At 35.1% G+C, this 129,416-nt stretch overlaps 2 protein-coding genes, 1 long non-coding RNA gene, 1 other non-coding gene and 8 pseudogenes across 9 annotated transcripts; 7 read left to right on the forward strand and 5 right to left on the reverse strand.

The window, feature by feature from the left end:
* The first annotated feature begins 17,521 nt into the window (after window positions 1-17,521).
* Window positions 17,522-21,540, forward strand: LOC146899425 (proline--tRNA ligase, cytoplasmic-like; annotated as a pseudogene). The gene is made up of 12 exons (XR_015023197.1): window positions 17,522-17,579; window positions 17,668-17,741; window positions 17,841-17,938; window positions 18,466-18,577; window positions 18,851-19,038; window positions 19,334-19,400; window positions 19,660-19,782; window positions 19,881-20,033; window positions 20,122-20,406; window positions 20,512-20,742; window positions 21,114-21,193; window positions 21,360-21,540. The product of XR_015023197.1 is annotated as a proline--tRNA ligase, cytoplasmic-like (transcript).
* Window positions 21,541-30,759: 9,219 nt separating this feature from the next.
* Window positions 30,760-34,577, forward strand: LOC146899426 (uncharacterized). Its single transcript, XR_015022784.1, has 2 exons — window positions 30,760-31,285; window positions 32,973-34,577. It is a non-coding gene; the product is annotated as an uncharacterized LOC146899426 (long non-coding RNA).
* Window positions 34,578-36,271: 1,694 nt separating this feature from the next.
* Window positions 36,272-40,582, reverse strand: LOC146899427 (uncharacterized; annotated as a pseudogene).
* Window positions 40,583-44,764: 4,182 nt separating this feature from the next.
* Window positions 44,765-47,055, forward strand: LOC146899428 (F-box/LRR-repeat protein At4g14103-like; annotated as a pseudogene). Its single transcript, XR_015023198.1, has 3 exons — window positions 44,765-44,894; window positions 45,800-46,778; window positions 46,924-47,055. The product of XR_015023198.1 is annotated as an F-box/LRR-repeat protein At4g14103-like (transcript).
* Window positions 47,056-47,833: 778 nt separating this feature from the next.
* Window positions 47,834-49,030, reverse strand: LOC146899429 (polygalacturonase inhibitor-like; annotated as a pseudogene). The gene has a single exon (XR_015022128.1). The product of XR_015022128.1 is annotated as a polygalacturonase inhibitor-like (transcript).
* A 938-nt stretch (window positions 49,031-49,968) lies between these two features.
* LOC146899430 (flavonol 3-O-glucosyltransferase UGT89B1 pseudogene) lies at window positions 49,969-52,074 on the reverse strand (annotated as a pseudogene). The gene has a single exon (XR_015022350.1). The product of XR_015022350.1 is annotated as a flavonol 3-O-glucosyltransferase UGT89B1 pseudogene (transcript).
* A 14,402-nt stretch (window positions 52,075-66,476) lies between these two features.
* LOC146899431 (uncharacterized) lies at window positions 66,477-67,544 on the forward strand (annotated as a pseudogene).
* A 2,368-nt stretch (window positions 67,545-69,912) lies between these two features.
* Window positions 69,913-74,400, forward strand: LOC146899432 (uncharacterized; annotated as a pseudogene). The gene is made up of 6 exons (XR_015023199.1): window positions 69,913-69,954; window positions 70,039-70,598; window positions 70,689-70,829; window positions 72,795-73,059; window positions 73,145-73,252; window positions 73,758-74,400. The product of XR_015023199.1 is annotated as an uncharacterized LOC146899432 (transcript).
* Window positions 71,299-72,207, reverse strand: LOC146899433 (EPIDERMAL PATTERNING FACTOR-like protein 2; annotated as a pseudogene).
* A 3,148-nt stretch (window positions 74,401-77,548) lies between the features above and the next one.
* On the forward strand, window positions 77,549-78,069 carry LOC146899434 (calcium-binding protein KRP1-like). Its single transcript, XM_085734169.1, has one exon. The coding sequence runs from the start codon at window positions 77,592-77,594 to the stop codon at window positions 77,937-77,939; it is 348 nt and encodes a 115-aa protein (XP_085590295.1). The 5' UTR covers window positions 77,549-77,591; the 3' UTR covers window positions 77,940-78,069.
* A 4,790-nt stretch (window positions 78,070-82,859) lies between these two features.
* On the reverse strand, window positions 82,860-83,892 carry LOC146899435 (uncharacterized). Its single transcript, XM_085736765.1, has 3 exons — window positions 83,586-83,892; window positions 83,273-83,456; window positions 82,860-83,163 (listed from the first exon to the last, which is right to left on the reverse strand). The coding sequence occupies exons 1-3, from the start codon at window positions 83,890-83,892 to the stop codon at window positions 82,860-82,862; spliced, it is 795 nt and encodes a 264-aa protein (XP_085592891.1).
* A 39,897-nt stretch (window positions 83,893-123,789) lies between these two features.
* On the forward strand, window positions 123,790-123,896 carry LOC146899436 (small nucleolar RNA R71). Its single transcript, XR_015024330.1, has one exon. It is a non-coding gene; the product is annotated as a small nucleolar RNA R71 (small nucleolar RNA).
* Window positions 123,897-129,416: the final 5,520 nt, after the last annotated feature.

Raw genomic sequence — 129,416 nt, forward strand, 5'->3', positions numbered from 1 at the left:
TTTTGTCTCATCTAATCACTGAAACCCTAACATATTGCATATTTTTACTCTTATATGTATTTTAAAGCAAAAAATCATATTAAGAAGAGAGAGAAAATAACTGTAAAAAAATCAAGGTGATTTTGTAACAGACAAATCCATGTATATAGTTTTATTAAACAAACTAAATTATTATTTTTTAACAAAAAAGAGTTTAATAAAAAAAAGAGTTTAATACAATAAACAAACCTGAAATAGATTCTATTTTTTTATAAAATCTCTAAAAAAATCTCTAAATCTTTGAATGTAAAAATCATTTTTATTCTTTTTTTTTGTGGTGCCGAGGTTCGAACCTCGAACCTTGTTTTTTTTTTATAAAATCTCTAAAAAAAATCTCTAATTCTTTGAATGTAAAAATCATTTTTATTCTATTTTTTTTCTTCGGTGGTCGAGGTTCGAACCTCGGACCTTGCATATTTTATGCATTGTCCATACCAACTAAGCTAAGCTCACGAGGACAATCATTTTTATTCTATTATGTAACAAATAAGCTCTTTAAAAAAAACTTTAAAGAACATTGTATTTGTTTATAAAAGCCAAGATCTACAAAAAAAAATTAAAAACAAATTATAGTAGGCCTACTTTTGTGCCAAAGACAACAAATGGTGTAGTGTGGTGTCATTTGATCTCATCCCATATATTATTATTAATTATCCATATATTATTATATGTTAGCTAATTTTTTTATTAACTTTTTTAAAAATGTTTGGAGGGAAGATTTGATTTTTGGTGAACAAGTTTAGAGGGAAGATTGCCACCAAAATTTTGATGTGTGAATCTTATACAAAATTGAAGGAATGCCTTTTGTTAAAAATAAAGTAACAATCTAAAATTGTCCCCAAAAGTATTTGAGGGGACAATTATCAAATATTGCCGTAAAAATAATATTGTGACACTTTAAAAACGTCCCCAAAAGTATCTAAGGGGACAATTCACAATCTTTGCCTAAGAAATAATAGAGTAACACTTCAAAAACGTCCCCAAAAGTATTTTAGGGGACATTTTTCGTGGGTTGCGGGAAATATTTTTGGGAACAGCCATAAATCGTTGCCTTAGCGACTTTTAGGGGACAATTTTTACACGTTCCCTAAAAAAGTGTTGCCAGAGACAACAAATGGTGTAGTGAACTAGATTGTCATTCACAATAAATAGAGTTTCACAAAGAACATGGATCAATTAGGGTTACAAAGAATCATCTCGTACCTAATCTCTAAGAGATTTAGCTACTCATAATTGAGTTTACAAATAACATAATCAATAGTGGAATCAAAACATACATGAACCGACAAGGTTGAAGAAATCGCCCTCCTAGCCGTCTTTAGGTCTCAAAATCGCACTTTTTCGTCTCCAAGTCGTAACCCTTTGTTTCGGAACTCGACTTCACTTAAATAGGAAATATTTTCTCGCACCAAAAATCATGTCACGCCACCGAAATCGTGTCACGATTTCAGCAAAATCGTGTCACGCCACCTGTAAATCGTGTCACGATTTCAAAGGGCAGAGCCGAACCTTCATTCCGGACCAAAATCGTGTCACGCCCGAAAATCGTGACATGATTGCCTATTTCCAAGCACTTCCGCATTTTCTCGCTTTTTACACCCCTGTGTCGTCTAAAATTGCTACGTACTCAATAAAAACATCAAGACAACCGTTTCTTCAAAATCTTCTATTTTTCTTGTTTTCCTTGTTGTTTAAGCATGCTTGTGAACTCAAAACATCATGAAAATGACACTAAAAATAACGTAATGACTACCTGTCATCAACCGCCATCTCTCACCATTCATGGTCTTGGATTTGGAAATTTGCGCATCTCGGAAAAATATAAATTCCTTGTTTGGCCGGTCCGTCATGATACAGCTCCAACTCTATCTTTATTAATGCACAAGAACATTGCTCAATCAGCCGTTTGCATTCGCTATGGCCACCAGAAGAGACATTCCTTCAATGTATCCGTCATTGTCCGCACTCCTCCCGTAATTTGGCATCACTTAGGCTTCGACTCGATGATTTTTTCGCGGAAATGAACACTTATGTTTGGTTAAAAAAATGGCCTTACGGTTTTCTCAATCTCTTTCCTTCTTTGCCGGTGCTTGGTGGGTGTGGCAACACCGCAACTTAATGTGTCTCAACAATGAAGTGTGGTCTCTTAATCGCCTCGCCTTCAATATTCGTAATTCCATGGTCATCAACCGCACCTCCCTCCATCATATTTCTCTTGTTGATGGCGTAGACAAAGTGGTGAAATGGAATTGCCGTAAGCATTCTTGTGAAGGGTTCTCAATCTCTTGCCTTCGTGCTCGTGTTTGGTGGGTATGGTGACACCACAACTTAATGTGTCTCAACAATGAAGTGTGGTCTCTTAATCGTCTCACCTTCAATATTCAGAATTCCATAGTCATCAACCGCACCTCCCTCCACCATATTTCTCTTGTTGATGGCGTAGACAAAGTGGTGAAATGGAATTGCCGTAATCATTCTTGTTATATTCTTGACGTCGATGGGAGTTGTCATGGAAATCCTCCGCGAACCGGATTTGGTGGTCTTCTTAGGAACAATGATGGGTTTTTCATCTCTGGTTTCTCCGGATTTATTGCTAATTCATCTGATGTCTCGTTTTGCCGAACTCTTTGCCATTTTTAATGGTTTGTGTATGGTTAGAACTTTGGGAATCACTAATTTTGTGTGCCACTCCGACTCCCTTCATTCCGTTAGCCTCATCAACGGACCTCCCATGAAATTTCATGTCTATGCCACTCTCATTCAAGATATAAAGGATGTGATCATTCACAACAACACTCCTATCTTGCACACCCTTCGTGAGGGAAATAATTGTGCTGATTTTCTAGCAAAGATGGGAGCTGCTTCAGACTATGTGATGACTAATCTTTTCCTCCCGAAGGGCTGTTACCGTTTATTAGGGATGATGCTTAGGGAACCTACTTCTCCGCAGGCTAGCTAGCTTTGCCCTTTTCTTTTTTTATTTTTGTTTTTTTTTCTTTCTTGTGTTTTCCCTTGTAACCAAAAATAAAATTAAAATGATCAAATTTATGATGGGCTGAAATAGAAAACCAATCAATATTTAACCTAATTTAAGTTCTATAAATAAAGAGTCCGTGGTCTTCAAGTCACATACAACAGTAGCTGCTGTTTTTGTTATCAAGAGACAGAAAGATGACATGTAAGGTCATGCCAAGTCAACAATATCCGACAATTATAAACTCAGGTATGCTTCTGTACATGATTGTTTCAAATGATTAACTTATCGACTCGAGTTTTAAAATCAAAATCAAGTTTGGCTCTGACCTATATTTTATTTTTTATTTCTTTACTTTTCCTTTTTCATGAACCTGCTACTTGAATTTTACTAGTGTTTTCTATTCAATAACTTTATGTTTCCCGCAGTGATTTATATTCAATCTTCCGTTGTGCTTGTGCATGCATATGTAATCCATTCATAAGGGTTTCTTAATTTCTTTAATCAAATAAGCACTTATCTTGGTTTGTTGCCAAATAATAGGCAACATCACTGAAACAGAACGTGAACTTTTTTATTTTTTGTTTTTATTTTATTAAAATAAACAAAAAAAAATTGGTTTGCTATTTCTAAACATGACGTGTTATCTTGGTTTTTGCTGGTGGTTCATGGGGTTCGAACCCGAACCTTGCATATATCTTGGTTTACCACTAACAATTTCTCCACTGTTCTAACCAATGTGTTAAATATGTTTTAAATACATGTCTATTATCGCGAAAACGGCAGCGACATGCTTTGATCGTTTTCTCCATTTTAGTATCGTGAACAAAAACAACGGAAGCACCGTTATGCCCAAAATGCCATTACAGCCGCGGCAAATGGCAGGGAGGGAACCAAATTTCTGTCTCATTTGTTTTTTTGTTTTATTTTCAAAATTTATTTATTTATGCTCCTGTCTTTAAGTGAATTTATTAGTAGTTAACTTGATTTGTAAAAGAACAAAATAATTACAATATTATGAAAATAGTTGCAGTTATGCAACTATGAAGAAACAATAAGAAATTAAGTTACTACTACATTATATGATAGTGTATATCAGTTTTCCTTCAAAAAAATGATAGTGTATATCATTTAAATAAATTTATGGAATGTTGTTATTAATTTATACCGCAACGACCTTAATCCGCAACAAAACATGCGTAAAAGCCGAAATCTCGACATCCTTACCGTGACTTGGACTGAGATTGTTATTTAAAACCTTATTCTAACGGCAAAGTTTTACAGGTGAGAAGAACAACGAGGTTGAGAGAGAGACTGGCTTATCAGTATTACTAACTAATCAGAACGATGAAAACTTCATAGAGTGAGTGTTATTCTATTTGATTTTGATTTGAAATGTGTTTAATTTTTTCGTGTTATGTGATTGCTGCCTCCGGAATTCGTTTCAGTTTGACGGAAACGAAGGATGAAAACTTCATAGAGTGAGTGGTTTTCTGTTTAATTTTGATTTGAAATGTGTTTAATCATTCATGTTTTTTTGATTGTTACTCTCCCGGAATTCCTTTCAGTTTGACGGAAAGGAAGGATGAAAACTTCATAGAGTGAGTGTTATTTTGTTTGATTTTGATTTGAAATGTGTATTTATTCATTCATGTTTTGTGACTGCTACCTCCGGATTTCGTTTCAGTTTGACGGAAAGGAAGGATGAAAACTTCATAGAGTGAGTATTATGTTTGATTTTGATTTGAACTGTGTTTAATATTTCATGTTTTGTGATTTCTGCCTCCGGAATTCGTTTCAGTTTGAAAGAAAGGGAGGATGAAAACTTCATAGAGTGAGTGGTATTCAGTTTGATTTTGATTTGAAATGTGTTTAATCTTTCATGTTTTGTGATTGCTACCTCCGGAATTTGTTTCAGTTTGACAGAAAGTAAAGATGAAGACGGCATAAAGTGAGTGGTATTCTGTTTGATTTTGATTTGAAATGTGCATAATATTTTAAGTCTTGTGATTGTTGCCTTCGGAATGCATTTCAGTTTGACGGAAAGGAAGGATCAGTGGACTGAAATTCTGTCATCTGAGCCAAGAGCTTCAATCTATCACAATTTTCTGGTCAGTTTTAGAATGTACATAAGATAGTTGAAGAGAAAATTAATCTAACATGTATCACAATAAATGTTCCTAAATTTTGAATTTAGTTTTTGAACCTTAATGATTGGAAATATTTTCCTTGGCTAAACAACTATTTTGGTGCTGTTATTGGAGTCCCTAAATGTGTCAAAATTGCAAAAAATGTCTCTTTGTAATTTTATGGACTAAAGTGAGTAATGTAAAACACATTTGAGGACCAAACTGACCAACTAAAAAGAAACTTAAGGTTGAGTTTGCAATTTCGATACATTAAGTGACTATAATGACAGCGCATCACTCGTTTAACCAAAATTGTTGTTTATCCTACTTTATTTCTTAAATCAGTTAAATAATAAATGTTTGTATGGATGATTAAGTTCTTCAAGTATTGAATAAAGGGCTGCATATAATTGCACTTGTATTGTGTGTAAGCTAGGCTAGACTCATGGAAAATTAAATTATATGAAGATAGAGGTTTTTCATGTTGCTTAATGATAAAAGAAAATCTAGTATTCATATTCATACATGGAATATTCAGATTGCAGGAAACTTGAACTTTCTGAAAGACTCCAGAGTTTGATTGGAGATCTTAGTTTTGAGAGATCTTAAGTTGTTGGAATTTATATTGTATTAAAATGTCCGTTTTGCCTATCATTTTGAACAGTCAAAAGAAGAATGTGAGCATTTGATCAATCTTGCCAAACCTTTCATGAAAAGATCGCTTGTTGTTGATAGCTTGACTGGAAAGGGTAGAGAAAGCAGGTTTGCCTACGCTTGTTTTTTTTTTTTTTTTTTTTTTGTATTGGTTCCATTAATTGTTGATCATATATATTTTTTTCATATACATTTCTTCAGAAAACAAAGTCTAGTGGCAATGCATTACTTTTAATATATCCCCCGCATGTAGTGCTCGAACTAGTTCTGGAAGGTTTCTGGAGAGAGGAAAGGACGAAATTGTCCAGAATATTGAACGGAGAATTGCTGATATTACCTCCATACCAGTAGGTATGTGTTTTTGTGTGATATCTATGTCAACCTGTTTGCCTCTTTCGCTTCATCTATGTTATGTTATGTTGGGTCACGAGGAGAGCCAGTGGGGACCGTCCACATCGAGGCTAGAACAACCGCACAAGCAAGAGAGACACCACACTCTTACCCAAAACCTTAAGGCAATGTGTTTATGGGTCCTCTCACTTGTAAGGCGTTCAACCTTTATTTTTCTATCTCGATGTGGGACATATAACTCACACTTGTACACAACAACAATCTATTGGTCTTTTTTTGTTGTTGCACATGCATTGAAGTACCGTGAACAATACACCAAACTTGTTGCACATATACTTAAGTCTTAAGACCTTAGTGAGAAACATTGGACACATTTTTCTTTCTAATTAAGTGGCAGCCTATCTCAATGTGGCGGTAGATGGTCCTCTCGTAAAACAAGAAATTTAAGATGATTTGCATGCAACTTGATTTTCACAAATGAGTGTCTTTTTGTTAATCATCCCAAATCTGAACTCTTGAAACCGTTGCTTAATGTTGTTTTAACTTTTAAATATGCGAGAGAATGGTGAGGGACTTCATGTTATTCACTATGGAGTCGGGCAGAAATTTGAGCCTCATTACGATTACACCCCTGGTGGGGCCGTCACTAAGAATGGAGGACCGCGAGTTGCTACAGTTCTTATGTATCTCGTAAAGCCTTATTCTCTTTCCATATATTGGTTTTGCATTCTCGCTTTGTTGCGAATTCGATGAAAAACTCACACCAATAACAAACTTGATGTGTGGAGCAAGGGATAATTAAGCAACCAATATCAAAGTGAATTGCAATTAAACAAGCAAAAGTAGAAAAAACAACGAGAGAAAAGCAGAGAGAACACAAAAGAATCGTTTACCCAAGCCGGTCCAAATTGACCTAGTCTCGGGGGAGAGAGCAGCCCTCCGTTCCACTATATGATGAGTAACGTTACAAAAGAGATTTCAATGGGTTACAAGAATAAGTCTCCCGCCTAATTCTACCCAAATCCTAGCCTCTTCCCGTAACCAAGAGACTCAATCCTAATAGTGTTTCCCAAGGTGAATCAACCTTCAAACCCTAGTTTGTTGCCAAGAGACAAACTCTATACAAACCCTAGTTTGATTTCTAAACCCTTGTTTCAAATTTCCTCTATGTCTCTCAAAATAGTCCGATACAAGGCCTATATTTATAGTAAAAGAAACTCCCATAAAATTGTAACAAATCTGGCCCAAAAATACGTTTCGAAAAATAACAAAGACGCGAAATCGGCCACCGATTTTTCCCGAACAGAAAGCCTCCCAAAAGGCAGCCAAAATCGGCCACCGATTTTCCAAATCGGCCACCGATTTGTACTTTCAGCAAACATCAATTTTGGCCTCCAAACTCCAATTTTGAGTCACTTTCACAACATGCTTTATGATAGAATTTTATACAAATTTGACAGCTTCCTCGTTTTGGGTCTTTATGAAGGTCTCGACGTTGAAGAAGGTGGTGAGACTGTATTTCCTAATGCTAAGCCCAACATTAATTCTGTATCCAAATGTCTTGGAAAGGGTCTACCAGTGAAACCAAAAATGGGTGATGCTCTGTTGTTTTGGAGCATGAAGCCGTATGGCACACGAGATACGCCTAGTTTACACGGTTAGAATCTATTAAAAACCGCAACTCAACCGTAAAATATGCATATTTTCTCTATTAAACACAATATATAAAGTAATGAGTAGGATCTAAATATTTCTTTTAATGTTGAATTTTAGTAGTTAGTTTATTAGATTAATATTTACTCTTTCGTCCGGTTTGCATTCGAACCTCCAACTCATTTTGTCTTTGCTTAAACTAGTTGAGCTACCCAACTCCCAGTTGGATCTAAACATGGTTTATGATAGAAAATTATGACATAATTTGATTCATGTAACCGACTCTGTGCTGGAATAAAGCTTTGGTTGTGTTGTTCTTGTTGTATGTGATCTCTATTTCCACCCATCCCTCAAAAATTTATAACTAGAGTATGGACTTTATGTAAAAATTATAGCCATGTGATTCAAACCTATATTACATTCCACATTAGAAATTTGAAGCTATGAATGATGAAGTTATTTAATTTTTCTTTGCTTTCAGGCGGTAGTCCAGTAATTAGAGGAAATAAATGGGCTTCAACTAAGTGGCTGCATCTTACGGAGTTCAAAATTTTGGGCACGGCACATCCAGGTACTTTTTAAGTTATAACAAGCTAGTTTTTAAGATTTAATCGTAACAAATTAGGTATTTTAAGTTATTTAATTGAAATTTTTTAGGCCCCAAATAACTTACATTTTTAAGATCTAAAATTCCCTAAAGTGTTACAGCTTAAAAAAGACCTAATTGATACGGAGAAAAAAATGAAAGACTACTTTTTACAATTAATTAACTTAAAGGATCTAAGTGGCTCGAAAAAACTTAGACAAATTTGTTACAATTAAGTAACTTAAAAACTTCTAGTAAAGTCTGTGCCTAAAACATTTTTATAAAATAAATTTCAAAATTTGTTTTTCAAAACAAAAGAAAAAGAAAAAGAAATCTATGTGATAGTATTAATTTCAAAACTGCTTTAGAGATCAGAAAGAAAAAAAAATTGATAAAATTGTTTTGAGGACATGTTTTTAAAGTGGAGAGTAGTAGACAACCACAACGGTGGTGGGTGATGGTGGGACGACGACAGTGCTTGTGTGACTTTTGAGTTGCGGGAATGGTTACAATGGAAGTACTTATTCTCCATTTCTCTTCTCTTTTTCACAATTTTCACTTAATAAATTGTATAAAAATGAATTAAGTTTTATTTAAATGTAATGAAATAGGAAAATAGTGAAAAATAGTTTTCAATTATATTTCACTATTTTTCACACTAGTTTTATTGAAATATAAATTGTGTCATTTTTTACTATAGAGTGTTTATTAAGTACATATGAGATCCACTTAAACAATCAAAATAGTGAGCTGGATTGTGGATCCTCTAAGAGAGAAAGTGAGAATGACTAAATGAATTTTTTTAATTTTTTCTGGAATGGCAATGAATGAGTATTTTGATTGCAGATTATGAAATTAATAAAATTTTGATTGCATGGTTTCATTTTGAAAATAATTTTTTTTTTTGACAAAAGCAAAATGATGTTCATTCATTCAATTTGATAGAATACATTAGATACAAGAACATGATCAATACCGCTAAAAACGTAAAGGGTGAATTTGCGAACAAACTCACAAGATCCAAGTTAATAGCAAACAACGACAAAATGCATACAAATAATATGATAAAATCTCGAATCACCGGGAATACACATGCTTCCAGATCTGTAAAGTTGACGTCCAAATCATTGATTGAATATGTGACCGACTAAATTTGATCTTTCAATAGGAACCAAACGAACACCGCAACAAAACGGGGAAATCAAACAATGTGGTACAAGACGACGAAGAACATAACGTTGCACTCACACGACAAAATCGAAGAAAAAAAACACAGAAGAAAAACTTGATATATGTGGAAATCACTTATTTATATTGGAAGAAAAGGGACAAAAGATGCAGAGGGGTGATTTTAGGTCAAAAAATGACCTAAAACCACCTCTCCTTGATGAGCAAAAGAGAAAAAGAGCTTAGAAAGAATGTGGAGTTTCTCGCATTAAAAAACTAGGACCAGCTGTTACTCTTATGCCCAATATATACCTAGTTATAAAATTAATTGGGTTTAAATGACTGCTTTTATTTATTTATTTATATTTTAAATTGTAAAGAATCATAAATGACATGCCATATAAGGATTGCTCTGTTGAGCGTGAGTTTTAGGATATTGTTTTTGTATATTCATTGTTTATATTGTTTCTCTTTAAATATGCAGCTCATGTTCCTCCGTATACCTTCAGGGAAGGTATCACATGTCAAAACTGGCTGTCCTTGATCTTTCTTTCTGTGGCGGGGCTCTGTCTCTTCAATAAATTTTTGTTGAGATCGATGTAACCTCCCTAATTTTCGTTTTCATTGATATTTCTTTTCTTGATATTTTTATTTTTGGGGTAAGGGTATAGTCCCTCCATTTCTATATATTTTTCCAGTTTTTTAATATATATATATATATATATATATATATATATATATATATATAGGCACATGATATAGGATTAGAGGGTATAAGAGGTGCCAACATAGTGGGGTGTCTTGTATCCTCTTTGATGTTATTACGCTTTCGATTTAGAAATAATGGAAAAGATAGAAGACTTGTGTATATTCAAAAAGGGAAATGTTTCATTCATACCATTTTTTCTCATACCCCCATTATACATCCTCATGTGGCACTAAGGACATTTTACAAATTTCACCTCACCATTCTCTCTTCCGTTGTCCTCTTTTCTCTTCTCTCTCTGTAAACACAAACATAGACCACCAATCTCATATCTCACCACCACCATCCTCTCCTCCTTCATCTTTTTTCTCCTCTTTTTCACCGCTCACAACACTCTGCTAGCACCACCACTCTCCTTCTCGTTCACAATACTCCACCAACAACCCCCCATCATCGACATCTCTATCTTAGATCTCGCCACCACCGTCCTCACCTTCATCTTCTTTCTCCTCTTTGTCGTTGTTCACAACACTCCACCAACAACACAATCGCCTCCATCATTTTCGACATCGGGTTCACAATCCCCAACACTCTTCATGGCAGAACTTGTCGCTGCCATTGTCGGAACTCGTGATTGTGGAAGTAACGGCTAGGAGAGAGGACATGAGAGAGATGTGTAATTCAGACATGAGACATGCGAGAGCAACGAAGATGAAGAGAGATCGACCACATGAGTGAACGGGTTTGACGTGAAGGTCGGCGACGACAAGGAGGTTCGGCGGAGGCGAGGAGTTGATCGACAAATAAAGTGGGAGAGAGGTTGGATTGATGAGAGAGAAACAGACATAGATCAACAGAAAGTAAGATAGGTTTGTTTCACACAATAATAATAGGAGACCACACATCAAATTTGTGTGTGGAGATCAAAGAAGTGTATATCATGTAAGGATGTTCATTGTTCATATATCATGACTCGTTCAATAAATAAAAGAAAAAGTAAAAAAAAAAAAACTGATCAAATGTTTCATAATAATAATAATAATAATAATAATAATAATAATAATAATAATAATAATAATAACAACAACAACAACAATATATATAGGGTTATGATAGAAGACACATTTTGTGAAGGTGTCTTTTATCAAGTTACTCTATGAGCATTTGCGAAAAGACACCAACTTACTTTTATGAAGGTTTCATTTAGCAAAGTTATAACTAAAAAGTGAAAATCACACCTTAAGGTGTGACTTGATAAAAGACACCACCAAATGGACCCATATATATATATATATGAGTTAGGATCCGTTGACACCTGGGTGTCAACGGATTCGTTGACACCAAATCCTAACCGTTCTTTATTTTAATCTTAATGGCTCATATTTATTCACCAACTTGTTCACGTGGGGACTCTTCAAAGAAAAACATGCTACCCTCTCATCTTCTTCTTGAAGGCACTCATTCTTATGGTTATTAGAGAAAAATTCTAAAGACCAATTGATCATCCATTTTCTCTCATGTTTTCGATTTCATTCTCAATCATAATAATGTTAAAAATTGTTGCTTTCATTCCCATCAAAATTACTTCTCTCTTTTCTTTTCATCCGGATCTTATTTTGTAAAGGAAATTTCATGCCAAACATAAAACTGAGAATTGATCTTAATTTGTAATGTTGAAAGAACTATCCTCTATTGCACAATTTAAAAGCTTTCCCAAAATTCCCATATCCTTGTTGTGTGCCTTGTAATCTCTACGATTAGCTTCCCCTTTTTATTGATATGATTAGCTTTCCCTCTTTTGACACAAATGTTTCAAATCAATAATGGTTACCGTAGATTGGCAGATTGGTATAAAGAAGGCGGAAAAGCATGAATTAACATTCCCACAAGGTTTTAAAATTTTGTTGGAACAAAGCTGTTGATTTCGGCGAGAAGTAGGTAGAGAGAACTGACAACAACGATTGAAAAGAAAAACCTAGAACACAAGGGAGCGTGATGAGAGTCCATGTAGGAGTAATTATGTCATTGATTGTTGGCCATTAGATTAAAAAGATAGATGGCTTGGATTTGGTGTCAACGAATCCGTTGACACCTGGTGTCAACGGATCCTAACTCTATATATATATATATATATATATATATATATATAGATAGATAGATAGATAGATAGATAGATAGATAGATAGATAGATAGATAGATAGGTAGATAGATAGAAATTATTAATTACGATTTACCGCATTCAAGAGTTTGTAGAGGTAGAGATAGAGATGGGAAAAGGAGTTATAGCATAAGGGAAAGGATCGAGAGCATGGAGGTTTTCAACAAATTTATTTGAAGATCTTTGATTCCTCCGCTTCATTTTAATTGTCATATTAGGATTGTGTACGTTTTTTAAAGAAATGATTAGTTGAGTTAACTTTAATGGTAAAACTAGTATTATTATGAAAATGCTCTTATTAATTATCGTTAGTGAATTAGATAAATTGATTGAAATTTAATAAATAAGTGCATATTAGTAAAAAAAATCGTTGAATGCAACTTTAGTATTTAAAAGTGACGATTGAGTAGTTATGACTTTATATTCACATTTATACCATCCGAAGGGAAATCATCTTTTTTAAGAGAGGGGGACCCGAGAGGTTCTCATATCTCAGTTGCAGTTTGCGACGATACAATTATTAAGGGGGGAGAAGTGTAAGAGTCATCAAGGCAATTTTAACAGTGTTTGAGTTGGTGTTAGCATTGTAAATTTATTTTCACAAGAGTGCATTGCTTAGTTTAAACACAAATCAGTTTTGGATTGTTTTTCTCTGTTGATTATATATATTTGTTTCGGATGGAACTGGTTGCTTTCGATTAGGTCAAAGTTTTGGCTATGATGTGATGTAGTAAAGATTAGAAGAGTTGGCTATGTTTTGTCTTGGCAATGTTATAATGTGTGTAGGAACTGTGTGTGTATGAAGAATCACATTAGAGCATAATTTAGGTTTTTTTTTTGTAACTCTTTAATGAATTTTTTATTTATCTATAAAAAGTTCACAATCATGTAAAATAGAAAGTTATGGCCTATTTGGTTTGGTGTCAAATGCGCTTCTCAACGAGTAATGGTCATAGAAAAAGAGAAGTTGAAATACTTAGTTTTAACGTTGACGCTGTTTTTTATTGCAATTTCGCTAAATCCAACGTCATACCAAACATATTCTTAATTACCACAATACATCGTTGGTGTTGGTGTTTGATTACGACATGTATAAGTTATAGTGAAGATGCAAACTACTGAAATAAAAGTTTAAATTGACTCAAATAAATGATTAAGATAAAAAATTGATGGAAAAAAATATTTGACTAGGAGAGACACACTCCATGCAAGGTTACATTTGTTTTTTTTTTTTAAAGACCATATAAGGTTACATAGATGATAGAACTATAAGTTCATCAGTATTTATAATTCATCAATTGAAAAATTATGGACTTAAACCCAAATTACAACAAATATGAGAAAAAGGTTCAATTATATTTGTCAACCACAAGTATTTTTTTTAATGGTAAATGTTAGTATGTTAATTGTTATGTTAGTTTTTTCTCCTTTGCAAGACTTGATACAAATTTTTATGTGTGTATTGGAGTTTGTAGTACTCTGATTTCTTTATATATATAACACTCACAGTACTTGTTTTATGCAATAGAAATCATTAGTAAATACCAATAATTAAAAATCAAATACCTCAACCATCCTTTAAATTAGATATTTATAATAAGTTAGTTCACCCATAAAAATAAAAAAGAATAAGTTCGTTCATTATGTTTTCTTTTAACAAGTTGGTCGATCAAGTCATAAAATATTTTTACCATTACACTCCTTTCATCAAAGTCATTTAAAAAATGTATACATGTACGTTTATTGCTAACTTGCATGGTTCCAAATTCACTACTCTCAAAACTAAGATTCATAAGTGTATTATTCAGTCTTGCTTTAAACAAAATAGATTGATTACTTGATTTATAATGTCGTTCATCAAACATTTATCCGTAAAATTAAGTTCGAATTCGGTAACAAAGAGTCGAAAATGTGTGTCCAAGCATGATCCGCTCGAATCATGTTTGGTGCCATTAATATTTTTTGGACCCACCAACTCAATGTTAAATCGTAATGGAAACACTTTTTAATGACGTTGGATGAAAAACATGTAACAATGTATATATTTTACGTCTTAAAAGATCAATTTATTACAAAAATAAAATAAAGGACTACAGTAGAAACTCTTTAATTTAATACTCGGTAAATTAATAAACTCTCTAAAATAATAAATATGTCCGGTCCCGACATGGGTCAATGTAAAAAATTGAAAAACTCGATAAAATAATAAGATAATAATTTTTCGTGAGATCCCTTTACAATTTTCGGTCCCAAGAAAATCATAAATTAATAATTCATAGAAACTGAAAAAAATATATTAAGAATACATTGAACACATTTGTTCCTCTTGTTTACATTTACCGTACTTCAAAAGTCATTATTGATTTCCAATGCATATGAACATAATAGTTACTAATTTACGTTGAGTCTCAAGGTTCGCCGCAACGTAATTCTAAGAGGCATAGACTAATTTGCCTTTTTGTTTGGTATGTACAGTATAATTACTTAAAAACTCTTTAAATTAATAATTATTAATTTATCGATAAATTAATAACTCTCTAAATTAATAAATTTCTCCAAAGCCCCGACATTATTAATTTATAGAGTTTTAACTGTAGTTTGTTAAAAAAAGAACAAATCTCCTATAAACATATTTTTTTTAGGAAATGAAACCTAAAAGCCTCTAAAAAGAATCTTTTTTGGTAGTGGCCGGGGTTTGAACACGGATCTTGCATATTTTATGCATTGTCTCAACCAACTGAGCTAAGTTCACGAGAACCTCTAAAAAGAATCTAAAAGATTGCAAAAATTATTTGACCTACCATATAGAAGATGTAATATAAATCCTGTTTGCCAATAACATATAGAAGCACTACCATATATCCCCTAAGTACGGTATAAGTGGTTGAGCTGAAACACTCACTCTAAAAAGATGTATCGAATTCAAAATATAACTGATGCATTTGTGTTTTTTTTTTTTTTTTTTATTTTAGAAATGATACATTTGTGTTTATTAAAAGGAAAATTATGGATATTTTCCGTTTTGACTTGTGCTCCTTTGAATTGGACAAAGTTTTTGTTTCATACTGAAACAAAATTTTGTCTTAACTTAATAATGGTTAAAACTTCTATTGAATTTAATTTCTAGAAGTAATATAATATAATTTAATGTAATTTTATATATAAAGATTAATTGCACATGAATATAAGGTAAGCTTCCGCGGTTAGATCTTTTCGGATAACAAAATCAATTCTCGTAAACACAACATTCATGGACCTAGGAGACATGCTTGTAACAAAAATTCACATTTTCTGCGCTTTGTGAGAAAATTCACAACTAATATGCGACAAACTTTGGAAAAATTCACATATTAGATCTTGTACAAAAATATCCCAAATTGAGTACCAAAATATATCATATTGAGTACCAAAATATATTAGATTGCATACCAAAATATTTCAGATTGTGTTCCAAAATATATTAGATTGTGTTCCAAAATATTTTATCTTGCATTCCGAAATATATTAGATTGCATTTCAAAAACTTGGTGACTAAGAAAACACTTTCTAATAATGATTAAATTATGTATTTAATTTAACATTTCCAAATAATAAAATATATAAATTTATATTTTTCTTTAGTCATAACTTCATTCACATATTATGTACCCCGTTATAGGTCCTCGTGAGCTTAGCTCAACTGGTAAGTGACAATGCATTATATATGCAAGGTCCGGGGTTCAAATTCCGGCCACCACAAAAAAAAATGTACCCCGTTATAGGTACACCCCACACTATATAAACACTACTAATGTATGTGATCTATTCAATGCATGACTTCCATCTTTTTCAATTCACACTACGCTAGCTAGTTCTACCCAATGTGAGAATTCATGCTTAGTCTTTTAACTCAATTTTCACACATGTTCCAACATATCTACATCTTCATCGTAGGAAAGTAAAAAATCAACTTTATATTTAGTTGAACACTTTTTCGTTACAAACCTGTCAATATGAGTTTTTTTCCTTAACATTATAATTTAATTTATAAAAAAAAATTATAAATTGTCAAAATAAATGATAAAAATTCTTTCTTGGATCCAATTTTACATACCACACACTTTCACATTTGGGCATGTTTGAAGCACAAAATGAAGAGACATGTATATAATAAAAATATTCTAAAATTTTGTCTAAGTGATAAGGGACTTTGGTCCTATAAGTATGTGTTCAAGGGTTCGTTTTCTTCTTCACACATATGTAAAAAATTTGGTTGGGATGAGAGAACTCACCTTGTGTGCCCCACATGTTTTCCAATTGAGATTAGTCAATGTTAAGCGGAGGTTGAAACCTCGCACTAATATCATAGTAACTCAAAAAAGAACCGATAATTTAAACCTATCTTTGATCATATCCTAGTGAGACATTAGTTGCGCTTGTTTTGACTTAAAAAAAATAATTTTTAGAGATTTTTGAAAAAGCTAAAGATAATTTTCGTTTTTTTACTATCATAAAAATATTTGTTTGTTTAGATTTTAAGTTCTTACACTACGGCTCTAGAAAATCTACTAAGAATAACTTTTTTTAATTCAGTGACCCATTGACTATTTCGATAAATTGAGGGACGAGTTTGATTGGTCATTGCAAATTCATGGACGAATTTCCCTATTCACTTTTTTCGATAAATTGAGGGACGAGTTTGATTGGTCATTGCAAATTCATGGACGAATTTCCCTATTCACTTTTTTTTTAGATTATATTTTTTCAAATCTTTACGAATTTCCCTATTCACTTTTTTTCGATAAATTGAGGGACGAGTTTGATTGGTCATTGCAAATTCATGGACGAATTTCCCTATTCACTTTTTTTTTTAGATTATATTTTTTCAAATCTTTTTTGGTTACAATGCAAAAGGGAAGAAAAATAAAAAGAGCAAAAGGAAAAACAGAAAGAAAGCAAAAAATACTATAAAAAATCTTTGATAACAAATCTCTTTCAAAAATATCCAAAATAAGGGTTACGGTGTTTTTTAATCCAAAAACAAAGAAGGATTAAAAAATCCAAAAACCTTGACCATAAAGGAAAAAACAAAGACGCAGGTTTTGCAATTGCTAGCTATATCATATGGGTAACCCTTCTTCCAAAAACCTTCTTCCTCCTCTTGTCGCTCCCTGCTCTTCAGGTAACAAAAATCATGAACCGTTCTCTCGTTTGTTACCGTTTCACGTTCCTCTTTCTCTATTCTAATTTCTAAAGCCAATGTTTTACAGGAAATAAGAAGATGAATACCGTCTTAAAACTCATCAATAGGAAGGATCAAAATTTCGAACACTGGTATTCAGAGGTACGTACATTTCTTTTTCTACTTAGTTTAAACCTATATTAAAAATTCCTGTTTATATATTTGTGTTTGATGGGAATGGGATTTTGATTTCTCTGACAGGTTGTCGTTAGTGCGGAATTGATCGAGCACTCATGATATTTCTGGTTTATATATTCTGAGACCACCGGCAGTGGAAATATGGGAGACTTTGCAAGTATGTTTCCAACGATTTGAATGCATTTATTTTTATTGTACTTCTTCTATACTCTTGATTAGCTAGCAATATAGTTGATGCAAAATAAATAAAATTTCTGATTCTTTCCAGTTTTCTGTCAAGCTTTGCTGCCGAGAGCATTGTTGTCAAATTCCCGACTTAAATCCTAAAATTCAGATTTTGCGACTTTCTTCACCTTCAACCTCAAATCCATAGTAGAATCCCAACATAAGCAAAATCCATCGATTTTGATTGCGATTTAACGATTTCTTATAAACTAAGTTATTTATAACTATATATCATTTGTAACATATATTTAGTATTATTTTTTTTTTTGGTAAAATCCATCAATTTTGACTGCGATTTTAAGATTTCTTATATCGATTCTACAAAAGTCCTTGAGTAAAATTCTTCGATTTTGATTGCAATTTTACGAGTCTCAATTTTGTTATTCCCATTCGACTTGAAGTAAAATCCCGATTTTGACAACCTTGGTAGAGTTGCTTTCATATTTCAAACAAATGTGCAGGCTTTTTGATTCAGAAATAAAGAAAATGAATGTTGAGAACTGCTACTTCCCTATGTTTGTGCTAGACTGTCACTTGAAAAAGAGGAGGCCCATAATGATGGTTTTAAACAAGAGGTGAGAGTTTTTAAGTATGTTGGGTTGGGCTATTTAACATTTTCCTTGCATATCATGCTTATTGGTCTGTTCCTAAATATTTGAAAATTATTGCATTATAAAATCATTAGTTGGTTCCTAATTATTTTATCAAGGTTTCTCATTTTACTGATGATGGTTTCGTGTTAAAATGACCGCTTTTAACGATTTTCTTTATAATAATCTATACAGCTTCATTGCTTCCCTTGAGGACATTATTAGTATTTTTATGATTATATCTTGCTCGCTTTCCAGGTTGCTTGGGTAACAAAGTCTGGACAGTCTGATTTGGAAACTCCTCTTGCTCTTCGTCCAAGTAGTGAAACTATCATGTATCCCTATTACTCTAAGTGGATAAGGGGACATCGTGACTTGCCTTTGAAACTTAATCAATGGTGCAATGCTGTTAGATGGGTGGTCGAAGATCCCACACCGTTCATCAGGTACTTTCTTTTACCATGTTTTCCTTTTTCCATGTTATAACGATGTGTTGGTTGCTGTAACGTAACAAAAACTTTCAAGCTTTAAATAAGAGGCTTAAAAAAACATCTAAAAATTGATATTATGCATTGTAGATTTATGTCTTACATAATGCCTTAAAGTTCTGCACATTTTCTTTTTGAATGGATACTCGTCTTGTGAACTAGTCTTGGATATTGTTTTTATCTTGCACATCTACATTATATTGGAATTGTTTTATAGTCCCATTTTGGGTGCTTATACAAATTTTGATTGCAGAAGTCGTGAGTTTCTTTGGCAAGAAGGTCACGGTGCTTTTGCAACAGAGGATGAAGCACATGCAGAGGTATTTCATCAAGTAGTTATTTTAGGAAACTGCCTTACTTTATGCATTTTTGGCATCTGTAATGAGTTTTTGTGAACAATTTCCTTTGTAATTTGATATTTTAAAAAATGATATTTAACTTAAATTAGTTATGAACTTCCTTTTTGCTTCTGGTGCATACAATTACTAATACTAACATGTTCATATTTTCCACCCAAGCACGGAGATTGGTCATCTCTTAAATTGTTTTTCAAAATACTCTAAACTGTTGTTGTTTCAGGCTCTTGAGATATTGGAATTATATAGGCGTATATACGAAGAGTATTTGGCAGTTCCTGTCATAAAGGGTACACAAAGTGAAATGGAGACATTTGGGGGTGCAATTTACACCAACACTGTTGAGGTACATGTCAACATTCATGTGTGGACACTGATATGCTGTTCGAATGGTACAAATTTAGAAGGTTTATAATAAAAAATAATTATGTTCTATTTTCCTAGGCATTTATTCCAAACACTGGTCGTGGGATACAAGGTGCAACCACCCACTGTTTGGGACAAAAGTTTGCTGAAAAGTTTGACGTAAACTTTGAAGATAAGAAAGGAGAGAAAGCAATGGTTTGGCAGAACTCATGGGGCTATTCTACTCGAACTGTAAGCTTTTAATGTCTAGAGTATACATGCATGGAAGGATTCCTCTTTTGTACGATTGCATTTATATTTTAGTCTGTTGTTTTAACAGATTGGAGCAATGGTGATGGTTCATGGTGATGACAAGGGATTGGTGCTACCTCCTAAAGTAGCATCAACTCAAGTCATTGTAATTCCAGTGCCTTACAATGATGCTGATACTCAAGGAATCTATGACGCTTGTAAAGTAACTGTGAATATGTTGTGTGAAGCAAAAATACGTGCTGAGTTAGATTCTAGAGATAACTGTTCTCCTGAAAAGAAGTATTCTGAATGGGAAATGAAAGGTGTCCCTCTAAGGATTGAAATTGGGCTAAAGGATTTAGCAAATAAACAGGTTATCTATGTTGTCTTGTTGTTGCTCTTATATTCTCACCTGTCATTTTGGTTCTACCCTGTATGTTCAATGAGACACCAAATAAATCACTTCAATTTTGCACAGGTTTGTGTTGTTCGACGTGATAATGGAGCAAAGATGGACATTGCTAATGCTGATTTAGTTGAAGAAATTAAAAAGTTGCTCAATAATATTCAACAAAATATGTTCGATGTTGCAAAAACAAAAACGAGATGAATGTATTCAAGTCATATATACGTGGGAGGAGTTCAAAGAAGCTTTGAATCAAAGAAAGATGATCTTAGCTCCTTGGTGTGATGAGAAGGTAGAAATTGTGTATTTTCTTATGCAGTTATAAATTAAATCCTTATAATAATTCTAGGTGTTTCCCTATTTTGAAGTCTAAATTAACAAAAACTGACACATGGACTGATACATAGACGTCTTTAGTTCAAGATATAGGACGGCGACACCAATATATATAATTAGATGAAATTAAATGAGCGCTATTTATAAACAACTAAATTAAGAATCAAAGATTTGTATATTCATCATAATATCAAAGAACTTGTTAGTATTACAGTTTTTTAACGAGTCACGCCAAAAAATACTAAGAAATAATTGTACAATTTGAACAATTATTTGAAAAGAGCTTTCTTGGTAACTGTTTTTTTTATCTATATATATGCTTCAGGAGGAGGAATTAGAAGTCCAAAATGGACAAAGAATGAGATGGGACCAGCAAAAACTCTCTGTAGTCCCTTTGATCAGCCAGAACTCCTAGAAGGTATAATCCTTATTCAGATGTTTGTGCTATTGAATTTTAAATCTGTTTGATGTTCTATTCACTTGCTATCTGCTACTGTTAATGTTACCCTTATATGAACACTTCTCTGTATCTCACAATTGACATTGATGCTGCTTAATTAAACCGTGTGGTGTTGGTTTTACAGGCACCAAGTGCTTTAAATCGGGTAAGCCTGCAAAGAAATGGACATACTGGGGCAGAAGTTACTAGGCGTTGTGTTGATATAAAGAATTAGAAACTGTTTGAGTTTAAAAAGATCTTTTAGTTAATTTATTTATAAAGCTCTTTTAATTTTACTTTTAAATTAGCTTTTGGAGGAGGTTTCAAACATAACCCCTATTTTTTCTCGGTTTTTAGAATCCAAAAAGTAGAGCCTGCGAGCGATTGAACTTATACCTTGCTTTTAGAAGAGTTTTTTCATTTGCATTCTTCCTCTTTATCGGTTGTTACTAAGATAATTGTTGTTTACATCCATGATCTTTTTAAAATTGGTGTTTATGGTAGAAGATATCTTAGCAGAAAGTACGTGGTAGACATAAATTGTTGAAAGTTGTATGATCTTAATCGAAAAAAATGCATTCATATTCTATCACGATAAATTGAAGGGGGAGAATGTAATATCCCGCGTAATTTTAAATAAATTGTCGTATCGATTACATGTCGAACGGAAATAATTTTCAAAGGATTAATTATTTATTTAGAAATCGACGATATTTGGTAAGTATCTCGTAATATTATTCCAACGGGCTTGAGAAATTAAATGGTTACGAATTAACGGAGGATAATTATGTCTTTTTCACTTGAAGGGTATTTTGGTAATCTTGTCATTTGAGATTTTTTTAAGTAGAAAATTGACCAATTTTCTACAACCTTCTACATTTTTCCATTTTCTTTGGGAGAGGATATTTTTCTCTTTCCTCCTATGCTCTCTTTTCTCTCTCGGCCAAACACAAAAACATCACCACCATCAATTCTTCATCTCCCAAGTTCTCTAATCCTTCATGCAAATCCTAATTTAGGTTTCTAGCTTGTTCTAATGTAATGGGAAACCTAGAGATAATAGATTGAAGATAGAAAAATGTTGAAAATTAGGGTTCATGGAGTGAAGATTGGGAATTGGAAAGAAATCAAGAAATCAATGAAGTTAGGAGAAAGGAAAGATTGATGGAAGCTTGAATTGTCATCTCCAACCTAGAAATTAGAGGTGAGTTTCCCTTTAGTTTTATAAATTGGTAACCATAAATCCAAGCATATGTTTTATTATTTTAGTTGTTCAGATGTGGTATTTCTCTTAGATTGAGTAATTTATTTTATATGCATCTCATACGTGTCACTTTGAAGGTAGTGAGAACCATCATCATTATTAAAGAATTTTGATTCATAATATGCATATGAGAAGTTTGTGTAATGTCCTATGTGAGTTCCTTTAGTTAGAAAACTCATCTTTGGGTAGTAAATTATACCATTAAATTGCTAATGTGTGATTATGAGTTATTAGAATAGATTGACATAATTATAGTATGACTGTTATGCCTTATGAATGGTATATTTGAAACGGAATAAATATGAGATAGTAGAATGATTATTTATGAATTAGATATTCTTATTAGTGTAATCTAAAATATCTTTTATGTTAATAAGTATGTTTATGCTAGTATAAATGTTGGAGGGAAATTCTATCAAGACAATTGATGTATAAAATTATAGAAATGATTTGAAAGAAAATTTGAAATGCAGCTTGTGAGTAATATGCTCACAGTGAATTATTGAAAATCGCATAGAAAATGGAAATGAGGAGAAAAATTGAAATGAGTAACATGCTCATAGAAAAAAAAAGAGAAGAAAAAGAAAAGAAAATATGAATTTTTATCCGTTTGCTACAACGAGAGATAATGTAGCCTATGACGTACGGGTCATAGTAATGAATTTTTTATCCATTTGCTACAACGAGAGATAATGTAGCCTATGACGTACGGGTCATAGTAACGAATATGAAAACTCCGTTTGCTGCAACGAAGAGATAATGCAACCTATGAACAAATTGTTCATAGTATTTTAAAATTTATATTCCGTTCGCCACAACGAAGAGATAATGTGGTATATTTCCGTTCGCCACAACGAAGAGATAATGTGGTATATTTTCCGTTCGCCACAACGAAGAGATAATGTGGTATATTCCCGTTCGCCACAACGAAGAGATAATGTGGTATATTTCCCGTTCGCCACAACGAAGAGATAATGTGGTATATTTCCCGTTCGCCACAACGAAGAGATAATGTGGTATATTTCCGTTCGCCACAACGAAGAGATAATGTGGTATATTTCCCGTTCGCCACAACGAAGAGACAATGTGGTATATTTCCGTTCACCACAACGAAGAGACAATGTGGTTTATGTACAAATAATGAAAAGAGACAAAGGAGAAAATAATTTATATTGACGGGATAGTTTATGTTGAGTTGTACAAATGAGAAAATAATTTATATACTTTATTGATGGTAAATTTACATAATGAGATGCAATGATAAAGTATACGAGAATGTGTCAAATTTCAGTAGCTTTGTACTTTAGAGAAGTGCATCGATATGAAAATTATGTTTGGAATGAATTAGCTACGAAGCAATACTTTATGGGCATTTTACTAATCGTTGGAAATGAGAAATTTTAGTTATGGAACTCCGGCTTAGTTAGCCGAAACTAGTTGTTATCGGAAAAGAATCAGAGACATACTCAAATAAGTATGTCAAAGTATAAGTTATACCGTAATACGATAGATTAGATATGTTTATTATTATTATGTTTATGATTAGAGTTATGAGTATGACTATATTTATTATATAATCAAAATAGTATTTCGAACGGCGATTGTAGTTATCCCTTGATCGCCGAGTTATGCATGATGAAATTGTATAATCCCAAAATGGGTTGAGGTTAGAAACGAGATGGTGATCCTAGGTTCCCGAGGTTGCCTACAACCTAGGATAGATGGAACTCATCGAGACATCTTGTCTCACCCCAATTCCTTTTATTTATTTCAGATATATGAGTTATTATACGACATGATGGTTCTTGATGAAGAAGCGTAAGTAGCCGGACCGTATAAAGTACACGTCGGTGGTACTATTTCGAGGTAACGGGTGAGAAATTCTATAATTTGTTCAGTAGAGTATTTATTTATTGTAATTTTAATGTACCCAACACCAATTTTAACACACATGCTAGAAATCCTAGGTGATTTCTAGTAGGGGTGTTTCAATTTGGTATCGAGCAGTCGATTCGGATCGTGCTCGGGGTCAATGGAATTCAATAAGATGTAGTGTGACTATTGGGTTCCAAATATTTATTCCAAATGTCATGTACGGCTGAGCCCGATCAACTCGTACTAGTATATGATAGTTAGAACAAATGTCTAAAAGATGAATGAAACCTCAACGAAGGACGCAAGATAAGGAGTATGATGTAAGGTGTGAAGAAATAAATCGAATGGCGCGGCGGAAGCGTGGTGGCCGGTACTTATGCGCTTTAATTAGTTAGTCGAAAGAATCAGTTCGTAATGGACGTATGTTGGAATTTAAAGTTGAAAGTATGGAAAAATTAGTTGTGCTTATTAGCAAGTAAATCCTTAAATTTCGAGGACGAAATTTCTTTAAGGGGGTAGATTGTAATATCCCGCGTAATTTTTAAATAAATTGTCGTATCGCTTACATGTCGAACGGAAATAATTTTCAAAGGATTAATTATTTATTTAGAAATCGACGATATTTGGTAAGTATCTCGTAATATTATTCCAACGGGCTTGAGAAATTAAATGGTTACGAATTAACGGAGGATAATTATGTCTTTTTCACTTGAAGGGTATTTTGGTAATCTTGTCATTTGAGATTTTTTTTAAGTAGAAAATTGACCAATTTTCTACAACCTTCTACATTTTTCCATTTTCTTTGGGAGAGGATATTTTTCTCTTTCCTCCTATGCTCTCTTTTCTCTCTCGGCCAAACACAAAAACATCACCACCATCAATTCTTCATCTCCCAAGTTCTCTAATCCTTCATGCAAATCCTAATTTAGGTTTCTAGCTTGTTCTAATGTAATGGGAAACCTAGAGATAATAGATTGAAGATAGAAAAATGTTGAAAATTAGGGTTCATGGAGTGAAGATTGGGAATTGGAAAGAAATCAAGAAATCAATGAAGTTAGGAGAAAGGAAAGATTGATGGAAGCTTGAATTGTCATCTCCAACCTAGAAATTAGAGGTGAGTTTCCCTTTAGTTTTATAAATTGGTAACCATAAATCCAAGCATATGTTTTATTATTTTAGTTGTTCGGATGTGGTATTTCTCTTAGATTGAGTAATTTATTTTATATGCATCTCATACGTGTCACTTTGAAGGTAGTGAGAACCATCATCATTATTAAAGAATTTTGATTCATAATATGCATATGAGAAGTTTGTGTAATGTCCTATGTGAGTTCCTTTAGTTAGAAAACTCATCTTTGGGTAGTAAATTATACCATTAAATTGCTAATGTGTGATTATGAGTTATTAGAATAGATTGACATAATTATAGTATGACCGTTATGCCTTATGAATGGTATATTTGAAACGGAATAAATATGAGATAGTAGAATGATTATTTATGAATTAGATATTCTTATTAGTGTAATCTAAAATATCTTTTATGTTAATAAGTATGTTTATGCTAGTATAAATGTTGGAGGGAAATTCTATCAAGACAATTGATGTATAAAATTATAGAAATGATTTGAAAGAAAATTTGAAATGCAGCTTGTGAGTAATATGCTCACAAGTGAATTATTGAAAATCGCATAGAAAATGGAAATGAGGAGAAAAATTGAAATGAGTAACATGCTCATAGAAAAAAAAAGAGAAGAAAAAGAAAAGAAAATATGAATTTTTATCCGTTTGCTACAACGAGAGATAATGTAGCCTATGACGTACGGGTCATAGTAATGAATTTTATCCATTTGCTACAACGAGAGATAATGTAGCCTATGACGTACGGGTCATAGTAACGAATATGAAAACTCCGTTTGCTGCAACGAAGAGATAATGCAACCTATGAACAAATTGTTCATAGTATTTTAAAATTTATATTCCGTTCGCCACAACGAAGAGATAATGTGGTATATTTCCGTTCGCCACAACGAAGAGATAATGTGGTATATTCCCGTTCGCCACAACGAAGAGATAATGTGGTATATTTCCCGTTCGCCACAACGAAGAGACAATGTGGTATATTTCCGTTCACCACAACGAAGAGACAATGTGGTTTATGTACAAATAATGAAAAGAGACAAAGGAGAAAATAATTTATATTGACGGGATAGTTTATGTTGAGTTGTACAAATGAGAAAATAATTTATATACTTTATTGATGGTAAATTTACATAATGAGATGCAATGATAAAGTATACGAGAATGTGTCAAATTTCAGTAGCTTTGTACTTTAGAGAAGTGCATCGATATGAAAATTATGTTTGGAATGAATTAGCTACGAAGCAATACTTTATGGGCATTTTACTAATCGTTGGAAATGAGAAATTTTAGTTATGGAACTCCGGCTTAGTTAGCCGAAACTAGTTGTTATCGGAAGAATCGAGACATACTCAAATAAGTATGTCAAAGTATAAGTTATACCGAATACGATAGATTAGATATGTTTATTATTATTATGTTTATGATTAGAGTTATGAGTATGACTATATTTATTATATAATCAAAATAGTATTTCGGACGGCGATTGTAGTTATCCCTTGATCGCCGAGTTATGCATTATGAAATTGTATAATCCCAAAATGGGTTGAGGTTAGAAACGTATGGTGATCCTAGGTTCCCGAGGTTGCCTACAACCTAGGATAGATGGAACTCACCGAGACATCTTGTCTCACCCCAATTCCTTTTATTTATTTCAGATATATGAGTTATTATACGACATGATGGTTCTTGATGAAGAAGCGAAGTAGCCGGACCGTATAAAGTACACGTCGGTGGTACTATTTCGAGGTAACAGGTGAGAAATTCTATAATTTGTTCAGAGTATTTATTTATTGTAATTTTAATGTACCCAACACCAATTTTAACACACATGCTAGAAATCCTAGGTGATTTCTAGTAGGGGTGTTTCAATTTGGTATCGAGCAGTCGATTCGCATCGTGCCCGGGGTCAATGGAATTCAATAAGATGTAGTGTGACTATTGGGTTCCAAATATTTATTCCAAATGTCATGTACGGCCGAGCCCGATCAACTCGTACTAGTATATGATAGTTAGAACAAATGTCCGAAAGATGAATGAAACCTCAACGAAGACGCAAAGATAAGGAGTATGATGTAAGGTGTGAAGAAATAAATCAGAATGGCGCAATGAAGCGTGGTGGCTGGTACTTATGCGCTTTAATTAGTCGGTAAAAGAATCAGGTTCGTAATGGACGTATGTTGGAATTTAAAGTTGAAAGTATGGAAAAATTAGTTGTGCTTATTAGCAAGTAAATCCTTAAATTTCGAGGACGAAATTTCTTTAAGGGGTAGATTGTAATATCCCGCGTAATTTTAAATAAATTGTCGTATCGCTTACATGTCGAACGGAAATAATTTTCAAAGGATTAATTATTTATTTAGAAATCGACGATATTTGGTAAGTATCTCGTAATATTATTCCAACGGGCTTGAGAAATTAAATGGTTACGAATTAACGGAGGATAATTATGTCTTTTTTCACTTGAAGGGTATTTTGGTAATCTTGTCATTTGAGATTTTTTAAGTAGAAAATTGACCAATTTTCTACAACCTTCTACATTTTTCCATTTTCTTTGGGAGAGGATATTTTTCTCTTTCCTCCTATGCTCTCTTTTCTCTCTCGGCCAAACACAAAAACATCACCACCATCAATTCTTCATCTCCCAAGTTCTCTAATCCTTCATGCAAATCCTAATTTAGGTTTCTAGCTTGTTCTAATGTAATGGGAAACCTAGAGATAATAGATTGAAGATAGAAAAATGTTGAAAATTAGGGTTCATGGAGTGAAGATTGGGAATTGGAAAGAAATCAAGAAATCAATGAAGTTAGGAGAAAGGAAAGATTGATGGAAGCTTGAATTGTCATCTCCAACCTAGAAATTAGAGGTGAGTTTCCCTTTAGTTTTATAAATTGGTAACCATAAATCCAAGCATATGTTTTATTATTTTAGTTGTTCAGATGTGGTATTTCTCTTAGATTGAGTAATTTATTTTATATGCATCTCATACGTGTCACTTTGAAGGTAGTGAGAACCATCATCATTATTAAAGAATTTTGATTCATAATATGCATATGAGAAGTTTGTGTAATGTCCTATGTGAGTTCCTTTAGTTAGAAAACTCATCTTTGGGTAGTAAATTATACCATTAAATTGCTAATGTGTGATTATGAGTTATTAGAATAGATTGACATAATTATAGTATGACTGTTATGCCTTATGAATGGTATATTTGAAACGGAATAAATATGAGATAGTAGAATGATTATTTATGAATTAGATATTCTTATTAGTGTAATCTAAAATATCTTTTATGTTAATAAGTATGTTTATGCTAGTATAAATGTTGGAGGGAAATTCTATCAAGACAATTGATGTATAAAATTATAGAAATGATTTGAAAGAAAATTTGAAATGCAACATGTGAGTAATATGCTCACAAAGAATTATTGAAAATCGCATAGAAAATGGAAATGAGGAGAAAAATTGAAATGAGTAACATGCTCATAGAAAAAAAGAGAAGAAAAAGAAAAGAAAATATGAATTTTTATCCGTTTGCTACAACGAGAGATAATGTAGCCTATGACGTACGGGTCATAGTAATGAATTTTTTATCCATTTGCTACAACGAGAGATAATGTAGCCTATGACGTACGGGTCATAGTAACGAATATGAAAACTCCGTTTGCTGCAACGAAGAGATAATGCAACCTATGAACAAATTGTTCATAGTATTTTAAAATTTATATTCCGTTCGCCACAACGAAGAGATAATGTGGTATATTTCCGTTCGCCACAACGAAGAGATAATGTGGTATATTTTCCGTTCGCCACAACGAAGAGATAATGTGGTATATTCCCGTTCGCCACAACGAAGAGATAATGTGGTATATTTCCCGTTCGCCACAACGAAGAGACAATGTGGTATATTTCCGTTCACCACAACGAAGAGACAATGTGGTTTATGTACAAATAATGAAAAGAGACAAAGGAGAAAATAATTTATATTGACGGGATAGTTTATGTTGAGTTGTACAAATGAGAAAATAATTTATATACTTTATTGATGGTAAATTTACATAATGAGATGCAATGATAAAGTATACGAGAATGTGTCAAATTTCGGTAGCTTTGTACTTTAGAGAAGTGCATCGATATGAAAATTATGTTTGGAATGAATTAGCTACGAAGCAATACTTTATGGGCATTTTACTAATCGTTGGAAATGAGAAATTTTAGTTATGGAACTCCGGCTTAGTTAGCCGAAACTAGTTGTTATCGGAAAAGAATCAGAGACATACTCAAATAAGTATGTCAAAGTATAAGTTATACCGAATACGATAGATTAGATATGTTTATTATTATTATGTTTATGATTAGAGTTATGAGTATGACTATATTTATTATATAATCAAAATAGTATTTCGTACATACGATTGTAGTTATCCCTTGATCGCGAGTTATGCATGATGAAATTGTATAATCCCAAAATGGGTTGAGGTTAGAAACGATGGTGATCCTAGGTTCCCCGAGGTTGCCTACAACCTAGGATAGATGGAACTCACCGAGACATCTTGTCTCACCCCAATTCCTTTTATTTATTTCAGATATATGAGTTATTATACGACATGATGGTTCTTGATGAAGAAGCGAAGTAGCCGGACCGTATAAAGTACACGTCGGTGGTACTATTTACGAGGTAACGGTGAGAAATTCTATAATTTGTTCGTAGAGTATTTATTTATTGTAATTTTAATGTACCCAACACCAATTTTAACACACATGCTAGAAATCCTAGGTGATTTCTAGTAGGGGTGTTTCAATTTGGTATCGAGCGGTCGATTCAGATCGTGCCCGGGGTCAATGGAATTCAATAAGATGTAGTGTGACTATTGGGTTCCAAATATTTATTCCAAATGTCATAACTGGCTGAGCCCGATCAACTCGTACTAGTATATGATAGTTAGAACAAATGTCTGAAAGATGAATGAAACCTCAACGAAGACGCAAGATAAGGAGTATGATGTAAGGTGTGAAGAAATAAATCGAATGGCGCAGCGGAAGCGTGGTGGCTGGTACTTATGCGGTTTTAATTAGTCGGTAAAGAATCGGTTCGTAATGGACGTATGTTGGAATTTAAAGTTGAAAGTATGGAAAAATTAGTTGTGCTTATTAGCAAGTAAATCCTTAAATTTCGAGGACGAAATTTCTTTAAGGGGGTAGATTGTAATATCCCGCGTAATTTTAAATAAATTGTCGTATCAGTTACATGTCGAACGGAAATAATTTTCAAAGGATTAATTATTTATTTAGAAATCGACGATATTTGGTAAGTATCTCGTAATATTATTCCAACGGGCTTGAGAAATTAAATGGTTACGAATTAACGGAGGATAATTATGTCTTTTTCACTTGAAGGGTATTTTGGTAATCTTGTCATTTGAGATTTTTTTAAGTAGAAAATTGACCAATTTTCTACAACCTTCTACATTTTTCCATTTTCTTTGGGAGAGGATATTTTTCTCTTTCCTCCTATGCTCTCTTTTCTCTCTCGGCCAAACACAAAAACATCACCACCATCAATTCTTCATCTCCCAAGTTCTCTAATCCTTCATGCAAATCCTAATTTAGGTTTCTAGCTTGTTCTAATGTAATGGGAAACCTAGAGATAATAGATTGAAGATAGAAAAATGTTGAAAATTAGGGTTCATGGAGTGAAGATTGGGAATTGGAAAGAAATCAAGAAATCAATGAAGTTAGGAGAAAGGAAAGATTGATGGAAGCTTGAATTGTCATCTCCAACCTAGAAATTAGAGGTGAGTTTCCCTTTAGTTTTATAAATTGGTAACCATAAATCCAAGCATATGTTTTATTATTTTAGTTGTTCAGATGTGGTATTTCTCTTAGATTGAGTAATTTATTTTATATGCATCTCATACGTGTCACTTTGAAGGTAGTGAGAACCATCATCATTATTAAAGAATTTTGATTCATAATATGCATATGAGAAGTTTGTGTAATGTCCTATGTGAGTTCCTTTAGTTAGAAAACTCATCTTTGGGTAGTAAATTATACCATTAAATTGCTAATGTGTGATTATGAGTTATTAGAATAGATTGACATAATTATAGTATGACCGTTATGCCTTATGAATGGTATATTTGAAACGGAATAAATATGAGATAGTAGAATGATTATTTATGAATTAGATATTCTTATTAGTGTAATCTAAAATATCTTTTATGTTAATAAGTATGTTTATGCTAGTATAAATGTTGGAGGGAAATTCTATCAAGACAATTGATGTATAAAATTATAGAAATGATTTGAAAGAAAATTTGAAATGCAACTTGTGAGTAATATGCTCACAAAGGAATTATTGAAAATCGCATAGAAAATGGAAATGAGGAGAAAAATTGAAATGAGTAACATGCTCATAGAAAAAAAAAAGAGAAGAAAAAGAAAAGAAAATATGAATTTTTATCCGTTTGCTACAACGAGAGATAATGTAGCCTATGACGTACGGGTCATAGTAATGAATTTTTTATCCATTTGCTACAACGAGAGATAATGTAGCCTATGACGTACGGGTCATAGTAACGAATATGAAAACTCCGTTTGCTGCAACGAAGAGATAATGCAACCTATGAACAAATTGTTCATAGTATTTTAAAATTTATATTCCGTTCGCCACAACGAAGAGATAATGTGGTATATTTCCGTTCGCCACAACGAAGAGATAATGTGGTATATTCCCGTTCGCCACAACGAAGAGATAATGTGGTATATTTCCCGTTCGCCACAACGAAGAGACAATGTGGTATATTTCCGTTCACCACAACGAAGAGACAATGTGGTTTATGTACAAATAATGAAAAGAGACAAAGGAGAAAATAATTTATATTGACGGGATAGTTTATGTTGAGTTGTACAAATGAGAAAATAATTTATATACTTTATTGATGGTAAATTTACATAATGAGATGCAATGATAAAGTATACGAGAATGTGTCAAATTTCAGTAGCTTTGTACTTTAGAGAAGTGCATCGATATGAAAATTATGTTTGGAATGAATTAGCTACGAAGCAATACTTTATGGGCATTTTACTAATCGTTGGAAATGAGAAATTTTAGTTATGGAACTCCGGCTTAGTTAGCCGAAACTAGTTGTTATCGGAAGAATCGGAGACATACTCAAATAAGTATGTCAAAGTATAAGTTATACCGTAATACGATAGATTAGATATGTTTATTATTATTATGTTTATGATTAGAGTTATGAGTATGACTATATTTATTATATAATCAAAATAGTATTTCGGACAACGATTGTAGTTATCCCTTGATCGCCGAGTTATGCATGATGAAATTGTATAATCCCAAAATGGGTTGAGGTTAGAAACAGATGGTGATCCTAGGTTCCCCGAGGTTGCCTACAACCTAGGATAGATGGAACTCACTGAGACATCTTGTCTCACCCCAATTCCTTTTATTTATTTCAGATATATGAGTTATTATACGACATGATGGTTCTTGATGAAGAAGCCAGTAAGTAGCCGGACCGTATAAAGTACACGTCAGTGGTACTATTTCGAGGTAACAGTGAGAAATTCTATAATTTGTTCGTAGAGTATTTATTTATTGTAATTTTAATGTACCCAACACCAATTTTAACACACATGCTAGAAATCCTAGGTGATTTCTAGTAGGGGTGTTTCAATTTGGTATCGAGCAGTCGATTCGGATCGTGCTCGGGGTCAATGGAATTCAATAAGATGTAGTGTGACTATTGGGTTCCAAATATTTATTCCAAATGTCATGTCCGGTGAGCTCGATCAACTCGGACTAGTATATGATAGTTAGAACAAATGTCTGAAAGATGAATGAAACCTCAACGAAGACGCAGTATAAGGAGTATGATGTAAGGTGTGAAGAAATAAATCGAATGGCGCGGCGGAAGCGTGGTGGCTGGTACTTATGCGAGTTTTAATTAGTCACGTCGAAAGAATCAGTTCGTAATGGACGTATGTTGGAATTTAAAGTTGAAAGTATGGAAAAATTAGTTGTGCTTATTAGCAAGTAAATCCTTAAATTTCGAGGACGAAATTTCTTTAAGGGGGTAGATTGTAATATCCCGCGTAATTTTAAATAAATTGTCGTATCGCTTACATGTCGAACGGAAATAATTTTCAAAGGATTAATTATTTATTTAGAAATCGACGATATTTGGTAAGTATCTCGTAATATTATTCCAACGGGCTTGAGAAATTAAATGGTTACGAATTAACGGAGGATAATTATGTCTTTTTCACTTGAAGGGTATTTTGGTAATCTTGTCATTTGAGATTTTTTAAGTAGAAAATTGACCAATTTTCTACAACCTTCTACATTTTTCCATTTTCTTTGGGAGAGGATATTTTTCTCTTTCCTCCTATGCTCTCTTTTCTCTCTCGGCCAAACACAAAAACATCACCACCATCAATTCTTCATCTCCCAAGTTCTCTAATCCTTCATGCAAATCCTAATTTAGGTTTCTAGCTTGTTCTAATGTAATGGGAAACCTAGAGATAATAGATTGAAGATAGAAAAATGTTGAAAATTAGGGTTCATGGAGTGAAGATTGGGAATTGGAAAGAAATCAAGAAATCAATGAAGTTAGGAGAAAGGAAAGATTGATGGAAGCTTGAATTGTCATCTCCAACCTAGAAATTAGAGGTGAGTTTCCCTTTAGTTTTATAAATTGGTAACCATAAATCCAAGCATATGTTTTATTATTTTAGTTGTTCAGATGTGGTATTTCTCTTAGATTGAGTAATTTATTTTATATGCATCTCATACGTGTCACTTTGAAGGTAGTGAGAACCATCATCATTATTAAAGAATTTTGATTCATAATATGCATATGAGAAGTTTGTGTAATGTCCTATGTGAGTTCCTTTAGTTAGAAAACTCATCTTTGGGTAGTAAATTATACCATTAAATTGCTAATGTGTGATTATGAGTTATTAGAATAGATTGACATAATTATAGTATGACTGTTATGCCTTATGAATGGTATATTTGAAACGGAATAAATATGAGATAGTAGAATGATTATTTATGAATTAGATATTCTTATTAGTGTAATCTAAAATATCTTTTATGTTAATAAGTATGTTTATGCTAGTATAAATGTTGGAGGGAAATTCTATCAAGACAATTGATGTATAAAATTATAGAAATGATTTGAAAGAAAATTTGAAATGCAAACTTGTGAGTAATATGCTCACAAAGTGAATTATTGAAAATCGCATAGAAAATGGAAATGAGGAGAAAAATTGAAATGAGTAACATGCTCATAGAAAAAAAAAGAGAAGAAAAAGAAAAGAAAATATGAATTTTTATCCGTTTGCTACAACGAGAGATAATGTAGCCTATGACGTACGGGTCATAGTAATGAATTTTTTATCCATTTGCTACAACGAGAGATAATGTAGCCTATGACGTACGGGTCATAGTAACGAATATGAAAACTCCGTTTGCTGCAACGAAGAGATAATGCAACCTATGAACAAATTGTTCATAGTATTTTAAAATTTATATTCCGTTCGCCACAACGAAGAGATAATGTGGTATATTTCCGTTCGCCACAACGAAGAGATAATGTGGTATATTCCCGTTCGCCACAACGAAGAGATAATGTGGTATATTTCCCGTTCGCCACAACGAAGAGATAATGTGGTATATTTCCCGTTCGCCACAACGAAGAGATAATGTGGTATATTTCCGTTCGCCACAACGAAGAGATAATGTGGTATATTTCCCGTTCGCCACAACGAAGAGACAATGTGGTATATTTCCGTTCACCACAACGAAGAGACAATGTGGTTTATGTACAAATAATGAAAAGAGACAAAGGAGAAAATAATTTATATTGACGGGATAGTTTATGTTGAGTTGTACAAATGAGAAAATAATTTATATACTTTATTGATGGTAAATTTACATAATGAGATGCAATGATAAATGTATACGAGAATGTGTCAAATTTCAGTAGCTTTGTACTTTAGAGAAGTGCATCGATATGAAAATTATGTTTGGAATGAATTAGCTACGAAGCAATACTTTATGGGCATTTTACTAATCGTTGGAAATGAGAAATTTTAGTTATGGAACTCCAAGCACTTAGTTAGCCGAAACCAGTTGTTATCGGAAAAGAATCGTAGACATACTCAAATAAGTATGTCAAAGTATAAGTTATACCGTAATACGATAGATTAGATATGTTTATTATTATTATGTTTATGATTAGAGTTATGAGTATGACTATATTTATTATATAATCAAAATAGTATTTCAGCATACGATTGTAGTTATCCCTTGATCGCCGAGTTATGCATGATGAAATTGTATAATCCCAAAATGGGTTGAGGTTAGAAACAGTATGGTGATCCTAGGTTCCCGAGGTTGCCTACAACCTAGGATAGATGGAACTCACTGAGACATCTTGTCTCACCCCAATTCCTTTTATTTTATTTCAGATATATGAGTTATTATACGACATGATGGTTCTTGATGAAGAAGCGTATAGCCGGACCGTATAAAGTACACGTCAAGTGGTACTATTTCTGAGGTAACAGGTGAGAAATTCTATAATTTGTTCAGAGAGTATTTATTTATTGTAATTTTAATGTACCCAACACCAATTTTAACACACATGCTAGAAATCCTAGGTGATTTCTAGTAGGGGTGTTTCAGTAGAAAATAGTTTATTGGCTACACTAAATTTATATAGTGATTCATGAGAACGAATCATGATTCATTATAGTGAATCTAGATTCATCATAATGAATATGAATTCAAAAATGAGATTAATGTCCAAAATAGACAGTAGGATACATATCAATTTGCCCTGAAGATTCTGTGAGACCTTCTCGTGACTTTCCAATTTAGTTTCGGCCCTCGGAGATTTTGTATTCAACACTTTCAACTTGATTTGATCATCAACGAGACGATGGAAAACTTCTTTGTTCAAAGATGTGGTCTTATCTTTTTCTTGATCTTGAATCACAGCCAGTTTGGCCCTTTCACCTTGTAGTTTTTCAAGCTGGATCATCAAGAAAATTAAGCTGTGTTTGTTGGTCAATATTTTTTGTCTTGTCACCTTCAATGCTTCATTATCTTGGCCAGTGTTGCTCTTAGTTGATACTTGCAGACTTGCTCTTTTTTCAAATTTTAAATTTTTTCAAACATCCTCACAATGTTGTCGAGAAGGTTAACAACAACACCAATTTGTTCTAATTGCTGAGAGGAGAACGCATCAGCATTAGCGTCAATTTTTACCTTCGACAGAATGCTGAGATTGTAATGAAATGGAAATCCCTTCTGATAAAACTCTGTCGATTGCAGCAATGACATCCTCGTCTATCATAGCATCCATTTCTTCCAAGTCTATGCTGACGAATTTTCAAGTGTTGGCTTTGCTGGTACCTTCATCATGAGTGGTTTCTTCAGCTATAATATATTTGTTTTGCTCTTCCAATGATTCTTCATCTTTGGTTTCATTAGCAGAGGAAGAAAAAGGTCCCTGAACAACGAAAAACGTTCATTTCAAGTTTAGCCTAGAAAAAGGAATGAATAAATGTGTAGCTTTCATTTTTGCATCACGTTCCGACGAAACTAATTGCCTTTAAATATGAAAAAGAAAATACCCGCGATTGTGCACATATTCCAAGTATAAAGGCACATGAGGATAGCGGAAATGTTTCTCATTATCTGTAGTAGAGGCTTTCTGGAAGCATATAATATCACCATTTTCTAACTGCATTCATGGAAAAACAAATCAATAAAAAAGCCAATTATACTCGTAACCTAGTGTGCATCAAGCGGTTATGTACCATACCTCAATTTCTTCAAATGTTAATTTCTTGTCAACAGGCTCACACATGACATTTTTGGTTCAAACATAATCTCCTGCACAACAATAGGCATAATGAATTTGGTAACGCTAAATGATTCAGATCCTGAAGATGCCATTCAAAAGTTCCTTTCCCTTATGGTAAGTCATATGCAAGAATGATAAATTTTCATAGTACACAATGCACTTCATAAATATAAATGTTTATGAAGTTATACATACAACAGATAAATAATAAACAGACAACTCAAACCAACCTCGTAAAGTTCAATTCCTTCGTCAGGATCGTAACCATCCAGTTTATTTAACCTTGTTTAGATTTCTGACGGCTTATCAGTACAGTTCGCAAAGAGCCTTCCAACATAACTTCCATCAAAGGAAATACATTTTATGTCAACTAAGGTCCACCTTTTACCTCAATATATCTCAAAATCACACAAGAAATTACTCAGTACCTTAGCTCCTCTTTTATAGGATCATATAACTTGAAAAAATAAGTAATATATCATCCTTTCCTTTATTAAGTGCTGCAATAGGACATAAATCCTATACAACTTTATAATATAAACGTTACCATCCCATGCTCCACTTCCAAAAACAATTTTAATTCTTCTTTGTGAACCCTGTTTACCACTCTCAATTGTCCAACCTGCCATTTGAATCAGAATGAAAAAAAAAAAAAAAAACTTCAAATCAAAGAGAAATTGATGTGTTACGTGAAGAAACAGCTATGGGATCCAAAACAATCAATATGAAAACCACTTCCAAATGTTGCATATACACTATAAAATAAATTTAAAGAGATAACTGAAGGTAGTCAAAAATGGAAAAAATTAAAAGTAAAAAGAAAAAGCTAACACAGATAGAATTAACTGTTGACCTGGCCCAAAAGTGAAATCTAATGCAACCAACCATGATAATCACTATATTAACAGTTTGATATAAAATTTCATGAAGAGACTCGGCATAAAACATAAATTAAGTATTTTTTAAAACAAAACCAGCATTTGCGTAAAAGCTAACAAGCAGATATGATAAAGTCATAAAATAAGAAGATTTAAGAGGGATATGTGAGAAAAGTATAATTGAAAAGCTTCAGGCATTCTCATGAACTTACAGGTCCTGCTTCCTCAACATGTGTGTTAATGGACGACATGTATCGTTTTCACACGCTTTGCCAATACCCAAAAGTGTTTGGGATTGAGCTGGTATGCCAAAAGATTTAGCATCCTCTTCCTACATATCACATGTTAGCAATTAAACAGAAAAATCAAACATACTAATCATCTGTTGAATAATCAGCAAGAACTTTATAAATTATAAATTACAAAATCAAAAGCATCAAAGCCACTTTTTAAAATAATTGTTTTCTATTAGGATGCATCTAAAGTAATGATTTGCTCTTTAGTAGTTCATAAACTAAAATTTCCCAACAGCCATCACTCTTGTATCTGGGTATAAAAATGTGAGATGATACCAAAAGTTAATGCATTTATTGAAAAGGTAATGACCTAACTCTCCATATAAACCCAATTTTGTTTATAGGAAACATGCTTTATTGAGCCTAACTAGTCAGAATCATCATTCAATGAAAAATTTGAAGTTACGACTTGCGATGACATTAATCAATATTCATACTTCCTGTATCCCTCTAGAACGACATTCAATACTTTGATAGTGAAGGGATCCAACATGTTTTATAAACACCTCTTTCTTTTTCACATATGTTAAACAAAGAATGTTTAATTTAGTGTCCTTTGACTTTAGCAATGAGGCATTGTTTTACAACACCCATGCCCTTGCACACGGATATTAGTTCTCGTTTTATAAACGTGAAGAGATATTTGATGCTTTTAAACTGAGTTCATTGCATAACAGATGAAAAATGAAAAAGTGTGATTGTTGGAATATGAATCCAGTTCCTTGTTGTGAACAAGTGCAATGATAACCGCTGAGCCGACCAATGCATTATGTTATTATTCGAACGTAACTGGTATCTATTGGTTCAGAGTCTAATGATTGTCGAAACTCTTTATAGAGTTGTTTCCCTCACAAGTCTCTCAAGATGATATTGAAGCTTGAAAGTGGTTGGATGATTGGATTATGTACTAACATCCCTGTATGAAATGAATCCTTTTATCCAAGGGAGTCTCACTTGTAGACTTGTGAGGCCACACTTTGTTCTTGGAAATATATTTTGTGATGCGGGAACCAAAAGTTGGAATATCTATATTGTAAAAATATCTTTTAATTTTGTATAGAAAAGAGTAATTATGAGTTATTTTACAAAAATATCCTTTTATTAATGGTATACAAATCATAATTTAAAAGAATTGAAAATAGATAAAGTAATAAATAGTAAACGGCATAATGGGAAAATAAACATTCCATTACATAAACACAACTCAAAAGTTAACTACCCCTAAAAAAGAAAATAAAAACCTAAAAGTTAACTACTTCTTTTGTCGAATCTTTTCGTCGACAAATTTTATTTTTAACAACTGAATTCTTACCATCATATCTTTTTTTTCCTAAAAGAATAATGTTATAAGGACTAAAAATTATGAATTTTTTCGTAGGAACTAAAAACTAAATTTTGGATATTTAAGATCATTTACTTAATCATTCCTTTTTAAAAAATTATAAATTGTGAAAATAAATGATAAAAATTACATAATTAACCTCTTAACTTAATTTCAGGTAAAACTTTCGCCTTTTTATCTTTTTGTTTTCTCGATTTTCATCCTTTATGTTATAATCGGGTAACATTCTCGTCCTTTATTTTAAAAAATGTCAACATTGTTATTATTTTTTTGTTGAGATTTTTTCAATGAAATTTAGATTTCTATGTTTGTATGATGAAGATTTGGGTTTGTTTATGAGTTTGATGTATTTTTTATAAAAAAATTACTTAATATAAAAGCCTAAATCGAAAAGAAAAAAAATAAAGGACGATATTTTTTTTTTTGAAGGATAAAATAAAGGACGATATTGTTACCTAATTATAACATAAATAATTAAATTGAAAAAGAAAAGAGATAAAGGATGGAAAGTGTTACCCCGAAATTAACATAAGGGACGATCGTGTAATTTTGTTTAAAATGATTACTTGAGCCCCAAGTTTAAATACATACCACACAGGCAGACACACTCGTGCTTACTTACGCTGCTGTCATAAGAATTGGACCAAGAAAGACCCAATACGCGGAGAGTCATTAAGTTCTAAAATATCCCAATTTCATAACTCATGTTTATTCATTTTCCTCCTTTCAACGATACTACAGTTTAATAAAGATGTTAATATATTCTCGTCTTATAGCTATAAGTGTTTATGTATAATCTTACATAACCTATTTCCATTGCAAAAATTAAATTACACTGTTTTTATATATGCTATAAGTTGTTTTCATAAGCTATCTTGGAGAACTAATGAAAATAAGCTGTAAAAAGCTTATGAAAAAAGTCATAAGCGGTTTTTACAAGTTCTCCCAAACAGTCATGCAAAACTTATGTAATTAGATAAGCTCAAATAAGTCAATCCAAACAGAGCTCTAAGTGTGCAATGTACATGTCCCTTTTGTTACAATTAATCTTTCAAACTTCTCACCATGCAAGATTAATTACTTTTAGAGAATAAGATGTGCACTACCATGTCATAGCATATTGTCGTTTGATGTACATAAATTATATCCATCATAATCACATTTTAAGGTAGTTTAAGTGGGTGAGATGAAAAGATATAAAAATCACTACACTTAATTTGTGAATGGAGAGTTGAACATAATTTGTCATTCCAACCATAAGAATTTTGATCTTTGGGTTTCTGATTCAAATTCTGCAATATTGAGAGAATTTGAAATCCAAGTATAGATAGTCAAACTCTAAATACACTTCTACTATTCTTGATAAAATTGAGAAAAGAGTGACCATTTATATGATTTTATTTAGTGTCTCATATACTATAGCTTCAGGAAACTAAGCAATACAATATTTTATTTTTGAGGAAACAATACAATATTTATTGTTCTCCCCTAGACAATATTTTATATTTTGTTCTCTATATCTTTGACAATAAGCTCTCTGCTCTTATATTAATATTAAAAAAAAAAAAACACTCCGACCTGTTTGACTTTGGCTTTCGATTGCTCTGACAGGTTGTCGTTAGTGCGGAATTGATTGAGCACTATGATATTTCTGGTTTATATATTCTGAGACCATCGGCAGTGGAAATATGGGAGACTTTGCAAGTATGTTTCTCAACGATTTGAATCCATTTATGTATATTGTACTTCTTCTATACTCTTGATTAGCTAGCTATAGAGTTGATACAAAATAAATGTAACACCCATACTAAACATATCTAGAAAGTTTAGCATGTGCATTATCTTTAGTACTAGATACATTAAAATTTGCAATATAAGTTCTTCGAATGAATATTTTATACAACAATGTGGGTTCGTACAATCAACAATACACTACTACTAGTCCAAAACATAGAAAATACATCCTTGAAATCCAAACATCCCGCAGCGGTACGAACGAACACTAGCTAATTATCCATCCGGCTACGACTTGCCAACTCTTGCCGAATCAACTCAGCTGATCCGAAACAAATAAGGATTGGGATGAGACATAATGTCTCGTGGAGTTCTACCTAATCCTAGGCTATAGGTAACCTCGGGGAAACCTAGGGTCACCACGTGTCTACATTACAACCTCGTTGGTTGATTATACGTGTGTGGACTTGCTTACCTAGACGGCCGTGCATACTAGATCCGTCGTAGGTTCTTTGTATCTTAGCTCATAGGTCTTGTCTTGCTTTACATGTCATGGCAAGCCGAGGGAATCCTAAACCGCTATGTCGAGATACGATAAACACATCCGTGACCTAAACATAAATCATTCATGACATGATCCTAGACCGGACGATTGGGGAATCCTAAGATCGTCTTCGGTATAACTTCTTGGTCTTATCTTGGATTCCTAACTTATACATAACTTGCATCTTATAATAAACGTAAGCATATCATTTCAAGTTCATTCATTAAGTTAGCGGTTAGCGTTGAACAAACAATATTATCCGAGTTCATTTTACGGATTGATATCCTTGTGTGAGTAACCCCGGAAGTTCTTAATCCCTTACTTGACCGATTAAAACCTAGCTAAGGTACATCTGACTCCCTTAGTGACGTGCGGGCCTACTACTTATGAGCGTATCCCGTTCCCCTTGTGAGAACCTTTCGTATCCCCCTTGGCGTAGATAACGGAAAAACACGACACCTACATCTTACTTTATGGTCTTGACCATATATGATACTTGTCTTGTACGTGTATAAATGTCCTATACGTATACTTGCTTACATAGTCATGTTCGTAATCGTGTACATATCTTATTCATGTTCATATACTTATCATGTTCATACTACGTCTTGAAAACGTGCTTTCTTACATGTTCTCGACCACTAGGTCTGGAGCTCTAGAGTTTCCATGCCTACACTTATTACTACCCAATCATGCTTATGTATTGTTCTCATAGTGTCATTCCTTGTTGCTTAAAGTTGTGTATGTGTCCCATGCATTTCCTTCTTAAAAGATTAGGTTATAATTTAAGGACTCGATTTGATTGAATATGTTATAATTTAGGGACTGATTTGATTGAAAATGTAATTGCAGTGGTGTTACTACAAGGGAGGTATGGCATTGGGGAGGACCAATTATTTCAAATAAGAGGCCTAAGCAAACACCAAGTGAAGAATCCCCGCACCAACACATCCTACCGCTCCCCGGCGTTTTCGCAGTAACATATCCAAGTTATGGCACATCCAGCTTCGAAACGACCTAAATTCATGGAGTTTATTCCAACCCCTGATTTCCAAAGAAGTTATGCTTGATGGAAACATATTTAAAATATGCTTTTGGAAATGTAATATTTAAACTTATTTGAATTATGCCCCATAGTTGGGTTTCTTTTTGCCTATGTAATATGTAAGGCTTATGACTTGTTAATGCCCCATAGTTGGGTTGCTTTTGCCTATGTAATATTTCAGGATCAAGTTGTGTCTTCTCGAATTTTTTACTTTGTTCTGCACATATATGCTTCAAGTATAAAATTGATAATCGATTAAATAGTTAAAAGACTTATTTGATGAGTTTTTAACATATTGTAGGGATTGATTTGATAAATAGTCAAATAATTAGGGTTTGAAGTTTTTGAATTGGGGAAGAAAGAACAAAACATATTCCCGCAAATCAATCAATTTAGTCCTTGAAAATTTTGGTCACTATCGGCCAAATTAAGCTCGTTTTGTGGCATCCGACATGAAGACCCGTGTGAGAGGTTAACGGTCATGTCAGTCAAGACCGTTTACACCTAAATTGGACGGAGGGAATAAATTGATTGACATATGCCAAATTCGGGGACGAATTTGATATTTTGCATAATTGGAGGACGATTTTGGCCGATCATTGCAAATTCGAGGACAAAATTGATGATTCACTCAAAAATTATGTACCGAACATTTTTTAAAAGTTTCTCGGTGTGTATCCAAACACATGTTTTCTCTTTGCACTCCAAAAATACCATGAAAATTTTGAGAAAAATTGATGGATTTTTAGTTTATATATGATGGCAAAATAGACACTTCACACAAAATGCTGGGGTGGAAGTATAATTGACGAGGTAAATGGTAAAATTTCCTTCTAACAAAGTCAAACAATCAAACATAGTTTGTTGGGAGTATAATTGTTGTAAGTTACTACAATAGCCTAGGGGTGTTAGAGGTGCAGCTTGGTTTGGTTTTGAGGTTAAAAGTCATCGTAACCGTAAGATAAAAACATGCGGTTCGGTTTGGATTCAGCTTGACTTTTAAAATAAAATCTTAACAAAACCAAATCAATACAATGCGGTTTGAGTTGGATCGGTTGGTGCAACTTTTTCGGGGCGATACAATTTGTAGTTTCTAACGTTAAAATCGAGTTAAAAAACTATAACACTACATATTTTCAACAATGTTTCCAACAATATTTTAAGTTTCATATAACATTACAATTTTATTTTCACCAAACAATATAAACGAAATTAAAAATACTTGAACAAAAATTAATTCTATTATGTAAGAAATGTAAAACACATTTTATCATTCTATAAAATTTCAAATAGTTTCAACGAGTATTGGTATATGTGACATAGATTCATCTCGTAAAATAAAAATCGCAAATCGAATCAAATCATGCAGTTTAGTAAAAAATGATTTGAATACATTCAAAATCAAATGTGGCTTTTTACATTTTCGGTTTATGTTGGTTCGATTTAACATATTTTCTATTAGATTGATTCACCTACTGTACCCAATCAACTAAAAAGACCGTCAAAGATGGGCTTTTGCCCTCTTTTGTACCAAAAAAAAGACCGTCAAAGATAAACAACATTTGATGAAAGAGAGGATCTGATATAGGTTGAATAGAAACACACGGAGACGCAGACTGGAGGCTTAATCTGGAGAAGAACTGAAGCAACACAACTTGATAGGTGAGAAACTCCTGAAACTTGTTTTATGATTTTTTTTTTTTTTTTTGTTTATGCATTACTACTAATCTATGCAATTTTGTGTCTTGATTTTTTAAGGCTCCAAAATTAATTAGTAATCACATATTCTTTAATATAAGCCCTCTCCTAATGTTAATATTCGTATATTTTGGGTTATAGGGATTGCAAATTTAGTGCTGAAGTTGAAATATGAAATAAATTAATTGGAACGAATTTTTGGTCTTGATTGTTTGAAACGAATACTAATTAGTAATCACATTCATATTAGCCCTATCCTAACGTGAGTATATTTTGGGATTGCATTGTCAACTGGGAACAAGGTAGGGCTGGGTACAATATACCAAAAATTGTGGGACCATTTCTCGGACCCCGCCTATGCTGGGAGCTTTAGGCACCAAATTTTGCCCTTTTCATTATCAACAGGGGTTCAAGAGATCAATTTTCCGGTCGAGTCGTGATATTTGTACAACCCTTTGGAACAACTTTTATGACAAAGGAAGAGAGAGAATAAGAATATAATGTGAGTATGAGAGACAAAGTTGTCAAAAAGTTGAAAGAAAATGGATGTACAAATATCATTTCTCTTTCGGTCTCGTACTTGAATGTAAATTTCGTTATGAAATTTTGTGTTGAATGTAAATAGAGTTTGAGAAGTGGAAAAGTGTGTGAGTTTGAAATTAAATTGGTTGACTTGGACTCCTTGAGTATTCTTTTCTTTCATTACATGATTGATATATAATCTGGGTTGTCTCATTTGGGTGCATGAGTCCTTTTTATATTCCTAAATTTGTGATGATCCTTGAGTCAAGTGTCAAGAATAATGATTCTTTGATCTGTTTGTATCTATTAAACACTAACTTCATGAACTATTTGTGTAACTTTGTTAGGTCAGTCGAGTGTTACTGAAGACAACGGAACAAAGAAGTATTGAAGATGAAAATACAAAATAAAAGTGATAGAGACACGGACAAACTCAGTGACCTGCCTGACCATATCCTTCTGCATATCATTGAATTTTTGAAGATAAAACAATCTGTTCAGACTTGCATCCTGTCTAAACGATGGAAGGGCCTTTGGAAACATCTAACGAATCTAAAGGTTAATCACTCTTACCCGTACTAGAGTAATATCTTCTGCGACTTTGTGTCCCAAATTTTGTCTAATCGCGATGACTCTATTCCCCTTCATCGTCTAAGTTTTAAGCACATAGATTTCATAGAACCCTCTAAAACTGCACTCCTAGAGGTCATGAGATATGTTGTGTCACATAATGTGCAGCAACTCACAATCAATGCCAAAGTAAAGCACATAAGCGGGCTTGACTTGCCCCCTTCAATATTTTATTGTCGTTCTTTGACATATCTTAATCTTGACTTTTGGCATAATTCAAATAAGGTTATGACAATGCTTCCAAAATCATTGAACTTGCCATCATTGAAAACCTTGCATCTTCGGCGTCTCACTTTCACTACTAATGATGATGGCTGTGCTCAGCCCTTTTCAGCCTGTAACATGTTGGATACATTGGTCATTATTTGTTGTTATTTACAGGACGATGCACAAGTCCTATGTATATCAAATTCTAAGGTTTCTAGTTTGACCACAGGTAGTAACTACGTATACAATGAAGCTCACAATTACAAAGTTGTGCTTTGTACTCCAAAACTTACTTCTCTTATCGCCAGTGGTCGTCCTACTTTCAAAGCACCCTCTGCACACGATTTACCTTTTCTAGAAGAAGTAAATATTGATTACATTTATTATAATAAACCATATGAAGAATCTGTCATGATTAGTTGGTTGCAATTGCTTGCTCATGTTAAGATAATGACACTCTATTTTGAAACCCTTGATCTGATACTAAGGGTAAGTTACTTTAGAATCGTTTCTCCTCTTTATATTTCATGTTTCTTATGAGATATATCCATCTTTATGCCAAAAGTTTCCCAATAAACAATTTTTTCTTGTAGAACATTAATTAGAATGTATCCAATTAATTCTAATTATGCAGGTTGTCGAAAAAACTGGTTCATTGGGTACTCAACCTCCATGCTTTGTTAGATTGAAGTTGTTGAAAGTGGAATTGAAGTCTTTATCTTGCAGTGAGTATTGGATGATTAGTTTACAAGCTGTAATATTCTGAACTGATTGGGTTATTAGTGAGTAAACAACTATTTTAGTTCTTCAATTGATCAATATTACAAAAAAAAACTTTTAGATATGCATTGTGTTGGTCAGTTTGGTCCTCAAAATGCATCTTATTTTTTAATTAATTGCTAATCGAATAGTCTTCAGTTGGCCAGTTTCGTCCTTGATATTTCTAACAAGAAACATTCTTGTGTGTTGTTGTGATTTCGATATATTTAGGGACTATAGTGATCGCAACTCATATATCTAAGGATCAAAATGATTGTTAACTCGTGAATAGCATATACCGAAAGCTTCTAAAATAACGAATAATTGAAGTTAGTTGTTTACAAACGAAATAAAGCGATTTAAAAAATATGTTACTAATTAGGAATTAAAGGTACACAGAATACATTTCTGGCCATGGCATGATAAAATAAGATTTTGTGAAACCGCCTAAGAAAGGAATATTTTTTTATGACTTGGTGTAAAATAGAATGAAATAAATAGATAAGAAGGTATTAATGAGAAAAGATGATTTATTTTATGACTTTAAGTGGCATCTACTTTTGGTGCAAACAAGAGTCCTCTGTTTTGGCATAGTAATTTATAAATGCAATTACAAAACCAAACATGAAATTAAAAAAATGAGTCTCCTACTTAGATCAAAAAAGGAGAATTATATTAACTGTTTTAGACTATTTTCTTTTGAAAATTTCTGATTAATCTTTCACACAAACTTTAAAACAAAACCAAAATGTAATTAAAAAAAAATGTAATCAAGGAGTCTCCTGTATAGAAACGCTTATACATTGCATATTATTCTTATTTTTAATGTAGTGCCACTTTAAGGTGATTAAAACCACACGTGACTAATAAAACAAATACATCATAAAATCATTGGAAGTAAAGTAAACACACATTATTCCCCTTATACGATACAATACAATACAATGATCATTTGCAGTTTGGAAGAGGAGACCCGCACAAACACCTGTTATGGAAGAACGAATTCACACCAAATTTATGCATATTTCCACCCTTTGGAATCTTACCACACATCCTATTATAACTCACATTCAACCATGATATATTTTCTATTCCCACAGGAAAGTTCCCATAGATTTGATTGTGACTCACATCCAATGTTGTCATGGTCTTAGACAACTCAACTTTTCCAAGATCAAATTTAAACAAGTTATTAGAAATATGTATCTCCCTTGTTGCTTTGTTAGAACCAAAAACCATAGAAGCATCACCTTCAAACTTATTATAAGATAAGGCAGTAACTGTAGTGTTAAGCCTTGCCAATGAAAGTGGGAGTCTCCCCGAAAGTTGGTTATCAGAGAGAAGTAAAGATGGTAAATTTTTGTTATTGAAGTAACCATACGAAGAAGGGATTGAACCTGTCAGAGTGTTGTTGTAAAAGCGTATCATTTCGAGCTTTGGCAACTTGTAAAGGGAAGGAGGGAGTGACCCTGAGAAATGGTTGGATGAGAGATCCAAATTAAAGAGGTTTTCATTTGACCGGGAAGTCGGGTATTGTGCCCGACATCCCAGTTGAGCTAATTGTGAGGGTTTTGAGCTTGAGAAGCTTGGATATGGGCTCAATAGGTATTGAGCCGGTGAGATTTGGTAAATCATATAAAAATATAGACTCCAAATAAGGCAAGTTACCGATAGATTGTGGAAATTTAGATCTAAGATTGTTGTGTGAAATAGATAAATCGCGGACACGATTGTTAGAGCGAAAACAATTGACACCATTCCAAATTTTGCAGCAATCAGTGTGTGGTTTCCATGAAGAAAGAATGGTTGGATTGTTGAGTTCTTTTTTTATTTGGAGAAGAGCCATTTTGTCTTGTGGGTGACACAATTCTGAAAGAGAAGATGCAACATGGGAGAGCAATATCAACAGGAGAAACAACTTAGTTGCCATTGTCTTAATTGGGTTTTTTTTTTTGGTATGTTTAGATTTTTGGATTTGATGAGAAAATTGAATAAGAAGTGTGTTGATTTATGCCTAGGATTTATGTCATTTGCACACTGGTTCTCATATAGTCAAAACCGTCAAGCTCGTTGATATTGACATTATAATATAATAGTCATATTAACACAGTTATATCCCTGATTATTATTTTAAAAATGAGCAATTCTTGTGCTGGACCTAAAGATTTAGACCTATGATTTGGTCACACACTCATAAAATTGCATATCATATAATTAATTAAAAACCATTCATTATTTAATTTTTAAATTTTCTTACTTTTCTCTTTTTGTTGAGTGTGACCAAATGGCAATTTGATGGTCCCGTGACCATTCAAGAATTTTCCTTTAAAAATTCACCGAAGCCAGCACATAAAATATCTTCATTCATGGATTACTGCAAGATCGTCTAATAAAGTAATGCAAATGACGGAATATCTAGATGGTTAGAATATTGCAGGGTATCTAAATTCTAAGATCATCTACAATGGAGCTCCCTATTTGGGTGCTAAGTTGGCCACATATGTACACATCATTCATTTTATAAATTTTTTAACGTTAATACCTAATAAACACCCAATTCCTCCAACCCAAGACCACAACAAAATTTACTAATAGGTCCCACTAATAACTCTATTATTACATTTCTAAAACACTCATTTATTTCATTAGAAAATATTAAATGAAGAGAGAGAGAGAGGCCCTTATATAGACATCTTCTATATAAGCACCAATAAATATCACTCCACACAATGTGGGGTGTCTATTTAAATTTCGGTGCTAAATAGGTGACGCACCCACCATTGTTGATTGTCTAAATCAAAATCAACAAGCTCATTGATATTTTATTATTATACCAAAATCAAATGGTTCCGTGCATATTAACAATGTACTTTGAATCTAATGAAGTCGTCTTCAATCATGGTATCGTACGCGGTATAAGTTAAACGTCAAACACAAGCTGAACGATTAGTTGGTTATGTTATTATCGGGACAATAAAGAGGCTATTCTGTTGGTCAACTACAATTTGCTGAGAAACCATAGTTAAAACAATCCTATACCATCTACATTTGTTTTTCGTTTGAAGATACAATGGATTAAATCCAACAACTTAGATTGTTGTAGAGTATAAGAAGAAAAACTCAATAATTTTTTTCTGTAGTTCGTTCCAACATTGCACTAACTTTGAGTTTAAATCACCTATCACTTAAAACCAAAACATTTCCTCTAAAACACTAAAATCTCAAATTAATCATTCCTAACTTCATTAAGATCCTTCACTAACCCATCCAACTCTTTCTGAGAACTTCCATTTTCCTTAATAGCACCCAAAGCAACATCCCTCAACTCTTCAGCTCTCACCCTCTCCTTCGTCCTTCCCAAAGAACCTTTTATTATCTCCGCAAACTCCCCCATTTCCGGAACCTTCACATCCCCTTCTCCAACTCGAACCGCAACACCCAACTCATCCACCAACAGCTTCGCATTCGTATACTGATCAGCACCCATTGGCCACGTCAGCATCACCACACCACTAACCAGCCCTTCCAACACCGAGTTCCATCCACAATGAGTCAAGAACGATCCCACTGCACGGTGACTCAGTATCACCAACTGTGGAGCCCATCCTTCAATCACAAACCCCTTCCCACTTCCTCTAACTCGTTCGATGAAACCAATTGGTATCTTACCACAATCCTCCGCCACGTGTCGTTCATCGGGACCCCTCACTGATAACACAAAATGGACCCCACTTAACTCCAATGCACCTGTCAAAACCTCCATTTCTTTTATAGTAAGAACCGTACGGCTTCCAAAACAAACGTAAACCACCGAACCGTCTTCGAGCCGGTCGAGCCATGTGGTTAGTTCGTGACACGAGACAGTGCTTGCACCACCTCGTTCTTCCGGTTCAGTTAAACCGGATTCAAGTGGTAAAACTGGACCCACGGCCCAAACTCTCTCGTGTCCAAGTTCTTTCTTCATATGGTTTAAGTAAGCCGGTTCTAAATCAATGAAAGAGTTGAAAACCACTCCCCAAGCTTCATGATTAAATAGAAAATCGTTTTTTATATTCTCCCAATCGGTTTGGCTTTTTCTATTTCGAAACAGCTCAGAAATTTGCCACCAAGGGTAAACTGGGGAATTCGGTAGATCTAAGAACGAAACGACGGAATTTGAATTATCCGGGTTGTCGTTTTGAGGCAAGTCACGCCATAACGTGAATAAGACAGAGAGTGCAAAGGCACCGGAAGGGGAAAAGACTAAACGCGGCACGTGGAGGTCACGTGCAAGGAGATGAGTCCAACCAAGAAAAAAGTCAGAGATTATGGCTGAAGGTGGTAAACGGTGGGTTTTTGCAAAGTCACGGATGATTGGATAGTGGTGTTGACGCATGAAAGAGACTGCAGAAACGAGTCTGTTTTGATTTGGGTTAGGGAATTGAGAAGCGGGGAGAATGAGAGTTTGGAGAAGAAGGGAATAGTTTGTAGGGAGAAGGTGTTCGGTTGATGGAGTTAGTAAAATGGTGATGTGTATGTTGCGTGAAATGAGGTTTTTTGTGAGGTCGATGAGTGGGATTACGTGACCGGATGATGGGAAAGGGTATGCGAGGAGATGGGTTTGTGGTGCTGTCGACATGATGGAAATTGTATGTATATGTGTATGTGTATGACTCTGTAGATAGCTACTTACTTATAAAGGAAAGTCGAGTGAGAACTGAGAAGAAGAGAGTATTGAGAAGTGTTAAAAGAAGTTTTTCTTTTTCTTCAAGTGGCTGACTCTATTTGCTTTTAGTTTTCGTTTAGACTTTCACGTCATTGCTGACGAAAGCACTCAGGGATACCCATACTTATTTGACTTTCACTTATGTTTGTCGCTGTGTTATTGGAGTGTCACTAAGTCCTGAAGATACAATTATATTGAGTTAGGTATCCTTCTCACTGTACATCTATTTTCCTTTTTTAATTGGGTAATGTTAACATGTGAACTTGTTAAAGAAGCAAATATCAGTACTAGTGAGATTAATTTCAGTTGAAATGAATGATGTATAAAATAATAAAATATGGAGTAGTAACATTGGTATGGATAATGCATAAAATATAGAGTAGTAATATCATATTGAAAATTGTGCAATCCACTCATAAAATGTCTAAAAAGTATTTCTTTTTAATTTAAAACTTTCTTTTTTTGGTTTCCTTAACCAAGTGCCCCCAGCACCGGTTAACAATATAACCTTTTTTTATTTAAGAGATAAAAGATCGAATAAAATTTGAAAAAAATAAAATAAATATTCCGTCCGTTTAAAAATAATTGAGTTATTTACTCCGTTCTTATAAGTCTTATTTGAACAAAAGGTTAGTTTTTAAGTCGGGGAAATAGTCACTTTGGTCCTTGAATGAGTGACGAGTAGTCATCATAGTCCCTCAATGTATCGAAATAGCAAAATAGTCTGATTGTGCACTTTGTTAGTCAAAACGGTCCTTGATATTAAAATACTTCGTTAATATTGTCATATTAGTCCTTTAATAGACTTACTTATTGTCATATTAGTCCTTATATGTACTTACTTATTGTCATTTTAGTCCTTATATCAAAAGAGTTATTGTGAGTATTAAAGGGTTATTTAAGCTTTAGGGACTATTTTGACTAACAAAGTGGACAATCGAGGACTATTTTAGAATTTTGATACATTGAAGGACTATTGTGGCTAATTGCTACACATTCGGGGACCAAAGTGACTATTACCCCTTTTTAAGTCACTACAAAAAAAGAAAAGTTAGTTTTTAAGTATAAGTTTCTATACAAATTAATAGGTACATTTATTATTATTTTTCTTAAATATACCCCTAATTAATACTACTAATTTGCATTGCAATATGAAAAGTTAAATTAAATACACATATAAATAAATTACAATTTAGTAAAATTCACACATAAACTATGTACATTGACTACAATACCAAATTTTCTTAATATTTGTGAAATTTTTCAAACGGGCTTATAATAAGAGAGACAAAGCGAGTATTTGCGCAAAATAAAAATCTAAAATAATTTACTCATTTCAAGTTTTAATGTAATATTAATTGTTTTTTTAATTATAACTTTAATCAATATTAAGAACAAATTGAGATAGAGGGTCAGAGACTCTAGACATAATAGTTGCAAATGATTCATTAAATTGGGGGTTGGAGACCTCCCTTTCATTGTTGAACAAGACACAAAATTTCTCTCTGATCCGATCAATCTCCGACTTGTTCACTTTCTCCCCATTTTGTTCACCTAATTCTTCCTTGTCAAATAATCATTCATTTTCCTCTGCAATCATCATTACTTCTTCATTATCAATATTGTTGGCCTCCTTAGTATATGACCAATCTTGAGGAAGTTCTATCCCATGTGGCGTCTATATTTCTTCCATCATTTTCCCTACACCGCAACTTTCAAACATTATTTCTTCCTCATTTTTTCAATACTTTCTTCCACACTCTCCATATTCATATTTTTTTATTAGAATATTTTTCCTTCCATAATCGGTTGTTCTAAACAATGTGGTAGACTTACATTTAGTACTAATATGCTATAAAATCACTGTAAAAAAGCAACCAAAAAGGTGCAAAAACTACACAATATATCTAAAAAAGTTACCCATATTACAAGTCTATGTAGCGACATTGATGTAAAAATCAAAATCCAAAGTATAAGCTAACCATAAAGAGTGGATACATAAATTTTATGGGAAAAAACATTCTATGTTAGGTATTACACTTTTGCCAATTCGTTTTCTTATGCCGTTGCTAGCGGTTCTCAGGTATTTGTAACAATGCATTAATCAAAATTTCTTGTTGTGATTGGACGGCAATTCATAAATATTTGGAATCTGAGTAATTTATTTAACTATGATCATTATTGTTTTGAGCAATTCTACATACATAGAGAAAGAAACAATAAAAAGAAAAAGAGAAACAAATGATCAATTCACAAAGAATATGTTAGGAAATAACAGGGCTGAAGAAGAAAAATACACAACAACAATCACAACACAAGAATATAACGTGGAAACTCCAAAACCGGAGAAAAAACCACGACCGTTGTCTAAATCGACAACCAGAGAATTATTACTATGCGAAAATTGTTACAACACATAGACTTCTCTAACTCTCACTCAATGCCCCAAGTACACCCACACTCTCACAAAGCAAATATTTAAACTAAGTCGATATAAGCTTAAAGTGCTACTTATTTGGTGTATCTAACAACAAAGAAACTAGGTTCAATATATAGCCTTGGTCTTCCCCTTGCTTCACTAAACTAAGCGATGTGGGACATAATCACCAATAACTAACATTTTCTAACCTCCTTCTTTATTCAAGAAACTTGACAATCAAACCCAACAATCTCCACCTTGATTGTAAGAGTTTCATCTTCCGCTTCCATTGTCTATACCGACAATCATACTCCACCATAAAGAGTATACTTCACTTGAAACCGAACCATTCCAAGAATTTCTTCACGTCGAAACCTTGCTTTGAAAGATTATGGTGCAACTCCCATGTTGGCTTCCGGGAAGTTCTTCGGCCATCGACATATCTCACCACACACCCCGCATCAATGCCAACCAATGCCCATGTGTTGTTCGAATCCGCTAGCAAGAACTTGTCCTTTTGCATGGTATAGCGGAAATACCATAAGGACACACTTTATCTTCTAGATAAGATCATCATCATCTCCCAAAACAAGGGAGACATTGCTAGCACTTGCCTCGTAGTCTTTTTCGAAGCTGCTCCACCTCGACAATTTCTCTTTAAATGCCCAGACATTCCACACTTCCAACACGAAAAATTCTTTGCATGGATCTTCTTCCCATTAGCCCCACTTCTAGTTAACAACATTGAGCTTGATGAAGTGCTTTCATCACTTTTCATCCTCCTTTCTTTATAAATAATTTTAGTTGCAACTTCTTCAAAACTCAAATTTTCCTTCCCATACATCAAAACAGTTCGAGATGAACATAAGAAGGTGGAAGGGATAAAATGAGCCTTAACGCTTTATCTTCATCATCAATCTTAACTTCAATTGATTCTAACTCGTAAACAATATTATTCAAAGTACTAAGATGATCGCAGATTTTCGTACCCTCATCCATGCGCAAATTGTCGAATTGCTCCTTCAACAACAACCGATTTAAGATGTCCTTTGCCCGATATAACCCTTCGAGTTTTTCCCGAGTTCCTTGGCTGATGACAGATTCGCACATTCGCAAGAACATTCTTTGCCAAACATAGACGAATTGCACTTGCAGCTCTCCTCAAATCTAGTTCCTTCCACTTATTTGCCTCCATCTTGGAAGTGTTTCCTTTCGGCGCCTTGTGCAAACTTGATTGTATCGGCACATCCTTGACTTGTACTTTCCACAAGCCAAAGTTGATTCTTCCATCAAACTTCTCTATGTCAAACTTCATTGCACTTGAATAAGACATAGCAGCCACCCTTCTTCGGCACCTTCACAATATCACACTTCTTTTTTCGATGTGGAAGGTCGGACAATGCCGCAACCACGGACCATACTAAGAATTGTGATATTTCACGGAACCGAAGCTCTTGATACCACTATTAGGAAATAACGAAGGTGAAGAAGAAAAATACACAACAACAATCACAACACAAGAATATAACGTGGAAACTCCAAAACCGGAGAAAAAACCACGAAACCGTTGTCTAAACCGACAACCGTAAAATTATTACTACGTGAAAATTGTTACAACACATAGACTTCTCTAACTCTCACCCAATTCCCAATACACTTATACTCTCACAAAGTAAATATTTAAACTAAGTCGATATAAGCTTAAAGTGCTACCGACGGGTGCATCTAATAACAAAGAAACTAGGTTCAATATATAGCCTTGGTCTTCCCCTTGCTTCACTAAACTAAGCGATGTGGGACATAATCACCAATAACTAACATTTTCTAACCACCTTCTTTATTCAAGAAAATAGACAATCAAACCCAACGAATACGGAGGGAAGCTTCTCGGTTTATTCTCACCTTTTGACAGACAAATCACAACTTCGTCTCTTCTTCCATAGTGATTTGTTGTTCGAAAAAGGAAGCATTGCCGCTTTCACTACTAGAAAACTCAGATTTAGCGACGGAATTTTGTGAGGAGATATATTCCGTCGCAAACTGTGACGGATTTTGTGAGGGTTTGTCAAATTATGCTAATAGCGACGGATTTGTTGACGGAACAGCCCGTCGCTAAACTTCCGTCACAAATTCCGTCAGTGATTCGAATGGATCAGATTTTGTGAGGGGATTAGCGACGACATGATTCGAATGGATCAGATTTTGTGAGGGGATTAGCGACGACATAATTCCATATCTAAATATTCCGTCACCGATTCTGTCGAAAAATCTCCTAAAGCTAAGTGACGTCCTTTAATTCCGTCACAAAGAGCATTTCGCGTTTTTTATATTAAATGATGCAAAATACATTAATTAAAATTTATATGGGTGAGCCGAGACTCGAACCCATTACCTTCACCTCATGGAAAAGGCATTTTACCACCAGGCCATGCCGACTCTTTTAATATTTTATTCAAATTCTATTATTTAGTATGTTATCACATATTTTTTTTTAAATCCTTCCTAACAAACACGTGAATTCCTCCACCATCATTTATTAATTTTTCCCTTTTCATCAGAGTGTGTGTTTGGTGGTGAACATTGATTTTCCTTTAAAAAAACCATTTTTTTTCATTTTTAAGTGTTTGTTTTGGATTTTTAGAAAAATCATTTTATCAAAAAAATCTATTTTGATCATAAATTGAAAAGCTATTAAGATTAACTTTTCTCAAAATCTATTTTTTCTAAGAACAATGAGGTAACACATGTACAAGTTAAAACTCATTTTTTTTAAATGGATTTTTATGGATATGCATAAAACAAAAATAACTTTTTTTTTTTTTTTTGAAATCTCTAAAAAAAATTAACACAATCTATTTTTTTTTAAGCTGAAACAAACGCACCTAGAATTGAGTTTGAGAGAATTGATTTTGGTTACACTTACTTAAAAGTGATTTAGACGTGAATTAATTTATGTTTGGATACACTTACTTAAAATTGATTCTTACAAGTTGATGTTCTTTGGACAAGTATGAATCAAAATTGATTTTAAATGATTTACGTTTATTTATGTTTGGATACACTTACTTAAAATTGATTCTTACAAGTTGATGTTCTTTGGATAGTATGAATCAAAATTGATTTTAAATGTGTAATGACCAAATTATCCTTTTAATTCTATTTAAAAGTAAATTTCTATTCACATTAGATAATTATAATTATTTCAATTTATTATATATTGATTTTATTGTTTCAAAAATTCATTTTAAAATAATATAAATTTATAAGAGTTATTTTTAATATTTTTTATCAATTGGGTAATTTTTAAGCATCAAAATAATGCAATTAAAAGAGATACAATATGCTCCTTCAAAAATAAATAAATGTAGTACTCCCTCCGGTCCTATATATAAGAAACAATTGACTTTTTAGATACATTGGATAATTGATGTATTTGATCTATATTTTAGACTAGATACATCAATTATCAAATGTATTTAAAAAGTCAATTGTTTCTTATATATAGGACCGGAGGAGTATGTAAAACATTGAACCAAATGGGTTTAATTATAAATAAATTATATATATAAATTTTAACAATAGTGAATTAAAATCATATCTCCAACGTGCCTGTTTCATTTTCCAAAAGCTTCAATCCATTTCTCTACCATTTTGATCTTCTTCCCATCTCTCAACACTCTTTTTTCCGAGCATTTAATCGCTACCCCCTTTTCACTTGTTCTTCATGTTTCAATCTTCATATCAATTATAAGCATTAAGCAGCCACTAAAAAGATAAAATTTAAGGTGGTATACAAACCTTAAGAACACTACAATCAACACCAATCTCATTACAAAACTCGTGAACAAATTCATCATCTTTTTTCTGCATCTTCTGTCCAACTTTCTCAGCAAATGAAAATTTGGGGCTTTGAAGTAACTCGCATTTGGGGCTAAAATCACGTTTTCTGGATTTGATTTTGCAAGTTATCCAAACATCCATTTCATGGTTCAAACCGCGTTTGGGACTGAAAAAGCTCGTTTGAAGCTTGCAAACATGCAACCAAACAAGATCTCTTGGTTGGAATCACGTTTGGGACTGAAAAAGCTCATTTCATGGTTCAAACCACGTTTGGGACTGAAGTCACATCTGATATTGAAGAATACGACGCCGATTTGAAATTCAAAGGATGCGTTAATGTAGATGATTCGAAGAATATGAAGATAACGCTGAACAAAAATTCATCCGTACCGGTCCTCAAATCGATCTTGACGTTCACGGTGCTCATAGAAATGACCGAGGTTCTTCCTTTTTCTCTCGCTTCTTTGGAGTTATGTTTTTAGATTCTGTTACTTATTTTAAAGTTGAATGTTGAATTTTGAAGATTTGTTGTAATGCTTGTTTAAGAGGTATTTTGTTTTCGTACATGCTAATTGAAATATAGTGAAGTTGTTTATAAGGCGTAACTTAACCGACAAATGTTGATATTGTTAGTTCGAACCTAGAACCTCACAAGTGTTTGAGTTTTCAATGATACTTGTCACTTCGTCTAGAGACCAAAAAATGAACTAGGATCGGGACAAACCTCAAAGCTTAAAGAGCGCTTATGAGGTGACTCTTTACCAATTGAACCAACTTTCATCGGCAACTAGAGTGGAGTTTAGTTTAGCGATTGTAGTAGCTTGAGAATCTTGTGGTTTCAATTTTCTTTATAATCATATATAAGTTGAAATTTCAGAATGGAAAAATATTTAAGTCAATCTTAAATTTAATCTTAAATATATAAGTTGGTCATGATTCATAAATGGAAAATAAGGAGAGGAAAAATAGGCATAGATTTTATATAGTTCAATCTACATCCTACATTCACAAGCAAAAAGAGAGATAATTTACTATGATTGGTGCAGATTAAACATGTACTAAGTATCAATCACAACTTTAGATTCGGTGCGTATTGTACCCCTTATTTCTCATAAATTTTACAACCAAAATAACGATTTTACAACACAACAAGCTACTTTATAATGTTTAGTTTCTAACTCTGAAGCATGGTACTTGTAATGCAGTGAAGTACCAATACCTGTACGGTACTTGTTCGATACTCCATTTTTCCTCGTTACTTCATTGCAAGTGAAGCTTTTGGTTTTCTCATTAGGAATAATGAGGAAAATGGAGTATCGAACACTTCATTAATGTAATGTATAAGGCTTGTGCTCACCCTTTAAAATTTTGCCCTGCTCATCATAAGAATATGAAATTATAAACAATAGTGAAACATAAAAAATTTGTACATAAATGTTTTATGATTGTTGTCTTCATATTAATTTAATGCGGGATATCGGTGTAGGAATGAAAATTGTATTGGCTTTCCAGACTCTTGTTGTCTTTGGTGATGTTGGAACCGGTCCATTATATACATTCAATGTTATGTTTAGAAAGGCTCCTATTAATGAAAATGAAACATTATTGGAGCATTATCACTTGTGTTGTATACTTTAATCTTGATTCATTTGGTGAAATATATCCCGGTTGTTCTTGGGCCAATGATAATGGGGAAGGTATATTAAGTTAAATATTCTAAAATGGATTTAATTTGTATGCACCATTAGTGTAAATATTTTTTACACATGCATCTAATCAAATCAAACCATAGTACCACATGTAGATATTTGTGGAGACATTTTACGAACCAATTTAAGAAAGTGGTACTATGGTGTTATTTAATTGGATACATGTGTTACTAAGTTTTGCACCATCATGTGTCAAAAAAAAAAAGTTTTGCACCACCCGTGCATAAAAATGAATCTCTTCTAAAATAGACCTTCGATATTACTTGCCTTTCTCTCTCGACCGTCATAGTGTTCGACAATGGCTATGTCCTTAATATCATAGTTGTTTTCGAACCACCGCAGTGGTACTTTTGCCTTGTACTCCTTGATTTGTCGTCATGCTAAGGTGAGTCTTCTCCCCAATCGCTACCATCGGATGCCCGTATATCAAGCTTTAGGCTAAAGGTACCATCCCCCGAGCTTGAAAGGTCATTAAAAATCAAGGAAAGACTCAAGTCTTCTCTCTGACTACGAAGAAGACGCTACTGATATGTGTGCTTGCCGGTAATACTATGGTGATCGCTAACGGTGTTGTAACACCAACAATGTCGAGTTATTATCTGCTATTACTTTATTTCGCCAAAAACTGCTATTACTTTATGTATTTTTGAAATTTATTTGGACTTTCTTTGGTCATGTGTTTGGAATGATACTCATAACATACCCGTAATGATATCTTGTTACACATGTTCATGGACAACCAAGTGTTTTCATCACCATTTGATCGTCGTTTAGTTTTTTTTCTTTTGTTTATAACAATTCTCACTTTCTATCTTTGTCTTGCTGCGGTATTGTCATCTGTTGGTGGTTTAAAAGTTGGGATAGATTCAATCAAGCAAGGTATTACATTAACCTATAAATCAACTATTATCCGTAACCTGGGCCGGTCCAAGGCGGTAGTGAAATGAGGGAAAAAAGGAGAAGCCTTTTGTGAAGTTGGACAGCTGGTTTGGCATAAAAAGGAGAAGATTAAAAAAAGTATAGTTTCAGTTAATCTTTCTTATTCCTTAGACGGACGGTGTCACCGCCTCGTTGACACTAATGTTTAATCATTTTTCTGTTCATTTTTGTTTCATTCTTTTCGGTGATTACTTTTAATTATCGTGTTAAATAATGATTACCAAAAAATGTGTATTAATCTAATCTAGTGCATGTGTTAAATGTTAATATTCAAAATCATATTTGTAACGTTTTCGGTGATTCGTGTGATTCAGGTGTTTAGTTCATTACTTCGCAACGATATCAAGGTTTCCGCTGAAGAAATTGAGATCAGAATTATTAAACCAAGTGCTTCTATTGCTAACCTTCACATTCAACTTTTGTAGGTATCTTTTCGCTCTTGTTTTCAATACTTGTGTTTTGTTTTGTTAAGCTATTGATTGATTTGATTGAACAATCAATTTCCTTTCTTTAATAGGAAAATTTAGTTGTTAGTATGTTACGTTAGTAGTCATGATTTCAATCTCAAACCTCCATCTTCAACTCTTAAGTGTCCCAGTTCAACCACTTGAGCTACGCCTTGAAGGCAAGGAACCTATCTTCTAACATGGTCAAGGAAACAACAACAACCAAGCCTTTTCCCACTAGGTGGGGTTGGCTATATATATATCACTTGACATCACAAAGTCCCGTCATATATCAAGTCTAAAGATAAACAATTTTCCTTTAAATTTCTCTCATTGGTTTGACCGATAGATATCCTATAGTCTTTCTCTACCTTTAATCTGTTGGGTAATCTTCAATCATGTTAACTTTCTTTATTGGTGCTTTAACATGGTCAAGAAAATATAAGTTTTTATACTATAAACTTGAAATGTATACCACAATTTGCTACTGTTGATATACTTTTATATATGTCAACTATGAAGCATTGACACGGACACCGGACACGACACCAACATTGTAACACCGACACTATAATAATTTGAGAAAATGATATAATTGAATGTAATCAATGTATCGGTGTCGTGGCCGACACCGACACGTGTTAGGTGCTACATTGTATTTCAATGCTCTTTCTTTATTATAAGAAAACCACAAGTTATTTAATGTTGAAGGAATCTACACCTCAACTGTCTTGTCCTAGTTGTTCTATCGGTGTAATGTATTGAGCGGGGTGAACCGATTGGTTTTGCTTAATGCGATTTGATGTTTGGACCGGATCTATGTGGTACACAAACAAAGAAGCTCCATGTTATATTGTCATACCGGGGCAGAATTATCCTATTAGAAAGGATCCGGAGTGTGAAATTGACAAATTAACTCATTTCTATACATTCATTCCGAGGCCCGATGCCTCCTATAGTGTCCTTGTTGATAATTGAGAAAGAGATTCTGGTAGCATGTACACGATTGGGACATCCTTCCTCCAAGAAAAATCAAGGATGTCAAAGCGAAAAAGGTAATACTTCTTAATTAGTGTTAGTCGGTTGGCTAGTATTCGTGTATTTTCCTTATTTAAATGTTACAATGCCGAGATTCAAGTGCAATGTTATTAGTTATTGCAGTCCGGATCTCAAAGGTCATGTGTTCGAAACAACTCAAACATTATATAGGAGTTTTTAGTTGAGATAAGAGATGTTTTGCTTCTTTTGTTTATCTTCTTTCACGTGAAACCTTTTTTTTCTTTCTCGTATTGCGGCCAAGCAGATTGGGTTGATAGAGAGTACATTGAGAACCCTAATGATGTCAAACCGAGGTATTTGTTGTCACCTTTGCCTTTTTTATTGTTCGGATGTGCATGTAAAACCTTAATGGCCACCTTTAAGAATTATACCGTGGTATGGATAACTTTCATGTTCATATGAGCGAAAGATAATCTCAATCAACTAACCAAATTTCTTCGGCAATATATTTTTATTTTTATTTTTTTGTATACAAATTGCTCTATTTTCAACAAATATATATAAAATTAGAAACCTGGTTAGAGGCACTTTCATTAATTATTCTTTTGAAGTTTTGTCGGGGATCATAAATGGTGTCAAACTTTTGTAGAGTTTAATTGAAAATAGATTATAGTCCTAAAAGTAGTATATTACAGTAAGGATGGAGCATCAAATTCACAAGCTTTAGTGAAATCAGTAAATTTAACTTGTTACCTATTAACCTGAACTCCTCGTTTGTTATCCATCTTCGAAGAAAAAAAATCTCTTTTTAAAGCATAATAATCACTTATATATCAGTTTCTTATAAAAAAAATTACTTTTTTTAAAACAAAGAGAGAATCTAAAAGAAAACCTAACAAATGCTTAAAATCATAAGCATTTTTTCAAGTACCTTATTAGAAAACTACGCAGACAACAAATTAGCCAAAGAGGCTCCTTTACACAATAAACCAAATCTAAATCAAAGAGGTGGTAAATATGTAAAACGATTTAAGGCGATATGACGAAAAGTAAATTTCACCAACTATAGAAAAGCAAAGTTATGGCTAAGCAATATGTAATTCTCAAAAAGAAGATAAACTAATGCAATACTAAACATAAAATGTTTTTATGTTGTACTAGACTCTAGACAATGTCATTGATTCAAAGTTGGAAACTTTGATTCAAAGTTACTCTTTATTTCAAATCTAAAATCAAAATAAAATGGGTTTCAATAAAATTTAGGAAGAAGTTTTCTTAACATCTTCCTAATCACAGGTTGAAACTCGTGTTGGGAAGATTCTTCTCCTTCTTCGGAAATTTGTTCAAATCAGTTACTTAATCCTTCATCAGTTTAAATCAAAATCCCATAACTCTCTTGGTAAATTCTTTTCTTCTTCGTTGCCATTTTTTTCTTGTATCTTCTTAAACCACAGCTTCAACCATATCTTGAAAATTTTTCAACTCAAATTGATACTCTTCCTCGGTTAAATCATGATCCATTAGAACTCTTGATGAAACTTCTCCTTCTTCGCTGCAAATTTTTTCTTGTATCTTGTCGAATGAATCTTCAACTATTTCTCCTTCTCCTTCACTTTTTTCAAACGAATCTTCCACTCTTTCTTCTTTTTGAATATTCATAGAGTCTTTTATTTTTGCCATCGTATTTGTTATTCTAATTTGCACTTAAATTTTTAACAACATTACAGCCTTATTTATATAATTTCTACTCTCGCTATTATATGTAACAAAAGTTTGTTATAAAATCCCTCAAAAAAAAGTTTGTTATAAAAAACTTGGATTTTTCAAATACGACGGTTTCATTATTGTAGGTAACAAATTACATTAATCTTTTAACAATAATATAACAAATATAAAATTTATTCAAAAAACAATAATAACAAATATAATAAAAATTCTTTATTCAAAAATATATAATAATTTATTTTATCTTTTCAATAACACAAACAATAGAACATTCTTGCTCCCAATCATCTACTGTGATAGATGATGATTATTATTATTATTATTATTATTATTATTATTATTATTATTATTATTATTATTATTATTATTATTATTATTATTATTATTATTATTATTATATAAATAACAAAACACCACTTTCTCCCTCGCATGGTTCATCGTTCATTCTTATTATAACAAACAGATACATAACAAAACTCGGTTTTCCTCATTCACCCATCAACCGGCAATCGCTCATACCAAAATCCATTCATTCTTCATCAATCTAACTCCCAAACAGGTCCCCCAATCGGTTCCTAATCTAATTTCCCCTTTCAAATTTCCAAATTCATTTGCCCTAAATCTTCACTTCATCAATCTAATTCCCAAAAGCTTCAATCATCAGTTCACTTTGATTAGATTATCGCTAATCTTACTTTGTCAGCTCGCAAACAGGTTCCTAAATCCTTCACTTTGCTCGGGTTGTTGCTCACTTAGCTCATCTCACTTGGCTGCTGCAAATGTGTTCCAAACTCTTTCTCCTTCTCTTGTTTTTATGTTGTAAACTATGCTAACTGAATTGGGTATGCACAATTTGAATGCCTATATGTTAAGGTTTTGATTTGGGCTGTTTTATAGATTTATATGTTTTAGTTAGTGAAGATTTTTTGGTCTGTCTTTTACAGTTGAATCCCCTTTTTGTGTTGTTAGCTTCATGGTTAATTTTTTTTTTTTTTTTGTAATTAGTAATTAGGGAGAACAGATTTTGGATAGATAATTTTGTTTTTCTTTTTGTTTGTTTGCTTCGAACTAGTGTATTGAATTTGGATGGTTAATTTTATTTTTTTTAATTATTAATTAGGGAGAAATGTGATTTTGGATAGATAATTTTATTTTTGTTTTTGAGTTTAATTAGAATACCGACAAGTGAAAAAAAAAATCACGGTCAACCAATTAAAATAATTTTTAAGTGCTATAAAAAGGAAAAATCAAATAAAATCTAGACTAATAAATGTCAAATCCCATGTTTCTTCATTTACATGTTTGATTAAATCTCCTTTCAACTTTTAGAACACTACCGCCCTCCTCAAATCTCAAATTGATATATTCATCCTTTGCAAGACGATGTTTTATTAATTCCTAAAATTGACATATTCATTCTCGCATCCGAAATTGAAAAAGTTAAATAATATTTCCAACTCGAAATTGTCCGTGCATAAAGTTTAAACCTAAATTGCAGACTTTCATTGTTTAAATCAACATTATAATTAAATTACATAGGGGCTTTTGTAGAATAAAAGAGGTTAAAAATGAAAATCGGATGCCTTGGAGCAAAATTGTTTGAACAGAGCCTCTATCACAACTTGACCATTACCAAATTTTTTTGAACTTTCACCATACAACTATACCCCTAAACGCAAGGTTTGTTTCTCAATGATTTTGTTTACCGCGGCATAGGGGTTTTAGGCTAATAACAAAAGTGGCATATGACATTTATTAGTTTAGATTTTATTTGATTTTTCCTTTTTCAATACTTAAGCTTATGTGTCTTTAAAGAGTAATTTTTAATTGGTTGACGGTGTAAAGTTTCTTTACACTTGTCGTTGTATTCTAATTAAACTCTTTTGTTTTTGTTTTTAATGAGTAATTAGGGAGAACGGTTGGTCTTTTTTTCATAGTATTTTTACTATGCTTTAGGTTATGTTCTTTGACATAGAACTCTGTCCATGATTAGTTTCACGAGAGAGACAAATTTATTTGGCCTTTCTTTAAAGGATTAGTCTTTATAAGAAGGCATAAGCAAAATCTTAGTTTCCCGTAAGTTCTTAACACTTGATATTAAATTATCAAGTGATAATATTAAATTATCAAGTGATATACCGTCCATGACTAATATTGTAGTGTTGTGTAAATAATGCATCAAGCAATGGAAGTGCTCGATAATAGAAAGTGGATGGATAACCGTACTTGATCCTAATCGGGAAGTTACTAAAGAATTTAAAATCGGAGTTCTTGAATTTGTTGAGTATGCTTTGGAACATGATAAAGATAACATTGGAGGAGGGAGTATTAGATGCCCTTGTAAGAAATGCAAGTGTGCGAAATTTCAAATTCCGTACACGGTAAAGTTACATCTCCGTAAGATGGGATTTATGAGTAATTATTATCATTGGACGAGCCATGGTGAACCCAAGCCCCCGTTCCCGGTGGTTGTAAGTCACTCATATTATGGAAGTAGAGGCCGTCGAGAATTATTTGGAAATTATGAGCAATTAGTAATGGATGCCGCAGTGACCAAAAATTGGTAATTACCTAGAGCAAGAAGGTCAAGACGAGGGAGACACAATGCTAGAAGATCCTAATGAAGAAGCAGAAAGATTCTTTGAAATGTTGAAGGCCGCGCAAACTCCATTGTGGGATGGTTGTAGTAAATATTCCACATTGTCGGCTTCTTTAACATTATTAAGTTTAAAAGCGTAATATGGTTTTTCCCGAGGGTTGCTTTAATGCATTGGCGCAATTTATCGGAAATGCATTGCCGTATAGTAACACTATGCCTAAAAATTATTACCGAGCGAAGAAATCAATTGAGGAGCTAGGTTTGGGATGTTCGAAGATTGAATGTTGCCCAAATGGATGTATGCTGTATTATAAGAAGGATGAAGTGCTCCAAAGTTGTAAAATATGCGGAGAGGAACGATATACACATGTCGAAGACGGGGAAAGGATGAATTAGTTCCACGAAAACATATGTGGTACTTCCCTCTTGTTCCGCGACTACAACGTTTGTATTCCTCGATACAAACAGTACTGTGAAATGAGATGGCATCGTGAGAAACCAATGGCGAATGGATCTTTGTCTCATCCATCGAATGCAAGCTTGGAATCACTTTGATGAAGCATGGCCTTCTTTCGCCGAAGATCCTCGAAATGTTAGATTAGGTTTGTGTTCGGATGGCTTTGCTCCATTTGATAAAACAGAAGGCGTTATTCTTCATGGCCTCGTCATTATTACTCCTTACAATTTGCCACCGTGGATGTGTATGAGAAGGGAGTTTATGTTTTTGACCATTTTAATTCCCGGTTCTTTCGACCCAACGAGGAGAATTGACGTGTATTTACGCCCCCCGATAGATGAATTGAAAATGTTGTGGGAGGATGGAGTCGTGACTTATGATGTGTCGTTGAAGCAAATTTTTTTGATGAAGGCGGCCGTAATGTGGACGATCAATGATTTTCCAGCATATGGGATGTTAAGTGGATGGATGACAATGGGAAAACGAGCTTGCCCAATTTGCATGGAGCGCTCTAAGGCATTTACCCTTGATACTAGTAAAAAGACCTCATGGTTTGATTGTCATAGACCGTTTTTACCACAAGATCATCCGTTTAGAAGGAATAAGACCGCATTTACAAAAGATAGAGTTGAGACGTCAATTCCTCCGCGAAGGCTAAGCGGTGAAGAAGTGTGGGAAAGAGTTAGACATTTACCAAGCGTTGAGGAATCTGTAGAGCATTATCCTTCGTACTATAGGGTTAAGCATAATTGGACAAAGCGTAGTATATTTTGGGAACTACCATATTGGAAAACACATCTTCTTCCACATAATCTTGATGTGATGCACATAGAGAGAAATGTGTTTCTTAATATTTTGTTCACGAGTAATGGACACCAAAGGTAAGACAAAAGATACTTACAAATCTAGGAAGGACTTAGAAGCACATTGTAAGCGTAAGGGACTAGAGCTGCAGCCTGGTAAGAATGGTAACATTGTAAAACCAAAGGCACCATATACGTTAACCAAACAACAAAGAATAGCGGTATGTGAATGGGTTAAAAATCTTAGGCTTCCGGATGGTTATGCTTCTAATTTGAGTAGATGCGTTGACTTGAAGGAAGCAAAGTTAGCTGGTATGAAGAGTCATGATTGCCATGTATTCTTGCAACGTCTTCTACCATTAGCATTCAAAGCCTTGCCTAAACCTATATTGAACACACTTACCGAATTCGCAACTTCTTTAGAGAAATTACTTCATCGTTATTGATGGAAGATAAACTCGCGCGTCTTAGAGCAAAACATCCCAATCATTATGTGCAAATTAGAACAAATATTTCCTCCAAGCTTCTTTGACTCAATGGAACATCTTCCTATTCATTTAGCTTATGAAGCAAGAGTCGGCGGTCCCGTACGGTATAGATGGATGTATCCATTCGAAAGGTCGAATATACAATCTCCTCGTTACTTTTCTTATTTCTTTTCATTTCCCTATGCTTAACCTTGATTTGGTCAATAGGTTCATACGGACTTTAAAACAAAAGGTAACAAATCAGGCCTATGTTGAAGGTTCAATGTGTAAAGAATACCTACTTGAGGAGAGGACAACATTTGCCTCGTATTATCATCCCCAGGGATATTCTATCAAGGAGAACAAGAGTGCTACGGAATGATGATGGAGGAGAATCTTCTATGAATCCTCCATTGTCAATCTTTAACTATCAAGGCCGTCCTTATGGAAAATGTACCACTTCTTTCATAAATGATAAGGAAATGAAAGCGGCGCATTTGTATATTCTTTTAAATTGTCCCGAGGTGACGCCTTATATTACGTAAGTATTTCCAAAACATAGCATGACTACTTTATCATATTTAAATTGAAGTCTGATCCATTTATCATGTATGTAGCATGTACTCCAATATGTTACGGGAACTCGATCCCGAGCCGAACGAAGCATTTGGACAAACAAGTATCCACGACATTTCCAACATGGTTTAAAAGACATGTATGTGAATCTCTATTCGTTAAAAGTATGTTAACCTTTTTTTCTTAGGTTGAAATTAACAAAACTTTTTCGCGCTTAGGTGCTTGATTTCAAAAATGCGATAGATGATGCGCTTTTGAGGAGTTTGGCATGGGGCCCAAGTAGATCCGTCACCAAGTGGCCTAATTATCTTGTCAATGGATACAAGTTTGTAACAAAATCTCAAAATGAAGGGATGAGTACAACAAATTGCAATGTATGCGTTCGAGGAGGGCAATATGAATCTTTGGAAAATAATTACTATGGGGTTTTGACCGACATTGTTGAGTTACGGTACACGGGTCACCCATCAAAAAAGGTGGTTTTATTTCAATGTGATTGGTTTGATCCTAGTTCTCAAGGGACAAGGATAGATAACTATGGAAACGTTGAAATAAAAAAATCTAGGAGATATAACAATTATGATCCTTTTATATTAGCCCAACAAGCGAGCAAGTGTATTTTACATCCTTTCCGAAGGGAAACAAGGTTGGCTCGGTGTCATCAAAACCAAAGCACGCAAGCACAATTCAATCTTTGGAAAAAAATGTACCCGAAACAACTCATGTATATCGGGATGATGCCGAACAACAAATGCCCGTGTTTGTTTCGGATGATGATTTTCAACAATGCATTATTGACACTAATGGTGTAGAAGAAGAAGTAGTACCAATCTCTGTCTTGGACCAACTTGATTTAGAGATAGAAGAACAATATGACGAGTTTGAGGAGGAGGATTATGAAGAAGAAGAAGAAGAAGAAGAAGAAGTAGAAAAAGAAATAGAAGAAGAAGAAGATGATGAATATACATATTCAAACTAGTCTTTTTTCTATTGTTATGTTACATTTTTTTAACAAATCCTTATGTGTGATTCTTATGCATATTAATGGAAAATGCTAATTGTGCTTATGTTTTAATTTTGTGTGCCTTTTAACTTGTTTGTGCTCATGTCTAATTTTGTGTGTCTTTTAACTTTTTTATGTACGGTAGTTAATTACCTAGTTTTATATGTGTATAGATAGATGGAAGACAAGATATTACAAGGGGCAGTGGAAGAGGTGTTGGTATAAGCATCAACAAAGTTAGGGGAAATGGGGAGGTAAGCATAAAACTACTTTGTCACATTCTTCCGCATTTCAAGCACCTAGGCCTCAGACACCCAACCACCTCAATATACAAGGAAACCTACAAATACCCAACAACCCCAATCTACAAGACAACCTACTCATGATCCCATATTTCAAACACATACAAATTTCCCACATTTCCTCTCTACTCCAAGTCCACAAATGTCTACTATCCATGCTCCCACTTCTCAAATACCTACAAATACCCAACAACCCCACTCTACAAGGAAACCTACACATCATCTTACATCTAAAATACCTTCAAATATCCAACCTCCCAAACCTACAAGGCAACCGACACATCATCCCATATCTCAAACACGTACAAATTTCCCACCTTTCCTCTCTACTCCAAGTCCACAAATGTCTACAATTCATGCTCCCACTTCTCAAATACCTACAAATATCCAATCTCCCCACTCTACTCCAAGTCCACATCTTTCTAATACACATAGCCCGCCACACTTACCATCGATGTTGTATCTGGTGGTGATCCACATGCATCATCATCTTGTGATGATTCGTATCCGAAAGCCGGAGTACCGATCCTACCGATAGGCGTATATGGATCCGTCCGGACCACAGCTAACGTAAGATTTTTTATAATATTTCCGTTTAATTCTATAATAACTTGTATCCTTGTATTTTACTACTTGTTTAATTTTGTTTTTATAGGTTTGAGCCTGTTGTTCAGCCCCCACGTGCCATTACAAAGATTATGAAACGTCCGTTTCAAGGGACTTGGGCAACTTATACAGTAGTTAAGGAAAAATGACAAGGTTCTTGCGGACTTGTGGTATAACGAGTTTCAGGTACTGTCCTTCTCTTCCTCCAACTTATGTTTAACGTCCTCGTTGTTAGATTTGCCGCTCACTCCATTTTTTATTTGGAATTGTCGGTTGAAGTTATCTCTAGTCCATTTTTTATTTGGAATTGCCGGTATATATTATATTCCACCGCATCGCCTACCATCATTTTTGGCTCCCTCCCAACTTTGGAGGGTATGGAATGGAATTTGTTACTAGTCTCTTATGAAAACTATAAAATGATAAGTTACACCAATTAACTTATATACAACCCTTAGGTGATGTTGTTTTCGGATTGGTACTAACTAGAGCTTCTCGAGTTGAGCATCACCCTTTTCGTAATCTCTTTTTACATGAAATCAAGGAAATTATATGCACTTAACTACCATCCTTAATAAGTGTGAAAAAAGTACTTCTGCTTATACTTGAGTATGAAGTGAGTCGATTCTTCGATGAATCATAATAACAACACACACTAAGAAGTGCCACACATGCATTTCCATCCTTCGTGCTCGTAATTAGCATACTGGACACCAATAAGATGTTTGTTGGTAGGAATCTGAGTTGGGTTACAAGGAATGCATCCTCCACATTTGTGTTCACATCTTGGTGGTCTTGACCCAATCCTACCTACTCCCTCAAGTCTTCTTCATATTCCATCATCACCTTTTCTCCCTTGAATTAAATTAAATAAAATATATTAAAATTACATATAAAATGTATTGCTAATATATATTGTAAAAATCACATGCATAAAAATATATGGAAGAACTAAACATTTTGGTCTTTGAAACCAATTTAGTCCCTCAAATTTGTGAAATAGGAGTAGTAATTTAATTTTTTTTAAAGGAAATAATATAATTCTTTGAATTGAAGAATACTAATCTAATAGGTTACTCCATCAAAATATTATTTTAGTAAACATACATATTGACTATAAATAATCATTTGTTGCATCAATCAAGCATATAAAATTTAAAATTGTGCTGCAAACTTTGAGGGATTAAATTGACTACAATTTCAATATAAATACTATATAACGAGCTTCCAAAGCAAATGTTCTAGTAAATATAAACCTGTGTAGAGTCAAAAGGTGTTCGAACATCTTGTATTCTATTTGTTGAATCAACTTTGAAGAATGTTGCCGATAAATGTTAAAAAAAAAAAGAAGGTGAAAGCAAATGTTATAATGTTTCAAAGAAAACATTTTTTGATCCCAATTAGACAAAGGCTTGTTGATTTAGAGTGAGGTGAAAGTGTAAAGTTTACTAACCTTGTCGATTTGCAGCACCAGAGATCAACAAAGGCTTGCTTATTACACAAACCAAACTCCAAAGTAGAGTTGAAACCGTTAAGATTGACCGTAACACATTGTTCTCTTCATACTTGTAAAAGTTATATAGTATAATGTATCTCGGTAATTAACAATGATGACCAGCTTTATATGAGAGATAGATAGGTTTAGATATGCCAGAGATCTAGCCATTTGGTTCTGTTGCAAATTCCTTTTACCAAAGAGATGCCTTTTATTTTTTTATTTTTTTATTTGTGCTTTTTCCCTACATATTGACTTGGTAGAAATTGTTTAAATATATATCAGTCAAAAGCAAGTCCATGATTTCCTTATTATAGAATTCTAATGCATCAATTTCGTGACAAACTCCGGTAGAATCGTAACTACTAACTTCTTTAGTCAAACTTCTATTAAACTTTGAAATAAAGGCCATATCTTATTGAATCCTGTTGGGTTTGAAGGTTCACGGTACATCTAGTCGTAATTTACGATTTTTTTATTTACTTTTTTTATACTTTTTTATACTAGTACAGATCAAAATACTTGCAAATTTAGATACACAATAACATTTTAACATGTCTAAAATAATTGATGCTTACTTTTCAAATGCTATATTATAGCCATGTCCGGTTTATCCTATATTATTTACATTGCTTGTATTGCGTAGGATATATAAGTGGCTTCACGAGCATGAGCAAGACATAGAGAAGACTTATCATCATAAGGCATCCGAAGGGTACCAAAATACAATGTATCGGGTACGAAAAGGAATAGACAAAGGCGAATGGATCCCTGCCGTATTGCGTGAAAAATTGGAACAAAATTGGGAAGATAGTAAATGGAAGGACAAGGCAGCAGTTAATAAGCGAAATAGAAGATCCTCTAATGGTCCATTGCACACTTCGTGGGTCAATTCCAACAATTGAACATTCTAAAAGATTAGTAAGTAAACAAATTATATATATTTGCGGTAAAGCATAGTGATTTAAATTAATAATAATATTAATCTATTTATTTTGTACCGTAGAAAACCGACTCAAACATGACTCCAAGTTGTTGGGAAGTGTATCTAAAGACACACAAAATGAAAGGTGATCCATCAAAGTGGGTATCCTCCAAATCTGAAATGGTTGCGGTAAGTTACAATTCGATGATATTATCATTTCCAAGCACTTTGTCAAATGAACATAAAAACAATTGAAAATTTTCTAAAATTAGTTATATCCTTTTGTGGACTTGGTATGCTGGTGGAAAGTCAAGGTAATTGGAAAAACTTTAAAATTAGTATTTATAATTGTCCTCATGTGTATTGATACATGCCGCTACACTATAACTCGCCATCATGTGCTATAATTGTTTTTGGTTATCTAATCATGTATATTGTTGTATGTTACATGCTTTTGTGCCATAATTTTTAATGTTATGCATGCTTATTATTGTTCATCGTGTTCGACATCCGAACATGATAATCTTATGTTTCTTCAATTGGAAAGAAGTCATGATAACTTAGTTATTAGTTAAAAGCTAGTTTTAATTTGTTTAACTTGTTATTGGTTGGTTTATATATGAATTTAATTGTAGTAATTAATTTAATTTCATATTTTTGTACGTAAGAATCAAGACAAACTCTAATTTTGTAGGATGAATATGAAAGACGGATTTTTGAAAGGAACTCGCAACAAACGAGAGGGGGATGATGTGTCTAATGACCATCGGTCGGACAACTTCATCTTCTTGGACGTAGTTGGAGGAGTCGACAAGAAAGGACGCATATATGGTTTGGGGACGGATGCAGGAAAATACAAGCCTTCTTCATCCAGTCATCGGACGGCATCTCACCATCCGAATATGAGCATATGAGGACTGCAATATCTAAAATGTCGGAAAACATGGAACTCAAGGAGCGGTTGAAGACTAACGAGGAATTGATTCGTGCATCACGGGGAGGAGTCACGTTTAGCTCGAGAGCACTCACAACAATCACAAGAGGATTCGCGATTGCTCCGAGAGCAGTTGCAGAAATTCATGGAGTCTTTTACACAAGGCCATTTTCATCTACCTCCTTATCAACCTCATCGTTCGAGTTAGGATAAACATCTGTGTCCACTTACTTGATTATTTATCATATTATTGAGAATTTTATTATAACTTTTAATTTAAAGTAAATGTTCCAATACTATTTAGTAATTTCATCGTTCGAGTTAGGATCAACACCTGTCTCCACTTACTTGATTATTTATCATATTATTGAGAATTTTATTATAACTTTTAATTTAAAGTAAATGTTCTAATATTATTTAGTAATTAGTTCAATATATTTTCATGCAAAGGTTTTTTATCAAATATTAATGTGATTTTTATCATATCTTATCATATTAATGTATTTTATATTGTCATTTTCCATCACCTTTTTTATATTTCCAAAAGTATTTTTAGGGAAAAAAAAATACTTCCTATTTGCGACGGAATTTTAAGGAGTAGCAAATTTTGTCTTGCACGGTAAGCGTACGTCGGCATGCAACGCTAGTGAAATTCTCGAAATTTTACGACGGAAGTATTCTCTCGAAATTTGCAACGGTTTTATCCCTCGAATTTTGTGACGGATAACTAAAACGTCGGTAATTTGTGACGGAAAACTGGGTGACACACATCCATTTTATGAAACGTTTAGCGACGGATTTTTGGAGTTTGCGACCGGCTGTCATCCGCCGCAATGTGTGACGGAATTGATTTTCCCTCGCTAATATTTTCCGACCCCCATTATTACGACGGATTTCTTTGCGTAGCAAAATCCGTCGAAGACCGTTTGCTACGGATTTTTGATCGCTTTGCGACGGAAAACGGCCGTCGCTAAATCCGAGTTTTCTAGTAGTGTTTCTACACTTCTTTTACAAAGCTAGTTATCCCCCATTCATCTCAAAGCACCACCATCGCGTGGCGGAGCCCTTCATGGGCTGAGGTGGGCCACGACCCACCCCCAAAATTTAAAAAATCAACGATTATAGGTCTATTTTACGAGATTTTATACAATTTTGTGTCGGTTTTAGGTTTCGGTTGATCCAAATTCCCGCAAAGTGATGCAGTGGTCCACCCAAAAAATTTAAATAATTCAATTATAAGTCTATTTTGCGAGCTTTTATACAATTTTATGTCGGTTTTAGGTTTCGGTTGATCCAAATTCCCGCAAAGTGATGTAGTGGCCCACCCGAAAAATTTAAATAATTCAATTATAGGTCTATTTTGCGAGGCTTTAAACAATTTTTCAACGGGTAATTTTAATGGCCCACCCTAGCTTTTTTTTCTAGCTCCACCATTGACCACCATAACACAATATGGTAATTGTTGGATTAACTCGCATATGATAAGCTCCATGTTAGATCCACATTATTCCTTTCAAAGAAAAAAATTCAGACACAATATATCTAAAAAAGTTGTCCATATTAAGAACATAATCAATTTCTTTAAAAATCACAATATATCTAAAAAAAGTTACCCATATTGAGAGAATTAGTTGATTAGACTTTCTATTCGCACCAACAAGCCGACCCTAGTTTTTTCTCTCTAGGTTTTCTCTTCAACTTCTTCATTGAGGGGTGGTTTTGGGTCAATTTTTGACCTAAAATCACCCCTCTTCATCTTTTGCTCTCTATTTCAATTTAAATAAGTGATTTTCACATAGATCTAGGTTTTTTCTTCGTGATTTCGCCATCGAGTGTGGTTGTGTGTTGTTCGTCGTCTTGTACGACATTGTTTGATTTTCCGTCTTGTTGCGGTGTTCATTTGATTCAAATTGAAAGATCAACTATTCAATCAAAGATTTGTGCATCAACGTTGCAGATCCGGAGGCATGGGTATTCCGGTCACTTTTATTTTATCATATATTTTTGTAGGCATTATGTCGTTATATGCTATTAATTTGGATGTTGTGAGTTTGTTCGCGGATTCAACCTTTACGTTTTTAGAAGTGTTGAATGATGTAATCTATCAATTTGAATGGATGAATACATTTTGTTTTTGTAAAAAAAAAAATTATTCGCACCAAAATAACTCATTTTTTGGGTAGCAAATAACTCATCTTTACTACGTAATGAATGTGGTAATGAGGAAATAGGTTGATAGCAATATTTTTCATATTAGTATAACATGTCAGCCACCTTATTTTTCATATAAGCAATATTTCACATTCCTCTCCTCTCATAATGTGACTTTATACTTATAGGTTTTTTATTTAAGGTCAAATGCATCTAAAGGTCCTTTAAGTTTTTCGTTTTTCCCAAAGTGCTCCTTTAAGTTTCAAAAGTCCCAAATAAGTCCTTTAAGTTTTTGAATCGTTTCAACCAAGTCCTATTGTAGATAGCATAGTTGGTAATTGCTTCCTTGAACTCATCTTTGGTACCAAATCCGACTCCTAACACCCACTTAAAATTAGTCATCTTTTTAGGCATGGAAAATGGTGGATAATGCTCTTTGTTGCTATCATCTGAGTCATCACCATCATCCTCTAAAAGGACTTGTTTGAAACGATTCAAAAACGAAAAGGACTTGTTTGGGACTTTTGAAACTTAAAGACCACTTTGAAAAAAACGAAAAACTTAAAGGACCTTTAGATGCATTTGACCTTTATTTAATGTCAACCTATATTTCTTATTCTTATATTCCATTTCGACATTATGAACATTAACCACACAACACGCATATATATATATATATATATATATATATATATATATATATATATATATATATATATATATATATATGGGTCTTGCTAGAAGCCACCCTTGAAGGTGTCTTTTAGCAACCCACACCTCAAGGTGTGATTTTCACTTTTTAGTTATAACTTTGCTAAAAGACACCTTCATAAAAATTAGTTGGTGTCTTTTAACAAATGCTCATAGAATAACTTATTAAAAAGACACCTTCACAAAAGCGTGTCTTCTAATAAAACCCTATATATATATATATATATATATATATATATATATATATATATATATATATATATATATATATATATTTATATTTATATAGTCTAGTTAACATAAAATTGCTAGACTTAACTAAAGGATGACACACCATATTCCCTCAAAAATATTCCCTTGATGTCGACAAACTTATATTCAAAATTGCATTTTAAATTGAAGTTGTAATTTTAATTCTTAAATAGTCAAGACTCAAAGACCCACAAGTCACAAGAGACAACCATAACATTTCCATATAATTTCCTTATGGACAATTTTACCCTCAGGAGTTCTTCTGCGAAAGTCACAAGCAACTATGCAAATAATTCCAACTGCAACTCCAATCCAACACGACTCCCACTTACTTCCTTGTCTTCTATCAATCCCCTCTCCTTCTAGGAAAACACCGCCAAATTAATTCTTCTCCCCTTTCTCTTACTATATATACCCTATTTCCTTCATCACCATTTGTATTCCATTTGACTCTCAAGTATAATAATTTATTTAGCCACAATGGCATCACAAAACCCACCACAGTCTCATTTCCATGATCACCTTCCTTTCATGGCAAACAAGTTAGGTGGAGATGGCTTGATAGATGAACTATGTAATGGGTTCAATCTTTTGAAGGATTCTAATAAAGGTGTCATCACTTTTGAAAGCCTGAAAATGAATTCAGCTTTGTTGGGATTAAATGGTTTCAGCGATGAAGATCTTTTGTCTATGCTAATGGAAGGTGATTTTGATGGAGATGGTGCTCTTAACCAAATGGAGTTCTGTGTCTTGATGTTTAGATTGAGCCCTGAACTTATGGAGGGCTCTAAATTATGGTTGGAAGAGGCCCTTCAACATCAATTTTGATTTTTATCTTTTTTATCTTTTTTTTTTTTTTTTTGCAACTTTGAGTAGTCACTTTTGGAAATAATATGACATGACATGTGAGACTCATGGAAAGAAAATGTTACATAAATGAATTACTAGTTTCATTTGAGATTTTGTCCTTGTATATTCCTTAGTTCCATTTGATATTCCTTACGGTATTTTGGACCTCTAATTCTAACCGTGAATAATTTTTTTTTTTTAAGGAACCGTGAATGTTTATTTTTTTTTGGGTTACAACCGTGAATGTTTATTGATAAAGGACTACTAATATCGGACATTCTCCCTTCCTCTCAAATTATAAAAAATAAATAAAAATTTAATTCACATTTATTCAGAAATCAAAATATAATAATTTAGAATGATAGCTTTTTGTGTTCTCTTTGAATCACATTAGACTCTATCCCGTGTGATGCATGAGTTTTGTAGAATTTTATTTATTCGTAAAATCAAAATATAATAATTTAGAATGATAGCTTTTTTTTTACCGAAGCAAAATTAACTATTATCATTAATCAACCAATGTTCAATAATACAAGAAGGATAAGAATAAAAAATACGGTGACTAGCCCAAGAACAAAGCCGCCCTAGCTAAAATATGAGCAACCATGTTCGCTTGTCTCCTAATAAACTTCACCTCAAAGTTGGAATGTAAAGCTAACTCGATAAATAATACTAGAAACAATAGCATAGAATTCGAATCACCATGACCCACGAGACGATAGAGCATGCACTAGAGAGTTGATGAGTCGGACAAGAAGACAACCCGGTCCCATTTGTTTGCATCGGTAAAGTGAAGGGCCTCGAGTAAGGCTACCGCCTCCCCTCCAAAACCGTCATATTTGCCCGTTGCCATTTCGTTTGAGCCCGAATAAATTGCCCGTGAGAGTCTCTAACACAACACGCAAAAGTTGTAATATGGTTACGGTCATGGAACGCAAGCATCCACATTGCACTTCAACCACGTCTCGCTTGGTTTCTCCCAAACCGAGTTGTTGCCTTGCACACTATTATGCCCGTGTTGTACAACCGGTAGTAAGGGCCGTTTATGAACCTCTTGCCATTGCTACCATGCATCTAGTGTCGTCCTCCCAATGCTCGTTGTTGTATGATGAGCGTCATTCCAAATGACATCATTACGTGCATCCCAAATTTGCCAAAGAAGTAAAGCCACCCGACCGGCAATGTCTCGGCTTTTGAGCGACATATATCAAAAAACAAAATCTCGCCAACCGCTCATAGTTCCAACTCGCGATCGCCGCACGGTCGAAAGTCCCGCCCAATACCAACTCTCACGTGCCACCGTACAACCCACAAAAGCATACCAATCATCCTCAACATCTCGTATCAACCAGGACGGATCACCTCACATTGTACATGTCGTGATTGTAATCGGAGACGCGTCGGAACACATCCCCCGCAAATCTTCCATAACAAATTACGAGCTTTATGAGGGGAATTCACCTTTTCAAATTCTTTGCCACTCTCCTTCAACATGGAATCGATCGGTATGTAGCAACTCCATCATAGCTAGTTTATAACCAGCCTTGACGGTATACCTCCCGTTACGTTCCATCATCCATGATATTCTATCATTCCGAACTTCCGCAAACAAGTGGTGTATCGAGAATAGCTTGCATCATATCATCTCGGGAATAAAGATTCAATCTTATCGACATCCCAAACCCGATCCTCGTCGCCTATCAAATCGTACACACTCGAAGCTATGCACACCTTGGCTTTGTGGGGATTTAATCCGGCTACCTTGAACACCTCGAATCCATGGATCATTCATCACGCTAACCTGTGCCCATTTCCAACTGTCCACCTACATCCATGTAAAAGTATCCGACGCGAATTCCAAATACTCCACCAAGCAAAGCTCGGGTTATTACCGTAACGCCCTATTTTATTATTTATTTATTTGATTGAGTTTAGAGTCTTTTTATAATTTAATTGATTTATTTGATGGGTGATATTTTTGTTATGTGTTGATATTTATTAGTAGCCCCTATTTTATTTATTTAGTGGAAGAATATATTTAGTGGAAGAATATATTTAGTGGAGAATTATATTTAGTGGAAGAATATATTTAGTGGAAGTATATATTTAGTGGAGAAATAGAATTATTTAGAATAATGAGGCTTTGGGGCAGAATTGAAATTAAGAGAAAATAAATAGGTTAAGGTTTATATAAAGAGGACAAATGTCGAGTTAGAAAAGAAGGATTACATGCAAAGCTGTTTTTGGGAGAAAGAGGAGAAACCTAGAGAAAGAGGAGAAACCTAGATAAGAGAAGAACCAGAGAAGAGAAGTCTCAGAGAATCCTTGCAATCAATCAATCTAAGGTAAGGGTGGGACTATCATTCAATAATCTTGAGTCTATGATTCTGAAAATTTCATTTAACATGTTGTACGTTTAGTTTTTGAGAATTGGAGAATTAGAGTTAAGAGTGATAATTGATGATTTATGTTATGTTGATGTTGATTTGTGGTTATTGATGATTGTTGTTGTTAATGTCATATTATAAATTGGGTATGAATTATGTTGAGTTGTTGTTGTTGATTGTGATGATTTTGAATGAATGTGAAGTTTGAATAATATAAGTTGCTTTTCCTGATTTTTTTCTTGTCTCTCGCCTCGAATTTTGAAATAGAAGCTGGTATTGATCGGTACAGAATTGGTCTTAGGCGTAAACACGAAAATTGTAGGTATGGATGTTAGCTTTCTAATGTCGTTGGTTTGATGTAAAAAAGATTTATAGAACTTGAGTTATGTTCAAATTACTGCACGTAGGTCACAGTGAATTTTTATGGACTTTCTGCACAACTTTTTCGAAATTGAATTGAAAACTGGTATTGATCGGTACAGAATTGGCCTTGGGTGTAAACATGAAAGTTTTAGATAATTTTGTTAGCTTTCCAGTGGATTTGGTTTGACGTGAATATGATTTTTAATTTTTGAGTTATGATGAAAATACTCCAAGGAGGTCTTAGCGAAATTGTACGGTGACAACATTCTTTGTTTCATGCTTTTGCGTCTGTTTCACACGTTTTCTCGTTTTGAATTGGTCTTTGGTATAAATATGAAATTTGCTTGATAATTGTGATATCTTTCCAGTAGCCTTGGTTTGACATGAAAATTTGTTGTGTATAATTTATTATGTTTTTACAAAGATGTTATATGATGAATTGTTGATGTTTGAATACGATGTTATATGATGAATTGTTGATGTTTAAATACGATGTTATATGATGAATTGTTGATGTTTAAATACGATGTTATATGACGTTGTTTATGATTGATGAATATGAAATTATGATGTGAAGTCGCTATCGTTGTCGTTACCACGGTTGTCGTCAATGTCTTCAAAGTTTTAAGTAGTTTGTCAATGTCGTTTAAGATGGCCAATTTATGATATGAAATTTTGAATATTTATGTTGGCCAATTTATGAAGGATGAATTGTTATTTATTCCATTTATGATTTTTAAGAAGTGTAGCATTCCGTTTATGTTGAATGACTCGATTTATATGTGAAATTTTTATGTTGGGAAAACGGGGTGTTACAATTACCGAGTTTAGCATCCAAAATGAAGAACGCGGAAAATACCTCGATTTAAAAACTCTAGCAACCAGAGATTCAGGTTTAGACGTAAAAGCTCCATCCTTGCTTAGCTACCATAGCGATATTAAAAGCTTTGAAATTCCTAAACCTCATTCCTCCAAACTTTTGGGGCTTGCCATACATTCCCATGCCATCCATTTAATCCCTTGGTTGTTACTCCTTCCTCCCCACCAAAACGCATTGATCATCTTCTCAATATCATCTATAACTGAACTCGGCGAAGATAAATACTCATTATGTATGAAGGAATAGATTGTAACACAAACTTGATCATAACCTCTTTACCTTACTTTGATAATTCTTGTCCCCTCCACGCATTTACGTTTCCAGATAAAACAGACCGCTTATCTCTACCAATCATCGAAGGTAATCCCAAATACTTTCCAAGCACCCATCACATGCCGGGCACCAATAATGTGTGACAAATCCCTCTTGTGTCGCCCCACTCATATTGCGACCGAAGAACACCTTAGATTTTGATAAGTTAATTTCTTGTCCAGATGCCGCCTCATAAGTTTTAAGAATAGTGAGTAAACGTTGTGCTTCCACCACATTGGCCCCGTAAAACAAGAAACAATCATATGCAAACAACATATGGGACACCACTGGTGCGCCACGACATACTTGTACCCCATGAATATCACCTCTATTAACCGCTCTTATGTATTAGAGTTGAGAGGCCCTCACCACCAATAAGAATAAATATGGTGATAATGGGTCACCCCGGCGCAACCCTCGACCGAGTACAATAGGCCCCACCCCGTCAAAGTTCATAAGCACATAATACGTAACGTAACTAACATACATCATCATCCACCGGATCCATTTCTCACCGAACCCCATTCGCATAAGCACGCCACGAAGAAACCCCCCAATCCACTCTATCATAAGCCTTACTAATATCAATCTTGAGACCCAATTCCCCTCACTATCCTTTCGTCTTCCTCTTCATTGAGTGGGTTATCTCGATAGTTATTAATTATCCAAAGATGGAACGACTCTCGACAAATGTTGACCGCTCCTCTCGACGGACATTTATCCAAACAACGTTTCAGCCGATTAGCGAGCAACTTCGACACCATCTTATACAAAACATTACAAAGAGATATAGGCCTAAGATCCTTCATATTATCCGGGTCATCGCACTTCGGGATCAAGCAAATATTTTTTCCGTAAGTTTTGTAGGAAAGTAACCGCGATCCAACAAAGAAACCACTGCCTGAAAAATATCATCACCACACACATGCCGAATCTCGATAAAATGCCAGGTTAAAATCATCCGGACTCGGGGACTTGTCGGTTGCATTTGAAAAGGGCTTGACGCAATTCTTCCTTTGTAATAGGTGTTGTAAGCATTGCATTATCATCCATCGAAACACACCGACTCATCAAATCTTGCACCGGTTCGTGGACTCCCGCATTACGCGCAGAAAATAATTGCTCAAAATAACTTTGTGCCACGTTACACATATCCTCTTGCGATGTAGCCATCATCCCATCATCCGTGCAAAGCTTACTAACCTCCTTCACTTTGCCACGAGCTATCGCCGATGTATGAAAGAACTTAGAATTCATGCCCCTTCACTTAACCAAGTTCATTTTCGCTCTTTGCTTCCAAAATGCCTCCTCCCGTACAAGTAGTCGAGCATGCTTCTCACGGGTTGCGACATAATGTGTACACATCATACCATTCGGTCGGGGCACGTAGATCCTCTAAAATACGAACACATTGGTCAATTTCTTCCTTAAACCAAACTCTCTTCCTCCTACCCCAACTTTGCAACTTCGTAGAAGAATTCACAACTCTATCACCGAGCTCCAACCTCCTAGTACAACCCCATCCATCCAGCACCACCTCCTCAATATCGTCCTCTAAGAGCCAACAATTTTCAAATCTAAAAGAATAATTATACCTGACGAACCAAAGGGATAATATCAAGCAACATTGGAGTGTGATCTAAGTGAGAAGTAAGCAAGTTTGTAAGTTTGACTTCGGAAAACGTTGCAGCCATTCGTAGTTTCCCATAGCCATATCCAATCTTTCTTCCAACACTCGATTGGTACCCGGACTTTTGATCCACGTAAATGGGTGACCATTCAATTTAATATCGGATAAGGCACAATCATCAACCGCTTCACGAAAACCCATACACAACCAATTAGGATGAGGATGAATACCGGCTTTGTCTTGTTGAGACAACAAGTCATTAAAGTCCCCAATGATACACCACGGAAGAGATGACATATCCTGCAGCCTCCCGAAGTAAATCCCAAGCATCACGATGATGAGCACGTTTAGGAAAGCCATAATAACAAGTTAATCTCCAATCAACAGCTTCTCTATCCTCCACAATCATATTAATGAAATTTCAAGAGTAATTTAAAACACGACAATTAGAAACATCTTTCCAAAACACTCATGCCCACCGCTCCTCCCTTCCACATCAACTGCTAGGCATGAATCATATCCCAACATGACACGGATATTTTCCATGCTTCGTGTATTAGCCAACGTTTCGGATAGGAAAAGAATGTCCGGTTTGTGTCCCCGGCTAGGTTTCAAAGATTTGGAACCGCACTCGAGCCGCCCAATCCCCGACGGTTCCAACTTAAAATAATCATTGGTCCCGGCGCTGGCTGCCGGGACGTGCAAATAAAAATGTTGGTTTATCTCCGATGTGTGGAATCATCGACAAGTTGTTTGTCTTCTCGCATACGCTTTCTTTGAAACCGATATTTCATGTCTCGCGGTATTTTCCTTCTCACTAGTACGGTGCATTTGGTGTTGGTTATCAACAATAGAGGAAATGATTGAACATGATGAACCCGACCTTATATCCTTAGTAAAAGTCAGTAAAGGAGCATTTGTATGCCTTAACTCCTTCACACGATTGCTGGCCCCACCCGATACAAGCGTAGAACCCGTATGCTTACCCACCAATGTTTGACACATGGTCTCCCTCTCCACAAAATTCGGAGCCGCCCGCTCGCTCTACCGGATCTCGTACCGTCCATCTGTTTCAGCTCTCCTCCCTCCCTCCTTCTTCACATCAACCTTAGAACCCCCATCTTCCCGCAATCACCGTGATGACACTCTTCCCCCCGGCTTCCAAGGATCTCGCCCTAATAGCGTTTGACCACCTTTTTGAAATCGTAACATCTGGCCGAGAGAACCTAACCTCACACTTGTTCTCCCTATGTCCTAGTACCCCACACACAAAACGAAGGATCCTAACTTTTCATACTTGAAATTCACCACACACCATTCTCCCCCATTCGCTTTGATCTTCTTACCTATCTTCAATGGTTGTTTAATATCAAACCTCACCTTCAACCTCATATACTCACGCCGTAAACTAGAATTGTTATTTCCATCATACTCCAAAAACTCTCCAATATAGTTCCCTAACCCCATTCCAACTTTCTCCTTCATCATACCAGTTGGCGAATTGTAAACCCTAACCCAGAGATTCATATAGTTCAACCGTATATCCTTCAACGGCACCCTTATTCGCAAACTTTTCCGTAACCAAAGAATGATAGCTTTTTGTGTTCTCTTTGAATCACATTAGAATCTATCCCGTGTGATGCATGGGTTTTGTAGAATTTTATATATAAGTATCAATATGATTATATTTTTACTTTCAGAGATACATTTAATATTATGTTATGAAATGACTGCAAAAGGCAACAACTAAATCTACGAAATAAAAAGGAAAAAAAATTGCTATGTGGTAATCGAAAGGAAAAAAATGAAAAGAAACTTTTATGTGGTAACCGAAAGATCCTCTTATATGAAAATGAACTTTTATGAAGGCTAAAGATCCTCTTATGGTGTTGAGGCTCATTATAGAGAGTAACATACCATCATATTTTCCTTCTCCGGTTACCCTAAAGAGTTTAACTCACATTATTTTGAGAGTGCTTGGAACACCCTAAACCCCACATATAATTTTCTAATAAAAATATAATAATTAATAAAGCATGCAAGAGTGTCACACATCTTCATCAATTCAAAAGTATTTCATTTAAGTTAAAAACATCACAAATGAATAATTTTCAAAGCCTTAAAGTATTTGTCACATCAAGGTACTAACATCAAAATTGAATTCTTGAATTCAAAATAATTATAAAACCTAATCTAAAATAAAATAAATCCCTAATCCCTAGTGTCATAGGTCAGAGCATCGACTAAATAAAAACTCCCAAAAATGATAAGCAAACAAGTAGGCTCCAAAGCCATCCCCGAGAGACTCGCCGTTACTAAATTTCTTCTTCCCGCAAATCTACATCACAAGGGCGTAGGCGCCGTAACGCCCGGATTTTTGATCCAAGACATTACGTCTAATTCTTTCTTTTTAGAAAATTAGGACTATTTTTTTCCTTAACAAAAATAGTTAAACCAATCTAATTACAATTCGTAAAACCCAAACTTGTTTCCCCGCGTACACGCTTCAAGCAAACATCAAGCACACATGCATACCTCCTTTGGTACCTAAAATGTTGGTTGTAACGGGTCAACTTCCATAAACCACAAACCAAACAAATCAAACCAAACATACGGTACAATATTATAAAATAATTTGTACAAGACATAAGTGATGAGTCATTAATTAGTCTATTTTAATGCATTATTTAGTTTAGTTTTATTTAGATTTGATTTTATTTTATTGCATATTTATTTCCTTTTTGAATATTTTACTTTAAATTGCTTTTTATTTTATTTTAGGAACGAATATATGGTGGAAGGTGTCTTGGAGCAAAAGAAAGAGGACTGGAGCAAATACAAGACAAAAATACGAAGATACGAGACAAAAATATGTCTCTACCAAGTCGAAGCTTGGCACGGCCTGCCAACTTGTGGCACGGCCGTGCCACCCTCCCGGAGCCACTTTTGCTGCTTTTCTTCAAGCCCAAGTTATCCCGTTGCAGCTTTACCTGATTTACCCTTATAGTTGCTTAGTTTTTAAGTCAATTGTAAAGCTATAAATAGAGTAGCTCTCCACCATAAACATTCACCTCTTTTTAGAATATTTCAATACAATTATTTTAATAAAGATTCTTTCTTTCCTTTACTTTCTCGCAATTTATTTTACTGCTTTCTCTCTTCTTCCCCCATGTCTACGATGAACATGAGTGAGTAGACTTCTTCTTGTCTTGGGATTGTTGGGAAAGTCTAATGACATTATCCTAACGAACCAAGCTTTAACCCTAATTCTATGTAGAGAGCTCACACAAGGCATTCAACACACCAAAATTCACAGCTGATGCTTCCCGTGTTTTTCCTCTCTTCTCCCTCCTTCGACTTGTGTTGACAAGTCCTTCTCCTTTTTCTACTCCTTTCCGTCCCTTTGGAATTAAGAGTGTTCTTAAGACCATATAGTCCCTTGTCGATATATTGACCCATCGGAATCAAGAATGGTCTTAACAAGATAGTCCCTTCAATTATTTATGTCCTTTTAAAATAAAGAATATTTTAAGATCATAGTCCCTTTTCGGTATAATAAGAATGATCTTAAACATATATATTCTTCTTCAATTCATGGAGAAGTTAGATGTTAGAATGGTTGTAACACCATATTTGAGTGGTTGAAATACCATATTAATATTTGGAGAAGTTAAGAATTAGAATGGTGGTAACACCATATTTGAATGGTATCAACACCATAATTGAGTGGTTACAATACCATATTGGTTTCAGTATTAAAAGAGTGGTCTTAGTATAATATTGAAGGTGTAATTCTCAAACGGTTTTCTACGGTGCATTAGCTAACCGCACGGTTGTATCTCGGGGCTTGTTTTATCCCGGAGGCGACGTGGTTGATAGTCTCATTTTGCACAATTTTGGATAGTTCCACGAAACGTCTTAAAGAGAGCGACCTGGTCGTGACTCAACCTAGTAACAACTTCGGTAAATAATAGAATTTGGAAATCCAAAAACAACAATTTTAAGACGTTTCGAATCGTCATGTCTACCGAAGAAGTTACTTATTAAGGTTCAGTTGTCCCTAAATAAAACAAGGATAAATCAAGTTATAGAAATACATCCTTCCTCTGAAATAATGAAGTGTTTGTTGTTACAACAACAACACTAAGAAATTCACATGTCGCTTTTAATGGTAAAGCGTGGAGTTAATTGTGGATAGAATATTGTCTCGGCAAATCTATATATTTTGGCAAAAATTATGCAAGTTAAATCCTATTGATTTGATAGAAGGATTAAGTGTTCCACTCTTTGATAGGGTATGCAATCAACACCATGAAATTAGTAACCAATCGGTTATGGTGTGTGAGTAGTCGAAGTGCCTTGGCTCCGTTGCCTAGTGGAATAGCTTTTGACCGCCCCTAATCAAAGCTACTTTTAAATAGCCGGAATGTACCGGTAATAGGAGGACAATTTCATCAGTCCTTTTGCTATATGTATGAATTGAAAAGTGAACATTGAAAAATCAAAGAATGAACTAATTGAAAAAAGGTTTTTTGATGAAATGGAAATTATATGAGAAAATTTGTTTCAAATATTTCATATAAAAATAAGAAAGAATATGAATTTTAGATTTCTATTGAATAAGACCGAGTTGACTCGTACTTAAAGAGAGATTTGTGCACCATGCATTCTTGTGGGAAAATATTGTGCCTTTGATGGTATGTTCAAAATTAAATTCTCCTTATATTTTATAAGTTGTGTGATTTTAATATTTGACATATCAAAACTTATTATGAGAGCAAGTGTTTAATTTTTAAACTTGTGTAACTTGGACTTAATTCCAAAATTATATGATTAGACAATTTTATTTTTTTGCAGTCAAGATTAATGAACCAAAAGCTCATATAAATCGGTGTTTAGAGAATTTGAATCTCTAAACTTAATAAATTATGATATGTGCGAACTTGATGACACATAACCTAGAAATGATAAAATGATATTTTATCATATTTATTGATGACTGCGAATTTTGAAAAATAAAATTGATATGCTTGATATGCTCAATTTCTTTAACGAAAATTGAAATTTATGTTGGATAGAGTACCTAAGCCTATGAACAAAAATTCTAATTAAGAAATTTTTGAAGAAAAGACAATCCAACTTGTCTTATTTTTTGAACTTGGGATTGTCCGACATAAGTTCGGATTTCGAACCCAAGAGAGATAAACTCACTAGTAGAGCCTATGAATGTGTATTCATTAGGTATGTTATAAATAACGAAGCATATAGGTTTTATGACCTAAATGTTAAAGTGATCATCGAATTAAAAGATGTTGATTTCTATGAAGTAAGCACCCCTGTAAATTAAAGAATAGTGGGGGCACTAGTGGGGGTAAACTAAATTCCCCTTGTATATTAATAACTAGTGTGGGCACTATATCTGATCATATTTCGCAATTAGAAATAGTTATGAAAACATCGTATGAGATGTTATAGAACCTCGAGGAGGTAAGAAAGCTAGAATAGCTAAAAAGTATGAACTTGGTTTATACATTGGAAGAAGATCCATTAAGCCTTAAATAAGTTATATCCTCATTGGATGCTGAATTATGGCAAGAAGCAATAAACGATGAAATGGATTTTGTAGATTCTAACAAAACATGACACTTGGTTGACTTGTCTCATAGTTGCAAAACCAATCTGCCGTATTTGGATTTTGGAAAAAGAAACTAAAACCTGTTGGTACAGTTGATGAATACAAGGCTCTCCTTGTAGTCAAAGGTTTTAGACAAAGAGAAAAAAATATAGACTTCTTCGGTACTCATTCACCAAATACTAGAATTATATCCATAAGAGTACTAGTCCCTTTAGCCGCCGTTCATAACTCTATAGTACTACAAATGGATGTGAAGGTTGCATTTTTCATGGTGAACTAGAAGAAGAAATCTATATGGAACAACCTAAAAGTTTTGTGATTCATGGACAAGAAAACAAGGTATGTAAGTTAGATAATTCTTTGTGAGGTCTAAAATAAACTCCTAAGGAATGACATGAAAAATTTGACATACTAATGTTATCGAATGAGCATAAAGTGAATGAAAGTGACAAATGTATTTAGAACAATAATGGAAATAATATTTGAACGATCATATGTCTCTATGAATACAACTTGCTCGCTCATATTTGGTTAAAAAATTCATGTTATGAATTATGTGGAATCATTGTTTATCAACAACATTGATAAGAAAGTGAAATTCGGCACGTTAGTCTTACGATGTTCTAAGAGATGTTTCAACACGAAACATAGATAATAGATGTTGTGTATGATGTTTAGAACATTAAGCTAACAAACATAATAAGATAAAGATAACAGATAAGAAAGAAAAGAGGCACAGAGAAATTGTTAACCCGCTCGGTGCAACGTCACCTACTCTGTGGGCTACCAAGCCAGAAGGAAATCCACTAGTGCAGTCCGTATTCAAAGCTCTCGGCAAACCACGTTTGCACTTATGACCTAGGACCTACCCCAACTAGACTTCAACCTAGGAACTCCTAGATCCGAGATCCCATCTCACTCCCTTACAACCGATCACAAACCCCGTGATTCCCAAATTACACTCAAATCAAATGAGGTTACCCTCAAAAATAATAACATGCAACCTTGCTTAAAAGCTTAGATGCAGTTCACAATCTACCTAGCTCCTTACTTAAAAGCTTCGGAGTAGTGCACGGTATTACAACTCAAAGTACATTCCTAAACATGCATCAAGATGATACACGAAAGGCTCACAAGATATAAGACTCAAAACCTAAACAAAACTCTATTTTGTAAAACAATGTCTTGAATGATACTTCAGGTCTTGCAGCCTCCCTTATATACCGAAGCAAGGCGTGTCATCCCTTCAATCATGCTTCAGATTGGATCGGTGACTTAATGCTCAATCAACATAGCCGGATAAGGAAACTCCTAGAAAGTAGGCTCATTAAAAGTCACATTATCATCTCCTTAAAAAACTTTCCTAACTCGTTTTAACACTTCCTTAAGAAATCACATATGTTCTGATCTCCTCATAATTGCACACGGTTCGGACCAACTCAGCCGGTGTGGATTCCTTCGATCAAGTAAGCGCGTGCGTAAACATAGGCAAAGCACGTAACGTACAGACCAGTGTCCGGATGTTGGAACATTGTGTCCCACATCTGAAGTGAATATTTGTTTTAGGTAAAAGTGAAGCCAACATACAAATATCCAACAATCTCACCCTTTGGCAAATTTTTGGCTAAAACAGATTAAGCCCACACCTCGTTAAAACAGAGATAGCACACACAACCTTTCCTTCAATCTTCACAATAAAATCTTCCTTGAAGAAAGGTTCACATTCTCGTATTTCGAAAAGATACCAAAATATAGTTCTTCGATCAACACACATAATCTTCGGGACATGGAAGAAATATATTACGGGTCTCGCATTCGCTTCCAATATTTTTACACAACAATTAACACATGGAAAAAGCAGACAAGAGAAACTAGAATGTATCGAGCGAAAATCGAGTCTTGCGGCAGAGGACGTATAAGGAAAAATAAATTCATGTACATCCTCAACGTACAAATAATCGTCACAACACGCTACTTAGAGAAATATAAGAAAACAATATTTAGTAGCTCAAACCACAGATGTTCCAACATCCACAGAAACATTCGGGGACACGAAGTTTACTCCATCTCAAGGAGCACAAACATATATCTTTTACCCCCCGAATATATGCATACTAGCATTTTTTTTTTTACAAACAGACAAGAATACCAGGAAATATACAACATGGATATATCTACTCCCCCTTTTAGCCATAAAATATGCCAAATTGAGAATTGATAAAAGCATAAAATTATAGCTAAAAGTACTCGACACTACGAACAAGTGGTTGTTATTCCTCATGGATGCAAACACCCAACTTTCTCCTTAGTTTCTACATTTGCTTGACATCTAAGGCTTTTGTGAAGATGTCATCCGGTTGTTCTTCAAATGTCACATGCTCCGTAGTTACTACCTTATCTTCAACAAGATCCCTAATGAAGTGATGCCGAATGTTAATGTGTTTTGTTCTCGCTATGTTGTATAGGATTCTTGGAGATGTTGATAACACTTAAATTATCACAAGACAATGTTAGAACATTTTGTTGAACATCATACTCTTCCAAACATTTGCCGCATCCGTACTAACTGAGAGCAGCCTCCTTCTTACAACAATATATTCTCGCTTCGTTGTTGATAGAGACACAAAATTTTGTTTCTTGCCGAACCAAGACACTAGATTTTTCCCAAGAAAGAAACAACCTCCTAAAGTACTCTTTCGTCATCTGCACTACATTCCCAATCTGCATCACAATAGCCAATCAACCAAGCAATTTCCACCGTGATAGTAGAGAATTCCATAGTCTGTGGTGCCATTTATGTACTTCGAATCCTCTTGACTTGAACAAGATGACTCATTTTGGGCTCTGCTTGATATCTAGCACAAACCCCTACAACAAAAGTTATGTCGTCCGCTTTTGTAAGATATAAGAGATTTCCAATCATGCTTTTGTACAGTACTTTGATCAACAGCTACACCATTTTCATCTTTGGATAACTTTAAGTGAGTGGTCAGCCGGTGTTCTTTTATGACTAGCATTGTCTAGCCCAAACTTCTTCACAATATTCTTGGCATACTTGCTCTGGAAGATGAATATTGTGTCTTCCATCCGTCCGACTTGCGGACCAAGAAAGTAAGTCGGTTCTCCCACAAGACTCATCTCAAATTCAGACCGCATCGATGAACAAAATGTTGAACCATTTGATTCGACATTCCTTCAAACACAATGTCATCAACATAGATCCGTGCTATCTTGAGTCTTCCTTTGTCATTCTTAACAAACAAGGTCTTGTCTCGTTCCTCCCTTCTTGTATACTTGATGGGTCGAAATTCTATGAGTCTTTCATACCAAGCCCTAGGTGCTTGCTTCAACCCATACAATGCCTTTTTCAGCTTGTACACATGATCATGAAAATTTGGATCAACAAATCCCTTTGGTTTCTCAACATAGACTTCTTCATGGAGATACCCATTTAAAAAGGCACTCTTCACATCCATCCGAAACAATTTGAACTTCGTGATACAAGCCACTCCCAAAAGTAATCTAATAGATTCTAGTCGGCTACAGGTGCAAATGTTTCATCAAAGTCTAATCCCTCTACTTGTGTATAACCTTGTGCTACCAGCCTTGCCTTGTTTCGGTAACAGCTCCATTTTCATCTTACTTGTTTTTGTAGATCCATTTCGTACTAATGACATTTATGTCATTTGGTCTTGGCACCGCATCCCATACTTCACTTCTTTTGAACTGGTTGAGTTCTTCTTGCATGGCTTCAATCCAAAAATCATCGGTGAGAGCTTCCTTCACGTTCTTGGGTTCAAATTTGGAAACAAAACATGAGTTGGAGATAACATCATTAGCTCTTCTCGGTTCGATTCTTTGATCCGGATTTCCAATAATGAGTTCTTGAGGATGATTCTTCGAATTCTAATTGAAGGTCCTTTGCTTGTTTCTCCATGCTCCAGTCCGGCTCGGTGTCCTCGCAGTTAGTTTCGGGTTCTTCAACAACTTCGGGAATTACATTTTCTTGAGCGGATGTTTCGGGATATGCTTCAACACCTGGTACAACTTCAAATGTTGGTTCTTTAACCACATCATCTACTACCACATTGATGGATTCCATAACAACTTGAGTTCGTTGTTAAATACTCTATATGCCTTGCCGTTAGTAGAGTAGCCCGTAAAGATTCCCTTATCACTCTTTGGATCCATTTTCCTTCGCAATCTCTATCTCGCTAGGATGTAACACTTGCTACCAAAGACATGGAAATATTTTACAGTAGGCTTTCTTTCTTTCCATAGTTCATACAAGGTAGTTGAAGTACCTGTTCTCAATGTGACTCTCGTTATCAACATGACAAGCCGTATTCATAGCTTCAAAGCCTAGAAATAAAGAGGAAGGTGTTTAGCATGTAGCATGACCCCGACCGATTCTTGTAGAGTCCTCGTTCTTCCTTTCCACCACTCCATTCTCGTTGAGGTGTTATGGGAGATGAAAATTCATGCTCGATTCCTTCATCCGCACAAAATTCTTAAAATCCGGAGTTTTCAAATTCGTTCCATGATCACTTCTTATTCGGCAATGCCTCTATTTTTCTCTCTTTGAAGTTGAATGCAAAGTTCTTTGAGAGCTTCAAAGGTGTCCGATTTTTCTTCGATAAAGTTCACCCTGTGTGAACCTTGAAAAATCATCAACAACCACCAGAACATACCTCTTTCCACCAATGCTTGTCACTTGCATGGGTCCCATTAAATCAATATGAAGAAGTTCAAGAGCTTTAGAGGTTCCCGGATGTTCCAACCTAGGATGGGACATTCGAGTCCGTTTACCAATCCGACATTCTCCACATATACTCCTTTCAAAGTGATCTCTAGTCCGGGTATGCCTTCGATTGCTTCCAGAGAAATGGCTTTCTTAATTCCTTGCATGTTCAAATGACCTAGTTTTTGGTGCCACAGCTTGACCTCTTCATCTTTGCTCGACATGCATGAAGATATGAGAGCATGTTCTTGAGATATCCATAAGTAACAATTGTCCTTAGACCTAGTACCCTTCATACTCACCTTACCCTTCTCATCTAGGATCCGGCACTCGCTTTACTAAAGTTTACACTTACCCTCATCACATAGTTGACTAATACTAATCAGGGTTGGCTGCCACTTTCGACCAACAAGACATTATTTAGTCTTGGTGATCCTTCACTAACTAAGTCTCCAATCCCCACAATCTTCCCTTTAGCACCATCCCCAAATGTGACATAACTTTTGGCATAAGGTCTTACATTTCCTAGAAAGTTGTCCATCCCCGTCATGTGATGAGAACGCCCACTATCAAAGTACCAATCTTCACTGGAGGATGCTCTTAAGGAGGTATGGGCTATTAGACCTAAGCATTTAGGTTTCCACTCCTTCTTGACCCCTCTCAAGGTTGAACTAGATTGATGTTGTCTAGGTACCCCATACGTATCAAAACGAAGGTGTTTTATGACCTCGTATGTGGCAAAAATGACACTTCCAAGAGAGATTCTCTTTTACCGAGTCAGCTTTTAGGATGTTGTACGAGATGTTCCAACGTTGGGCCTCTACCGGTGACATTATCTGTTCTAATTGAAGCTACAAACTTAATTTTCTTTACCGGTTTTCCCTTCTTGGCCTTATGATAGTGTTCTAAAGCCTGAACATAGCTACCGTTTTGTTGTTCCCGTTTCAGGTGTTCATGTGTAAAGCCTATGCCATTTGGTTTACCTATCACTTGACCTTCTAACATCCTATCTATAACATCGGTTCCAAAGTGGTCATCATTCTAACTTGTTTAAGGACATTATCAAGTTTAGAATTAAGTAACATTACCTCTTTGTTTAGATCGTAGATTTTAGCCAGATGACCAATCCTTTCTTCCCGAAGATGATTAATGATTTCTTCCTGCTCCATCACATGCCCGGAAGTGCTTTCATCATGAATGTCTTGATAACCATAAGACACAGCTTACTTTCTCATAGTCGAATCCTCATTTTCGGACCCGCATTCCACTCTCCTAGTCATAGCACCGACACGTTTAGCAACATCACTTTCAACATCTCCATCTCGTTCCTTCATCATCGTACCGGGAAACAATCATCCCTTTCTTTTGCTTCTTGAGAAAAGTTGCACATTCGGTTACGATGTGACAATAACCTTCACACTCATGACATTGTACTCATTTGTAACGACCATTTTTCTCTTCATTTCGTCATACCTTTGATTACCTTGTTGCCCGTCGTTGTTCCATCTCGATGTTCCGCCCATTACCTCTTGATCTGTCTGCTTACTTGTTTGAGAATCTTGTTAAAGCTTGTCTCCCTAGCATAACAAAGTCCTCGACAGATTCTCATCCTCTATACCCTCTTCCAATCCTTCATCATCACCGTGTTTGCCGTAAAGGCAATGCCTTTTCCTTCTTCTCGCATCTGTTATCAACAACAAGCTCAAAATTTTGAAGAGAACCTATGAGCTCTTCCACCTGCATGTTGGATACATCTTGGGCTTCCTCAATGGCTGTGACCTTCATGTCAAATCTCTTTGGCGTAGATCTAAGAATTTTTCTTACCAATTTTTCATCCGATGCTTTTCTCCAAGAGAATCAAATGAATTAGCAATGTCAAGGACATTCATGTAGTAATCATGTATAGTCTCATCCTCCTACATTCTCAAACTTTCAAACTTGGTCATCGTGAGTTGAATCCTTGAGCTCTTCACCTTGGAGGTACCTTCATGAGCCGTCTTCGGGATGTCCCAAGCATCTTTGGCAACATCACACTTTTTGATGAGTCCGAACATATTTTTGTCCACTCCATTGAAAAGGGCATTTAGGGCCTTGGAGTTTTCAAGAGACAGTTCATCTTCTCGGCGTTGTCCACTCGGGTGGCACTTCGGTGCCATTGGAAATTTAATGGTATGGTGACATTACCAATCGAGTGCCGACACGTGGCATCCAAGTTATTAAAATAAAAAACAGTTAAAATGAAAAGGAAAGAAACACAAACACATCCCTCCGCCGCACAAACATCCCTCCGCCGCACTCCACACACACTCTCTATCTGCAAGAGAAACACAATTCACTCCACACACTCTCTCTCCAAGAGATTGCATCGCGAACTCCACCGCCGAACTTCGCCGAACTCCACCGCCTCTCGTTACCAACCTTTTCAAGAACAGACCCTCCACCACCTTTTCCTTCTCACTCTCCAAAACCAATGAATGTGGTGATGACAATCCATCGGAAGCTCCAAAGTTATGCAAAGTTTGATTGAACAAACCCAAATCATCATACCTTGATGAATAAATTTTGTCATAAAAAGAGTAATCCATAGGTCGAAACTTTGTAGTGTGATCAATGATGGTGCAACTTGAGAAAGAGAAGAGGAAAATCGTGGACGAGTAGTTGGTGCGAACCAAAAAGAAAGCTTTTGAAAATGGATGTTTTATGTTTGTTGATATTGTTGTTGGTCATAATTTCCATTAAGCAAAAGGAAGAAGAAAGTTTGAAAGGGTTAAAGGGGAAGAAGAACGTGTGGCGGAGGGATGTGTTTGTGTTTCTTTCCTTTTCATTTAAACTGTTTTTTATTTATTTTAATAACTTGGATGCCACGTGTCATCACCCGATTGGTAATGTCACCATACCATTAAATTTCCAATGGCACTCGAAGTGCCACCCGTGTCCACTCATCTCCCGGCTTCAAAACAAGTGGTTTTGTTGCCATCTTTGTCAAGAACAACCGGATGTTTCCAACCTTTCATCACAACCTTCCAAGTCTTGATGTCAATAGACTTGAGATAGGCACTCATACGTGACTTCCAAGTAGTCATAATTCGTTCCATCTAGTAACGGTGGTCCGTTAACAAAACCTTCTTCTTTCTCCATATTGCCGTAATAGATCTCCTCTCGGATCTCACCCAATAACAGCGGGGTGCCTGCTCTCGATGCCAATTGAAATTCGGCACGTTAGTCTTACGATGTTCTAAGAGATGTTTCAACACGAAACACGGATAACGTATGTGTATGATGTTTAGAACATTAAGCTAACAAACATAATAAGATAAAGATAACAAAAAAGAAAGAAAAGAGGCACAAAGAAATTGTTAACCCAAGTTTGGTGCAACGTCACCTACTCTCGGGGCTACCAAGCCAGAAGGAAATCCACTAGTGCAGTCCGTATTCAAAAGCTCTCGGCAAACCACGTTTGCACTTATGACCTAGGACCTACCCCAACTAGACTTCAACCTAGGAACTCCTAGATCCGAGATCTCATCCCACTCCCTTATAACCGATCACAAACCCCCGTGATTCCCAAATTACGTACTCAAATCAAATGAGGTTACCCTTAAAAATAATAACATGGAACCTTGCTTAAAAGCTTAGATGCAGCTTCACAATCTACCTAGCTTCTTACTTAAAAGCTTCGGAGTAGTGCACAATATTACAACTCAAAGTACGATCCTAAACATGCATCAAGATGATACACGAAAGGCTCGAGAAGATATAAGACTCAAAACCTAAACAAAACTCTATTTTGTAAAACAATGTCTTGAATGATACTTCAGGTCTTGCAACCTCCTTTATATACCGAAGCAAGGCGTGTCATCCCTTCAATCATGCTTCAGATCGGATCGCTGACTTAATGCTCAATCAACATAGCCAGATAAGGAAACTCCTAGAAAGTAGGCTCATTAAAAGTCACATTATCATCTCCTTAAAAACTTTCCTAAGTCGTTTTAACACTTCCTTAAGAAATCATATATGTTCTGATCTCCTCATAATTGCACACGGTTCGGACCAACTCAAGCCGGTGTGGATTCCTTCAATCAAGCAAGCGCGTGCGCAAACATAGGCAAAGCACGAACGTACGGACCGAGTGTCCGGATGTTGGAACATTGTGTCCCACATCCGAAGTGAATATTTGTTTTAGGCAAAAGTGAAGCCAACATAAAAATATCCAACAGAAAGATCTAGACAAAGTTGAAGTAATTCTTGGTTTCAAGATTACTAGATCGTAAAAGATAACTTTTCCGATGAATCTCACAAAGTTGAGAATATCTTAAGAAAATGTAATTATTTGACTATAAACTTGCAAGCACACATTATGATCCACGTGTAAAACTTTTGAAGAACGCTTGAGATGGTGTTAGACAAACGTAATATGCGAGCATCATTGGCGCCTTTAGGTATGCCATTGAATGTCGACGTTGGCCATGCCGTGAGACTTTTGTTCAAGTTTACTAGTAGACGGATGAGAAGCATTAACATGCTTTTGAAAGAGTCATGAGGTGCCTTACGAAGATTATGACTCTAGAATTACATTATGAGTAATATCCTATTGTACTTGAATAGTACAGATACAAATGAGAAGTATCATATTGTACATGAATGGTACAAGATACAAAATTGAACATCCTTCGATGAGTCTTAAAGCGACTAGGATCGCATATTAAGCATCAATGGAGGAGTTATTTGTTGAAACAAATGATATTGACTCACCACTGTGGAATGAATCGAGATGAGAACACTAGAGAAAACTAGTGAAGAAGCAAGTTGATAAGATTCTTGCTAGCCGAGAACCCTTAGTGGGTGAAACCATTGTCCGAAGTGTTATTTTATTGTGATAGTCCGCAACTATTACAAAATTGAGAATCGTTACCATAATGGTGAGAGACGATAATTAAGGCACGAACACGTAATAATTAGAGAGCTCTAAAAGGAACGGTTAAAGTATATCGTGCACGTATCGATAAAGAAATTAGTCAATCCTTTGACGAAAGAAATTACTAGAAACAAAGTCTTAAACACACCCAATAGGATGTGACTAATGCCCAAAGATCACAAGTGATGGTAATCCGACCTACATGACCGGACATCCCAAGAAATAGGTTCAATGGGTAATAACAAGTCATGAGTGATAGAACATGCTATGAGAAAAGAAAGAAAACATGATTCATGCAAAGGACGGAAGGATAAGATAATAGATACTCTTAAGGAGATCTATACTCTATGTGGAGTGGAGTACATATCTACAAGAGTACTCTTGATAGACTCACCTATACGATTGTGGAAATGAGGCCGGTTCCTACGGGATTCGGGTATAATACCTAGAGCGTTCGTTAAACCGAGATAGACGTGCAGGGGCCATAAACGCACGTGCTTTTAGAATACACCTTATGAAAAGATTTGTGTGTGTGTTCTATGTCCGAGATATAGTTCAATGTTGTAAGCAACTCCCGTTAATCAGAATTTTACTCGCTATGCAGTAGGTTCAAGTTGTAGGCGACACATTTGTTAACTAGCAAATCTTATGGAGACGTTTTTGACATTATTTCGAAACCATTTTTTAAATTCAAGTGGGGGATTGTTGGAACATGTGTGGAAATCGAGTTAAAAAGACTAAACACAAATTCCCATGTTGGGTAGAACTAGTGTTGTGTGAATTGAAAAAGTGGAAGTCCCACATCGGATGGAACACACACATTAGTAGTGTTTATATAGTGGGGGTGTACCTCTAATAGGGGTACATAATTATGTGAACGAAGTAAGCACTAGAGAAAAATATATATATTGATATATATATATTACTCAAAAGATGAAGTAATAATATTCTACACAGCTGATGATGCCTACAAAATAAAAAAATAAACTAAATTAGCATTATTTTACTCAAAAAATAAATTAATATGACAAATATAATATATATATATATATATATATATATATATATATATATGTATGTATGTATATATGGATTAATTGTTGTAATAAACAAAAATGTATTTGGATTTTTTTACGTTGATTATTTATTTGTTTGGGTGCAACACAAACTATAAAAAACGTAGTTATTAGACAAGACGATTTCTCTTCAAGGAAAAAAAAATAGACAACAACAATTTAAATATTATAAAATGGTTGATTATACCATTAATAAACAAGAGTACTATTACTGTGCCAAAAAAATTATTGTGCCAAGCAAATAAAAAAACAAGAGTACTATTATTGTGCCAAAAAACTTATTGTGCCAAGCATGGAGGGTAGTATTGACATTTTCTTAATATGTAGGGTTTCCATTCATTTGTTTATAAAGAGATAAATGTAGACTGTAGCGACTCATAACAAATATCAGCAGCCGTCACTTGAAACCTCATCTTCAATTCTTATGAACAGCTTATGAACAGCAATATGGCAATTAGAAGATATAGATTCAACTTCTACAATCGTCTCCAGTTACATTTACTATTAAATCTATCTGGATTTCCTTTTTTTCTTACTTCTTCTTTTTTGTTTCTCCATCTCAAATGAAATCTAGATCTGTCATTTTTTTCAATTATCTGAAGAAAAAGTAGAGGTAAAGCATTGAACCGGCCGGTTTACAGACAACCCCGAGTCACCGATTTTTTTCCGGTTTTGACCGGTTCACACCAGCTTTGCACCGAGTCATTTACATGGCCGATCCGATAACCAGACCGGACCGGTTACCCTACCGGTTACCGGTTCGACCGGCCGGTCCGGTTTTTAAAACTATGCACGAAACTATATTCTAAGAGTAGAATAAATAAAGGGTCATGTTACAAGTTAATGAACTTAAAATAGAATTAAGTAATAAATTTCATGTTAAAAATATAGCTTTTGAATCTTTCAAGAAAAAACTTCTACTTTTGGTTTCTTAACTTATGCCTCAAGGACACAAGTTAACATTTTCCATAAATAAAACATCTAAATCAGAATAAATGAAAATAATATGCTTCCGATACTAAAATTTACACTCGTAATCCGTTGAGTTCCCCTTATTCTTCAAAACTCTTGGTTTCTCCTCTAAAAAAAATAAGACTTATAACAACTAAAGTCAAGATTTTTACGCTCTTGTACCTAAAACATACACTTTTGTACCAGAAAGCATTGAGACAAGGGAACACATTGAGACAAGGTTCGACTGGTGTTGGAACAAACGCAACCTTTTGAAGATGTGTGACGAGACATCTAAATTATGGTTTATTTTAATGTGCAAATATTTTTAAATCCAGGCTAAACTATGGGGTTCTCGTAACATTTAACTTGCAACCAACAATGTCTAAAAAAAAAATTAAAACACACAACCACTAACCATAAAAGAATCAAACAATTTAACCAGAAGCAGCATGCACACATCACTCAAGATAAACAAGCATACCATTTTTTTTTGGATAGAACACACAAGTTACACAATCATATCACATTTCAGCTTTTTCAACTCTTTCCTTTAAATCACACTCAAAATGATGTCAATCCAAAACATACATTTACACAAAATCGTTTTTTTTTCATTCCAACTAATCCATACAAAATTTAACTTAATAAATAAATCAATTTTTTTATTACTTTAACTCCTAAAAAAAATTATCTCATCAACTTCATAAAACTTAACTTTGAAATGACATCACTAAGAAGATAGAAAATTTTCAATAAATAACACAGCATAAAATACAGCACTTATACGACAATGTCATACAAATAACACAATTAAAGAAAACAAATTTATAAAATCTACAACAACAACATTGTTTTCAATAAAAAACCGAAATATTGTTTTAGTGATAGAAAATAGAATACATGAAAAAAAATTAGTTTTACTGACGGACGATTGAAAACAAAATTACACATAATGACACATTTAGTGATAGACCTTGAAAGAAAGTATGTTATAAAAGCAATTTCTAATCATATTTTGTATTCCAACTAACTATCAAAATAACCTTTTTTTTTGTAGTGGTCGGAGTTTGAACCTGGACCTTGCATATTTTTATGCATTATTCAACCAACCGAGCTAAGCTCACGAAGACACAAAAATAACCTTTTAACCAGTTACAATAAATTTGTTCTCTATTCACACTATAAGGCTATTTTTTATTTTCCTTCAAGAAAGTTGTTATTTTAGCAATTCATTTATTTTAACCACATATATTATATAAATTATTTCTTCATGACAAAAAAAAAAAATTCGTTTCATAAAGGTCACTTCTTTCTTCATAAATATTAGAGTTATTAGGAACAATTTATTTATGTACTAAGATACACCCACTCAACAAATTTAGCAATTAAAGGCCAACAATTAAGAAAATAGTGCACTTTCTTAAAAAAAAAAAAATTAAGACAATAGTGCACTCTCAAACAAATCGAACACCTTAATCAAACAATTAGGCATGACAATGGGGCAAGGTGGGGACGGGTTTTACATTCCCCATCCCCATACCCGACTGTCATATACTTACCTCGTTACCCTACCAATACCCAATGGAGATGAGAAATTAAACCCCATCCTCGTCTCCGACGGGTTCGGGTATCCCCGCTCCATCCCCGTCCCCGCATTGAATAATTTTTTTCAATAAAATATAGAAGTTTTTTTTGTAACATCTAGAGAAATGTTGTAATGTATTATCCAAAAATATGTTCATTTTAACATTTGTTATACCGATTGACTTAGTTGCTCCTTTAAATATCAATGGTAGTTTTTATAACACGACAATTATCAAACAAAATAAAATGGCATACCAAGCATGAAGTAATTTTCTCGCATTCGGGACGGGTTTGAGTATGGGTTCGGGGTGGGTACGTATATACCCGTTACCCATCCCATACTCGTGTTTTGAAATCGGGGAAAACTCAAACTCATACCCAAACCCAAATAAAACGGGGAAAACCTAACAAATTGGGTTTGGTTCGGGCGGGTAACCACGAGTATGAGTTTTGTTGTCATGCCTACAAACAATAAGCTGAGCAAATTATCACCAAACAATTCATCATATAACTAAAAGTTCATTCACTTTTCTAGAAACCAAACAATTACTTAATCCACACCAGAAGTTTTTTTTCTTTTTTTATCCGGCTGCCTAGTTCAGTTTTTTTTTTTTTTTTAACGGAAGCACACACTCTAACATAACTCCAAAATGAAAACCACCTCACATCTCTTAACTCAATTGCATATCTGGACCAAATAAAGTAACACTTATATGGCCACATATAAAAAATATCAAGAACAAACACACATAGAATACAAGAGAGGTAACCCAATGCATAAAGCCAACATATAAATACAAATAACTTCCGATTTAACGATTTAAAAATAGAAAAGAATGGCAAGGACCGCAACAAAACAATCAAACAGTCATAAATCACAAAAATACACGCGTCATACACGACCATCCCACCCAAAATTATTTGTCCGAGGATTATTGCTCTGATACCATAATGTAACGCCCGGATTTTTGATCCAAGACATTACGTCTAATTCTTTCTTTTTAGAAAATCAGGACTATTTTTTTTTCCTTAACAAAAATAGTTAAACTAATCTAATTACAATTCGAAACCCAAATTTGTTTCCCCGCGGACACGCTTCAAGCAAACATCAAGCACACATGCATATCTCCTTTGGTACCTAAAATGTTGGTTGCAAGGGGTCAACTTCCATAAACCACAAACCATACAAAACAAACCAAACATACGGTACAATATTATAAAATAATTTGTACAAGACATAAGCTGCCAAAAAGAAAAGAATTACTCAAAAGTCATCATTCTTTCATTATTTTTATTTGAGTTCTTATGCAATGCTATGCATGCTCTCCTAAAACTAAATGATCCGGATATGACCCGCCACTAAGGCACACATAATATTTAACCGCCACACGTGCAAACATGATTATTTAAACGCAAAGCATAGGCAAACAATATTTTTTAACCGCCACACGTACAAACATAGTTATTTAAGTGCCACACAGTAAACAATATTTTTTAACCGCCACACGTGCAAACATAATTTATTTATATCCGCCACTGAGGTAAGCATGCAATGTTCATGTCATGACATGTTGATGAAAACAGAGATGCAATGCCACCACTTAGGCAAACACTAGCAAATATAATTAATCCTCCAAAAATCCAATCTTTTCATAAAACTCACATTTCCTCTATTTTCTTTCTCTCTTTAATTCATCAGATATCAAACATTTCTTTCTCAAACATCACAATAGATATAAGACATAATACAATCACAATTCTCTTCGCATAAATCTTTCCACATCAAGCTTCATACATAAATATCATATTAAACATATTAAAAATAATCATTTTTATAATAAGGTTACATTTTCTCATACAAATTTCTATTTTAATTTCATTTTCCTTCAACAATTTTTTTTTTTTCCTTCAACAACAATTATGAATCATACTCTTTAAATTATAATACCGAACCATTAGTTACAGTCATGATAAGTATGGGGAAGTGCCCTTACCTTAGACGCTGTCTTTCCTAGCCGAGTAACCTCTTGATCCATACACTTCATTCTTCGCTCCGTAAAGTCTCTCAATTCCAATCGACCATGACAAACGTAAGAAAACATGATTCTCAATTGTATTGATGGCTAGAGGGCTTCGGGACAATATTGACCAAAGGAATTATAAGTTGTGAACAAATTAAACGCTGTGTTTGAGTGGAAGGTTAAAATAGCTGGAAAATTGACTTTTAGGTGACCATTATAGAGAGAGATAATTGGAAGGGTTAGAGTACTCTTTTTCTAAACCGTGAAACATGGAATGTGAGAGACAGAGACAAAGGAAAATTGGTGAGGACTATAATTAAATTTGTGAGTACTCTTTTTCACACCTTTTTTTGCATTGCAGTACTTACAGTCAGTTGTGGTCTAATGTGCGAAATTGGTTAGGCATTTATTCAGTGCCTTCTGGTGAGCTTCGACATCATTTTATTCGGTTTACCAAGATGGCAGGAATGCAAAGAACTACACATTTATTTTTAACCGTAATTTGGTTTGCAAATCGTTTGGGTGATATGGAAGGAGAGGAATACTCGTGTCTTCCAAAATACCATATCCGATCCTTCAATGCTCACCGAGAAAGTCAAGCTAAATTCATTCTTATGGTTGAAGTCTAAACAGTGGCCTTTGCTTATACCTACCATGATTGGTGGAGACACCCGTTGTCCCGTATGGGTGTGTTTTTGTAATTTCGTTTTGTTTCTTTGTTGAACCTTTGGGTTTGGTGAATTTGTAATTATGTAAATACTGTTTTTGGGTTTCTTTTTGCGCACCTTGTGCAAGGGGAAACACCTTTGAGTAATATATATTCCATTTTGATTTGTTAAAAAAAAATTTGTGAGTATATGAATCATACAGGATGCGGTTCCGACCTAAAGGAATTGGGAGATATCTTATTTATTTATCAAGAGATGGGTGTACGTGTACCATAACTAAAGGAAAAGGGAGGCAAGTAGATCTATTCATGTAGACCAAGTCATGGCACTACCTATTTCATTCATTCATGTACTACCCAAACTTAAGCAACCACATTCACCTCATTCTTTACCCTATTTTTTTTTCTCTCTCTCGGTCATTATTTTGCCATAGTTTATAAATTCTCTTAATAACCATTAAGGTAAGTTAATTTATTAAATATTTGGGTATTAATCTAAAACCATCATATTAATGCTTTAAGTAAAATAAATAGATTCAAATATCACTAATTAAAAATAACCTTTAAGAGAAAGACATAAAATAAACCAGTAGAAGGTTATCCTATCATAGTGAAACCAAATTGATAGATAAGATACTAAGTCAAATAATAAAACTAAGTGTTCCATATAATTAAATACAAATATAAAGGGTTACCATATATAATGCATATAAAATATCGGGATGTTACATGCGCCCAACCTGCAACTAGAGGATGAGAATATATTCAACATAAGAATTGCATAATCAAAATGAATAGAAACAAGGAATAAAACACATAAGCATCATCAATCATATATTCATATATAAATTATTCACATCATTTAGTATTCTTCTTTCATAATTTAATAAACACAAGCATATCACCATCTTTAAATAAACTCATCTTCAAATATATATATATATATATATATATATATATATATATATATATATTACATCGTCAAATATACACCATCGTCAAATATTTTTGACATCGGAGGTATGTTACCGATTTCGTCCACACCATCGTCAAATACAACATTGTCAAATAGGACTGATTATGAATGCATGCACACAAGTAAAGACTCAACAATGCACATTAGTATATGACTCGACAATTACTCATCTTTAAATAACATCATCGTCAAATATCAGATCTTTATATCACACATCTTCAAATAACACATCTTTATAGTCTTTATATCACACATCTTCAAATAGCACATCTTTATATAACACATCTTTAAATCATACATCTTTATATAACACTTCTTTAAATCATAATCTTCAAATAACATCATCATTGATTACAACATCATTAAATAACACTTCGCTTACACATCGTTAATTAACACATCAATTTCACAAAGTATAATTGAATAATAACAAATGATAATAAACTAATCTATTATTATTGTATTTTATTAATTAATTAAAGACATAGGATTGTTTGATGATAAGTGGATAATATGGTGCACAATTCTAGCTATTCCTAAACATCAAATCGGTTTCATGGTCCAAAATTATGTATATAATTCTTGTACATAGTTATACTAGCAATAAAATTTAAAACGTAAGCTAAAAACATTTCGGTGGCAACTAATTTATTTAAGTCAAATACCATTTTTGGTCCTTTTAGTTTGACATAATTCCGAAATTAGTCATTTAAGTTTTGAAAGATTCAATTAAGTCTTTTTAGTTCGACTGAATTCGCAAGTTAGTCCTTTCAGTTTCAAATAGGTCCTTTTAGTTGATAAATTATTTCACCGTTACCCTACCGTAAGTTAACCCTTTGATACGGGACACAAACCGGAGTTACCGTGTTTAACCCTTTGATACGGGACACAAACCGGAATTACCAAGCCCTAACCACACAAATGGGGAGGATAGCAGATTTCTTTTCCCCTACACAACCCGTTTACCAACCGGTTCCACAAATCCAAAACCAACAACCGTTGCGGTTGATCGAACCAATTGTTCGGCAGGTCACAACCCGTGCCTCAACCCCAACCGGTCGAACAAGCGATTCAAGGTCAACCTGAAGTGCTATTAGTGTATAGAAATCATGATGCCGATGAAGTTGTTAGAATGTCCAACAACAAAACATAGGAGCACATAACAATATAGCCAATTTGGTAGAGAAAATAATGGCTCAAAATGATTTAAATATTGGCCTCGTGTAACAGCCCGATTTTCGCTAGATTTAATTTAATTGTTTTAATGTGTGTCTATATGTGCTCATATGTGATTAATTGCCTCTGTGTGTATTTTTGGTTGGGATTATTAGAATTCGGTGTTAGAAGGGTATTTTAGTCAATTTGAACTCGGGGGTATTTTGGTCATTTTGTGAGTAGGGGTAATTTAGTAATTTTGACGAGGATTATTTTTAGTGCTTAGTGAGAACTATTATTATTTTACTAAGTCACTAGGGAGTCATAGTAATTTATTTTATAACCGGTAAGTGACCGTTATTATTATTTTGTCGTTAAGTGAGTGGAAACATTTTGAATTGGTTAGTAAATGGCTTAGGCCCATTAAGACATTATGGGTTGAGCCCAATTATGTAGAGCCTATATAAACTCTAGTCTCTAGAGAAAATAGGGTTACATAATCATTTTACAAATTTTGAGAAGAGGCAGAGAGAGAAAGAGCAAGAGAAGAAAAGGGTTTTGAAGAGGACGAGCTAGGAGAGCTAGAGGAGGGTAGAGATTCAAGGAATTGGAGCTAAAGTGAAGCCTTAGTTTGGGTTTGTGAAAAATTAAGGTAAGGGGGTTAGATTTCAATTATAATCTTTTAGTTTAACTTCTTCCCTAATTATTTGCATAAGTGCTTATTTTGGATAAGTGATTAATTTGAATTTAGTTGTAGAAATTCGTGCTTAAATTGATGATATGATTAAATGCATGAATTGAATGATAATGTTGTTGTTGTTGTTGTTGTTGAATTTGTATGTTAAAATGTGTATATATGAATATGATATGTTTTTATGTGAAATTGATGAAGAATGAAGTTGTGGTTGTTGAATTATGAGTGAATTCGTGTTCAATTGTTGTTGTTGTTTTGGAATATGTTGTTGTTGAATTGATGCATTGGGTATCTCGAATTGGTGAATTTGTGATGAGTTTTGTTGTGTTGTTGAAAGTTGTGAAAATTTTGGTGAAGTGGTGAATTTTGATGAGTTGAAGTTTTAATCTCAAGTTTTATGCATGTTTGAGTGTCTTGTAATGTATATGACCTGTAAACATCTTTTGTATTAACTTTTGGGGCTTGAAATGATCAAAATTGGGATTTTTGGGTGAAAAGAGTTGAAATCCCGAAAGTTATTTTTCTCAACCGATGAAGCTTCGCTTAAGCGAGCCATCGGCGAGCTCTAAGCGAGCGTGCTCGAATTTTCTCGGACACGGGTCGCTTGAGCGAGTTGCAAGCGAGCTCTAAGCGAAGTGTCATATGTAGGTTCTGGACACATTTCTCTTGAGCGAGCTGAAAGTGAGCTCCAAGCGAGCGAGGTCCGTGAGCTACCGTAACCCGGTCGCTCAAGCGAACCATGCCCCGATCGCCAACTTTTGATTTTTCGTTTCGTGTACTTGGGGACCAATCTGGGCTTTCTAAAATGTTTCTTTTTACTTGTTTAATATCTGTTTATACACTTAAACCTATTGGAACATCGTTTGAATCGAATTGGACTTGATTTTGTGATCTTGAACTTAACTTTTGGAAAATTGTCCAAGAACGTTGATTTTTCCGAAACTCGTTTTTCTCAAGGAAATGGAGTAGGGTTAAGGTTGTATACTGATTATATGATTTCTAAAAATGGTTGTGATTGGTTTCATCGAGTTTTAACTTGTTTTGCTTTGGAAATGGAATTTTCTTGGAAAATGATGAAGAGAGACGAACTTTATCGAAAATAATCTTTAAGTCCAATTATTTGGCATATCATTGGTGGATAGTTTGACATGATCATGTGGATATCTGTGAATGCTTCTTAGGTGATTGAATATGACATTTATCATAAGGTGTTGTGTATTCTCCTTTACTTAAATTGCGATGGATTGTATGGAGACGTTGAACTATGTGATATAGTTGATGTTGATTATAGCCGTTGAATGTAGCCGTTGACCATAGCCGTTGAATTATTGTAACATATGCATAGTGAATTGTGTCATATGTTCATGCATCATATGTCGTGTCGGATGTTATATAGCCGTTGACTATAGCCATTGATAATGATGTTTTTGTTGCATCATGGGTGACGAGCTTGAGGAGATTTGGTACCACATGCATATATGTGTCGAGTAGAGACGCATATCATATTGGCATGAGTCTTAATTGTTGCATTGAATGATGATTGTTGATGATAAGTGTGGTTGATGAATGCATACTTGTGATATTGAAATTGTTGTGTGAATGTGTATATGGAAGTTGATTGCTTATGTTAATTATTTGAGATTTAATTTGATTCTTTATGTCAACTCGTTTATATTGATTATGATTGATGTAAAGCTTACCCCAAGGGTTTTGACCGCCTACCCGTTTGTATGAATGGGTAGACGAAATGCATGAGTAGTTTGCTTTCGGTGAGTTGCTTGGTGATTGCTTGGATAGCAGGAGCTAATCTCCGTTGTCGGCTCCTTAGAGTCTTAGGTTTAGGCTCGATTAGGTGTCGATCTTTTGATTTTTGATTTTGCTTATGATTGTGGAGATTTTACCCATTTGTTGGGTCTTGGAGATTTTCTTTATGAATTTATGTTGATCTTATGACATGTAAACTTTGGTGATGTATGATTTTTATCCGTTGCAACTGTTGAGAATTTTTATATATGGATGTTGTTAGAATTTTGTTGAAGACGTAGCGTCTATTTCTTGAATATATTCTTTATTCGCGTGTTTTATCGGTTTAATAGAAATAGGACGGTACAAGTTGGTATCGAGCCGTGGTCGGTCTTGTTCGGACTTGTATTCGTTGAATTTCCCGTTTGTACGCGTATGGTAATGGATTACCTTCGTACTTGTTTTGCCGTGTTGTTGTTCTTATCTCGTTGGTTGGTTTTGTGTAGAAGTGAGATGACTGGTGGTAGAGATGATGCGGCGATTGCATAGGCTTTGGCCGCAATGGCCTGTGTGTTGGCTCATGCTAATGAGCGAGGCGGTGGTTGGTCATCGTGATCCCGGAGAAGGCCGAGGAACGGAGGCTTGATCGTTTCTTGCAAAACAGTCCGTCAACGTTCAAGGGTAGGTGTGACCTAGAGGGAGCTCGGACATGGGTGCAAGGCATGGAGAGGATCTTCCGTGCTATGGTGACTAGTGAGGATCGAAGGTTAGATTGGCTACCGACATGCTTGCTTCGAGGAGGCCGAGTATTGGTGGACGAATGCTAAGGGAGGCTTCGAGGCTAGTGGAGAGGTTGTGACTTGGGCTAGGTTCAAGAGTGAGTTTTTCAGAAGTATTTTCCCGACGATTTGAGGACCAAGAAGGAAGTGGAATTCTTGAACTTGAAGCATGAGAATCGTTCAGTGGCGGAGTATGCCGCGAGTTTGAAGAGCTTTCGAGGTTTTGTCCTTACATCAACGCCGAGGATACGATGGTTTCAAAATGCGTGAAGTTTGAAAGTGGACTTAGGCCGGATATCTATCGGCATATGTGTATTCAGAGATCCGAGACTTTGATACTTTGGTGCACAAATGTCGTATGTTTGATGATGCCGGGAAGGGTCAAGGTGAACCATTATAAGGCGATGAATGAGAAGAGGGGAAACGGCCATGGATCTCGGGAAGCCGTACAACAAGGATAAAGGAAAGAAGAATGAAGTTGGTGGAGGCTCCAAGTCGAATGTTGCCGAGGTGAGGTGCTACAAGTGTGGAATCTTGGGTCATTACTCCAATGATTGCAAGAAGGGAGACAATGGCTACAAGTGTGGGAAAGCAGTGTCACATGGCGTTTGAGTGCAAGAGGGATATTACTTGTTTTAATTTTGGTGAAGAGGGTCATCTTAGTACTAAGTGTACCAAGCCGAAGAAGGCGGCGGGTAAAGTGTTTGCATTGAATGCGGAGGAAGTGGAACAGCCGGATAATCTCATCCAAGGTATGTGTTTTATCAATAGTACTCCTTTGATTGCAATTATTGATACCGGTGCTACTCATTCTTTTATCTCGGTTAGTTATGTTGAGCATTTGAATTTGGTTGTGACTCCGTTGTCGCGAGGGATGGTCATCGACACCCCGGCTAGTGGTTCGGTGACTACTTCCTTAGTGTGTGCTAAGTTGTCCTCGTTAATTTTGGTAATGTTGATTTTGAGTTGGATCTTGTGTGTCTTCCGTTCAAGCATATGGACGTGATTTTTGGTATGGATTGGATGTTGACTTTTGGTGTTAACATTAACTGTTTGACCAAGAGTAAAACGTTTGATAAGCCGGCCGAGGTAGGTGGGAAGTTCTTAACCGCGGAGCAAATGAAGAAGTCTATGGACGGTGAAGCTAGTGTGTTTATAATGTTTGCTTCCTTGAAGGAAAGTAGGGATAAAGGAGTTGGCGATTTGCCGATATTGCAAGAGTTTCCATAAGTTTTTTCGGACGACATTACCAAATTACCACCGGAGAGGGCAATTGAGTTTGCAATTGATTTGGTACCAGGAACGATTCCTATTTCGATTGCGCCGTATCGGATGTCCGCATCGTAGTTGGGTGAATTGAAGAAGCGAGTTGGAAGAGTTGCTCGAGAAGCGGTTTATCGTGCCGAGTGTTTCGCCGTGGGGTGCTCCGTTGTTGTTGGTTAAGAAGAAGGATGGCGGCATGAGGTTGTGTGTGGATTATCGGCGAGTTGAATAAGGTGACGATTAAGAATCGGTATCTCGCTTCCGAGGATTGATGATTTGATAAATCAGCCTGGTCGGTGCCGAAGTGTTCAACGAGATTGAGTTGAGATCGGATATCATCAAATTAGAGTAAAGGCGGAGGATATATCCAAAACCGCGTTCCAAACAAGGTATGGACACTATCGTGATATCTAATGCGCCAGGAGTCTTCATGGAATATATGAATAGATTATTTCATCCTTTTCTTCGGACCGTTTTATGGTGGTGTTTATAGATGATATTTTGGTGTATTCGAAGTCCGAAGAAGAGCATGCCGAGCATTTGAGGATTGTGTTGGGTGTCTTGAAGGATAAGAAGTTGTTTTCTAAGTTGTCGAAGTGTGAGTTTTGATTACGGGAAGTGAGTTTCCTTGGTCATGTGATTTCTAAAGATGGTATTGCCGTGGATCCGTCAAAGGTTGATGCGGTGTTGCAATGGGAATCACCTAAGTCTCGTTTGTGAAGTTAGAAGCTATCTTTGATTACCGTGTTATTATTGGAGGTTCATTGAGGGATTCTCTAAGTTGGCGTTGCCATTGATGCGGTTGACTCGGAAAGAGCAAGCTTATGTTTGAGATGCTAAGTGTGAGAAGAGCTTCCAAGAGTTGAAGACGAGGTTAACTTCAGCGCCGGTCTTTGATTTTTCCAAATCTGAAGGAATCGTTTGATGTGTATTGTGATGCTTCTAAGATGGGTCTTGGTGGTGTGCTTATGCAGAATCGTCGAGTTATGGCTTATGCATCGAGGCGGTTGAAAGTGCATGAGAAGAACTATCCGACTCATGATTTGGAATTGGCGGCCGTTGTGTATGTGTTGAAGATTTGGAGGCATTATCTCGTAAGGTTCTAAGTTCGAAGTGTTCAAGGACCATAAGAGTTTGAAGTACTTGTTTGATCAGAAAGAGTTGAACATGAGGCAAAGAAGATGGTTGGAGTATCTTAAGGATTTCGATTTTCGGTGAGTTATCATCCCGGAAAGGCGAATGTAGTGGCGTATGCCTTGAGTAGGAAGTCGTTGCATATGTCCTTTGATGGTTAAAAAGTTGGAATTGATTGAGCAGTTTCAAGATTTGAGCTTGGTTAGTGAGTTGACGCCGGATGGTGTGAGGTTAGGAATGTTGAAGTTGACGAGTAATATTTTGGAAGAAATTAAGAATGGTCGGAATGAAGATTTGGAACTTGTAGATCGAGTGGTGTTAGTTAATCAAGGTAAGGGTGGAGACTTCGTATTGGGTGAGAACGGTGTTTTGATGTTTCGTGATCGTGTTTGTGTACCGATGTTCTTGAGCTTAAGAGACATTTGGGAAGAAGGTCACGGGAGTAGTATGAGTATTCATCCAGGAGCGACTAAGATGTATCGGGATTTGAAGAGATTTTTGGTGGCCAGGAATGAAGAAGGAGATTGCGGAGTTTGTGTATGCTTGTTTGGTTTGTCGAAGTCTAAGATTGAACATCGAAACCATCGGGTTTAATGCAACCGTTGTTTGTTCCAGAGTGGAAGTGTGATAGTATCTCTATGGACTTTGTTGGAGCGTTGCCGAAGACCGTGAAGAGTTTTGATTCGATTTGGGTGATTGTTGATTGGTTGACAAAGTCGGCACATTTTGTTCCTATCAAGACCGGTATGTCTCGTGGCGAAGTTGGCGAAGATCTACATTGAGCGTATTGTTAGATTGCATGGTATTCCTTCTAGTATTGTGTCGGATCGGGATCCGAGGTTTACTTCTAAGTTTTGGGAGAGCTTGCAAGCCGCTTTGGGAACTAAGTTGAGGTTGAGTTCTCGCGTATCATCCCCGGACCGATGGTCGGACGGAGAGGACTATTCGTAATTTGGAAGATTTATTGAGAGCTTGTGTTTCGAAACAAGGTGTCGGTTAGGTCGAATGTCTACCGTTGATTGAGTTTACCTACAACAACGCTTTTCATTCTAGTATCAGAATGGTGCCGTTTGAGGCCTTGTATGGTCGAAGGTGTAGAACTCCGTTATGCCGGTATGAGTCGAGTGAAAGTGCATTGTTAGGACCGGAGGTTGTGCAAGAGACTACGAAAAATGTTAAGATGATTCAAGAGAAGAAGAGAGCGTCTCGTAGTAGGCAGAAGAGTTATCATGATAAGAGGAGGAAGGACATTGAGTTTCGGGTTGGTGATCATGTGTTTTTGAGAGTGAATCCTATAACCGGTGATGGTCGTGCTTTAAAGTGTCGAAGTTGACTTCTCGTTCTTTTGGACCGTTTGAGATTGTTGAGAAGGTTGGGGTTGTAGCGTATCGGATTGCGTTACCACCGTCTTTGTCGAATCTTCTTGTTGTGTTTCATGTGTCTCGGTTGCAGAAGTATTGATGTGTCTCATGTGATTCAAGTGGATGATTTGGAAGTAAGAGATAATTTGACCGTTGAGACTTGGCCGGTTAGGATCGAGGTTCGGGAGGTGAAGCGGTTGCGTGGTAAGGAGATCGTTTTAGTTAAAGTAATTTGGGTTGGACCAACCGGTGAGAGTGCTACACTGGAGTCGGAGAGTATGATGAAGGTTTCGTACCCGAATTGTTTCCTTCGAGTAATTTTCGAGGGCGAAAATTCTTTTTAGTGAGGGAGAGTTGTAATGCCCGATTTTTGCTAAATTTAATTTAATTGTTTTAATGTGAGTCTATATGCGCTCATATGTGATTAATTGCCTCTGTGTGTATTTTTGGTTGGGATTATTAGAATTCGGTGTTAGAAGGGTATTTTAGTCAATTTGGACTCGGGGGTATTTTGGTCATTTTGTGAGTAGGGGTATTTTAGTAATTTTTTATGAGGATTATTTTTAGTGCTTAGTGAGAACTATTATTAATTTACTAAGTCACTAGGGGGTCGTAGTAATTTATTTTATAACCGGTAAGTGACCGTTATTATTATTTTGCCGTTAAGTGAGTGGAAACATTTTGAATTGGTTAGTAAATGGGTTAGGCCCATTAAGACATTATCGGTTGAGCCCAATTATGTAGAGCCTATATAAACTCTAGTCTTTAAGAGAAAATAGGGTTACATAATCATTTTACAAATTTTGAGAAGAGGTAGAGAGAAAGAGCAAGAGAAGAAAAGGGTTTTGAAGAGGAAGAGCTAGGAGAGCTAGAGGAGGGTAGAGATTCAAGGAATTGGAGCTAAAGTGAAGCCTTAGTTTGGGTTTGTGACGAATTAAGGTAACGGGGTTAGATTTCAATCATAAACTTTTTAGTTTAACTTATTCCCTAATTCTTTGCATAAGTGCTTATTTTGGATAAGTGATTAATTTGAATTTAGTTGTAGAAATTCGTGTTTAATTTTGATGATATGATTATATGCATGAATTGAATGATAATATTGTTTTTGTTGTTGAATTTGTATGTTAAAATGTGTATATATGAATATGATATGTTTTTATGTGAAATTGATGAAGAATGAAGTTGTGGTTGTTGAATTGTGAGTGAATTCGTGTTCAATTGTTGTTGTTGTTTTGGAATATGTTGTTGTTGAATTGATGCATTGGGTATCTCAAATTGGTGAATTTGTGATGAATTTTGTTGTGTTGTTGAAAGTTGTGAAAATTTTGGTGAAGTGGTGAATTTTGATGAGTTGAAGTTTTAATCTCAAGTTTTATGCTTGTTTGAGTGTCTTGTAATGTATATGACCTGTAAACATCTTTTGGATTAAGTTTTGGGGCTTGGAATGATCAAAATTGGGATTTTTGGGTGAAAAGGGTTGAAATCCCGAAAGTTATTTTTCTCGAATCGATGAAGCTTCGCTTAAGCGAGCCATCGGCGAGCTCTAAGCGAGCGTGCTCGGAATTTTCGGACACAGGTCGCTTGAGCGAGCTCTAAGCGAAGTGTCATCGTAGGTTCTCCGGACACATTTCACTTGAGCGAGCTGAAAGCGAGCTCCAAGCGAGCGAGGTCCAGAGCTACCGTAAGCCGGTCGCTCAAGCGAACCGGACTTTGCTTAAGCGAACCATGCCCCGCTCGGCAACTTTTGATTTTTCATTTCGTGTACTTGGGGACCAATCCGGGCTTTCTAAAATGTTTCTTTTTACTTGTTTAATCTCTGTTTATACACTTAAACCTACCGGAACATCGTTTGAATCGAATTGGACTTGATTTTGTGATCTTGAACTTAACTTTTGGAAAATTGTCCAAGGATGTTGATTTTTCCGAAACTCGTTTTTCTCACGGAAATGGAGTAGGGTTAAGGTTGTATACCTGATTATATGATTTCTAAAAATGGTTGTGATTGGTTTCATCGAGATTTAATTTGTTTTGCTTTGGAAATGGATTTTTCTTGGAAAATGATGAAGAGAGACGAACTTTATCGAAATTAATCTTTAAGTCCAATTATTTGGCAAATCGTTGGTCGATAATTTGACATGATTATGTGGATACTTGTGAATGCTTCTTAGGTGATTGAATATGACATTTATCATAAGGTGTTGTGTATTCTCCTTTACTTAAATTGCGAAGGATTGTATGGAGACGTTGAACTATGTGATATAGTTTATGTTGATTATAGCCGTTGAATGTAGCCGTTGACCATAGCCGTTGAATTATTGTAACATATGCATAGTGAATTGTGTCATATGTTCATGCATCATATGTCGTATCGGATGTTATATAGCCGTTGACTATAGCCGTTGATAATGAAGTGTTTGTTGCATCTTGGGTGACGACCTTGAGGAGATTTGGTACCACATGCATATATGTGTCTAGTATAGGCGCATATCATATTGGCGTGAGTCTTAATTGTTGCATTGAATGATGATTGTTGATGATAAGTGTGGTTGATGAATGCATACTTTTGATATTGGAATTGTTGTGTGAATGTGTATATGGAAGTTGATTGCCTATGTTAATTATTTGAGATTTAATTAGATTCTTTATGTCAACTGTTTATATTGATTATGATTGATGTAAAGCTTACCCCAGTGGTTTTTGATAGGCCAAATCGCAAGTGCACGGTCTATCGAAGTAGTTGTAAAAGAGAGTATCGTTCCGCTAGGGAGTTGTTCAATTTAACTAACCTTTAGAGAATGATTAGAGGAGAAGAAAGATTATAAAATAGGAGGTTCAGCTGGTTGAAAGTAAATAACAATAATAAAAAGAGCCTTGGGATCATTGGTTCGTCATAATAACAATTCCTTCACTAGCCAAGACTTTAACTTCTAATTTCATGTTTTACACCTAATTTCTAAAGACCGGTTTCCCTTTAGCCCCTCACCTTTCCGACCAAGTCCGGTGAGAGTTTACCCCTAGCAACCAAGCCTATTTCGCCGACTTGATTACTAGAAGAAGCTTATAAGGATTGAAATTACACATGTCTCAAGAATTGCAAAGACTATTTCACTCGCCTTTGCAATTCTTGTCTAAATTCACTTGTTCCAATATCAAAGCTCCGCTTTCGCATTATGAATTGATATATGAGATGATGGATTAACAATTATCAAACCCTTCACTTTCATTTCCACAGTTTTATAATGGTTAATTCATGTTTAAACGGTGAATTTAGATTAGAAATGAAGGTTACATGAAATTAGGGTTAACGCTTAGTTCGATTAGGATTATGTCATTAGACTTATTCAACAATCCCAAGACAAGAGAAGTCTACTCACTCATGTTCATCGTAGACATGGGGAAGAAGAGAGAAAGCATAAAATAAATTGCAAGAAAGTAAATGAATAAAAAGATGAACTTTATTAAGAAAACAATTGTCACTATTGAATTCCAAGAAATAAAGATGAATATTTGTGATGGGGAGCTACTCTATTTATAGCTTACATTCGACTTAAAATCTAAGCAATTACAAGGGCTTTTTGGTAAAACTAAAATAGAGTAGCTTGGGCCGTAAGCAAAAGCGGCAACAGGGGACTTCGGAGGGTGGCACGGCCGTGCCAAGCTTCGACTTGGGGGAATATATTTTTGTTCCCGAATCTTTCGTATTTTTGCTTCGAATCAGTTCAGACTCCTTTCTTTTGCTCCAAGACTCCTTCCATCCAATATTCTCTCCTGAAATATAAAAATAGGCAATTGAAGTAAAATAGCTCAAAAAGGAAACAATATTAAAATAAAATAAAACCAAATCTAAATAAAACGAAACTAAATAATATATAAAAATAGACTAAATAATGACTCATCAAACTCCCCCACACTTGAATCATTGCTTGTCCTCAAGCAAAAGGCAATAGACATAGTAGCAACAAAAAAGATTTATCATATGGCAACGCAATTGAAAACTCATGTCTCTCTTAAGGCTTTATTTCAAAGTACACTAATCACAATCTCAAGTATTCATTGTGAACCTATTCAACCCAACATCAAGTCTCAAGTGAGTGTGTGTGTGCAGTCCAACCCTTTTCTTGCTCCTGTATAAGACAAATGTTATGAAGAACAAGTTCTAACCTTAACACTAAAGTAACCGAGAAAAGTCCTTTCTTCATTTCATATAAGAGAGATGGGAATTTAGTTAGAGTTAAATTAACAATTTAAGCACAAGGGGCTGCAGATTGCTTAGGGGCTATCTATCCTCATAGGAAGTCTTTATGGAGAGGGTGTCCTTTCCCTCTAGATACAAAATCAACCTAAGTAGTGCTGCAATTTTTTTAATCATCTCGGCGTAGGAGGTCTTTATGGAGAGGGTGTCCTTTCCCCTAGCTTTGATGAATTTATTTCCTCTTTTGAGGGAGTTGGAACTTAAGCTCAATTAGGGAGTCACCACCTCATTTAGGAAATCAGAGAGAGGGTGTCCTTTCCTCCACATGTTGGTGCCATTCTCCCGCCCCATTTTAGTTAAACAATTTATAACAATAAAGCACATTATTTCCCAAACAAACTTATACTACTTTTACTCTAAAGACTTTTAAGGGTCTAAGTTACCATTAAAGTTAGAACGTGCTTGTTTATGAATGAATTCAGCAGCTCAAGGCTACTTAATTAGCGTTTGACTCAATTTTTATTTCACGACCGAAGATTTTAATTTTTTAAGGAAATGGGAAAGAAAGTTCAAAAATATCCCATATTGAAAAGATTTAGGGTTCGGGGGTTGGTTATATTTAGGGAATGTATTAGCACCCTAAATATTCGTAGTACTCTACGAGAACCTCTTGATTTTATTTAACTTTTTGTGCTATAAACTTGATTGCTTTTTTGTTTTTTAAAAAAATGGAATTTTGAAATGATTAAAAAAGGGAGACCTAATTATCTACATTTTATTGATTTGAGAGGACGAGGTCCTTTGCCTACGTACCCGTGAAGGATCAAAATCACGTAGTTCGAGGTAGAAATTGACGTTTGATTGGTTTTGTGTTTTTTATTGGTTTTGAAAAAGGTTTTAAATAAAAAGCCAAGTGGCAAATTGGAATTTGTTTGTATTTTTTGATATTGAAAGAAAATGAACTTAAAGTAGAATTAAAATTGATTTGAAATTTGATTAAGAAAGAAAATAAAATGAACGATCACTTGATTGAGAAATCAAGGTTTGTTATGAAAATATTTTTTGTGATTTTTGTTATTTGAATGTTTTTGTTATTTTGAATAATGATATGAAAATTATATAAGCAGAATGAGAAAAATAATGTTAAGTCAAATATGAGGTTATTTTAACACGGACCAGAATACTTTGGAGAACGATTATATAAGCGAGTAAATATAATTTTAACGAGTTGATTTAGGACCAGAGCACTCGATTAATTTAATTAGCAAGGAATTTGGATTGTTACGGGAGAATAATATAATATTAACAATTAATTTAGGACCAGTAGCACTCTGGATTGAGGCATATATTTAATGACAAATTTTAAATATGCATATGATAATAGTAGATTATAGAATGTAATGCGAAAATAAAATAAAAACGCATGAAACAAATAAAACGAGATGCGAGAGGGGGTGCGGGTAATGAAGGAGGGGGTGCGGGAAATAAAAAATGATAAACCGGGCTTAAAAGAGGGAATGGGCGCTCTTGGGCTTAAGTTAGACCGGTTCGGTTCAAGAGAACCGAACCGGTTCAGAGCACTATATATATGGGGGAGCCGGTTTTTTTCTCATTATTTCTTTTCTTTCTCTCTCTATCCTTCTCTCTAGTGAGAGAAGCTCTCACCTCTCTCTTCATTTCTTTCTTCTTCTCCGATAGAAAGGTGGCGGGAGGAAGTCCGGCGCGGTGGCCGGCGAGTTATCGCGGCGGCGCCACCGCGCCGGAGTTAAAGAACTCTTTTTTTTTTTATTATTTTTTTTACTAAAAGATTCCTCCCCTCCTTCTCCTTTCTTTTTTGTAAATGTGTTTTTTTTGGATAGGGACCAAACCAACCCTAGATCTACAAGTCTAGAAAAACTACCTTTTTTGCTCTTTTTTGGATTTGGTCATGTGTTGAATCAAATTGCGTTGGTTTGTTTGATTGTGGTTATGAAAATTGTTGGATCGGTTGTGCGTGGCTTGCGTGAGTTTTGTGTGGGTTGTGGATGAGTTTGAGGCCGATTGGTTTAGGGTTGTTGATGTGGGTTTTGGATTTGTGGTTGTTTGGTTTGCGTTGGTGTCCGATTTGGGACTCGTTTTGCGTTTGACAAGAGTTGGTTAGGTTATATGGCTGTTGTAATCTGAAAGCTTGGTTTGATGGCTTATGTTTGAGAGGGTTTGGGTGTTGTACGTGTTCCCCGTATTTCTTGTAATGATTCTTTGATCTTGCAGGCTTCTTATATTGTTTGCGTGCGGTGTGCTTTGTTACTTGTGTATGTTTTTAGAGTCTTTGGAGGTTTCTATGCGTGGAAAAGAAGAAGAAGAAGAAGAAGAAGAAGAAGAAGAAGAAGAAATAGAAGAAAGAGTTAGAGGAAGAGAGAAGGGAGAAGGGAACGAGAGGAAGAGGAAAGCTCACAATTTATTGAGGTCCGTAAGGAGGACCTTGGAGATGGAATTGGTGCATCATCCTTCGGAGCATCTCATTGTTTTCTTCCGTCATGCGGTTGCCCCTTTGGACATCATTTCTTAGCCCCAAAAGTTCAACACCTTGCCTTTGTTGCTCGGTGCTTATCCTCTCAACCTCGGCTCGCATCCATGTCCATATTTCATTGTCACAAAATTGCTGAAGAGACATATCATAATCAATATTCATTAGCCGGAAAACAACTCTATGGTTAGGGTTATCAAGATTCAACCTATCCTTAGTGAAAACAATAGAACTTAAGAACTCATAGGTGAAATTCTCATAACCTCGCATAGGTGTCAAGATATCCGTCCAACCTAGGTTTCCTAGCAACCTAAAAACATCATCTCTAATGCCTAGCACATTCAAACTATGAGAATCAGGATATCTAGAAGGATGCAAGGGTTTAGAGATTAGAATTTTATACCTATCCCTTTGCTTGTTGTATTTGAACTTGATTCCATGATTCTTTTCTTGAGCTTGCCTCTTTGATGGAGGTCCTTCGAAAGAGCTTGCTGGTTCTTTTACACATCTCCTTGAAGCCATTGTCCTTGACCTTGTGTTGACTTTGAGTTTTGGTGAAGGTTTAGGGTTTGGGGAAAATTTTGGTGGAAAAGGTTGGTTTAGGTTTAGGGTTGATGTTTTAGTAAGGTTTGTGAGTTTAGGTGTGGAGATTGGTTAATGATTTGTGGTTTTTAGGTTAGGGTTAATGGAATAAGGGTTTGGTGAATTATGGGTTTGGGTGGATGAAAGTTGTTTTTGATTGGTGGGGTTTGTGTAGAATGATGTTTAGAATGATTTGGTGAAAGAATTGAGTGATTTGATGAAGTTTTGAGGGAGATATGAAGGTATGAAGGTGGATGGTTATGGAGGTTTTAGAGAGAAGTTTTAAATGATGAGATATCTTTGTGTGTGAGAATGAGGAAAAAGAAAGAACAATTTTAGGTGATAGTGGACAAGGTATCGGGCACGGCCGTGCCACATATTGGCACGGGCCGTGCCAAGTTTATGGAGTTTTGGCCATTTTTGCTTGCAATGTACGGCACGATCGTGCCAACCTTAGCACGGGCCGTGCCAACCTTCTCGATTACAGTGGTCTTCAAAAATTTTCACTTTCCTTGAATCGTACTCGGACAATTACCTACAAAACACTTAAAACAACGGAAAAAAAACAAAATAAAGAAAATAAATGCCTGGAGTTGCCTCCCACGAAGCGCTCTTTTAGAGTCATTAGCTTAACGGTTAAAAAGAGTCCTTAAAATGGAGCAAGGAGATCATGTTGTGTAGATGACACTATGAAGCGTTCTTTCACATCATGGTGTTTTAAATAATGCACAAGAGTATAGAGCGGGACTTTTTATAACATTTTCCAACTCAAATCCAACCATTTTATCACTCACTTGAAAGACAATCCTACCATTTTTAACATCAACTAGAGCTCCCGCAAGCCGCGAGGAAAGGTCTACCTAGGATTATAGGGACGTCATCGTCCTCTTCAATGTCAACTACCACAAAATCAGCTGGGATGTATATGCCTTCTATCTTAACGGGTATGTCTTCAACAAAACCAACTAGATTTATAGTAGAGCGATCAGCTAACTTCAAGACCAACTCGGTAGGTTTCAACTCTCCTATTCCCATCCTCTTAAAGAGGGACAAAGGTAACAAACTAACACTAGCTCCTAAGTCACACAAGGCTTTGTCAACGGTCTCACTCCCGATCATACAAGGTATGGCAAAACTACCTGGATCTCTAAGCTTAGGGGTGTCTTTTGGATAATTGCACTAGTGTCCTTAGCTAAAGTTATTATTTCACTATGCTCTATAGCCCTTTTCTTTGAAAAATTTCCTTTAAAAACTTAGCATATAGAGGCATCCTAGACAAATCTTCCGCAAATGGGATCTTAATCCAAATTTTCTTAAGGATGTTGACAAATTTGTTAAATTGACCCTCTAAGTTGAGCTTAGCAAGTTTTAAAGGGGAAGGAGCTTTGGTCTCATCAAGCGGTTTCTCACTTTCTACCACAGCTTTTCTCACCTAAAAGCTTGACACTTTCTTTCTCAATGTTTTTAACCTTAGCAATAGTTTATCCTAACTTACTACCCACAACAGAAATAGCATTAACATGGGCTTTAGGATTGGCTTCGGTTTGACCAGAAAGATTCCCGGTGTTTGAGAAAGGGTAGCCACTGTTGGGCTATTTGGGAGATTTGGGTTTCAGGCATTTTAGAATGAGTAGCAATAGAATCAACTTTGGTATTGAGTTTGGAAAGAGAATCAAGCATGAAATCCAGTTTGGTTTTTAAGTTCTTGAAGTTGTTTAGATTGATATCCGTAATGGAATTTTCGAATAAAATTTCCAAATTAGATTTACGAGCGACTCTCCGGTTTATTGCATAGTCGAGTGGTGCTACTTGTCCACAGGGATTTTGAGGATTTTTATAAAAGTTTTGGTTTTGCCTCATCCCGTGGTTGTATTGAGCGTAGTTCATTTGCTCAACACCATTAATAGCCGTACCTAGTTGGCAATCAACACCAACATGACCAATTATACCACAGATTTCACAAGAAGGAGATGCAGAAGTAGAAGTGATGGCACTAACATTTAGTTTTTCAAATTTTTGAGTTAGTGCATCAAGCTTAGCGGCAAAGGTGATCATAGTTAGAGACTTCGTACATACCTGCCTCCTTTATGAGGGTGAAGAATTGGTGATGGCTCTCTCGTCGGTCCACTTGTAATGATTTTGAGCCATATCTTCAATCAAGGCATATGCTTACGTTTAGTTCTTGTTCATTAGAGCTCCACCCGTGTACTCTATTAACAGACATCTTAGTGGTATAAGACAAGCCATTATAAATAGTGTGGACTATGAGCCACTTCTCTAAACCATGGTGGGGACAAAGTTTAAGCATTTCCTTGAAACGCACCCACGCATCATAGAGAGACTCCCCATCTTTTTGATTAAACCATGTGATTTGGTCTCTTAATTTAGCAGTTTTGGAGGGGGAAGAAACGGGCAAGGAATGTGATAGGAAATTGGCAAGTGTACCAACGTCTATCGAAGTAGTAAAATATCGATCCACGAGGACTGTATTTAACTTCAACTTAACAAGTTCGTTATTCGTTAGGATGTAAAAGTTTATGAGGTTGCCCTAGGCAGTTGGTATTTGATTGTAACAAACGGTAAAGTAAATTGCGACAGAAATTATATTGAGATGAATGATTAAGCCGTTGAATCCGCTATTGCTCTATATGAGATAATTGTCCTCTCTCTACTTCTCACTTATTAATCTTTCTTTACGACAAGTTAACAAAATAGCATTGATCACTCTCGCGCATCAATACCCATTCCTAAGCTAGAATCGCCTACTCTATCCCGAGTCTACGTGGCAGCAATAACATTAGGAAGCAATATTAGAACGTTAACTTATGTGTCATAACCCTCAATTTCCCATCTCTGGGCTCCTAATGTTGAGTTAAACAAGTTTACTAGATCAAGATCAAAAGCCGTGGTTAGTGGTCATTTGGTTCCCAAAATCATTTCTTAATCATAATTGAAGTAGTTATGGTTAGTGGTCCTCCAACAATTACTTTAGAAAAGCATTAAGCACAAGTAAAAATGAATAAAGACTCGATTAATATTGATAATAGAGAGAGTACAACTACCGATTCATATATTACAATAGCATCATCATGGCTCAATCAAACTTATAGTTTAGCTACTCATAACTAAACTATCATAAGCATAAATGATAAAAGCATACATAAATTCTTACCAACTTGAGAGTTGGTATGACTCTAAGAGCTTGCACCTTCGTTTCCTTGTTCCTCTATGCTTAAAATCCCATAAAACTTCGTGTCTCAAACCTTTGGCCAAGCTTCTCTTTTATAGACACATTTTGGTGGCCAACGTACTGTACCATCGTGCCACGTTGGTGAGTCATCGTGGCACGATCGGACATCAGATGCACGCTTGTCGGCAGATCGATCGCACTCACAGTTGGCGTAACGCACCATCGTGGCACGTTGGGGAGTCATCGTGCCACGATTATTCCAAAGTTGAGGACAACATTAATTTTGACCTAGCATCGTGGCACGATGAAAGGCTTCGTGGCACGATGGCTTGCATTTTTAGGAACTTTTCCTCTTTTATCCTCTTTGAGCACCTCGTTCCCAATTTCGTCTCGATTTCGCCATGAATTATAGGTAGTTGTCTCTCTTTATGATACAAAAACAATACAAATAACAACTAAAAACATGCAATGACGGACGATCATCACAACCCCAAACTTAAATCATTCCTTGTCCTCAAGGAATCAACTTTGCAAATGGAAAAATCGCGGTAAGATAACGATTACCGGCCAATGATATATTCAAACGAGTTCACTTCCTTCCGGTGTAATGATGTACCGGATGCCTATCTCTTTCCTCCAAAGTCACAACTCCACGCAAATGTTATGAATAGGTCACTCAATCATCATGCAGTCTGCTGTATTACCATAAGCTTGAAATATTTCTAAACTGTCAATCAAAGTCGAGTCAAGTACACACTTCTAAGGACTTTCGGGGTTAAAATGGGGCTAAGGTTTAAGGTGGATGTATATTTGGAAAGTAGTGTAAAAGAACAATGAAGTTAAGCTCAAACTACTTTGGATAATTTCAGTTTAACACAATTCCACCATTTACATTAAGAGAAATACTAGAGAACTTGAATTACGAGACATATAAGCATTGTTGGTCTCATACAAAATTTTCTTTTCATCTCATCTTGATCTTTTTAATTTTTTTCGCACAATTACCGGTGCTTTTCATGATATGAGATGTATTATTGTAACAAAATCTTCTTAGTTCTCTAGTACCCCACCCCAAACTTAGAAAGTTGCTAATTCCGAAGCAACCCCAAACTTGAACATTGCATACAACCTAGATAGCTTAACTTCATTTTAAATAGGAACAAACATGTCAAAAGCTTGCTAAGGTTGTAAAAATGTTTCGTTACCGAACAAGGGGTCTATACCTAAAGGCTCAATTTGGCTTTCAAAAGGATTCATAACAGTTAAACGGGGTAGGCTCAAAAGGCTCAAGGTACAAAGCAATTTGCCTAAGTGTGTACATAACATGACCAATCAACATATAAAGAAATATCGCAAGTTCTAGAAACAACGGTTGCATGGAACACTCATATATGTAAAATTTGACAAAATTTAGGCTATGACCTTACAAGATGAGTTATACGGGAGTTGTGTTCATATGCTTCATTTGCCGTACGCTTCCCATTGTATCCGTTTGGCATCACCCTCCTTTGAACTTCTTGATATATCATTGGCATTTCACTCGTTATGAGATCGATAGTTTTCCATAAACAAACAGATCCATTAATAACAAACAAAGGAAAATAATTCAAACGGGAAATAGAAATTGAAATTAAACCACACAAACAAACCAAATGTACGACGTAATTTCAAAGTGCATCAAACTAAAGACACGAAAACGGACACGTAAAGCATAAAGTTTCAAACATAAAACATAAACAAAGCAGCTCCACCGTAAGACACCATCACTCCTCGTCCTCCTCGGTCTCCTCATCATCATCGGCATCATCATTAGCAACATCATCCATCTGCTCACTAGCCATCTTTCCTCGTGCAAAGTCCGAACGAACACGACCTTCCCTCTCACCAAAGACGTCTCCTCTCGCTCTATGAAGTAGTTCTCCATGGTTTCCTCCGTTCCAAAGCGTTGATAAGCATTGCTCTGAAGAGGTCTCTCGACGTTGCCGATCGGCGGCAAGGGAAAACTCGCACCAAAGAATGGACTCGTCCACATACAAATTTGTGATGAAGTGTCTTGAGCTCCAAACTTGGCCATACCACATATGTAATCAAGCATCATCGGGTGTAGAGGTGGTTGTTGAGGCATATCCTCTTGCATTGGTTGTGCACGAGATGGTCCCGCATCAGCTTTAGTGTCCTTGTTGTCCTTCACGGCCCTTCTTCTTTTCGAACTTCACCATGGCAAAGGTTGTCATTGATCACTCCTTTGGATTTGAAAATGATGTCTCCGAGTTCTTCCGGAACACCCTCCTTTTTGCACAAAGCATTGATCAAACAACAATGCCCCAAAGTGACCGATGATTCACAATCCGCCATTTCTTGAATGCTCAAATTGATCAATCTTCCCACATTGATCCCATACCCAAAGATAATAGCCTCCAATATGAACAACCTATCCATAGGCAACTCGAAGTAGCAGAAACACTTTCCACATTAGAATGGATAAATGAAGCCCAAGCCTTATAGAGTGGCTTGAGATCCACCACATCCATCCGAGTTGGAATTCCAAGTGCTTGGACCTCACATAGTCGGCACCTATTTCACCAATTTCATGCGTAATTTGCCGAAGATCATCATCGGATGGAAAATTGTTGGTGCTCTTTTGCCTTCTAAACTCCACATGACAATCTCTTGGAGCTTGCAGCCCTAGCAATGCATTGATGGCTCTAGGGCTATAATCAATCTTCTTTCCTCGAACAAAAGATCTATTGTCCTTTCTCCCAAAAGCATTTGCGAAAAATTCTAGAGCAATTGTTCGGTTACTCTCCTTTGTGACCAAATTGTTCAACTTCATCCACCCAAGAGCCTTCATTGTTGTTTCAATTTGCGGGTAACGTTGAAGATTGACAAAGTCAAACTTCCTTTCACCCGAAAATTTGAAACCTTTGATGTATTCAAATCTCTCCGAATGTGCTTCATCCTTAAACTTAGCATATTCGGGTTGTTGGGATGATTGGGTTTGTTGAGTCTTTTGGTTCCCCTAGCACGTTTGTTGGATGTTGAGGCCATTTGTGGGCTATGTGTGAGATTGGGTTTTGAAAAAGGGTTAGGTTTTGAGAAAAATGGGTAAGGTTTGATTATGTGGAAAAGTTTGATGGTTGAATGAAAATGATGGTGAAGGATGTTTGTATAAGTGATGGGTGTGAAATTTTAGTGATTAAGGGACGAATTTGAGAGATGGAAGATGAATGGACGAAATTTGGGCAGAGTTTGGTTAAGGTGAAATGATGGAAATGAGAAAATGGGTTGGATGTATATATAGAGGAGCGTCCATCGTGCCACGATACGGGGTCATCGTGCCACGATGGAGGTTTGTAACGGTTAAATTTTTTGAAAAATAACTATCATCGTGCCACGTTCATAAGAAACGTGCCACGATCATAATTCTGGGTTGATTATCGTGCTACGATGGGGATATCATCGTGACACGAATAATCCAAGACAAACACTTCTTGCTTGGTCTCCCATCGTGCCACGATACAATGCCATCGTGCCACGATGATCACAAAATTTAAGTCAAGTCCCCGTTTTCAAAATCATATTTTTGCTGTTTTTTTTTTTTTTTGCTTTGTTTTCAAAATAAAAGTAAAAAGGACAAATAAAACATACCGTAGTGAATGTAAATCCGATGTGTTGCCTCCCATCCAGCGCTTCTTTAACGTCAATAGCTTGACGTATGATGACTTCTAAGGATAATCGAACACCACTCCCTCTTTGTCTCTTGGATGGCCACCCGTAAACATGTCTTCTATGTTGGGAGGATGCGCCTTCGGATCTTTCTCCTTTAGTTGCTCTATTCCTTCCTCGACCGCATTATCTTCAATAAATTCTTCCTCATCATTCATCCGGTAACAATTAGGGTTTTCGAGTCTATGCTTCATTGCTTCAAAGATGTTAAACACAACTTGTTCGTTATGGAAACGCAACACAAGCCGTCCCATTTCAACGTCAATCAAAGCACGACCCGTTGCAAGAAAAGGTCTTCCGAGAATGAGGGGCATCTCTTCATCTTCAGCCATATCCAAGATCACGAAATCAGCAGGAAATACTAGTTCATTGACCTTGACTAGTACATCTTCAAGTATACCAAAAGGATGAGAGATTGATCTATCAAGCCTAGTGTGTGAGAGTCATCCTTGTTGGCTTTGGTTCACCACATCCAAGTTTCTTCATCATTGATAGAGGCATCAAGTTAATACTTGCCCCTAGATCACATAAAGCTCTTCCGATGTTTACCGGCCCAATGGAGCAAGGAATAGTGAAGGCACCGGGATCTTTCAGCTTTGGTGGAAGTTTCTTTTGAAGAATAGCACTACAATTCTCTGAGAGAGAAATGTTTTCATCGTCTTTGGGCTTTCTTCTACCAGCTAACAACTCCTTCATGAACTTGGCATATGTTGGCATTTGATCAAGTGCTTCAATGAAAGGGATATTAACTCGGAGCTGTGAAAAGAGATCCATGAACTTTTTGAACTGTCCATCTTCCTTCTTCTTCTTTTTAGCCAGATGAGGATAAGGAAGTTTAACATATGATGGGATAATTTGAGGCTTATCCCCATCCTTCAATATCCGGCTCTTTGTTCTCCTTAAGATGGAGTCTTCATCTATCAACTTCTCATGTTTTTCCTCCTCCATTTTTCTCTTCTTTTCATTTTCCACTTCTCCTTGTTCATTTTT

This window comes from Medicago sativa, chromosome 8 (assembly GCF_051527215.1).
Source record: "Medicago sativa cultivar Bolivia chromosome 8, Bolivia_mono, whole genome shotgun sequence".
In the NCBI taxonomy this organism is placed as follows: Eukaryota; Viridiplantae; Streptophyta; class Magnoliopsida; order Fabales; family Fabaceae; genus Medicago; species Medicago sativa.

Coding starts and splice junctions, on each gene's coding strand:
- LOC146899435 (XM_085736765.1), bottom strand. CDS start 83,892: ATGGCTTTCCTAAACGTGCTCATCATCGTGATGCTTGGGATTTACTTC. Junction 83,457..83,585: donor AAACTACGAATGGCTGCAAC/GTTTTCCGAAGT, acceptor GTTGGCTCTTAG/AGGACGATATTGAGGAGGTG. Junction 83,164..83,272: donor CTACGTGCCCCGACCGAATG/GTATGATGTGTA, acceptor GGTTAAGTGAAG/GGGCATGAATTCTAAGTTCT.
- LOC146899434 (XM_085734169.1), top strand. CDS start 77,592: ATGGCATCACAAAACCCACCACAGTCTCATTTCCATGATCACCTTCCT.